Source organism: Ziziphus jujuba, chromosome 6 (assembly GCF_031755915.1).
Source record: "Ziziphus jujuba cultivar Dongzao chromosome 6, ASM3175591v1".
NCBI classification, from domain to species: Eukaryota; Viridiplantae; Streptophyta; class Magnoliopsida; order Rosales; family Rhamnaceae; genus Ziziphus; species Ziziphus jujuba.
Window position 1 is genome coordinate 5,163,878 of NC_083384.1, and position 131,685 is coordinate 5,295,562.

The 131,685-nt window shown below is 34.3% G+C and overlaps 10 protein-coding genes across 13 annotated transcripts; 3 read left to right on the forward strand and 7 right to left on the reverse strand.

The window, feature by feature from the left end:
- The first annotated feature begins 26,330 nt into the window (after window positions 1-26,330).
- On the forward strand, window positions 26,331-26,894 carry LOC132804256 (uncharacterized). The gene is made up of 2 exons (XM_060818320.1): window positions 26,331-26,471; window positions 26,619-26,894. Exons 1-2 carry the CDS (start codon window positions 26,331-26,333, stop codon window positions 26,892-26,894), a joined length of 417 nt encoding a protein of 138 aa, XP_060674303.1.
- A 34,208-nt stretch (window positions 26,895-61,102) lies between these two features.
- LOC107431092 (receptor-like protein 33) lies at window positions 61,103-63,037 on the reverse strand. Its single transcript, XM_025078809.3, has one exon. The coding sequence runs from the start codon at window positions 63,035-63,037 to the stop codon at window positions 61,103-61,105; it is 1,935 nt and encodes a 644-aa protein (XP_024934577.3).
- On the reverse strand, window positions 63,037-63,624 carry LOC132804257 (receptor-like protein 53). The gene has a single exon (XM_060818321.1). The coding sequence runs from the start codon at window positions 63,622-63,624 to the stop codon at window positions 63,037-63,039; it is 588 nt and encodes a 195-aa protein (XP_060674304.1).
- A 13,141-nt stretch (window positions 63,625-76,765) lies between these two features.
- LOC107431103 (receptor-like protein 33) lies at window positions 76,766-78,018 on the reverse strand. The gene is made up of 3 exons (XM_060818322.1): window positions 77,802-78,018; window positions 77,131-77,639; window positions 76,766-77,026 (listed from the first exon to the last, which is right to left on the reverse strand). The coding sequence occupies exons 1-3, from the start codon at window positions 78,016-78,018 to the stop codon at window positions 76,766-76,768; spliced, it is 987 nt and encodes a 328-aa protein (XP_060674305.1).
- Window positions 78,019-80,632: 2,614 nt separating this feature from the next.
- LOC107431120 (serine/threonine-protein kinase STN8, chloroplastic) lies at window positions 80,633-83,496 on the reverse strand. The gene is made up of 4 exons (XM_016042005.4): window positions 82,756-83,496; window positions 82,062-82,235; window positions 81,433-81,837; window positions 80,633-81,186 (listed from the first exon to the last, which is right to left on the reverse strand). The coding sequence occupies exons 1-4, from the start codon at window positions 83,329-83,331 to the stop codon at window positions 80,836-80,838; spliced, it is 1,506 nt and encodes a 501-aa protein (XP_015897491.3). The 5' UTR covers window positions 83,332-83,496; the 3' UTR covers window positions 80,633-80,835.
- A 288-nt stretch (window positions 83,497-83,784) lies between these two features.
- On the reverse strand, window positions 83,785-87,731 carry LOC107431119 (serine/threonine-protein kinase AtPK2/AtPK19). The gene is made up of 7 exons (XM_016042004.4): window positions 87,562-87,731; window positions 85,884-86,832; window positions 85,588-85,670; window positions 85,377-85,497; window positions 85,067-85,240; window positions 84,781-84,885; window positions 83,785-84,223 (listed from the first exon to the last, which is right to left on the reverse strand). The coding sequence occupies exons 2-7, from the start codon at window positions 86,547-86,549 to the stop codon at window positions 83,918-83,920; spliced, it is 1,455 nt and encodes a 484-aa protein (XP_015897490.1). The 5' UTR covers window positions 86,550-86,832; window positions 87,562-87,731; the 3' UTR covers window positions 83,785-83,917.
- Window positions 87,732-88,728: 997 nt separating this feature from the next.
- Window positions 88,729-93,185, forward strand: LOC107431105 (kinetochore-associated protein KNL-2 homolog). Of its 4 annotated transcripts, none has more exons than XM_048464550.2 (11): window positions 88,729-89,138; window positions 89,326-89,424; window positions 89,525-89,610; window positions 89,728-89,872; window positions 90,467-90,548; window positions 90,742-91,223; window positions 91,482-91,563; window positions 91,895-91,953; window positions 92,563-92,636; window positions 92,929-92,968; window positions 93,061-93,185. In XM_048464550.2, exons 2-10 carry the CDS (start codon window positions 89,341-89,343, stop codon window positions 92,948-92,950), a joined length of 1,116 nt encoding a protein of 371 aa, XP_048320507.2. In that variant the 5' UTR covers window positions 88,729-89,138; window positions 89,326-89,340; the 3' UTR covers window positions 92,951-92,968; window positions 93,061-93,185. The 4 variants fall into 4 exon arrangements, with proteins under 4 accessions (XP_048320507.2, XP_048320506.2, XP_048320509.2 ...); XM_048464552.2 differs by having other exon boundaries at window positions 88,730-89,138; window positions 92,563-92,605; XM_048464549.2 differs by having other exon boundaries at window positions 92,929-93,185.
- A 2,332-nt stretch (window positions 93,186-95,517) lies between these two features.
- Window positions 95,518-98,253, reverse strand: LOC107431097 (7-deoxyloganetic acid glucosyl transferase). Its single transcript, XM_016041979.3, has 3 exons — window positions 97,767-98,253; window positions 96,991-97,485; window positions 95,518-96,042 (listed from the first exon to the last, which is right to left on the reverse strand). Exons 1-3 carry the CDS (start codon window positions 98,251-98,253, stop codon window positions 95,606-95,608), a joined length of 1,419 nt encoding a protein of 472 aa, XP_015897465.3. The 3' UTR covers window positions 95,518-95,605.
- A 2,716-nt stretch (window positions 98,254-100,969) lies between these two features.
- On the reverse strand, window positions 100,970-103,080 carry LOC107431096 (7-deoxyloganetic acid glucosyl transferase). The gene is made up of 3 exons (XM_025079005.3): window positions 102,543-103,080; window positions 101,960-102,454; window positions 100,970-101,605 (listed from the first exon to the last, which is right to left on the reverse strand). Exons 1-3 carry the CDS (start codon window positions 103,024-103,026, stop codon window positions 101,172-101,174), a joined length of 1,413 nt encoding a protein of 470 aa, XP_024934773.3. The 5' UTR covers window positions 103,027-103,080; the 3' UTR covers window positions 100,970-101,171.
- A 9,324-nt stretch (window positions 103,081-112,404) lies between these two features.
- LOC107431094 (UDP-glucosyltransferase 29-like) lies at window positions 112,405-114,051 on the forward strand. The gene has a single exon (XM_016041976.4). The coding sequence runs from the start codon at window positions 112,603-112,605 to the stop codon at window positions 113,986-113,988; it is 1,386 nt and encodes a 461-aa protein (XP_015897462.4). The 5' UTR covers window positions 112,405-112,602; the 3' UTR covers window positions 113,989-114,051.
- The last annotated feature ends 17,634 nt before the right edge of the window (window positions 114,052-131,685 follow it).

The following is a 131,685-nucleotide window of genomic DNA, read 5'->3' on the forward strand; positions in this document are numbered from 1 at the left end:
TATGACTCATAATAAACAAGATTTAACAATAATGTACTATGTACCTTTATATTGTCCCTTAGGTTATCTTTTAACCCATGTGGCACACCTATCCAATTAGGTATATTAATTGGTATTGTGCTCCTAACCAACGAGCCCTCCAAATTGTTCATTCAAGCGACCTCATTGTTAATAGCAACTTCAACCTCATTATATTGAGGTTCTAATATTTTGCTTCCCCCCAAAACCTTCCTAAGGCCTTTCATCATTGTAGCCCCTCGTTTTCTACACCTTGGAGATGACATAGTCAGTCTTTCCATATCACTGAATGGTGATCCAGCGCCATCTTTATCCGAGATGGCATGTTCATTAAAAGGATCCATAATTCTACATAAAAAAAAAGAAACATAAACACAAATTAATATTACCAACAATATGAACATAATGTGTATAATCAATATGCCATTACTAACAATAATAAACGATAAATTCATGTAATTTATTTACCAATTGATGCAGTCAATAATATCTTTTTAACATTTTCAACCATAAAAGGCATCTAAATCGCTAATGGATTGTGAGACGCACAAACAACGTCGTTTTAACATACGCAACAAGGAACCATCTGTGCTATCGTTGACATTTACTACGCAATTTATAACGGCTATAAATTTAAACATATAAACATATAATACAAAAATTAGCATATCATTTTGCATTAAATACAATCGAACTCAACTCAATCAATATAGCTATTTATCCAAAAAAAAAATTAGCTAACCGATTGTCGAAGACAAGACATGATTTTGACAAAATAAAACCCCAACAAAATAAAAGTAACAAAAAAAAAAAAAACCAGCAAACAGAAAAAATTTTAAAGCAACACAACACATACACCAGCAATCAAGAGATACTTCCAGCCACCACAGCAGGCGACGGTGACGGTGACGGCACGGCAAAAACCAAGCAATCCAGTCCCAGCGATGTCACAAAAAAAATCCCAGCCACCCAACCCCGCGACGGCGAAGCCCAAGACTCACCTAACCAGATGACGGCAACGGCCACGGGAAGCCCATGACTCACATAACCCGACGATGGCGACGGCCACGGCAAAAGAGTGAAGTGCTTCCAACCGAAACACTGATAAGAAGAAGAAGCAGAGGAAGATGGAACAATGAAATTTAGGAAAGAAACCCACAAACAAACCCTTCAAAGAAACAGAAAGCCTAATGAGAGAGAGATCCTTCAAAATCTTTTGATATTTCCTATGTTGCTTCCAACACTCAAATTACTATAGTTGGGGTTAATATTGAACATATAGCCCATAGAAAAATGTTCCATTTTATTTTTTAATATTTCATGATTATTTTATTTAAGAACATTTTAGGGGCAAAAGAAAATCTTTAAATACAAAAAAAAGGAAAAAAAAAGGAATTAAAACAAAAAATTAGAACGGGTGACTCATAAATATAATTGTGCGTCACCTAAACCTACTTATTAAAAAAAAACTCAGTTTTTTTTTGGAGCAAAAAAAAAAAAAAAAAAAACTCAGTTATGTGGCTTAAATATTTTCACTGGTTATTTGAAGTGGAATTAAAAGTAGATTGATTAAGAAAACCAAAACACAAAAAAAAAAAAAAAAATTAGTTATGTTACTCTAATATTCTCACTGGTTATTTGTACTTGCAATAAAATAAGATTGATAAAAAAAAAAAAAAAAGAAAAGAAAAAGAGAATAACAGGCATCGCATAGAGTAGATAGTGCGTCGCCTGTCACAAACATCTTCAAAAAAAAAAAAAACTATCCCAGTTATGTTGTTTAAATATTTTTACTAGTTATTTGAAGTTGAATTAAAAGTAGATTGATTACGTAAATGAAAAAAAAATACAAAATTTAAAAAGGGAATAGGCGACAGATAATGGGACTTGTGCGTCGCCAATTATATGTTACCAAAAAAAAAAAAATCTCAGTTATGTTACTCTAATATTTTCACTGATTATTTATACCTGCAATAAAATAAGATTGATAAAAAAAAAAAAACAAAGTAAAAGAGAATAACAGGCGACGCATAAATCAAACAGTGCGTCGCCTGTAATCAACATCTTCAAAAAAAAACAAAAAACAAAAAAACAAAAAACTATCCCAGTTATGTTACTTAAATATTTTCACTGGTTATTTAAAATTGAATTAAAAGTATATTGATTACGTAAACAAAAAAAAAATTTAAAAATTGAATAAAGGAACAAGCGACGCAGAATGGGACTTGTGCATCGCCTATTATGTGTTACTAAAAAAAAATTTTAAAAAATCTCAGTTATGTTACTCTAATATTTTCATTGGTTATTTGTACTTGCAATAAAATAAGATTGATAAAAGAAAAAAAATAAAAGATAATAACAAGCAACACATGGTATAACAGCCTAGTCCACCCGCATGAGATATTGTCCGCTTTGGGCCCTACCCGTATGGTTTTAAAAGGCCTCAAGGGAAAGGTATCCACACCCTCTTATTAGGCATTCTTCGTTTCCCTTTCCAACCGATATGAGATCTCACAATCCACCCCCCTTGGGGCCCAGTGTCCTTGCTGGCATACCGATCCGGGTCCGGCTCTGATACCAACTGTAACAGCCCAGTCCACTCGCGTGAGATATTGTCCGCTTTGGGTCCCGCCCACACGGTTTTAAAAGGCCTCTCAAGGGAAAGGTATCCACATCCTCTTATAAGGCATACTTCGTTCCCCTTTCCAACCAATGTGGGATCTCATACATGGAGTAGACAGTGCGTTGCCTATCACCAACATCTTCAAAAAAAAGAAAAAAAAAAAAAACTATCCCAGTTATGTTGCTTAAATATTTTCACTTGTTATTTAAAGTTGAATTAAAATAGATTGATAACATAAACCCAAAAAAAAAAAAACTACAACGAAAATTAAAAAAGGGAACAAGCGACGCATAATGGGCCTTGTGCGTTGCCTGTTATGTGTTACGAAAAAAACATAAAATTAAAAAAATCTCAATTATGTTACTCTAATATTTTTACTGGTTATTTGTACTTGTAATAAAATAATATTGATAAGAAAAAATAAATAAATAAAAGAGAATAACAGGCGACGCATAAATCAGACAGTGTTTCGCCTGATCAACATCTTCAAAAAAAAAAAAAAAAAAAACTATCCCTGTTATGTTGCTTAAATATTTTCACTTGTTATTTGAAGTTGAATTAAAAGTAGATTGATTACGTAAACGAAAAAAAAAAAAAAAACTAAAAAAAAAATTTGAAAAAGGGAACAGGCGACGCATGATAGGCCTTGTGCGTCGCCTGTTATGTGTTACGAAAAAAAAAAAACAATCTCAGATATGTTACTCTAATATTTTCACTGGTTATTTGTACTTGCAATAAAGTAAGATCCATAAAAAAAAAAAGAAAAAGAAAAAACAAAAGAGAATAACAGGCGACGCATAGAGTAGTTAGTGTGTCCCCTGTCACCAACATCTTAAAAAAAAAAAAAAAAAAAAAACTATTCCAGTTATATTGTTTAAATATTTTCACTGGTTATTTGAAGTTGAATTAAAAGTAGATTGATTACGTACACAAAAAAATAAAATAAAATTAAAAATTGAAAAAGGGAACAAGCGACGCAGAATGGGACTTATGCATCGCCTGTTATGTGTTACCAAAAATAAAAAATAAAAAAATCTCAGTTATGTTACTCTAATATTTTCACTGGTTATTTGTATTTACAATAAAATAACATTGATAAAGAAAAAATAAATAAAAGAGAATAATAGGCGACGCTTGAGTAAATAGTGCGTCGCCTGTCACCAACATCTTCAACAAAAAAAAAAAAAAAACAAAAAACTATCCCAGTTATGTTACTTAAATATTTTCACTAGTTATTTGAAGTTGAATTAAAAGTAGATTGATTACGCAAACCAAAAAAAAAAAAAATGAACAGGCGATGCATAGAGCTCTTATGCGTCGCCTGTTACGTGTTACAAAAAAAGTTAAAATAAAAAAATCTCAGTTATGTTACTCTAATATTTTCACTGGTTATTTGTACTTGAAATAAAATATGATTGATAAAAAACCAAAAAACACACAATAAAAAAGAATATAAGTGATGCATAACGTATACTGTGCGTCGCCTGTAACCAACATCTTAAAAAAAAATAAATAAAAAACCATCTCAGTTATGTTGATTAAATATTTTTATTTGTTATTTGAAGTTGAGTTAAAGGTAGATTGATTACGTAAACCAAAAAATAAATATAAAAATAAAAAATAAAAAAAGGTATAGACGACGCAAAAGAAGCTCTATGTGTCGCCTGTTATGTGTTACAAAAAAAATAAAAATAAAAATAAAAAAATCTCAGTTAAGTGAGTCTAATATTTTCACTGGTTATTTTTATTTAAAATAAAATAAGATTGATAAAAAAAAATAAAAAATAAAAGAGAATAAATAAAAAATGTACAAGTGACTCGGTGTGAAAGTGATGTGTCGCCTATTCCCTTTAGAATGGGTCACTTAAATTATATGGTGACGCATGTATCATTTAATGCGCCGCTTGTTATTTCAATATAAAAAAAAAAATTAGTCTATGATAAAATTTAAATTCAAATAAACTATCATTGATAACCAAAAATCTGAAAGTTCATCTCATTGAACATACTTACGTCGAGCAATTGGTCTATAGGTCCTTGTTGCATTAGATCAATTTACAATTGCTATACCCTATCTTAAATTTAGTCATGAGATGTGTTTTTGTGTTTCATGTATACACATATATGTAAATAATTGAAAAGAGCATTGATAAAACTATTTCTATTTTTAGATCTATGGAATTGATGTTCATTGGAATGCTACGTAAAAATAATTGTAGATGAAGTTTCAAAAAAAATAATGAAATCTTAAAAATAAAGAATTTGTTATTCTATCGGATAAGGCGACTCTATGAAATGCAACTGCATCGCTTATTATTAAAATGTTGGGGACATAACAGAAAATAAACTGTACTTTGAAAAAAATAACATTTCAAAGAATTAAAGAAAACGAAAAGGCGACTCTAAAGATGTTTGCGCGTCGCTTGATTCGTTGTCAGGCTTAACCTTTAGCGATGCAGTTTATTTAAATGGGTTGCCTATTTTGCCATTTTCTAAAAATTTTTGATGCGTTTTAAAATTTTACGTGGGCGTTTGAATACCATTTCTTTTCGCAAAATAGATGTTAGTACACTACCTAATAGATGTTAGAATTCAAAGCAATCTAAGAAAGACTTGAAGAGTTGGATATTTCAGGTTCAAGTTTCCATTTGCCAGCGTTGCTGTCTGGAAGCTGGATTCCTCTATGTTGCCTCGTGGTTAGCTTAGCTTCTTCTTTCTTCGTCTCCATGGTTTCGATGAGTTTCTCTTTTCTTTATGATTAGCGATGACATATGGTGGGTTGTGTAATTTTTTATTTATTTATTTTTTCATTATTAGGTTCGCTGGGTTTTTTTAATCTTGATTTTGGCGATGTTCGCTCGATTTTCTTAATAATCTTGCTTTTGTCGGTAATTTGTTTGTGATATTGTTTGAGATTGTTCTGCTTAGATCAGTAGGGAAATCGATAAATCGTGGATAACAAAAGATAGAACCTCAAGCGATTTTGTTAAGGGGGTGAATGAATTTTTGAAATTTAGCATGGAGAATGTCAATGATTGTAATGCCATACGGTGTCCTTGCATGCAATGTGGGAATATGAAAATCCATACTATTAAGGATATTAAAGGCAATATATATTGGAATGGGTTTGATGTCAGCTATCGGCGATGGATTTGGCATAGTGACTCATAGTGGCATAGTGACTCATTTTGGGAATATTAATGTAGAATATAATGAAAATGATAATGGTAGTAAGAAAGATGTGGCTTTCAATAACTTAGAAATTACCCGTGCTGCATTCAAAAATTTTGAAAATGATCCTAATGAATTTGCTATGTTATTGGAGGATGCGGAGAAACCTTTGTACCCAGGTTGTACCAAATTTACCAAGTTGTCGGCCTTGGTTAAATTGTACAACTTAAAGGCAAGATATGGATATTCTGATAAGAGCTTTGATGTGCTGTTGCAATTGTTATCTGAGATGTTGCCAAATGACAATGTGTTGCCAACATCCATGTACAACATTAAGAAGACTTTGAGTGCTTTAGGAATAGAGTACACCAAGATTCATGCATGTCCTAAAAGTTGTATTTTGGTTAGGAAGGAATATGTGGATCTTAATGAATGTCCTAAATGTGGATCTGCTAGATGGATAATTGAAAAGAATGGAGTTGTAAACAATATTCCAAATAAAGTTTTATGGTACTTTCCTATTATTCTTCGTTCTAAAAGAATGTTTCGTAGTGTTACAACGACTAAGAATTTGACATGGCATGCCAATGGGAGAAAGGTTAAGACAGGGGAAATGTAACACCCTGTGGATTCTCTATCTTGGAAGTTGGTTGATCATTTATGGCCAAACTTTGCATCCGAAGATAGGAATTTGAGACTTGGGATCGCGGCTGACGGAGTTAATCCACATAGTATGTTAAGTAGTATGTATAGTTGTTGGCCTGTGATGACAGTTGTGTATAATCTTCCTCCTTGGTTGTGTATGAAGCGGAAATTTATCATGCTGAGTCTTCTAATTTCTGGACCGAAGCAACCCAGCAATCAAATTGATGTATACATGGAGCCATTAGTTGAAGACTTGCAGTGGTTGTGGAATGAGGGTGTTATGGTCTTCGATGCTTATCGTCAAGAGAAATTCATTTTAAAGGCAGTGTTGCTATGGACAATAAATGATTTCCCAGCTTATGGTAACTTGTCCGATCATGCAGTGAAGGGATATTATGCTTATCCAATTTGCAGTGAAAATACTTTTGCTACAAAGCTAAAGCATGGGAAAAAAATGAGTTTTATCGGGCATAGAAGATTTCTTCCTCCAAATCATCCGTATAGAAGGCAAAAGAAGACTTTCAATGGATTTCAAGAATTTGGAGTGCCTCCAAAACCATTGACTGGAGAAGAAATCTTAGCTAAGCTTAATACAATGAGTTTTGATAACTCAAACAAGAGGAAAAGGACTGTTGATTCTAAAGAATGTTGGAAGAAGAAGTCCATTTTTTTGAATTGGAATATTGGAAATTTCTCCATGTGCAACATAATTTAGATGTCATGCATATTGAGAAAAATGTTCGTCAGAGCTTATATGGTACATTTGCTCAATATTCTGGAGTTAATGCTCGGTTAGATTTTACAAGAAATTTATTTGTGGAAAGACTTGGCCCCTAAGCCGCAAGGAAATCGAACTTTCCTACCACAGGCATGCTATACATTAACAAAGCAGGAGAAGAAATTGTTTTGTAAGTATTTAGCGGACTTAAAAGTTCCATATGGTCATTCTTCAAACTTTAGGAATCTTGTTTCTATGGAGGACTTAAAGATGGTAGGATTGAAATCTCATGATTGTCATACATTGATGCAACAACTCTTGCCTCTTGCAATTCGTGCAATCCTTCCTAAACATGTGAGACATCCAGTTGCAAGACTTTGTTTTTTCTTCAATGCAATTTGCAAGAAATCTATCATTGTTGCTGAATTGGACAAAATTCAAAATGATCTTGTTACAACTTTGTGCCTTCTAGAGAAATTCTTTCCACCATCTTTTTTTGATATATGGTTCATCTAACCGTACATTTGGCTCGAGAGGTCAAATTGTGTGGACCAATACATTTCAGGTGGATGTACCCATTTGAGCGATACATGAAAGTATTGAAAGGTTATGTTCGAAATAAACATCAGCCAGAAGGTTGTATTGCCGAGAGTTATATATGTGAAGAAGTAATTGAGTTTTATAGTAAATTTCAAAAGGGGTTAGATGCAGTTGGAAACCCCATTGGTAGGTATCAAAAGTTAAATGATAAGGATGATGTTGGTGCCCCCATTAAAGGTGGAAAAAATCAATCAATTGATCAAGAAGGTTGGGAGCAAGTGCATAGATGTGTACTTTCAAATGTACCAGAAGTGGAACCGTATGTCAGGTGCGTATAATATATATATATATATATATCAACATGTATAATTTAGTTGATATTTTGAATATATTAATATGCATAAATAAGTTGATATTTTGGATATTTTTATTAATTACAAAAACTTTTATTTGTTTTAGTATTCATTTTGATGTCTTGAAGTCAAGCAAAAAAAAATCGAGGAAAAAAAGCAAAATGGTTTCAAGACGAACACAAACGTACATTTATGTACTGGTTACGTGATAAGGTATGGGAAAGTTAAATATTCAATATAATATCATTGTTTTAGCTTTAACTTTTCATATTTTTTTCAATTCACTAGATTGAACAGGAGCAAAGTCAACCTAATCACACAATTTTTGAAACATTAAGATGGATAGCCCATGGTCCGTAATGGGTGGTAATGAAACATGAAGGATATGTCATTAAAGGGATTCGATTCAACACTTTAGATATGGATAATAAACAGGTCATCCAGAATAGTGGTGTTAAAGTTATTGCTAAAAGTGAGCATTTTGCTAGTGCTAAGGATAATAACCCAATTTTAGCTAAGATGGCATACTATGGGATCATAAGAGAAATTTGGGATGTCGATTACACTATGTTTCGAATTCCAATGTTCGAGTGTGATTGGATTGATAGCAGTGGTGTGAAAGTTGATGAGATGGGGTTTACATGTGTTAACTTTAATAAAATTGGATATAAATCTGACGCGTTCATCATGGCTTCACAAGTTCAACAAACATTTTATGTTGAAGATCAACTTGATTCGAGATGGTTTGTTGTTCTAACTCCACCACGACATTGTACTTTTGTTGAAGAAGAATTTGTTGAAGAAGATGTTCTTGGCGATACTACGATGGCTTACAATCCATTTGCCATACAATTGCCAAGTGTTGATGAAAATGATAATGAGGATGAATGTGAGAGTGGCTATGTTCGTAATAACTGTGAGCGGATATGAATAAACAATATCTTCTAAATAATTTGGTACGTATATTTATTAACTTATATTTTAAGTAATATTTATGACATTTATAATTCATTAAATTATTTTTTGATCATCTTCCTTATGTGTTTTCCGTTTTAAATTAGGAGAAATGTGCCTCTCCAAATCTTAAGAAGGTAATATTCTTTAAATTTTCATCTATACTAAATTACAAATTTAATAATGATTAATATTTTATTAATTTATTTTGTATAAGTGTTAATAACTTTTTAAACTTTTCCATATGCAGAATGAGAGTGTAATATCATCAACAAGAGGACGTCAACTTTCATCTCAATGAGTATGCATTCAGGGAAGTTTAATTAATATTTAATTTGTTATGAAAAAATACAATAGTTTACAAATTATGTAAAAATATGTCAATGAGATAATATTTAATTTATTTATTAATTAATTTGTTATGAAAAATATTTATTTTAAATTTTTATATTCTAATTATTTTGGCTAGTTTTAGTTTTTTGTATTTTAATTATTTTTATATTTTTACTATTTTAATCACTTTTCAAAAAATTGAAAAAAAGTAAAATTAAAAAGAAAAAAGAAAGAAGGGGCGACTAATAAACAAACAACCACGTCGCCTAACATACCTGGAGAAAGTTGCTAATATCAATTTTAGCGACTTTATCTAAAGACTCGCTCAACAATGCATCGCTAAAAGAGGAATGAGTCACTAAATAGGCGACCCTAATAATGAGTCGCTAAATACTTGACTATTAGCAACTAAAACATTCAGCGACCAAACACAAAAACGCGCTAATATTTTTTTAGCGACATTGTATAAAAGGGTCGCTAAATAATGCGTTGCTATAAGATGATCGATACAATGAGTCGCTAAAAGACATTATGTGTTGCTAAAATGAGTTGTGCGTCGCTAAAAACTCTAATATAGGCTACTATCATTCTATGTCGCTAAATATCAATATCAATCACTAAAAACTTAAATATAGGCGACTTTTAACTGGGTCGCTAAAACGATATATGCGTTGTTAAAAACTGAATATAAGCGACACTAAAAATGAGTTGCTAAAATGATTTTGAGTCGCTAAAAAGTCAAATATAGGAGACTCTTATGATGCGTCGCTAAAAGGTACTATGAGTAGCTAAAACGTGAATATAGGCAACTCTTAAGATAAGTCGCTAAAATGTGTTTTGAGTCGCTAAAACTTAAATACGGGCAACTCTTTTACTGCGTCGCTAAAAGTGGGCATGTGTCACTAAAAACACGAATAAAGGCGACTCTGAAAATGAGTCGCTAGTTTTTTTATGGATTTAGCGATAGGACATTTGGCGACTCTCTGTGATATGTCGTTAAAAATTTTGTGCGACGCATTTATTACGTCATTTATCAACGCGATTCTAGTAGTGAATGGACAGTAGGACCTTAATTTTACATAGTAGAAAAAATGGCATAAGCTTTAAATCTTATGCACAAATTGATATTTTACATCAATATCAAGCTAATATTACAAAGTAACAGCAGGTCAACATTAATTTGTATCCCAACAGTTAAGCCGTGACATAAACATAAACATATATAAATGCAAATCCATGTAATATAAGAAAACACCACCACTAACTTTTCTTACCTTATTATACCACTGTAAATAAAGAAACAAAAAGCCATTCAATCTTTTTGGAAATTGATTATAGCTTACCAAAAAATAAATCTATTAAATAACATGGCAACCACTGTAACATTAGCATAATGGTTTCCAAATTAACAAAATCTAAATACGTAAATTAGTTATTGCAATATATACATTCATAAATTAATACTTGTCATATCACTTATGTAACACCCTGTCCCGAAATACATCGGAAATTTCTCAAGTTGATCGAAGTCGACCGGGTTTGACTGTCATTGACCGAGGATGGTCAAATATTGACTTTTTGACCCGGATGAAATTCTAAGTTGACTAAGGCACCGTTACATAGTACACATTGACATGAGTTTGTAGACTAGTAGCATGTCAAAATCGGAGCTACCATTTGAAAGTTATGATAAAAACAAATAGAGGTCTGAATTGTCCAAGGCTACCCGAGTTGACTTTTTATTCTTGTGAAATTGAGTTTTGACTCATGCATGGTTGTTAAGTACTCATCGATATAATTTTATAGACTAGCGACACGCCTAATTTGGACATTCCGTTGAAAAATTATGGATCTGCAAAGTTTTCCGAATTTCATATTATTTTATTATTATTTTTAAAAATGTGAAAGTTGTGCCATGTGTCACCAAATGGGATGCACCACGTGTAACATTATAAAAGTGCCACATGTCAACCATAATTAAATATTCTATTATTTTGTTATTATTGTATTATTATTTTATTATTTTAACGTGTATTATTATTTTATTATTTTAAATTTATTTATTTTCGTTTCTTTTCTTTTTCTTTTCTTTCCCCCCCACCCCACATGGGAAAACACTTTTTCTTCTTTTTCCTTTTTTTTTCTTCTCCTTCTCCTTCTTCCCCTAGCCGACAAAGAGTGAAAAATAGAGACCTCTCTCCCTTTCTCTCTCTCCTTTGACTCTCTCCCCCTTTTTCTTTTGACGGACTGTTCGGCCATGTTTTCGTGGCTCGACGGTGACATGCGCCAGTGGGCTTGAGAGGCCAGAGCCAGGTGACACCAATGACCCAGTCTCCAGCCGGTTGGCTGGCAGACGCATCGGGATTGGCGCAACAAAGCCAGCGGCCGACGTGATGTTGGTTGGCAGGTTTTCCGGTAGCCACCGGTCGTGTGGTTAAGCCTCCCCTTAGATTTTGACACTCTGATTCCAAAAATGACCTCCATTTGTCCAAACTCCAAGTCGTTTGTGAGATGCATGGAGGGGAGTGTTTGGTCGGAACTTCCCGTTCATTTTCTGGCCAATCTCAGCAGCTTTAAGCTCAATGGAGGTTGGTAATGTATTCCTTGTCTCATTACCTTTCTATAGGTACCTCATTTGCAAATTTTCATTAACTTTTTAGTTAAATCCTTCCGGTACCTGTGTGTAATACCCAATTAAAATATTAATTTAATCGGTTTTGTGTAATATTGATATTTTAGGAGCACGTGTGAATCATGGAATCAATCCGATGGGGGATCTTAATTTACTTTTGTGCTCAAGGTGAGTGACCCACCTTTAAATTTATTTTCAGGAGTTAAATTATGAATATTTTGTATTAATTGAATATTTGAAAATTATATTTTATGTGTTGAATATTTAGTAAAATTATAATTGGAATTTTGATGCCAAAATTGAATTAATTATAATTACTTGTGCATTAAGGAATATTTTTATTTTAAGAATTTTATGAATTGGGGATTTAATTTAATAATTATTGAATTTTTTTGTTGGATTATTGCATAATTTAATATTTGAAAATATGTTTTATGTATTTGATATTAAGAGAATTTCTATATAGAATTATATTGCCAATTTTTTTTGATAATTTCTAATATATGGTTTGGTGCAAAAAATATTTGGGAATTTAAAGGAAGTGTGGTTTTAAATTTCTTTTAATTATTGTTTATTATTGAAAGGAATTATCTCTTTTAAATTTATTATGCATTGATGAATTATGGGGTTTAACTATGCATGAATTTTACGTGATTTTAAGAATATCTTTGTTTTAAATAAATTTTGAGAATTTGAAAAAATATTGATTTAAATTATTACATTCTAAAAATATTTATGCATTGCAATATTAAAGGCTTGACCTTATGCCATTGGAAAATTCATATATTCAAATTGATGGATTTGAAAGTTGATGGATTTGAACTCGATGGATTTATGAGGATGATTTTAAAAAAATGTGAAAATATTATGAGTTTAAAGGTGATGTGAACTAACCGATTTGAAAGTGGAATTTATGAGATTTCGATATTTAAAAATATATTAATTTTATGATTTTAGACGCACTTATATAGTATTGGTGTTCTGTAATAGATTTACATGGATATGATTAGCGCGCATGATTAGACCATTGGACTTGAGGGCTGGCAGGATATAATGCACAGTGAGCATCAGCCGCCCCCTGCATGGCTAGGTGACTATTGATAGCATCGGTCCGATGGGATGTCACAGTGACCAGATGCAGGTTCTCTCTTAACCTTCCCATCAGACGATGCTTTAGGATGCTGGGCGCCATTGGACGTCACTGGTATGTAGTATGGTGTGTCATGATATTTTGACATGATTTTTTAAATAAAAATATGTTTTAAAATCATATTTTAAAATTAATGGATTTAATTGTGGTCTTATAATTTAATTAATTGGTGTCTCTTATTTTATTTATTGCATGTTAATTGCATTTTATTTATTAATTAGTATTTCTTGATTAGTTCATTGATTTAATTCTTGATTGATTAATTTGATTTGTGCTAGATGCTTCTAATATGAATTTTAGCATTTATTTATTTATTTTGACCTTGTATATCTCATGGTATTCTAGTATAAATTCTATTAATTGTTATTCAATTATTCTCAAGGTAAAATTTATTTTAGCAATATTTCATTTATTTTAATTATGGACTTCTCTTATTTTGGGATATACGAATTATGGGGTTTTGTAAAAGTGTTTTAAAAAGGGAAACTTTTCCAATGGAGTGAATTGTGAGAATTTTGAGTGCAAATGTTATTTTCTAATATTATTTATTATCATTATTGTTTAGTATACTGGGTTGCTCATTGAGATGGTTCGCATCTCATGTGTTTTTAAATCCGTTCCCCTAGGTCTAGGTTAGTAGACGTTGATCATCCGGAGGCGAGCTTGGTGTCTTTGTTCGTTGCTGAAAGTCCAAGAAGTTTTCCCTTCTTTCCCTCTCTATCTTGTATTATTCCTTTTATCTTCTTATTGTATTTATTCTTATACTTAAAATTTTGTAAAGCTCTGTATATTTCATTGGATATTTATAATTATGCACTGATTCCCTGTTGTTTATTGAAGTGCTGGAAACTTATGGTATTAAATTGTAGTAAGATGGGAGGACTAAGGTGATGTATTTGGAAGTGTGTTTTCTGTGCAGGGAATTTTGTGGTAAATCCAACCCTTAGGGAAGATGTTGCCAGATTTTTCTTGGAAAGTCCGGTAAGGTTTCCCTGGGATCAGGGCTTGTCTAGGGTTCCGATGAGGAATTTTTGGACAGGTCTTGACATTTGGTATCAGAGCTCTAAGTTCTAGTATTCCTAAAGGACTGTGTATTTTTGTCCATCCCATCTGCTTCTATTCTCTTGTTTTGACCATCTTGAAGTGTTATTTCCCCCTACCTCGAAGCGAATTCGTTACCCGAGTTGAAATAACTCTAAACTTCGTAAGGTGCTAATTGGAAATCACCTCTCTTCAAGGCGAATCCGTATGGCCTAGTCAGATGGTCAAGAATTGTTTCTTCTTTACCGAAGATTAGGTGAAGGAAGGAGACCTGATTAAGTTGGACCTTTTGGGTTTTAAGTAATCTTAGACATGAAATGGGTAGTTGCGAATCTTATGTCTATGGATCGCTACCATATGGAAGTAACGACTAAGCGGTTAGGCCAACCTGAAGTGGTACTTCGTGGAGGACTTAGGAGGCCTTTGCCGAGGTTAATTTCTACCTTCGCTACTAAGGAAGCTAAAGGCACAGCTTTAATATTTGGTGACTAAGAGTTTCGCTAGACCAAGTATAACATCGTGACAGGGCACTTATTTCGTTTGTGGAGAAAAAGGATGAAAATCTAGGGTGTGTATCGACTACTGACGACTTAACAAGGTAACCACTCCGTAATCATTAATCGTTGTCGAGTATGGGTGTGTGTCAATCAACCCCAAGGTATCAAGGTATTTTCAAGATCGACTCAAGGTCCACGTATTGTCAATTGAGAATCTGAGAATTAGACATTGCCAAGACTGCATTTCACGATCGACTTTTGCTTTCTAGCCATTGTTGAGCCTAAGAGGGTAGAGTTTGAGATACTCACTTAGGATAGCATCACAGTTTCTTAGTAAGAGCAAAGATCTATAGAGCTGTTAGAGTTCTACTCCAACTTGGTTGTTGATGGGGTTAATAAGAAGAAAGATTATTTGGACCTAGTCAAATGTTCAAGTGTAGTTATTTTCATTTCATGGGAACTAAGATCTTAATATTTTATTTTCTTAAAGATTTAAGGTTTTATATTGCTAGTGTTTTATCGATCTAAGGTGATTGATATTCTTGGTGACAACTTAAACTCATAAGGAATATGATTTTTGAGGCATAGTTAGAATATAAGAGTGTTGAATGTTTTCCTATTATTTGAGGATTTAGTAATTAGTTCATAGTATTGGTGGTGATAGTAGAATTAAGATTTAAATTCTTTATTCCTTGAGGTATGGATTCTTAGAGTCTGTTGAAATTGGAAGAATTTAGGGTTTCTCAAGAATGATATTTGGGATGTTGAAAGGATTCAGACTTGATCTTATAGATTCCTGCTCTTTGGTGATGATAATATCAAGAATTATGCGAGGCTTCATAAGCGATTTAAAATCTTGCATTAGAATAAATATGAGGATGTTTGTTTTATGGCTCTGATGAATTTGATTAAAAGAAAAATGCTTGTCGAGGTTAAAAAATTGGATAATCAACGAGGAGCAAAGATCTTATAGTTATAAGTACTAGGAGTGTAATCCAAGGCAAAAAGAATAATCTTAGCCTTGGTGATATTGGTATTTGGTTTGGGAAAATTAGGGTTAAGTTCTAATCTTGCCTTTTGAATTGATGGATGGAGTTATTCAAGGATTATGATTACATTATCGATTACCATCTAGGCAAGACGATTGTGGTGGCTAATGCACTAAGTAGGAAGTCTGCAGGCTCATTGGCTTATATGCAGATAGTACACCTTCTATTGATGGTTAAGTGTGTGAGTTGGGTGCTGATTTAAGGATGGATGCTTCAGGAGCCTTTTTTGCTAGCTTCCGACTATGACCAATACTGGTAGATCGTGTTCTCGAGACCTAGCTCCTTGTTTGATGAGTATGAGAAGGAAAGTTGAACAAGTGGGGAAGTCAGGCTTCATTATTAGAGGTGATGGAGCTTTGGTGATTGGGTTTAGACACTGTGATCCAGCAAACGAAAAGCTGAAAGTGTAATTAGGGGAAGAAGCCATAGTTCTGCTTATGTTATGCATTCCGGTAGTACCAGGAGGTACCGTACCCTGCAAAAAAGTTATTATTGCTTAACGTTGAAAAGAGAAGTTGAATATGTGTCCAAGTATTTCTTTTTCCAGCAAGTGAAGGCAAAGAGACATAAGCCTTCTGAACTTCTCCAGCCTTTACCAATCCCCGTATAGAAATGGGAGTATTTTATAATGGATTTTTATATTCAAGCTTAGTTCAGAGATGTGATGGTATTTTGGTGACAGTGGATCGACTCATCAAGTTTACACGTTTCTTACTTATTCGAAAGAGGTTTTCCTTTCAGAAGTTAGTGGGATCCATTATGAATCATATAGTGAGTTGTATGGGGTACTAGTATCGCTCGTAATTGAAAGAAAATCTATGCTTTACTTCAAGGTTTTGGAAGGGATTAATGAAGGAACTAGACAATAAGTTAAATTTGGGTAATACTTTTCACCCTAGATTGATGGACTTTGAAAGGCTATTCAGGCCCTAGAGGATACTTTGAGGTCATGTGTATTAGTTCAAGAAAAATTGGAATGAGTATCTCTGCATTTGGATATCACCTTGTGAGACATTATATGAGAAACAATGTCGTACTCCATTATGTTGGAATGTGAAGGATGAAAGGAAACTTCTAAGATCCTGAGATTGTACATACGATAGTGGATGAGATCAATATTGTACTTATTAAGTTAAGCAGCTCAGGGCAGGAAAAAGAGCTATGCAGATGTGCGTAGAAAGGATCTTGAGTTTGAGGTTGGTGATTATGTCTCTCTTGGAGTTATTTCCGAAGAAGGGAGTCGTACCCTTTGGCCGATGAGAAAAGTTAAATTCTCATTATATTGGTCATTATGAGGTTATCGAAAGAAATAGTTTTGTGGCATACAGGTTAATGCTACTAGAAAAGCTGGCACAGGTGCACGTGTTTTACGTTTTGATGATGCTAAAGTACATCGCAAACTCATCACATGTACTCAAGACTCTCGACATTGGGCCGAGAGGAGACATATCATATGTGGAGCAACCAGTACAGATCTTGGATTGTAAGGAACGCATATTGATCGACAAGACCATTCCCCTAATCCAAGCCCTGTGGCAGAATCAAGTAGTTGGGAAAGCAACGTGGAAACTCGAGGCGTAGATGCTCGACCAATATCCTCACTCGTTTCAATGACATGAAATTTCGAGGATGAAATTTTTGTAAGGGGGAAAGGTTGTAACACCCCGTCCCGAAGTACATTTGAAATTTCTCAAGTTGATTGAAGTTGATCAGGTTTTACTGTCATTGACCGAGAATGATCAAATATTGACTTTTTGACTCGGATGGAATTCTAGGTTGACTGAGGCACCGTTACAAAGTACGCGTTGACACGAGTTTATAGACTTGTAGCACGTCGAAATTGGAGCTACCGTTTGAAAGTTATGATTAAAACAAATTGAGGTCTGAACTGTCCAAGGGTGCCCGAGTTGACAATTTATTCTTGTGAAATTGAGCTTTGATTCATGCATGGTTATTAAGCATTCATCGATACGAGTTCATAGACTAGCAGCACACCTAATTTGGACATTCTGTTGAAAAGTTATTAACTTGCAAAGTTTTCCGAATTTCGTATTATTTTATTATTATTTTTAAAAGTGTGAAAGTTGTACCACGTGTCACCAAATGGGATGCACCACGTGTAACATTATAAAAGTGCCACATGTCAACTAGAACTAAATATTATATTCTTATTTTATTATTTTAACATTATTATATTTATTTCTTTTCTTCTTCTTTTCTTCCCCCCCCCCCCCCACCCCACATGGGAAAACACTTTTTCTTCTCCTTTTCCTTCTTCCCCGAGCCAGACAGAGAGTGAAAAACAAAGACCTCTCTCCCTCTCTTTCCTCTCTAACTCTCTACCCCTCTTTCTTTTGATCAGCCGTTTGGCCGTGTTTTAGTGGCCGGACGGTGACATACGCCAGTGGGCTTGATAGCCCACAGCCAGGTGATGCCAATGACCTAGTCTCCGGCCGGTTGGTAGGCAGACGCATCGGGATTGGTGCCCAAAGCCCGCGGCCGATGTGATGTTGGTTGGTGGGTTTTCCGGCAGCCATCGATCGTGTGGTTGATCCTCTTCCTAGATTTCGACCCTCTGATTTCAAAAATGACCTCCATTTATCCAAATTCCAAGGCGTTTGTGAGATGCATGGAGGGGAGCGTTGGGCCGAAACTTCCCGTTCATTTTTCGGCCAAGCCCGGCGGCTTTAAGCTCAATGGAAGTTTGTAATGTATTCCTTGTCTCATTAGCTTTCTATAGGTACCTCATTTACGAATTTTGGTTAACGTTTTAGTTAAATCCTCCAGGTACTTGTGTGTAAAATATCCGATTAAAATATTAATTTAATCGGTTTTGTGTAATATTGATATTTTAGGAGCATGTGTGAGTCATGGAATCGATCCGATGGGGGATCTTGATTTACTTTCGTGCTCGAGGTGAGTGACCCACCTTTAAATTTATTTTTGGGATTTAACATATGAATATTTTGTATTAATTGAATATTTAAAAATCATATTTTATGTGTTGAATATTTAGTAAAATTATAATTGGAATTTTGATGCCAAAATTGAATGAATTATAATTACTTGTGCATTAAGGAATATTTTTATTCTAAGAATTTTAAGAATTTGGGATTTAATTTAATAATTATTGAATTTGTTTGTTGGATTATTGCATAATTAAATATTTGAAAATATGTTTTATCTATTTGATATTAAGAGAATTTCTATATAGAATTATATTGCCACTTTTTTTTATAATTTCGACTATATGGTTTGGTGCAAAAAATATTTGGGAATTTAAAGGAAGTGTGGTTTAAAATTCTTTTAATTAGCGTTACGTTTATTATTAAATTTATTGTGCATAATTGCATGAATTTAATTATATATGAACTTATGTGGTATGGATTGATTCTTGGGATTTGGAAGGAATTATCTCTTTTAAATTTATTATGCATCGATAAATTGTGGGATTTAACTATGCATGAATTTTACATAATTTTAAGAATATCTTTGTTTTAAATAAATTTTGAGAATTTGAGAAAAATATTGATTTAATTATTACATTCCAAAAATATTTATGCATTGAAATATTAAAGGTTTGACCTTATGCCATTGGAAAATTCGTATATTCAAATTGATGGATTTGAAAGTCGATGGATTTGAACTCGATGGATTTATGAGGATGATTTATGTCAGGTTCCGTCTAAGATCCCTCACCAGAACCCTAGACAAGCCCTGATCCCAAGGAAACCCTACCAGATCTTCCAATGGAAAATCCGGTAGAACCTCCCATAAGGGTTGGACTTACCACAAATTTTCCTGCACGTAAAACACACTCCAATAAACACCACCTTATTCCTCCCACCTTACTACAATTTGTTTCCACAAATTTACAGTACTCCAAAATAACAACAGGGAATCAACATATGATTCAATAAATATGTGTCCAATAAGTATACAAAGCATTATACAAACAATTATGAAATGAATACAATGACAGATGAAGCAATACAAGATGGAGAGGAAAAAAGGAAGGAAATGCTTCTTGGACTTTCGGCAATGAACTGAGACGTCGGGCTCACCCCGGACGATCAACGTCTCCTAACCTGGACCTAAGGGAACGGAATTTAAAAACATGAGATGCTAATCATCTCAGTGAGTAACCCAATCTAGTATACAATAATAATAATAATAAAAGGGTAAATAACTTAGTTAATTGATTAATAAGAAATACGTAAATAAATAATAGGAAGTTAAAAATAATATTTTTCCTCAAAACCCTCACGATTCACTCAGTTGGAAAAGTTTCCTTTTTAAAACGTTTTTCAAACCAGCTATTTATATGCCCCGAAAACCAAGGAAAACAATTAGTCAATAGTTTTCTAATAAAATACGATAATTCAAGAATCCAAATTTATAATGCAATAAATTAAAATAAAAATAACTTATAACAGTTACTAAATAATTAATGCATGTCATAACAATTAACAAAACTCACATTAAAACAATTCATGAAATAATTAAATAATTAAAATAAATCAATTTATTGAATAATTAAGCAAAGGAAAAATTAAACCAAAGTAAAACCTCCATTTAAAATAAATAATAAAAAAGACATTAAATTGTAACATCCCGTACAAAAAAAATACACATGATTAAACAAGTTTGACCAAATTGACTAAGTTTGACCAAGTGAACAATATATGGGTTCAAGTTGACTTTTTCAATAGCCAATATTTTTTGTTTGACCAAGGTACCATTGTGTAGATTTCATCGATACGAGTTCATAGACTGGCAGCATGCCAAATTTTGAGTTATGGATAAAAAGTTATGGTTCTGAGAAGTTTTAAGCATAAGTTTTAAATCAGTGTCCAAGCCGGACCCCAGTTTTTGTCTGTTAGCGACCCAACGCTTTATATAAGCCTAGGTAAGCAAGTCAAATAGGAAAAAAAGCCAAAAATACCCATTTTTTCCCCAAAACCCGAGAAATTCTCTCTTCAGACCCGTGGGTCCAAATTGAGTCGTTTCGACCCGTTTACTGTCGAACCGGGTCACCACCGTTTTGCCCATTTCCGGCCAACCACCACTTACACGCGTCATCCACCTAGTAAGATCACTTGAAGGTGAGCTCAGGCGTGAAATTTCACGGCAAGAAGTGGTCGGACGCGCCCAGATCGGGCCGGTGAAGTCCGTGGCGGTCGGGGAGGTGGGTCGCCGGATTTTCTCATTTTTTGGCCGTTTCAGGCCAAACCATACACCTTCTTCACTATATTTGACCCCTCTGAGCTCATTTTCGTGGTTATTTTGTCCAAATTCCTCACCGTTTGAAAGATCCAAAAACGAGAAGTTGGGCCAATGCTTCAACAGTGTTTTCTGGAAACTGGAGAAAACTTTGGACCAAGGTGAGCATACTGATGAGTTCCTTGTCTCTTGGGCTTTCTGTCAATATAAAGTTTGTGAATTTTGGAGGTCGTTTGATAATTTTTCTATTTTTAGATCAATTAGTTAATTTTCGGATAAGTTGGAGACTGTGTTTGGACAAAATTAGTCAAATTAGTTAAAATTGGAGTTGAATTAGTGAAATGGGATATTATTAGGACCCATTAGGTGGTTCGATTTCGAATATTAGGCTTCGGGTAAAAATCCCCAGTTTTGGGTACCGGGTCCTAAGGACACGCGGTATAATTGGACTGTCCGGTGTCCAATTTACGCAATTTTGTAGTACTGTAAATCATTTTGAGACATTTGGGTTACACAAGTGTCTCTGGTTTAGTTGTTTGGAGCCTGAGAAATATTTTATTATATTACAGGCATTCGAGTTGAGCCTGGAGGCAATCCTGTAAGGGAGCAGGCTTGAACATCTATAGTACTGTGAGTGGTTATATAATTTTTAAATGATTTGGGTATATTATATAGTATATATGTGGTTTAAATATTTTACGTATATATCATTTGATTGAAATGTTGTTTTATGCATATATAAATATTTGCTTTCACATATATGTGTTATCATTTTATATGACTTTTGATAATATTTTAAGTGATTTTCAATTTTAATGGGTCCATAATGGACTTGTGGTATTTAAATATCTTGGTAATTAAATTGAGATTTTAAATGATTTTGGAAACTATTTGGTTTGAGAAACCAAATTGATATCATATGATTTTATGCATGATCAAATATTTTATAATTTTATGCGCTTAAAATTGGTTTATGGTGAATATATTTCACTGTGGTATTTCTGGTTTTCGTATGAAATGATGTTTTGAGATTTTTGAAGTATTTAATTAAGCAGTGGAAGTTTAAATGTTAAATTATGATTTATGATACAGTATCGTTTGGAAAAGTATATATATAATCTTACAAGATTGTTTCATGTATACTGTATTGGTGATTTTTAAATTGATGTACCATGTAATGCCAATATCTTGGATCAGTATAATATTATATTATATTACCGCGCGCTGGGTTTACCACGGTGTCGTGAGGTTGGTTTCATCCAACGGTTATCTATTATTACCACGGACTGTGAGGTCGGGTTTATCCAGCAGTTTATTATTATTACCACGGTGCCGTCAGGTTGGTATCATCCAACGGTTTATTATTGCCACAGACCGTGAGGTTGGGTACGTCCCGATGGTTACTTATTATTTCCATGACACCCTTCATATATTGAGGGTTATGAGGTGGGTGTATCGCACGGTTTACAGATTGGTACATCGTATGGTACATTGTATATATTTGTATATATTGTTGATTTATAAATATCGTGGTGATTTCTGCATTTTCATATTTATTTGGTGGAACTGTATTTATTATAGTGTATGCTCAGATGTTTGTATTTTGATTTGAGACATTTCATAATATTATAATGATCGTTCATTCGTACTTTTGAGCATCGGTTTTCATGATATTAATTGGGTACGAGTTTTGGTTTTTGTGAAATGATTTTAAACGGAAAATTTTTCAACGAGTAGAATGAGATGTGTTGAGAGAAAGATTTTTCAGAAATAAATCATTGTTTTCCTATTATACTATGCCACTCACTGAGATTTCTTTATCTCACGTTTTATTGTTTTAAATTCGTTCCCCTAGGCCCAGGCAGCTAATAGCAGTCTACCTCGTGCAGAGCTTATCGCTTGTTTCCTTCCACTACAGCAGCCGTATTTATCCTTTCTTTACCTATTGTTATCTTCTGGACTTATTTATTACTTATTTATACTCATAGACTTTGTTAACACTCTTAGAATGCTCTGATTTTAAATATGGGACTCAGTAGAAACCATAGTACTCATGTGTGTAGTCATGGCTTGTAGTACAGTAGGCCGGTTGTGGACTTATTTATATATTTGTGGTATTAATGTTAATGCTGGTGTTTGATTATCTACGTTTTAAGGTGAGGTTCCATTAGATATTTTCTAAAGATTGTCTAGTGGGACTTCACTAGGCGGGATCACCCGAGAGGTCCTGAGAGGGTTCCTGGGGCGGGTCCTATCAGCTTGGTATCAGAGCTTTAGGTTCTAAATTCCTCGGGGTTGCGCATTGCTGTGCAACTCATCTTATGTTTTGCATACTTTCCTAACCTATTTCTTGACATTGATTTCATTTCTTTTATTCGTGGAAATAGTTCCATTTTTTTTTCCTTATGGCGCACAGAGGTAGACCTAGGTGTCAGTAGGCTTCAGCCGAAAGTACGGATGCACCCACTGATGAGGAACATCTTGTCGAGCGCCTAGCTTGATCACTCGAGAGGAGCGGGTTTATTAGGTATTTTGTTAAGTAAGCTTGTAGACTTGGAGCAGTTGGTTGTGATGGCTCCATAGATCCTATGTAATGTCCAGATGAGGATAAGGTCACATTAGTTAGCTTTATGCTAGAAGGAAACTCGAGGAAGTGGTGGACGTATGAAAGGACTAGGAGACATCACCCTTGAACATAGTTTAAGACTACATTTCACATTGAGCTTTGTTCTCCAACCTTTATTAAGATTAAGAGGTTAAAGTTGAGACATCACTCAGGGTTCAGGACAATGGATAGTGAACAACAATAACAGTTTTTTTTTTTTTTTTTTTTTTTTAGAGATCTGCAGTCCGAGGTAGCTTATGTGGCAGGTTTCATGATGGGTAGTGCCAATGGGATGGATCATGCTTTCATTACAAGCAGTCGGAACAATCTAAAAATGATTAACCTTATCGAGAATATGGTCATGCTAGAGCTTTACGACCGGGTGCACAATTACAACTGATTGATGGGTACAAAGTACATGATACATAAACAGGCCAAACTTCAAGAGATTCTACCAACACTGGATAATGGTCTTCGTCCACAGCCAAAGGCAGAGGTCAGAAGGGATGACGACTTACCAGAGATAATGTATATGCTATGATCAATTAGGAGAATCACTCCAATGTTGTGACAGATACATTATCTATGCTTGGTAGTGACAGACATATTTTATTGGCTCAAGGACCACACGCTCTTTTGTTTTATGTGAATATATTACACTAGTCGAGATGACTCAAGTTCGTTGGGGGTGTTACCTGAAAAGTTCCACATCCATAGGAGGATTCTTTTAACCTCGTCAGGTGTTTAAGAGTAGTTATCTTCGTTGCATGGAAATTAAGGTACTTAATATTAGAATCTAGTATAGGTAAAGTTTGTTTATGCATTTTGGTGATCTTGTGTAGGACAATTTACTGAGAATTAAGTGGTGAATTTCATAAGTTGGTTTTGTAGCATTTGCTTTTGGATGATGATTTTAGATCTTGGTTATGATATTTTGTTTTCTTGAAGATTGAGGGTTTTATATCAATGATGTTTTATGGATCTAAGGTGGTTGATATTCACGATGATAACTTAATCTCCTAAGGAATATGATTTTTGGGGCATAACTAGAATATAAGCAAGTAATGAATGTTTTCTTATGATTTGAAAATCTAGTAACTAGTTTATATTATTTGATTGTGATATTAGAATTCAGATTTAAATTTCCTTATTGCTTGAGGTATGTATTCTTGGAGTTTGTTTGAAATTGGAAGAATTCGAGGTATCTTCAAGAATGATATTTGAGATGATGAGAGGACTCGGACTTGATCTTTTGGCTTCATATTTCTTGGTGTTGACAATTTTGAGGATTTCTTTAGGCTTTATAAGCAATCTAAAGCTCTCCATTGGAATAAATATAAGGAACTTGGTTTTTAGGACTTTGATGAATTTGGTTGAAAGAAAGATGTTTGTCAAGGTTAAGGAAATTGGATAATCAATGAGGAACATGGATCTTATAATTGCAAGTACTAGGAGTGCAATCGGAGGCAAAGAAAATAATTTACATTTTAACTTTGTGACATTAATATTTGGTTTGAGGAAATTAGATTTAAGTTCTAAGCTTTCTTTTTTAATTGATGGATGGATCTTCTTTTAGAAAGTTATGAGTTGTTACTTGTGCTTCTAGACAGTTGAAGAAGCACAAGCTGAATTATCCGACTCATGAGTTAGAGCTTGCTACAATGATTTTTATGTTGAAATCTTGGAGGCACTACTTGTATATAGTTGCTTGTCGGACCCTTACTGATCATAAGATCACTAAGTATTTGTTTACTCAGAAGGAGATGAACTTAAGGCAAAGGAGATGGATAAGATTGCTCAAGGATTATGATTGCACTATTTCTTTGGTGTTTGAGTTGCACAGTTGGGTATTAATTTGTGCATGCATACTTCATGAGGGACTTTTTACTAGCTTTTGACTACGACTAATACTTATGGATTGTATTTTTGAGGTCCAATTTGAAGTCCCTTACTTAATGAGCATAAGAAGGAAAGTTAAACAAGGGGGAAGTCAGATTTCACTATCAGAGGCAATAGAGCATTGGTGATTGGTTCTAGACTTTGTATTCCCACAAATGAAGAGCTGAAAAGGCAAGTACTGGATGAAGCGCATAGTTCTGCGTATGCCATGCACCCCGGTAGCATCAAAATGTACCATACCTTGAAAAAGCATTATTGGTGGGCAGGGATGAAAAGATAAGTTACTGATTATGTATCCAAGTGTTTCATTTGCCAATAAGTGAAAGTAGAGAGATAAAAGCCTTTTGGATTTCTACAGCCCTTAAAAATCCTAGAATGGAAATGGGAGCGCATCATGATGGATTCTGTATTCAAGCTTTCCCCACACAGTTCAGAGGCATGATGGTATTTGGGTGATCGTGGATCAACTCACTAATTCTGCACATTTCCTACCCATTCGTGAGAAGTTTTCTCCTTAGAAGTTAGCGGAACTCTTTATTAATCATATAGTGAGCTTGCATGGAGTGCCAATATCGATTATATCTGACAGAGATCCACGGTTCACTTCGAGATTTTGGCAAAGATTAATGAATGAACTTGGTGTCAAGTTGAATTTGAGTACCGCTTTTCACCCTCAGACCGATGGACAATTTGAGAGGACTATTCAGACCTTAGAGGACATGTTGAGATCATGTGTACTACAGTTAAAGGGGAATTGGAATGAGTATCTACCTTTAGCAAAGTTCACATACAACAATAGCTATCACTCGAACATTGAAGATGTCACCTTATGAGGTGTTGCATGGGAGACAATGTCGGACTTCATTATGTTGGAATGAGATGGGTGAAAGGAAACTTCTAAGCCCTGAGATTGTACAGGTGACAGTGGACAAGGTCAATATTATACAGGCCAAGTTGAAAGCAGTACAAGACAGGCAAAAGAGCTATGGGGATGTGCGTAGGAAAGATCTCAAGTTTGAGGTTAGCGATCAAGTATTCTTAAGGCTCTCTCCTTGGAAAGGTGTAGTACGTTTTGGAAAACGAGGGAAGTTCAGTCCTCACTACATTGGACCGTATGAGATAGTAAAGAGGATAGATCCAGTGGTTTACAGGATTGGCTTGTCGTAGGAGCTTTCTCGAGTCCATGATGTTTTTCACATCTCCATGCTCCGCAAGTATATCTCAGACCCATCACATGTGTTGGAGACACCGGAGATTGAATTGAGGGATGACTTATCTTATGAGGAGCAGCCAGTGCAGATTTTAGGAAGGGAAGAGAAAAGGCTTCGCAACAAGATTATAGCTTTGGTGAAGGTCCTTCGGAGAAACCAAATTGTCGAGGAGGCGACTTGGGAGCGAGAGGATCAAATGCGGAGTCAGTATCCTTACCTCTTCCAAAACTAAAGTACGAATTTTGTGGACAAAATTTTTTTAAGGGGGGTAGGTTGTAACACCCCTTACAAAAAAAATATACATGATTAAACAAGTTTGACCAAGTTTGACCAAGTGAACAATATATTGGTTCAAGTTGACTTTTTCAATAGCAAATATTTTTGGTTTGACCAAGGTACCATTGTGTAGAACTCGTTGATATGAGTTCATAGACTGGCGGCATGCCAAATTCTGAGTTATGGATAAAAAGTTATGGTTCTGAGAAGTTTTAAGCATAAGTTTTAAATCAGTGTTTAAGCCAGACCCCAGTTTTTGTCTGTTAGCAACCCAACACTTTATATAAGCCTAGGTAAGCGAGTCAAACAGGAAACAAAGCCCAAAATACCCATTTTTTCCCCCAAAACCTGAGAAATTCTCTCCTCAGACTCGTGGGTCCAAACTGGGTTGTTTCGACCCGTTTACCGCCGAATCGGATCACCGTTGTTTTGCCTATTTCCAGCCAACCACCACTTACATGCGCCAGCCACCTAGGAAGATCACTTGAAGGTGAGCTCAACGGTGAAATTTCACGGCAAGAAGCGATCGGACGCGCCCAGATCGGGCCGGCGAAGTTCGCGGTGGCCGGCGAGGTGGGTTGCCGGATTTTCTCATTTTTTGGCCATTTCAGGCCAACCCATACACCTTTTCCACTACTTTTGACCCCTCTGAGCTCATTTCCTTGGTTATTTTGTCCAGATTCCTCAACGTTTGAAAGATCCAACAACGAGAAGTTTGGTTGACGCTTCAACAGTGTTTTTCGCCCACCGGAGGAAACTTTGGATGAAGGTGAGCATACTGATGAGTTCCTTGTCTCTTGGGCTTTCCGTCAATATAAATTTTGTGAATTTTGGAGGTCGTTTGATAATTTTTCTATTTTTAGATCAATTAGTTAATTTTCGGATAAGTTGGGGACTGTGTTTGGACAAAATTAGTCAAATTAGTTAAAATTGGAGTTGAGTTAGTGAAATTGGATATTATTAGGACCCATTAGGTGGTTCGATTTTGAAATATTAGGCTTCGGGTAAAAATCCCCAATTTTGGGTATCGGGTCCTAAAGACACGCGATATAATTGGATTGCCCCGTGTCCAATTTATGCAATTTTGTAGTACTGTAAATCATTTTGAGACATTTGGGTTATACAAGTGTTTCTGGTTTAGTTGTTTGGAGCCTGAGAAATATTTATTATATTGCAGGCATTTGAGTTGAGCCTGGAGGCAATCCTGTAGAGGAGCAGGCATGAGCATCTACAGTACTGTGAGTGGTTATATCATTTTTAAATGACTTGGGTATATTGTATAGTATTTTACATATATTTCATTTGATTGAAATGTTGTTTTATGCATATATAAACATTTGCTTTCACATATATGTGTTATTATTTTATATGAGTTTTGATAATATTTTAAGTGATTTTCAATTTTAATGGGTCCATAAATGGACTTGTGGTATTTAAATATCTTGGTAATTAAATTGAAACTATTTGGTTTGAGAAACCAAATTGAAAATCATATGATTTTAAGCATGATCAAATATTTTATAATTTTATGTGCTTAAAATTGGTTTATGGTGAATATATTTCACTGTGGTATTTCTGGTTTTCGTATGAAATGATGTTTTGAGATTTTTGAAGTATTTAATTAAGCGGTAGAAGTTTAAATGTTAAATTATGATTTATGATACAGTATCGTTTGGAAAAGTATATATATAATCTTACAAGATTGTTTCATGTATACTGTATTGGTGATTTTTAAATTGATGTACCATGTAATGCCAATATTTTGGATCAGTATAATAGTATATTATATTACCGCGTGCTGGGTTTATCACAGTGCCGTGAGATTGGTTTCATCCAACGGTTATCTATTATTACCATAGACTGTGAGGTCGGGTTTATCCGACGGTTTATTATTATTACCACGGTGCTGTGAGGTTGGTATCATCCAACGGTTTATTATTGCCACGGACCGTGAGGTTGGGTACGTCCTAACGGTTACTTATTATTTCCACGACACCATTCATATATTGAGGGTCATGAGGTGGGTGTATCGCACGGTTTACAGATTGGTACATCGTATTATACATTTTATATGTTTGTATATATTGTTGATTTACAAATATCGTGGTGATTTCTGCATTTTCATATTTATTTGGTGGAACTGTATTTATTATAGTGTATGCTCAGATGTTTATATTTTGATTTGAGACATTTCATAATATTACAATGATCGTTCATTCATACTTTTGAGCATCGGCTTTCATGATATTAATTGGGGTACAAGTTTGGGTTTTTGTGAAATGATTTTAAACGGAGAATTTTTCAACGAGTAGAATGAGAGGTCTTGAGAGAAAGATTTTTCAGAAATAAATCATTATTTTTGTATTATACTATGCCACTCACTGAGATTTCTTTATCTTATGTTTTATTGTTTTAAATTCGTTCCCCTAGGCCCAGGAAGCTAGTAGCAGTCTACCTTGCGCACAACTTGTCGCTTGTTTCCTTCCACTACAGCAACCGTATTTATCATTTCTTTACCTATTGTTATCTTCTGGACTTATTTATTACTTATTTGTACTCATAGACTTTGTTGACACTCTTAGAATGCTCTGATTTTAAATATGGAACTCAGTATAAATCATAGTACTCATGTGTGTAGTTATGGCTTGTAGTACAGTAGGCCGGTTGTGGACTTATTTATCTATATATTTAAATATTTGAGGTATTAATGTTAATGCTAGTGTTTAATTATCTACGTTTTAAGGTGAGGTTCCATTGGATATTGTCTATAGATTGCCCAGTGGGACTTCACTAGGCGGGATCACCCGGGAGGGTTCCCAGGGTGGGTGTTGTCAAAATAGATTCTTAATTTAAATACAATTTCAAAATATTTATTTTGAAATCCATGTTTTGAAAACCACTTGATGCACCCACTATATTCAAGTGGCGCCAACGGTATCCAGCGTCCCGAGTACCGCCAGACAGGAGGTTGAAGAAGGAAACCGGCATACGGTCGCATGGCGTCCCACCGTGCCACTGCAAACAGGCGTCCCAGCCACGGAGGGGTGGCCTACCCTCATCCAATGGCAACCACGGGATAACCCCATAATCACCTGTGCGCTACTCACACCTACCTGCGCACTCATCACATCCACCTGCGCGCTAATCATATCCATGTATAAAGAACACCAATACGTGTATGATGCATCTAAAAATCATAAAATCAGTATATTTATTTTCAAATCTCAAAATCTCATAAATACAACTGGGTTTATTCCATCCAATTAAACCCGTAAATTTTCCACAATTCCTTTATAAATCATCGTCATAAATCCATTGAACAATTTCCATCAATTTCAAATCCATCAACTTTCAAATGCATCAATTTTCCAATCCACAATATTCAAATGCGTAAGCATAATTTTTAAAATAATATCTTTAAATCCTTAAAATTCAAGATAGGCATATTTTCATTAAAATAACATAAAATTTTCAAAATTCATAGATCCATATAAATGCATTTTTATTACTTGAAATAAACTCATAATAATTTGAACAATAAACCAATAATGTTAAAAATTATAATTTCTTTAAATATCAAATTTTCATAAACTGAATTTCCATAATTTATCAAAATCGAAATATGCTTCGGTGCACACACATATACACATTTCAAATTGTCCAAATATTAGCATCCAAAATTAATTTGCAATTTATCACATAATTAATATAATATAAACATCCAAATATTAAAATATAATGAAATATAATTAATTTAACACCCGAATTAATTTTTGACGGTGGGTCACTCACCTCGAGTATGCAATTAACCCAAGATCCTCTATGGGATCAATTTCACGACGCACATGTGCTCCTAGAACAACAATATTACACAACTCAAATAAATTAATATTTTATTTAGGTAAATAATACCTGGTACCTGGGGGGGGTTTAACACAAACGGTAACCAAAATTTGTGACTAATATACCAAACGAAACTTGTGAAACGAGGATTACGGATTGAGGCTTATCTCCCGGAGATCAGACCCGTGGTGGCCGGGATCTCGCCGGAAAGCTCTTGGAATTCTAGTCCTCAATTCTCTCAATCCGTCGCAAATTGGAGGAAAACGACCTCGGATTTGGGTTTAGGGAGGTCAAATTAGTGGGAAAGGATGGGCGGTGCAATTGGAAACTCGCCGGAAAGTCGATTTCCTGATGAGCCAACTGGTCACCGGAATCCGCCACCGCCGGCGGCGCGTCCGATGGCCACTAGCCGTCATTTTTGGTGGGAAGGTAGATCGGGGAATGGGTGACTCAACGGGACCGGCGGTGAGGCAAACGGAGGTCGGAATGGAGAGAAATCTAGATTTGAAGTAATTGGCACCGCCATAGGAAAAAGTCTCGATCCATGCGCATCGGTTGTCGGTTGGCCATGATTTTTGGCTGGCCGGCTGGTTTTTAGGTGGGCGTCAAGGTGGGGTGGCGTGTGTACTGTTCTGGTGTCCTAAAATGGGTGAACGGGGTTGGCCGGTTGGGTTTCTCTATCTAGCTCTCTCTCTCGTTCTCCTTCTCTCTCCTCCTTCCCCTTCTCAGCCAATCAAAACGCCCGTGGGTGCCACTGTGCACTCAGGGGTGGGTCCACTTTTTTGACACGTGGCATCACTGTTCACACACATACAGAGCCATGAATAGTAAATGCTGTCTTAGAAAAACTTCACAGTTCCGCAACTTTCAAACCACATGTCTAAATCGAATGTGCCACTAGTTTATAAACTCGTATCGATGAGTACTTCACAACCATGCATGAGTCAAAGCTCAATTTTGCATGAACAAAAAGTCAACTCGGGCACCCCTTGGATAGTTTGGACCTCAACTTGTTTTGCTCATAACTTTCAAACCGTAACTCCATTTTCAGTGTGCTACTAGTCTATGAACTCATGCTAACGTGTACTTTTAATGATACCTCGGTCAATGTGAAATTCCATCAGGAGCAAAAATTCAACATTTGATCCCTTCTCGGTCAACAACAATCAAATCCGGTCAACTTTGGTCAAATTTGAGAAATTCCAATGTACTTCGGGACGGGATGTTACAATTTAAAAGAAATGTGAAAATATTATGAGTTTAAAGATGATGTGAACCAATGGATTTGAAAGTGGAATTTATAAGAATTCGATATTTAAAAATATATCGATTTTATGATTTTAGATGAATTTATACAGTATTGGTGTTCTGTACTGGATTTACATGGATATGATTAGGCCATTGGACTTGGGGGTTAGCAGGGTATAATGCACAGTGAGCATCAGCTGGCCCCTCCATATCGAGGTGACTGTTGATAGCATAGGCCTGGTGGGATACCACGGTGACCGGATGCAGATTCTCTCTTAACCTCCCCGTCAGACGGTGTTTTGGGATGCTAGAAACCGTCGGACATCACTGGTATATAGTATGGTGCGTCAGGATATTTTGACATGATTTCTGAAACGAAAATATGTTTTAAAATCATATTTTAAGATTAATGGATTTATTTGTGGTCTTATTATTTAATTAATTGGTGTCTCTTATTTTATTTATTGCATGTTAATTGCATTTTATTTATTAATTAGTATTCCTTGATTATTTCATTGATTTAATTCTTGATTGATTAATTTGATTTGTGCTAGATGCTTCTAATATGAATTTTAGCATTTATTTAACTATTTATTTTGACCTTGTGTATCTCATGGTATTCTAGTATAAATTCTATTAATTGTTATTCAATTATTCTCAAGCTAAAATTTATTTTAGCAATATTTCATTTATTTTAATTATGGACTTCTCTTATTTTGGGATATACGAATGATGGGGTTTTGTAAAAGTGTTTTAAAAAGGGGAACTTTTCCAATGGAGTGAATTGTGAGAATTTTGAGTGCAAATGTTATTTTCTAATATTATTTATTATCATTATTGTTTAGTATACCGAATCGCTCACTGAGATGATTAGCATCTCATGTGTTTTTAAATCCGTTCCCCTAGGTCCAGGTTAGTAGATGTTGATTGTCCGGAGACGAGCTTGGCGTCCTTGTTCGTTGCTGAAAGTCCAAGAAGTTTTCCCTTCTTTCCCTCTCTATCTTGTATTATTCCTTTTATCTTCTTATTGTATTTATTCTTATACTTAAAATTTTGAAAAGCTCTATATATTTCATTGGATATTTATAATTATGCACTGATTCCCTGTTGTTTATTGAAGTGCTAGAAACTTATGGTATTAAATTGTAGTAAGATAGGAGGAATAAGGTGATGTAATTAGAAGTGTGTTTTCTGTGCAAGGAATTTTATGGTAAATCCAACCTTTAGGGGAGATGTTGTCGGATTTTCCTTGGAAGGTCCGGTAAAGTTTCTCTAGGATCGAGGCTTATCTAGGGTTCCGGTGAGAAATTTTTTGATGGGTCATGACAACTTAACAAATTTATTTGGTAACCTACTTGATGACTCTACCATTATAACTATAACAAAACTCAAAAAACCGTGGAGATCAAGTAGGATTTAGGAAGAATAGTTTTTGAAATGTTCTCTTGCATGGCTGCCAAATGTGAAGCCAAAATTAGACTATTTTTAGCTTGTAAAATGTCAGTAAGAAACAAATCAAAGTAGACTGGAACTGAAATTGTCACAGATGATGATAAGGACAACATTGAACTTCTAAACGTCAAGCATCATGAAGCAGAAGCTGATACGTGTATTTGAAGAAAGTGAAAGCTCATTAAACACTGTTTTTCTCTTCCAATTATATCATATTATGAATCATTAATCATTAAAATAAATAATGCTTCTTTCACAAGGGAGAATTACAGAAACAAGAAAGCTCACATGCTGCACTAATTATGACTTCAAGTTCATGCCAATATTACATAGTGAAAACAGGGGAAGTGGTGAACATTTTTCTCTTCCACCCTCTATATTATATATACACACACATTTATAAATTGTAATCCGGAAATCACGTACAGGAAAATATAATAATTACCTTTACTTACCTTATTACACCACCAAATCAAGGTCAGCTCATCCATCCAACTTGCTCTTTTGCCACAAACACTTATTCCTCTGCCTCTTATTTTCTTATTACCAACTTCCCTAGCAGCCATTTCCTCATAACCATCTGAGGTAAAAACTATATGCAATGTCCTCAACCCCATCGACAGAGCGTTTTCTCCATTTTCTAAAAAACATAAGTGGTCCAATAAAAATTCCAAACCCTGTTACAAATCCAATTTCAACACCTATTATATCCCATTTAATCTTAGAGCCAGAGTTTGATGCAAATAACCAATTTGAACACCAGTTCCAACACCTATGATATCCCAATCCAAACTCTGTTACATACCCAATTTCAACTGCAGTATATATATTTTTTATTTGCTAAGATATATATATATATATATATATATATATGCATATTTTCCCCTTTTCTTGTTAATGGAACAATCATTTTGTTGAAAACTTCTTTATCTTTCAATGTATATTTTTGGTACCTCCTGGTTTTGCTGCAGTAGCTTCTTATAAGAAAGCTGCCTTTGAATCTTCTTAACATGGATATACTAGTACCTTTCACAAAGGGAGAAATGACACAAACGATAAATGTCACACACAAATTGATATACTGACTTAACATCAAGCCCAAATTGCAAAATAATGCATACATTTGTTAATAAAGCAGTGACATGAAATTGAAACATATATAAATGCAAACTTATGCAACGTAAGAAAACATCATTATTGACATTGCTTACCTTATTACACTATCCACAAAAATTGCTCTGCTACCAACACCCAATCCTTCTGCTCTCTTTATTTTTTAACTCGCATCTTCCATAACGGCCATTTTTTAAGAACAAGCTGAGGTTAAATATTGAATGCAATGTCCTCGACACAATCAAAATAGCAATTCTTCCATCTTCTAGAAAACATAAGTGGTCCATTCACACTTCTAAACTCAACAATGAATCCAATGTCAGCACCTATGAGATCCCATTTAATCCCATGTCCAGAGTTTGAATGTCTGGCTTCATGAGGTGTTTTTGGTGGCTTGCGTGCCACATTATTTGCAGTTTAGTGTCAGAGGAAGGCCAAATAATCCTTCATTACCTTGATTACCTTTGAGAATCCTACCATCAAGTTGGTTCTATGATAAGTCCAGGACTGAAAGAAAATTAAGTGATGCTGGAATTTCCCCATTCAGATGATTCCTTGAGAGGTATAAAGACCCTAGTTGCTGCTTGTTTCCAAAAGATAATTGGGATTTGACCATTGGAGAGCATTACTGTACAAGTTGAGTACTATGAGACAATTGAGTTGTTCTAGTTCTTTTAGTATTTTACCGTGGAAATTGTTACTTAAAAATACAATGGACGTGAGTTGCCTGGGTAACTTTAACAGCTCAATTTCTAGATCTTTGTTGGTTCCTGTCACTCCTTGTTCATAATTGTAATTAATCCTGCTTAGAGTTGGTTCACTAAACTAAATATTTTTGTTAAGGAGTGATGATTAAACATCATCTTTTATACCCACCTTTGCATGCATTTTGACACGCATTTGCTTGGTAATTCACCACTAAAATTGTTGGAAGCAACATTCACAATTTGAATATTTGGCCAATCATCTATGTTGTCTCCACAAGTAAAATCTGTTTGATTGCAAAACAAGGACACACGAAGTGGTATATTTTCCAAAAACAATGAAAAGGTGTCAATCATTTTCCTTCCCCAGGTTTAAAACCTCTAGAGCTTTGCAGTTGGAGAGCGATTTTGGAATGGTTCTTAATTATGTCAGGAGTATTCCAAATTTGCAAGAAGCAAGTCCTACATCTTCAAGGAACTAGGGAAGAGAAGAGAAATCCTCCATTTTTAAAATTGGGAGCAAAGTAAAAGGTGTTTGGATGGTTTCGTTGCGGTTTTCTTCTTCTTCTTCTTCTTCTTGTAGTTTTGTAGGGTGGTTAAAAAGCAGAGGCTCTGCGAAGTGTTGGGCTCTGGGCTGGGTGATCTAATCCTATTAGTTTTTTTTTTTTTTTTTTGGTCTTTATATATATATATATATAATATGAATTTACACTTTCATGGGAATTCATAGGAATTCAATGTCAATCTAAGCTTATCCTCTTTCTTCCTAACATTAATTTGAGTGCCACCACATTACAAAGGTGGATGTTTGTCTTTACGTGAACATGTTTTTTGTCTCCTTTTGTTTATAATTTGCAAAACCACTTTATATTTATGTCATTTTTGTTGCACGTGACTCACAGCGTTCCTTTTGCTCTAGCATCTTGATGGCCAAGGTATAGTATTGTGGGATATATACACATAAACATTTAAAGTATTTTAATTTTATATAATCTTTAAATAAGAAAGGGATTGGTTTGTGCTTGAATTGAAAATCTAATATAAGAAAACATCACCATTGAAATTCCTTCCCTTATTACACCATCTTTGCCATTAGCCCGCTGTCGTTGCTTACTTTATTACACACCATCCGCAGTACTCTGCCACCAACAACGATTCCTTTGCTTCTTATTTGCCGTCTCCCGTTTTCGATGACAACCCTATATATTTATTTTTTTGGGTAAGATACCAAAAATGAAATGTCCTCAGCATCATTGAAATAGCATTTCCTCCATCTTCTGCTAAGATATTCTAGTTACCAAGTACTTTCTTCCAGACTTTAAACAACTTCAATAATATGATCACAATTTTTCCCCCAGCCTTTCTGGCCAAAGTACATATATATGTATATGTATACATATGTATATATTAGATACGCATCATTTTACCAATTAAGTGTTTGTGTCTTTTTTTTTTTTTTTTTTGGTTATTAAAAGTCTTTCTGTCAAATGATATAGATGTACCAACCAAATATACCTTAACTCGAAACAATAAGAAATGAAAATACATATAAGGGTAAATATACTTGTTCAATTATTTTTTTTATTTGTACGGAAAAAATTATTATTATTACCTTTTTATATGCAAGAATATTTTTGTTGAACTACTTCCCTTTCGTTTTATATTTTTGTAGGTCCTATGCTTTGCTTTAATAAATTGTTATGAGAAGGCTGTCTATTAGTCTTAACATAGATAGGTAGAATCTTTCACATATATAAAGAAATGACATAAACGATAAATCACACACAAAATTTTGGTATAGAGCCTTAACATCAAGCCCATATTACACAGTAAGGAACAGATTTCTTCGACAAGGCTGTAATAAAACATGCATATGAAAATGCAAAAGCGAAAGCATGTACAAAGAGAATACCATCATTGCCATTGATTACCTTTTCACACCATACACAAAATTTGCCTGTTCTCTTGCTTCTTATTTTCCATGACAACCATTTAGCTTTGGTAATAATATACTATATTAAATGTCATCAACACCACCGAAATAGCATTTCCTATCAGATACTATTTAATCCAATTACAATTCAAAACCCAACAAATCAAAATTCAGCACCTATCAGATACCATTTAATCTCATTGACAGAGTTTGAATGTCTATCTTCATCAGTTGTTTCTGACTGCTGATCTGCCCTTCATCTGTGCATTTTGGTGCCAAAGGAGACCACAGTTCAATCAACAATTCAAACCCGATCAACAACTCTTAGCAAATATGATTGAAAAAAAATTGTACGTCTCACTATTTATTCCATTTTGTATGGTATAAAAATAATATATATAAAAAAAATGATTATGAATTTATAAAGTACTGTTTTATGGACTTGCTTTCATGAAAATAAAAAAATAAATTTAAAAAAGAAAAATAACAAAAAAAATAATGCTACTATAACAAAAAAGGGTTCCTTTTAAGAGTTTTATATTGAAGCTTTCATAACTACAGAAAACAAACCACAAATACAGTAAAAATGAATATATATTTCTATGGAAATTCTCTTATTTAGGAATACCTCAAAAATATTTTTCTACAGTCAAGTTATATTCGCTGATAAGATATATATATAACTTAATTCTAAACAAATCTTAGATAATTTCTTTTCTAAACAAAAGACTCACTGTATATGTGTGTATTTATATATACTCTTTTTTATTTGATAAAAAGATTTTTTTTTATTGAACAATCCATTTGTTGAAGTACTCTTTTTTTATTTTCTATTTGTGGTACATCCTACTTTTGCTTCAATAAATTTATATGAGAAAGCTATTTATTAATTGATCTTTCACATGGATACTAGGAGCTTAATTTCAGAAAGAATGTTGTAAAAGATCAATCTTTCACATACGTACAGATCGATGTTACCACCTCATCATCAAAGCCAAAACTACACACATACATAAATGAAAACATAGATAACATAAGAAAACACCAATTACACCACCATTGGCATTGTTTACCTTATTACAACATCAACATAAGCGCTCATCCTTACTAATTGCTCTGCCACCAACACCACTCCTCTGCATCTTATCCACGTCTGCATTGATCTCCACGGCAGCACAATAGGTTATATTCCAACAGATAGGAGTACGAAAATGTGTGTGAGTGCGTGAAAGTGTGAGAGAGAGAAATATCCAGAATTATGCCTTTATAACAGATTTTGTAATCATTGTTTTGATGATGTAAGAAATTTTTACTGTTATATTGGAAAATACATGAAATACAAAAATGCATCTCACGTTTTTCTCCTTTAACTTTTCTCTCAAGCTATCATCATCCTCATTGAAAAGATATACCAGTAATATAGAATTCATCAAGCCCCATTAACATGGTATCAGAGCTTGTTGAATCTGAGTTGGGAGTTAACACTATGATTTAAAAAAAAAAAAATTCGAGTAAATCTAAGGCTGGCTAGAGAGTGCAAGCTAGAGCTTCAGATCTGCATCATCAATGGCTGGATCTGAGATAAGAACGCCAATATTTTCAAGTAAGAATTATGAGTTCTGAAGAATCAAAATGGTAACGATTTTCAAATCCTTTGGGTTTTGGAAATTCATGGAGAAAGGAATCCCAATTTCTATTAGAAAGCAAAAAGGGAAGAGTGAAAAAGCTGAAGGAAGCTCAGCAATGGAAGATGATGAACAGATGATGGAGTTCTACATGAAGGATGCAAAAGCTTTGGGAATTATTCAAGGTGTTGTTATAGATCAGATCTTCCTAAGGATAGCAAATGCAGAGACCTCAAAAGAAGCTTGGGAGCTCTTGTACAAAGAATTCTATGGTGGAGGTCAGGTAAGATCTGTGAAATTGCAAAGTTTAAGGAGAGAATTTGAATACACCAAGATGAAGGATGATGAAACATTGTCTAGTTATCTTACTAGACTAAATGATCTAATAAACCCGATGAAAACATTTGGAGAGACACTGTCAAATGAGAGAATGGTTCGAAAGGTATTAATTAGCTTGACAAAAGCATGTGAACCTATTTGTTTGGTGATAGAAAATACTAAGTATTTGACATCGGTGGAATTTCAAGAAGTAATAGCAATTTTCAAGAGTCAAGAGCAGAGACTTGACTTGCAAGTTACTGATTCCACAGAGAAAGCATCCTCTTCATTGTTTGTGAACTCCAAAATACAAAACAAGGGAGTAACACAAGCTAATGTAGATAAGTTTTAGAGGTCATGGTCTTCAAAGGAGAAGAAATGGAAACCTAAGCAAAGATTTCAGCAAAGGTTTCATGTAACTCAAATGACAAACACACCTACTGCAAACACTGTTCACAGTGGAAACAAATGGCAAGTTGGAGGCAGTCATGACAATTCAAAACCACAATGTAAGACCTGTGGTTAATATCATTTTGGAAAATGTAGGTTTAAAGGAAAGCCAAAATGCTATAATTGTGATAGGTTTGGACATTGGGCAAGAGAGTGTACAAATGGAAGAAATGTGCAGAAAGCAAATTGCACAAATCAGATGGAACTGTTAGGTAATATGTTCAATGCTGCTAGTGAAACTGATAGCTCAAGCAAAAGTAGCGAGTGGTACATAGATAGTGGCTGCAGTAATCACATGACAAGGAATATCAATTTATTAGTTGATGTTAAGAGAAATTTGTATGGGAGAGTACAAATGCCTAATGGAACACCGGAGAACATAACTAGAAAAGGCACACTTGTGATTGACACTGACAAAGGGAAAAAAAACATATCAAAGAGGTGCTGTATCTACCCGGTTTGAAAGAAAATCTGTTGAGTGTTGGCCAAATGGATGAGCATGGTTATTATCTAATGTTTTCTGGAGGAATGTGTCATGTTTATGATGGACCAACACTAGAAAATCTGATTGTGAAAGTGAAAGTAAAGACAAATTGATACTATCCATTGACTATGACATCCAGTAAACAGATTGCATTAAAAGTTCAAGTTGAATTCAGTGTGGAAACTTGGCACAAAAGAATGGGACATCTTCATTTGAATGCTTTGCTTGAACTAAAGAAGAAGAATATGGTTTTGGGATTACCAAAGATTGGAGAAGTGATGAAGGTTTGTGAAGGATGTCAATTTGGAAAGCAGGATAGAGAAGTTTTTCAAAAGAATGCTATATGGAGAGCAAATCAGCCACTGCAACTAATTCATACTTATTTTATGGTCCAATGCAGACAGAGCCACTTGCTGGAAACATGTATTTTATGTTATTTGTAGATGATTGTACACGCATGGTTTGGGTGTACTTTCTAAGAAACAAACCTGAAGCTTTTATCTGTTTTAAGAAGTTTAAAGCAATGGTTGAATTACAAAGTGGTTTTAGAATTAAAAGATTAAAAGTGATAGAGGAAAAGAGTTTCGATCCACCAAATTTGTAAAATACTGTGAATCTGAGGGAATCCAAAGACAAATGTCAGTGGCCTACACACTTCAGCAGAATGGGGTGGTTGAAAGAAAGAACCAAGTGGTAGTTGAAATGGCCAAAGACATGCTACATGATAAATAAATACCTTACTATCTGTGGGGAGAAGCTGTTCATACAGCTGTGTATTTGTTAAATAAATGCCCTACCAAAGCTTTGAACAATATAACTCCTTTTGAAACTTATAGTGGAAGAAAACCTAGTGTTGCACATTTGAAAAATTTTCGATCTCTTTGTTATGTTCATGGGGCAACTGAAACAAGGTAGAAATTGGATCCTAAAAGTGTCAAAGGAATCTTTGTTGGCTATGAAACCTATGAGAAAGGATATAGGGTATTTGATCCTATAGCTAAAAGGCTGATTTTATGAAGTGATGTTGTATTAGATGATGAAAATTCATGGGATTGGAAGAAAGATGAAGAAATGATGGTGGAAGGTTAATTTCAGTAATTAGGGATGTTTGTAAAACTTCAAAGGAGGTGAATGTAGTATTCGAAGATGCTTACCATACATCAGAAAGGTTAACACAAAGTGTACTTAATTCAAGAGAGGCTACAAGCAGCAGCAGGAACATTTCGAATACACACAAGAGTATAGGTATGGGTTCTGCACACACTAAAACTAGTGAAATGCATGCTGAATTTGATCATACACCAGTAAAATGGAGGATTTTGATTGATATTTTAGCAAAATGCAACAATTGTATCATTGAGCCCGTAGATTATAATGAGGCAGCACAAGATCAGTCCTGAATCAATGCAATGGCAGATGAGTTGAGAATGATTGAGAAAAACAAAACATGAGAGCTAGTGAACAGGCCAATAGATAAGCCTATAATTGGTGTCAAATGGGTATATAAGACTAATCTCAATCTAGATGGCTCAGTTCAAAAGAACAAAGCAAGGTAAGTGGCTAAAGTGTATGCACAAAAACCAGAAGTAGATTTCAATGAGACCTTTGCTCCTGTTGCTAGACTTGATACTATTAGGACATTGATTGCTTTCGCAGCTCACAAAAGTTGGAAACTATACCAGTTTGATGTTAAATCAGCATTTTTAAATGGTGTGCACAAGAGGAGGTTTATGTAAAAAAACCCGATGGTTTTGTCATTGAGGGGCATGAGGATAAAGTGTATAAACTACACAAGGCATTATATGGGTTGAAACAGGCTCCTCGAGCCTGGTACAATGAGATTGATGCATATTTCAATGAGAGTGGGTTTCAAAAGAGTCAAAGTGAGGCTATTCTTTATACAAAAACCAGGGGAGAGAAAGGAATATTGATTGCTGCTATATATGCCGATGACATAGTGTATACAGGTAATGAAGATGAAATGCTGCACTGGTTTAAGGAAGACATGATGAAAAGGCATGAAATGACAGATTTAGGATTGCTACATCATTTTCTTGGTATGGGAGCAATACAAACAGGTTCAAGCATTTTCGTGCACCAGACAAAATATGTTTCCACATTGCTAAATAAGTTTGGCTTAACAAATTGCAATCCAGTTCTCACACCATTGATTGCAAATGAGAAACTTAGCAAAGAAGATGGAAATGGAGCTGTAGATGAAGAGTTGTATCAGAGAATTATGGGAAGTCTTCTGTATCTTAATGTAACACCCCGTTCCAAAGTACGTCAAAATTTTTGCACGTTGATCGAGGTTGACCGTTGACCGAGAGGGTCAAAATTTTGACTTTTTGTTCTAGATGGAATTTTGCATTGACCGAGGCACCATTTCAAAGTAAGTATCGTCCTGAATTCGTAGACTAGTGGCACGTCAAAATCGGAGCTGCCGTTTGAAAGTTATGCATTAGGCAAGTTGCAGTCCAAGCTATCCAAGGGTGCCAAGTTTGACATTTTATTTATGTAGAATTTTGATTTGACTCTTGTATGGTTGCAAAGTAGTCATCCATACGAGTCTATAGCAGCATGCCTAATTTGGACACTGGGTTAAAAAGTTATGGACTCGCAAAGTTTTTCAGATACAGTATTATTTTTTACTATTTTAATTAAATGGGGTTATTGTGAAAACTGTTCGCCATGTGTCAAGCCCTCAACCTGTCCCGTGAGTACACAGTGGCACCCACGGGATGACTTCTTATTGGCTTAAACCCGTGTGTGAGCCGTGTGACAAAAGAGAGAAAGAGAGAGGGGAGGAGAGAGAGAGAAAAGCCACTAACCCACGGCCATTCTCCGTTCATCATCCTCCACCCCTTTCACCCATACACCCACCCAACCACCACCTTGCCCCTTCCATTTCCGGCCAGCCCACCAAATCTCACAGCCACTCGACCACCGACGCGCCCCGATCAGGGCATTTTCCAACAGTGGCATCAAAATCTTCCCATCTAGATTTCTCCCTGATCCGGCCTCCATTTGCCTCACTGCCGGTCCCATCCGTTCGCCCATCCCCCAATCTACATTTTCTCCAAAAATCACAACCAGTGGCCACTGGACGCGCCGCTAGCAGTGACGGGTTCCGGTGACCACAGCGGCTTGTCTGGAAATTGATTTTTCGACAAGTTCCTAGTTGCACCGCCCATCTTCTCCCACTAATTCCGACCCCCTGAACCCAGATCTGAGGTTTGTTTCCTCCAACTCGTGGCGGTTTGTGAGATCCGAGTATCCAAAACTCGACACCTTTTCGATGAGATTCCGACCACCTTAGGTCTGATCTCCGGAAAGTAAGACTAGATCTGTAATCCTTATTTCACAAGCTTCGATTTGGTATATCACTCATAAATTTTGGTTGTCATTTGTGTTCGCTCCCCGGGTACCCACTTGTGAATTACCTAATTAAAATATTAATATATTTGATTTTATGTAATGTTGATATTTTAGATGCATGTGAGGGTATTAGATTTGATTCTGTGGAGGATCTTGATTGATATGCGTGCTCGAGGTGAGTGATCCACTTTCAAAATTACTTTGGGATGTTAAAATATATATATATATATATATATTGTGTTAATTGGTTATTTGAAGAATATGTTTTATGTGTTGAATATTTAGTAAATTTATATTTGGAATTTTGATGGCAAAATTGAATGAATTATAATTATTTGTGCATCAAGAAATATTTTTATTTCAAGAATTTTATGGATATGGGATTTAATTATAAATGAAGTTTATGTGGTTTTAAGGATATGTTGATTTAAATTAATTTTTGAGAATTTGAGAAAAATATGGGTTTAAATTATTATGTTTCAAAAATATTTATACATAGGAATATTAAAGATTTGACTTTATACCATTGGAAAATTCGTATATTTGAATTGATGGAATTGAGAGTTGATGGATTTGAAATTTGTGGATTTTAAAGAGATGGATTTATGATGATGATTTAAAAAAAAAATGTGAAAAATTTATGGGTATAAATGGATAAAATAAACCCGGTGGTATTTTATACAAATATTGATTTTATGATTTACGAATTTTTAGATGCATCATACACATACTGGTGTTCTGTATATGTGGATATGATTAGTGTGCACATGGATATGATTAGCGCGCAAGTTGGTGTGAGTAGTGCGCAGGTGATATATGGGTTGTCCTGTGGTTGCCATCGGACCGAGGGTTGGCAAGTTGATATTGGCCGTAGCCACCCCCCGCCATGGCTAGGACGCCTGTTTGCAGCGGCGCGGTGGGACGCCAGGTGACCGTATGCCAGTTTCTCTCTTTAACCTCCTGTCTGGCAGTGCTCGGGATGCTAGATACCATTGGCGCCACTGGTATATAGTGTGTGCATCAAATGGTTTTCACGACATGATTTCAAATACGAAATATTTTAAAATCTTATTTTAATAAAAATGTATTTAACGATGTTTTATTATTTATTTATTTAAATTTAAAAGTTTACATATTTTTATGAAAATGTTTTTACAAATTTATTATTCAAATTGTTTTGGTATTTTGAAATCAATTCTAATATATTATATTTTCTTTCATTTTATTTTATTCTTACCATTTATTTTAAATGGGTGTTTATTTTGATTTACTTATTCCTTTACTTAATCGTTCAATTAACTGATTTATGATATGTAATTAATCTTTTAGTAACTGTTATACAAGTTTATTTTCATTTCTATTATTATTATTGCCATTCTGATTTTGGATTCCTAATTTGCTGTGTTTTATTTGTAAATTATTTGATTAATCATTTTCTAAATCTTGAAGCATAAAATATAAGGTTTTGTGAAAACATTTTAAAAAGAGAACATTTCCAACTAAGTGACTATGAGGGTTTTGAGAGAAAAATTATTTTCAATTGTTATTACTAAACCATTTATGTATTTATTTATTATTTGTTTATTTACTTATTATTAGATTACTTAATTATTAGTAGTTAGTAGACTGGATCATTCACTAAGATGATTAGCATCTCATATTTTTTTTAAAATTTCATTCCCTTAGGCTCAGGTGGTAGATGTTGTTCGATCAGGGCGAGCTCGACAATTTGATCATTCTTAGAACTCCGAGAAGTCTTCTTTTCTTCATTTATTATTATGTAATTTTCTTTCTACTCTGTTGTATAATTATTATACTTAGAACTTTATTAACGCTCTGTATACTATGTTAGATGTATTATTTAATTGATTATGCATTGATTCCCTATTATTCATTTGAAGTGCTACAAATTTGTGGAATTAAATTGTAGTATGGTGGGAGGAATAAGGTGGTGTATATAGAAGTGTGTTTTCAATGCAGGGAATTTGTGATAAGTCCAACCCTTAGGGGAGGTTCTGTTGGATTTTCCATTGGAGGGTTTGGTAGAGTTTCCCTGGGATTAGGGATTGTCTAGGGTTCCGGTGAGAGATCTTGGACGGGGTCCTGACATTACAGCTATGAGACTAGATATCATGTTTGCTGCAAGTCTTCTAGCAAGATTCATGCATTGTCCTACAAAGAAGCATCTTGGTATAGCAAAGAGAGTACTAAGATATGTTAAAGGCACTCTAGACTATGGTTTATAGTATGTCAAGGGAAGACAACCAGTGTTAATGGGATAATGTGATAATGGTTGGAGTGGATTTCTGGATGACATGAAGAGTACATTAGGATATGCTTTTAGTTTTGGAAGTGGGGTGTTTTCATGGGACTCAGTCAAGCAAAGCTATGTTGCACTTCCAATTGTTGAGGCAGAATACATAAATGCCTCAGAAGCAACTGCACGGGCAATTTGGCTTCAGTTTGTACTAGAAGATTTTGGTGAAATGCAAGTAGAAGCTACACCTCTACACTGTGATAATACTTCAGCAATTACCATCACTAGAGATCTAGTTTTTCATCAAAAAACCAAGCACATTCACAGAAAGTACCACTTCATCAAAGAAGCTTTGTAAGATGGAATTGTAGACTTGGCATATTGTGCCTCTAAAGAACAAGTTGCAGACATATTTACTAAGTCTTTGCCAAAGGACAAATTTAATTACTTCAGGGAAAAGCTTGGAGTTGTCTCAGCACAGAGGTTACATGGGAGTGTTGGAATATAACCTGTTGTGCTGACGTGGAGATCAATGAAGATGTGGATAAATGAAGCTATATAGGTGTATCTCACAGTGGCTTACATGCCACGTGTTAAACTAGCTAGAAGAATGTGTGTGAGTGAGTGAAAGTGTGAGAGAGAGAAATGTAACGGCCCAGTCCACCCGCATCAAGATATTGTCCTCTTTGGCCCAAGGTTCACTCCCTCTCTCCCCGCTGACCTCAAGATTTTGTCAAAACGCGTTTTAATGGTTAGAGGTCCCACCTCTTTAACCTGTCAGTCCCACTAGCCCGGGCCTCTCAGGCCCAATCAAGATATTGTCCGCTTTGGAAGCTAGGTGGTGAGCCTAATCCTACCCCTCACGGTTTTACTTTTCCTCATGGGAACGCGTCTTGAAGGGAGAGGTATCCACAGCCTTATAAAGACCACTTCATGCTCCTCTCCAACCGATGTGGGATGTTACAGAAATATCTAGAAATATGCCTTTATAACAGATTTTGTAATCATTGTTTTGATGATGTAAGAAATTTTTACTGTTATATTGGAAAATATATGAAATACAAAAATGCAGCTCACGTTTTTCTCCTCTAACTTTTCCCTCAAGCTATCATCATCCTCATTACAAAAATATACCAGTAAATATAGAATTCATCAAGCCCCATTAACATAATCTTCCTTGGCAACCATTTTTTTAGAAGTGGCTGAGGTAGCATTCTAAATGCAATGTCCTCAATACGATCAAAATAGCATTTCCTCCATCTCCTAGAAAATATAAATTGTTAGGACCCGTCCAAGATTCCTTATCGCAACCCTAGACAAGTCCTGATCCTAGAGAAACCCTACTGGACCCTCCAATAGAAAATCCGACAGAACTTCCCCTAAGAGTTGGACTTACCACAAATTCTCTGCACTGAAAATACACTTCTATATACACCACCTTATTCCTCCCACCTTACTACAATTTAATTCCACAAATTTACAGCACTTCAAATGAATATCAGGGAATCAGTGCATAATCAATTAAATAATACATCCATCATAGTATACAGAGCGTTAATAAAGTTCTAAGTATGATAATTAATATAACAGAGTAGAAAAAAAATTACATAATAATAAATGAAGAAAAGAAGACTTCTCGGAGTTCCAAGAATGATCAAATTGTCGAGCTCGCCCTGATCGAACAACATCTACCACCTGAGCCTAAGGGAACAAAATTTTAAAAAAAAATATGAGATGCTAATCATTTCAGTGAGCGACCCAGTCTACTAACTATTAATAATTAAGTAATTTAGTAATAAGTAAATAAATAAATAAAAATTAAATAAATAAATATATAAATGGTTTAGTAATAATAGTTGAAAATAAATTTTTCTCTCAAAACCCTCACAATTATTCAGTTTGAAATATTCCCCTTTTTAAAACGTTTTCACAAAATCCGATATTTTATGTCCCAAGATTCAGAAAATAATTAATTAAATAATTTACAAATAAGACACAACAAATTAAGAATTCAAAATTAGAATGGATATAATAATAGAAATGAAAATAAACTTTTATAACAATTACTAAAAGATTAACAACATATCATAAACAAATAATACAAAAAATATCAATGAAACTCATATTAGTACAATTCAAGAAATAATTAAATAATTAGAATAAATCAATTAATTGAACAAATAAATAAAGGAATAATTAAATCAAAATAAAACATCCATTTAAAATAAATGATAAGAATGAAATAAAATGAAAAAAAATATAATACATTAGAATTGATTTCAAAATACCAAAACAATTTGAATAATAAATTCGTAAAAACATTTTCATAAAAATTGGGCAAAAGTTTAAATTTAAATAAATAATTAATATTGTTAAGTACATTTTTATTAAAATAAGATTTTAAAATATTTCATATTTGAAATCATGTCGTGAAAACCATTTGATGCACACATTATATACCAGTGGTCCAACGGTACCCAGCATTTCGAGCACCGTCAGACAAGAGGTTAAAGAGAGAAATCGGCATACGATCGCGTGGCGTCCCATCGTGACGCTACAAACAGGCGTCCTGGCCATGGCGGGAGGTGACTACGGCCGATATCAACTTGCCAACCCTCGGTCCGATGGCAACCACAGGACAACCCATAAATCACCTACGCACTACTCATACCCACCTACGCGCTAATCATATCCATGTGCTCACTAATCATATCCACATATACAGAACACTAGTACGTGTGTGGTGCATCTAAAAACTCGTAAATCATAAAATCAATATTTGTATAAAATACCACCGGCTTTATTTTATCCATTTAAACCCATAAATTTTTCACATTCCTTTTTAAAATCCATCGTATAAATTCCATAAATTTCACACCTATCAACTCTCAATTCCACCAATTTAAATATACAAATTTTCCAATGGCATAACTATTTTTGGAACATAATAATTTAAATCAATATTTCTTTATCAAATCTTCAAAAACCAATTTGAATCAAATATGTCATTTAAACCTCATAAAATCCACAATAATCAAAATTTTCATAAATATACATTTCAAACACATAATAAATCCATCAGTAAAATTATCAATAATTTAAAATAAATATTCCTTCAATTCCTCAAAATTCAAAATATAATTAAATCACATATACATTCAGATTTTTGTAAATTCATATAAATGTACTTTTTTTAATAAAAAAAATCACAATTAAATTTCACAATAAATCAAATAATATTAAATTCACAATTCCTTTAAATATCACATTTCATAAAATCTAGATTTCCATAATTTGTCAAAAATCATATATTCCAATTAATTCAAATGTTGGCGTCAAAATTTAATTCACAATTTATCAAATAATCAACATAGAATAAAAACATTCAAATATTAGAATATCTCAAAATATAATCAATTTAAAACCCGAAAATAATTTTGAAGGTGGGTCACTCACCTCGAGAACGCGTATCAATCAAGATTCTCCACAGGATCAACTCTACTACCCACACGTGCACCTCAAATATCAACATTACATAAAATCAAATATATTAATATTTTAATCGGGTAATTCACAAACAGGTACCCGGGAGAACGAACACAAACAACAACCAAAATTTACGAATGATATACCGAATCGAAGCTTGTGAAGCGAAGATTACGGATCTGGTTTTACTTTCTGGAGATCAGACCCGTGGTGGCCGAAATCTCGTCGGAAATCTCTCAGATTTAGACCCTCGATTCTCACAATTTGTTAAAAATTGGGGAAAGTGGACACCGGATTTGGGTTCAGGGGGTCGAAATTAGTGGGAGAAGATGGGCGGTGCAACTAGGAACTCGCCGGAAATTGGTTTTCTGACGAGCCACCGTGGTCACCGAAAACCGTCACTGTCGGCGGCGCGTCTAGTGGCCACTGACCGTGATTTTTGGAGGATAGGTAGATCGAAGAACGGGTGAACGGATGGGACTGGCGGTGAGGCAACTGGATGACGGGATAGGGAGAAATTTGGGTTTGAAGCAATCGGCACCGCTGCCAGAAAAACCTCAAATTCGAGCGCGTTAGTGGTCGGTTGGCCGTGATTTTTGGCTGGCCGGCCAGTTTTCAGGTGGGTGTCAAGGTGGGGTGGCGTGTGTAGGTGGGAACTGACCAGACGCCGATCAACGGTGGTGGTGGTCTCTCATCTCTCTCTCTCCTCCTCTTTTTCTCTCTCTTCCCCCCTGGCCCACATGTGTTTTGGCCAAAATAAAAGCCACCTGTGGGTGATACTATTCACTCACGAGATTGGTTGAAAACATGACATGTGGCACATACTGTTCACTCAAGTCAAAATATATTAAAATATCATGGTATTTGGAAAAATTTGCAGGTCCGTAACTTTCAAGCCATATGTCCAAATCGGGTGTGCCGCTAGTCTATGAACTCATATCGACGAGTACTTCACAACCATGTATGAATCAAAGCTCAACTCTGCACGAACAAAAAGTCAACTCCAAGACCCCTTGGATAGTTTGGACCTCAACTTGTCTTGCTTGTAACTTTCAAATGGTAGCTCTGTTTTTTATGTGCTACTAGTCTACGAACTCGGGACGATACGTACTTTGAAATGGTGCCTTGGTCAACGCAAAATTCCATCCATAACAAAAAGTCAACATTTTGACCCTTTCGGTCAACGATCACCCTCGGTCAATATGCAAAAATTTCGACATACTTTGGGACGGGGTGTTACACAAATGATCCGATCACACTTCCAAACCCAACAATGAATCCAACTTCAACATCTATCAGATCCCATTTAATCTCATTGCCAAAGTTTGAATGTCTATCTTCATTAAGCGTTTCTGGCTGCATATCTTCCACTTCATTCATGCATTTGAAGTCAAATGAGGCCCGCATAACCCATTTGGAGATCTAAAGACTCCAGTTGCTTCAAGTTGCCGAAAGATGATGGAATTTGGCCGCTGAGAGCATTATTGAACAAGTTAAGTACTATGAGCACTTTGAACTGTCCTAGTTGCTTTGGTATTTTACCCTGAAAAGTTATTGTTTGAAAAGTTAAAGAGGGTGAATCCCATGGGTATTTTTGCCAAGTCCATCTCTAGACCTTTGTTAGTAACTCTCACTGCAACTATATTAGTGCAATTAGGTAAGGTTAATGCTAACTGGAGATGTAGTTCATCATAATCTATATTCACCATTGAATTCTATTTTGATAAGCATTGGCTTGGTAGTTGCCCGCTAAAATTTTTGGAAGCAACATTCACAATTTGAATCTCCAACCAATCACCTATGTTTTTTGAACATGTAATGCTCCCATAAAATTTGTTTAATCACAAAATAAAGACACGTAGGGTTGATATATTTTTCAACACCGTAGGAAAGGTGTCCACCATTTGATTTTTCCCAAAGTTTAAAAGCTTCAAAGCACCTCAGTTGCCTAGAGATTTTGGAATCCTACCTGTCAGTAAGTTTCCATTGCCATGTAGTGCCTTTAATTTGCAATCAACAGGAAATGCATCAAGAATTGGGCCACTCAAGTTGTTCCCTTGAAGATTCACCCTAATGGTCTAATTCATTGCAATAATACACCTTGGTATTTTGCCATTCAAAGTGTTATTGGACAGATAAAGAACTTGTAGGTAACTTGCATTGCATATGGATTTAGGAATGACACTAGTAAGGCCATTGTCTGAGAAGGATAAATGAGAAATATAGCTAAGGTTTAGACCAATGTTAGACGGAATGGAAGATGTAAAATTATTGCTAGACAAATCTATGTACTCAACATTGGAGGTAGAGTGGGAATCTTCCCCTGGAATTGGTTAAAACTAAGATCAAGACAAACAAGTTGGTTAAGCTTTGTTATAGAATTTGGACATGTTCCATAGAAGTTGTTAAATGATAAATCAAGATCAACAAGGTGGGTGAGGTTTGAGATTGAGTTTGGAAGTAGTCCACTAAAATGATAACCAGAAACATGTAATGTTGATAATTGCACAAGGTTACTGATAGAAGGAGGTAATCCCCCTCCTGATGAATTTGTGTCAGATATCGCCAAACTTTGAAGAAGACTATCTATGTGTGACTCTGACAAAGAAACCTGCAATAAGTAATTGTAGGACAAGTCAAAAGTCCTTAGTGTTTGTACATGAAAGATCTTTCTAGGAATTGTTCCAGGCAGGTTGCAACCACTCAGAGACAAGGAAGTCAAATTTGAGAAATTCGTGAAGAATTCTGGAACTCGAGAAGATATATCGTTATTGTCATCCAGTTGAATAATTGATAAAGATTTCAGCTTGGCAAGTGACCGAGGAGTAGGACCGGAAAGATAACAATCTCTCAAGCTCAAAACTCGCTGATTAGGGAGTGAAGAAGATGATTAGCCTGCCATCGTCCACTCATTCCCTGGTGATAATATTTTTACACCATTAAGGTATACTTCTTCAAGTTTGGTTATGTTTCCAACCAACATTCTCAAATTTGGGATTTCAAAGAGATTCCAACCAAAATACCAGATGTAAGATAAATCAAGAGTGACCAACCTTGAGAGGTGTGATATCTCCTTTTGTATTTGTCCCCCAAAGCCCGCATTTGAGAAATTCAGATAACTTAAATTTGTGATGTCAGGACCCATCCAAGATTCATCCCCGGAACCCCAGACAAGCCCTGATCCCAGGGAAATACCACCGAACCTTCCAACGGAAAATCCAGCAGCACCTCCCCTAAGGGTAGGACTTACCACAAATTTTCTGCACTGGAAACACACTTCTATATTCATCCCTTTATTCCTCCCACAATACTACAAATTGATTCCACAAATTTACAGCACTCCAAAAGAATAACAGCAACTCAGTGCATAAATAATAACTACATGTCCAATCCAATATATAGAGCATTATACAGATAAATGTGGAATTAATACAATGACAGATAAAGAAGCAATACAAAATGTAGAGGAAAAAGGGAAGCAATACTTCTTGGACTTTCGGCAATGAACTGAGACGTCGGGCTCGCCCCGGACTATCAACGTCTCCCAATGTGGACCTAGGGGAACGGAATTTAAAAACGTGAGATGCTAATCATCTCAGTGAGTGACCCTATCTACTGAACATTTTTAATATTAATAATATAACAAATAAAGAGATTTAATTAATCAATACCGAACAATTAAATAAATAAAGAAATAAACATTTAAAGGTAATACTTTCTCTCAAAACCCTCACTATTCACTCCGTTGGAAATGTTCCCCTTTTAAAACATTTTCACAAAACCCGATATTCGTATTTCCCGAAAACCAAGGGATCAATTAATTTAATAAACAATAGATAAATATCCCAAATATAAATAAAATATAATAAATTATAATAAATAATTTTTGAACACTTTGGGGTTTGAAATTTCTATCCGAAAATTTATACTTGACGCACCACACCATATACCAGTGATGCCCTCCAATACCCAACGTTCCGAGCACCGACTGGTGGGAGATTAAAAAGAGAAACTTGCATACGGCACTTCGGCATCCCGACAGTACCGCTGCTGAAACAGTCATCCCGGCCAAGGAGGGGGGCGGCTGATGCACAATATATAAGACTTACCTGCCCTCGGTCCAATGGCAACTCACGGGAGACATAATAACTTGCGCGCTAACCACATATACACCGGAACACCAATACTGTATGAGTGCGTCTAAAATAATTATTAAATTAATTATTACCGTACTGATTTTCCAAAAATTACCGTGGGAAATATACCAATTTTCAATTTCACCATCCCACATTTTTCTTTAACAGACCCTGTATGAAACCATCAATAACAATATAAAAATAATTTTTCTCGTAACACGAGGTTAACAATTAATATTCCACGGGCATAATTATCAAATTTGAAACCACCAATTTAAACAAATAATTTTCTAAAAATATTTAAACCAATTATGCCCAAAAATAATATTAAAATTACATACGATTTATTACTGAAAATACCTTGCTCATGCGTAATAAATACAATTAAATCACAATAATAAAAATTGGGGTTTTTGCATAACTCAAAATTTACGTTTAGTACCAACAAACATATACGCACTTATAAAATAATAATTTTCCACAATTATAATTAAATTTCACCACATGAGCATAAATTCCAGATATCAATTTAACACCACATAAATATAATTAATTACCCAAAAATATTTTTAAAGGTGGGTCATTCAACCTAAGATCCTCCATGGGATCAATTCCACGACACACACGTGCTCCTAGAACACAACATTACACAGTTAAATAAATTAATATTTTATTCGGGTAAATAATACCCGGTACCCGGGGGGTCTAATACAAACGTTAGCCAAAATTGACAAATTATATGTCTATGAGCTCAATTCGACCGGCGGTGGCCGGAATTTGGCCGGAAAGCTTCGGCCGGTCTTGATCTTCTCGTATCTCACGAACCACTTCGAATTTAAACGATTGGAGACCATAATTGAACTCAGAGGACCCAAAATAGGAGGAAAGGGGTGGCAATTTGGACTGGGCTGGCCGGAAACGGCGAGAATCGCCAGAAAAATTCAACCCTCCGCCGCCGACTTCACCGGCCTGATCTGGGCGTGTCGCCGGCCGGTCGGCCGCCAAATTTGGCTGGTGATCTCGCCGGCGTGTGGTCTTGGACGGTGGCCGGTGCGTGTGGCTTGTGGTGGCCGGAGAAAGATGAACACGGGAGAGAGAGAGAGATGGCTGGTGGGAAGGAAGAAAGAAGAAGAAGAAGAAGGGGAAGGGGCCCATGGCCCTTTTTTCCCACGTGGGGGAAAAGAAAAAAAAAAAAAGAAAGAAAAAGAAAATAAAAGAAATAATTAAATAATAAAAAAATAATATTATTATATAAAATAACAATAATAAAATAATATGGTATTAAGCATGGTTGACATGTGGCATCTCAACATGGTGACACATGGTCACATTTATTAAGTCACACGTGGTACATTGTTACACGTTTAAAAAATAATATTAAAATAATACAGTATTTGAAAAACTCTACAGGTTCATAACTTTCAAACCACATGTCTAAATAGGACGTGCCGCTAGTCTACGGACTCGTATCGATGAGTACTTCACAACCATGCATGAGTCAAAGCTCAACTTTGTATGAATAAAAAAGTCAACTCCGGCATCCTTTGGACAATTTGGACCTCAACTTGTTTTGCTCATAACTTTCAAACTGTTGCTCCATTTGCGACATGCTACTAGTCTACGAACTCGTGCCCATGTGTACTTCGTAACGGTACCTCAGTCAACCTAGAATTCCATCCGAGTCAAAAAGTTAACTTTTGACCCCTTCGGTCAATGGTCAACGGTCACCCTCGGTCAAAGTTGGAAAATTTTTGTTGTACTTTGGGACGGGGTCTTATAACAGAAATTTCCAACTTTGACCGTTGACTTTGACTTTGACCATTGACCGAAGGGGCCAAAAATTGACTTTTTGTTCCAGTTGGAATTCTAGGTTGATTGAGGCACCGTTACGAAGTACAAGTTGGCACGAGTTCGTAAACTAGTAGCACGTTGAAATCGGAGCTACGGTTTGAAAGTTATGAGCAAAACAAGTTGAGGTCCAAACTGTCCAAGGGTGCCGGAGTTGACTTTTTATTTATGGGGAAATGAACTTTGACTCATGCATGGTTGTGAAGTGCTCGTCGATACGAGTCCGTAGACTAGCGGCACGTCCGATTTGGACATGTGGTTTGAATGTTATGGACCTGTAGAGTTTTTCAAATACTGTATTATTTTAATATTATTTTTAAAACGTGTAACGATGTGCCATGTGTGACTTAATAAATGTGACCATGTGTCACCATGTTGAGATGCCACATGTCAACCGTGTTTAATATCATATTATTTTATTATTGTTGTTTTATATAATAATATTATTTTTAATATTATTTAATTAATTTTTAATTAATTTCTTTTATTTCTTTTTCTTTTCTTTTTTCTTTTTTTCCTTTTCTCCACATGGGAAAACACCTTTCTCTTTTCTTCTCCTTTCCTTCCCTTCTTCTTCCTCAAGCCCGTAAAAAAAAACCAGTAAGGAATTCTCTCTCTCTCTCTCTCTCCTTTGACTCTCTCCCCCTCTCTCTTTGACCGACCGTTTTGGCTGGATTTCAGTGGCCGGACGGCGACACGCGTCGGCCACCGGTGAAGCCCAGTCCCCCACGACCCCAACCTCCAGATCGGGCGGGTGAAGTCGGCGGCGGCGGGTTAAGTTTTTTCGACGATTCTCGCCGTTCCTGCCCAACCCAGCCCGACTCATACCTCTATCCCACCATTTTCGACCCCTCTGAGTCCATTTTCGGGGTTAGATTGCCCAAAATCCCCACCGTTTGAGAGATCCCTCAAGTTTAATTTCGGCCGAAGCTTTCCGGTAGAATTCCGGCCACCGCCGGTCGAATTGAGCTCAATGGAGATCGGTAATGTGATCCTCATCTCACAAGCTTTCGATAGACATATAATTTGTCAATTTTGGATAACATTTGTGTTAGACCCCCCGGATACCGGGTATTATTTATCCGAATAAAATATTAATTTATTTGACTGTGTGTGAATTGTGTTCTAGGAGCACAGGTGAGTTGTGGAATTGATCCCATGGAGGATCTTAGGTTAATTGCGTGCTCCAGGTGAGTGATCCACCTTCAAAAATATTTTGGGGCAATTAATCATATTTAATTGGTGTTTAATTGGTATTTGAAATTATGCTCATGTGGTGCAATTTAATTATAATTGTGGAAAATTATTATTTTATAAGTACGTATATGTTGTTGGTGTTAAACGGAATTTTGGGTTATCCAAAAACCACGATTTTTATTATTGTGATTTAATGGTATTTATTACACATGAGTAAGTATTCTCAGTAATTAATTGTGTCTGAATTTTATATTATTTTTGGGCATAATTGGTTTGAATATTTTGAGGAAATATTTGTTTAATTTGGTGGTTTAATTTTATAATTATGCCCGTGGTATATTATTTGTTGAACCTCGTGTTACAAGAAAAATTATTGTTCTATTATTATCGATGTTTTTCGTACCAGGTTTGTTAAAGGAAAATATGTGGGATGGTAAATGTGAAAATTGGTATATTTCCCATGGTGATTATGGAGAAACGGTACGATTATAATTAATTTAGTAATTATTTTAGATGCACTCATACAGTATTGGTGTTCTGGTGTATATGTGGTTTAGCGCGCAAGTATTATGTCTCCCGTGAGTTGCCATTGGACCGAGGGCAAGCAAGTCTTATATATTGCGCATCAGCCGCCCCCTTCCTTGGCCGGGATGATGGTTTCAGCAGCGGTACTATCGGGACGCTGAAGTGCCATTTGCAAGTTTCTCTCTTTAATCTCCCCGCCGGTCGGTGCTCGGGACGCTGGGTATTGGAGGGCATCACTGGTATATGGTGTGGTGCGTCAAGTACAAATTTTTCGGATAGAAATTTTAAACCCCAAAGAGTACAAAATTTATTTATTAAAATTTATTACATTTTATTTATATTTGGGGTATTTATTTATTTGTTGTTATTAAATTATTTGATCCCTTGGTTTTCGGAAAATACGAATATCGGGTTTTATGAAAATGTTTTAAAAGGGGAACATTTCCAACGGAACGAATAGTGAGGGTTTTGAGAGAAAGTATTACCTTCAAATGTTTATTTATTTATTTATTTAATTATTCGATATTAATTACTTAAATCCCTTTAATTGTTATATTACTACTATTAAAAGTGTTCAGTAGATAGGGTCACTCACTGAGATGATTAGCATCTCACGTTTTTAAATTCCATTCCCCTAGGTCCAGGTTGGAGACGTTGATTGTCCGGGACGAGCCCAACATCTCAGTTCATTGCCAAAAGTTCAAGAAGTATTTCTTCCATTTTTCCTCTCTATCTTGTATTGCTTCTTATCTGTCATGGTATTAATTCCACATTTATTTGTATAATGCTCTGTATACTGTATTGGACGTGTAGTTATTATTTATGCACTGAGTTGCTGTTATTTCTTTGAAGTGCTGTAAACTTGTGGAAACAAATTGTAGTAACGTGGGAGGAATAAGGGAATGTTTATAGAAGTATGTTTTCAGTGCAGGAAATTTTTGGTTAGTCCTACCCTTAGGGGAGGTGCTACTGGATTTTCCGTTGGAAGGTTCGGTGGTATTTCCCTAGGATCAGGGCTTGTCTAGGGTTCCGAGAAGGAATCTTGGATGGGTCCTGACACGGGTGTTACATGTGAGGTTACCTATCCTTGATGGAATTGTAGATTTGAACTCCAAGTTATTAAGAGACAAATCCAAGCTTTGGAGATAAGCAAGGTTGAAAAGGGTAGAATTATTGTCAATTCCGCTGGAAATGGATTCGTTGCTCAATTTAAGACTAGTGACAAGTCCCTCATGATCAAAGCTTATACCTGGCCAGCTACAGCAATCAGAGCTTTGAATGCACCAGAATTTTGGACGTGGTTGTGTTGAAAATGAGGGTATGCCATGAGTTAAAGCAACAAAGATTGTTGATGGCTGAGCTAGTATTGGCCAGTGCCACCAACAACCACAACAACATGATGGCTGAAGAATAGTAAAGATGAGTTGATGGAGAACAAAAATAAAAGCCATGAAACAGGGACTGGAATTGCCATTTTCTGGCTAACAAGAGAATAGAGATACTGAATCCCCCACTCACTTCCATTCAATACTTACAATGTATTACGCCATTAACAATATTGGCGTCAAAAAGACTTCTCTAAGTCAACTAACCAATGACCAGCTAGTCTACCAAGACCATGTTTCTTTCATCTTCTCACTTCTAAATTAGATTCTTTTTTTTTTATTTTTTTTATTTATTACATTCTTACACTTTTTTCTTTACTATTAAGTTAAAATTAAATTGTTAGATTAGAAATAGTCATCGAATAGATAATATAGATTATTAAATTCTTTATTATTATTTATATCGTGAAAAAATTACCAAAAAAAAAAAAAAGAAAGGGTCTCCGCCACATGACACTGAGAAGAAACCTCTATTTATTTCATTTCTCAATCTGATCTTTCGATTTTTTTCTAAAAATTTCCCGCATGAAAACCTTCACATCAATACTTTTTATGCATGTTTCAAATTCTTCCGAATAAGCCAACAACACATACAATAAATAAATAAATAAATTAAAAAAAAAAAAAGACGAACAAAGTCCACATTAACTTTGGTCAATCACACAAATTAAGTTTGCAAGAAGCAGGAAATAAGTTAGTTAATAAATTAGAATCGATATCATTACCGCTTGCAGTGACCAATTGAATTGTATCTGGTTGGTGTAATACCATTGAACTTGTTGAAAGAGAGTTTGAGATGATAAAGTTCTCTGAAGAAGATGATAGAAAATAATAACGATAGTACTGCAGGAAGCCAATCATCAGATACTTCATGTTACTAGTATATATGCTGGACCAAAAAAACTGTACGTACATAGAGAGACCTTGTTTCTTTCTCTTCCTTATTACCATGCTTTTTACCTTGATAAATCTAGAGGCTACCTTTTGGAACATGGGATAAATAAGGACATGCATGATAGGTTAATATGTATCTACTTTCTTCGTGTTCATATAATTCATATCACAAGACTTTTTGGTGCTTGATTGAACTCTCTCTCTCTCTCTCTCTTATCCTTCATAATTGAATAACTTATAGTATGCAATTTTTGGAGGAAAACTGCATTTATTGTTATTAATTTCGTTGTTTTTGTTGTTTTACACTTCTTACATCTGATTCACAAAAAGTATTCTAGTACTTTTATTACATCCTTAAATCACATAACCAAATTTCAATTTGCTTTTTGAATCACTAAATGGTTATTACAACCAAAAAAATGTGATTGTGTCCAAAATGTCATGTTTCTCTAGTACTGCTGTCTATACAAGGTTTTCTACTTTTGTTAATTTATATTAATTATTGGTAGATAATTTAAGTATACATTTGATAATATGTCTCATTCCAAATTTTAATTAGTCCTTTTATGCTTTTCTTTTCTTTTTCCTTCTCATGTTTTTTCTTTTATTTATTTTTGTAACTATCTATCCTAGCGAAATTTTTGTTTGTATTTTATATCCTCTTCAAAAAAAAAAAAAAAAACTATTTTTACTTTTGATATTTTCTAACCATGACAAAAAGTATTTTAATACATATCAATATTTTAATTAATTAATTTATTATTTGGTTGGAATAATTTTACACTGTATCCATGTTCTGATGAATCATGAGCAGGGTGCGGTCAGTATTTAGTTAAAAAGTAAGAAACAAAAAGGAGAACGATAGTTATTTTTCTTCGTCAACTACACCACCCTCACGCAGGTTTCCCACTTTCTTCTAAACTTTAAGAAACCTCAATAATACCACCATTTTTCTAAATTCTTTCAGCCGAAAGTATATATGTGCTTCATTTTTCCAAGTCTTTCTGTGGAAAGTAAATATATATGCATCATTTTTCCAAGTCTCTATAGGAAGTACACATATATGCATCTTTTTCTAAAGCCTCGCCTGTTTACTTGGAGCGGTATAATTCAATATCCTACAACTCGATCGTTAGCAAGATAATTGAAATATGTATATATATATATATATATTATAAGTCTCAATACTTCAGTATTTCCTTCATTTTTTTCTTTTTTCTTTTTGCTTTTGAAAAACTAAATTTTAATTCAAAATATGATTTATTTGACTTGTTCTGAAAGGAAAGAAAAAAAAAATAATAATAATATCAACCAATACGGTATAACTAAACTTGGTTATGAAAAACTTTCTCAAGCACAAAAATTAAAAAAACGGAAAAAGAAAATACAGTAAAAAGTTAAAAGAACGTCATATATATGTATATTTATACATCAAATTTTTTTTGTCAGAATTTAAAGATTTTATTTTCTTTTTTTTTTTTTTTTTGTGGGAATAATCCTTTTGATGAAGTACAGTAATTTCATATTATATTGTTTTTTTTTTTTTGGTATAATACGTATGTCCTGGTCCTGCTTTTGCTACAATATATTGCTTCTTATTAGAAAGATGTCAATGAATCTGAAACATGCATTGTAGGATCTTGCAGACTGTCTCTAAGGAAGAAATGACATAAACGATTAATCTCACATACAAATTGATAAAGTACCTCAACATCAAACCCAAGTTACACATTAATACACACATTTCCTTAATAAAGCAGCGACATGACCACAAACATATATAAATGCAAAAGCACGTAATATAAGAAAAACACTATCATTGCCATTTCTTACCTTATTACCCCATCCATAGAAGTTGCTCTGCCACCAACACTGGTTCCTCTGCCTCTTATTTTCGAACTCCGAACTTCCATGACAACCATTTTTCCAGAACTAGCCGAGGTAAGATACTAAATGCAACGTCCTCAATCCCATCGTAATAATATTTCCTCCATCTTTTGGAAAACACAAGTGGTCCAATCACACCTCCAAACCCAGCAATAAATCCAACTTCTGCAGATATGAGATTCCATTTAATTCCACTTCCATAATTTGAATGTCTGGCTTCATGTGCTGGTTCTGGTGGCATATCAGTCACATCACCCGGGCAGTTTAGTGTCAAAGGAGGGCCGCATAATCCTTCATTACCTTGGAAACAATCACCTGAAAATGTCTGAATTTGAGTACCCATGGGAATCCTCCCAACTAGATGATTATGTGATAGATCCAAGACAGCAAGGAAATTTAAGTTTGAAAGTGACGTGGGGATTTCTCCATTCAGACGATTCCTTGAGAGGTCTAAAGACTCGAGTTGCTGCATTTCTCCAAAAGATGATGGGATATGATCGCTGAGAGCATTATTGGACAAGTTGAGAACTATGAGATAACTGAGTTGACCCAGTTCTTTTGGTATTCCGCCATGGAAATTGTTGCTTGAAAAATCAATGTAAGTGAATGCTCTGGGTATCTTTTTGAACTCCATTTCTAGACGTTTGTTGGTAACTGTCACTCCATCTTCATACTTAAAGTAATAATAGCTTGGACTTGAGAAACCAATCTCAGAACTGTTGTATATTTCTGGTGAGTGCACTTCATCTTTGATGCCCATCATTGCATGCCATTTTGTTAAGCATTTGCTTGGTAACACACCACTAAAATTGTTCGAAGCAACATTTACAATTTGAATAACTGGCCAATTACCAGTGTTGTCTCCACATGCAATGCGCCCATAAAAGTTGTTTGAGCGCAAAACAAGGACACGCAAGGTGAGTATATTTTTCAGAAACAATGGAAAGGTGTCAAATATTTCATTGTTTCCGAGGTTTAAAACCTCCAAAGCTCTACAATTGGCCAGAGATTTTGGAATGGTACCGGTCAGAAAATTCCCATTAAGATCTAGGGTCTCTAATAAACAAATGGCAGGAAATGTATCAGGGATTGGACCGCTGAAGCTGTTACTTCGAAGATTGAGACCACGAGTACGACTCTTTGAAAACATACAGCTTGGTATTCTGCCATTCAAACTGTTGTTCGACAAATCAATAAGTTCTATGTAACCATATCTGCATAGCGATTCAGGTATAACTCCTGTAAGGCCATTGTTTGAGATGGAGAAATAATGAGTATCATAAAGCGCATCACCGATGTTAGATGGAATGGAAGATGTAAAATAATTGCTAGACAAATCTATGTAAGGGGGATAGACTGATACAATGGGGACAGGGATCTTCCCGTGGAGCTGGTTAAAACTAAGATCAAGGGTATGAATATAGGAAAAAGAATAAGGTTCTTGCATGCCTACCAGGTGATTACGTGAAAGATTCAGTACGCCATCACCGTCCATAACTTTCCAAATCCAATTAGGTATCTCCCCATGAATTTGGTTGTTTGATAGGTCCAAATATGAGAATATCTCTTGCTGATTCTTAATTATGTCAGGAAATATTCCAAGTTTGCAAGAAGCAAGTCTTAAGTCGTCAAGGGAATTGGGAAGAGAAGAGAAATTAGAATTACCATTACTTGCATTGACTGATAGATTGTTGTAGGAAAGGTCAAGAGAATCAAGAGAGGGAAGATTTTGGAAAATATCAAGTAGTTGTATGGTACCAATGAAGTTGTTGAAAGAGAGTGACAGATGTTTAAGTCTTGTGAGTTTGAAGATTGACATGGGAATAGGACCCTGTAGACCATTGCTACCCAAATCAACGGTATGCAACACTGGGGAAAGTGCATTTGGAAATTCAACAAGCTGACCGCTAAGCTGATTCAATGAAAGGTCAATCATTAAGTGATGGCAAACATAGATGAAGAAATATTTCCATTCAGAGAATTATTCTTCAAATCAACATTGACAAGGTTCAAGAAACTTTCCCAGTGAGCCAACGGAATTGGACCTGTGAAGCCATTATGAGAAAGGCGCAAATCGGTCAAGTTCTTGAACAAATGGAAAGATGGGAGTGGACCAGTGAAGCTGTTGGATGACAAATCAAGATAAACAAGTTGGGTGAGCTTTGAAAATGACTTTGGAAGTGGTCCACTGAAATGAAAATTGCCAAGATCTAATCTTGATAACTGCCCAAGATTGCCAATAGAAGCAGGTAAACTCCCTCTGAAATTTGTGGAGTAAAGCACCAGACTTTGCAGATCACTATCTGGGGGAAATTCTGGGAAAGAACCGTCAAGTAATTCATTGTAGGATATGTCAAAAGTCTTTAGTGTTGGTACCTGGAAGATCTGTTTAGGAAATGTTCCATTCAAGTTGCAATCAACTATAGAAAAAGAAGCCAAATTTGAGAACTTCACAGATGAAGATGTAGGAAACGGAGAAGACTTATGAGAAATCTCATCTTCAAAGGAAAAACAATATCCCATGCTCAACACTCTCAGATTAGGCAACGAAGAATCCCATTCATTACGGTGAGGTTTTGAACCAACATGCTCAAACTTGGGCTCTCAAGATTCTGCGAAGACCCCGAAGAAGTTAAGTCAAGAATAGCCAATTTTGTGAGGCGTGATATTTCTTTTGGGATTTGCCCCACAAAACCGGCATATGAGAAATTCAGATAATGTAAATTTATGAGTTTACCTATACTTGATGGGATTGTAGAATTCAAGGCCATGAAAGCCAACTCCAAGCTCTCAAGATAAACGAGGTCAAAGAGCATAGAATGCTTGTCAATCCCTCCGAAGACGGGTTCCTCGCCAAGCTTGAGACCAATGACATGTCCCTCCTGATCACAGCTTATACCTGGCCAACTACAGCAATCTGAACTTTGATTCCATTGCCCCAAAATTAGGGATTCTTTTGCGTTGAAAATGAGGGTATGCTTGAGTTGAAGCAACAAAGATTGTTGATGGCCGAGACATTGGCCAGCCACAACAACAATTTGGCTGAAAAATAAAGATGAGTAAATGGATAATATTATCAAGAAAAGCTATGAAACAAGCCGTGAAGAAGTTATCATTGTGGCTATGGATACAGAAACAGAATCTACAATTCATTGCCAATCAATATAGATATATATATATATATATATGTAGAACCACTTGAACAGCTTATGCGTCACGTCATAAGCATCTGCCCCAAAAACACTTCACCTTGCTGCGTGATCCCTACGGTCAACTAAAGAAGACGGAGTACGAAGACCTTGTTTACTTTAAAGTCTAAAGAAATTAAGCAAGAAAGTGACAGCTAACAATAATTCAACGATTCAACTACGTGAGCAACACGATGAATAAAATAAAAAGGGAATAAATTAATTTCTGAAGAAACAAATAATAATAATACATTATTGAACTAAATTATATGTTTCTATACAACTAATGTAATTTTTCTTTAATATTAATTTTTGATTTACTATAAATTGGATTTGGAGCAGTATAACTCAAAATTCCACAACTCGTGGCAGGATACGATTGAAAAATAATTGAAAACACTAATCTACATTTTTTTTTTTTGAAAAAGTGATTTAATATTTCAAAAATATTGTTAAATTGATTGATCAGAAAATTAGCTAGAAAACAGAAACTAGTACCAACCGCATACACCCTAACTATAAACTTTGTCTTGAAGGACTACAGTTTTTCTACTATAACATAAAATAAAATAAAATAAAAATTCAGAGTGCAGAACAAAATACAGTACAGTAAAAAATTAAAGGATGTATATTTATATATACTTTTTTTATTTGCTCAAAGTATTTTTTTTTTTTTTTTTGTCCTTGTTCTTTTTCTTGTTTATGGAACAATTTTTTTGTTGAAATACTCTTAATCTTTCAGTTTATATTTTTGGTACGTCCTGGTTTTGCTGCAGCAGTTTCTTATGAGAAGCTGCCTATGAATCTTCTTTACATGGATTATAGTACCTTTCACAAAGGAAGAAATAGAATAAACGATAAATCTCACACACAAATTGATATACTAACTCAACATCAGTCATCAAGCCCAAATTGCGAAGTAACACAAGTATTTGTTCAATAAAGCAGTGGACATGACCAAAAATGCAAAAGCATGTAATATAAGAAAACACCATCATTGGCATTTGCTTACCTTATAACTTCACTATCCACAAAAATTGCTCTTTTACCAACACCCAATCCTCTGCTCTCCTTTTTTTCAAACTCCGATCTTCCATGACAGCCATTTTTTAAGAACAAGCTCAGGTAAGATACTAAACGCAACGTCCTCATACCTTTAAAATTGAGTTTCCTCCATCTTCTGGAAAACAAAAGTGGTCCAATCTCACTTCCATACCCAACAACAAATCCAACTTTAGCACCTATGAGATCCCATTTGATCCCACTGCCAGAGTTTGAATGTCTAGCTGTATGAGGTGTTTTTGGCAGCTTACATGCCACATCACTGGTGCAGTTTAGTGTCAAAGGAGGGCTACATAATCCTTCACTACCTTGAAAACAATCTTCTGAAAATGTTTGAATTTGATAGGAATCCTTCCAACACAAGTTAGTTACATGACAAGTTCAGGATTGAAAGAAAATTCAAGTTCAAAAGCTATGCTGGGATTTCCCCATTCAGATGATTCCTTGAGAGGTCTAAAGACTCTAGTTGCGATATGCTGCCAATAGATAATGAGTTTGACCATTGAGAGCAGTATTGAATAAATTGAGTACCATCGGATAATTGAGTTGTCCCAGTTCTTTTTGGTGTTTCACCGTGGAAATTGCTGCTTGAAAAATCAATGGAATTGAATCCCCTTGGTATCTTTAACAGCTCCATTTCTAGATCTTTGTTTGTAACTGTCACTCCATTAATCCAGCTTACAGTCGCTTAACTAAACTCAGCATTTTTGTTAAGGATACCATTTTGTTCCGCATTTTCCTGGTAATTCCCACTAAAAATCACAATTTGAATATTTGGCCGATGATCAATTTTGTCTCCAAAAGCAATGCGCCCATAAAATTTGTTGGTTCTTAAAACAAGGACACCCACGGTGGGCATATTTTTCTAAACCAATGGAAAAGGTGTCAAGCATTTTATTGTTTCCCAGGTTTAAAACCTCTAAAACCTTGCACTTGGGGAGAGATTTTGGAGCTCTACATGTCAGTATATTCACATTAAGATCTAGTGTCTAAAAAACAAGTAACAGGAAAGGCATCAGGAACTTGCCCGCCCAAGTAGTTACTTCGAAGATTGAGACCGAGAGTATGATTGAGTGCAAGCATACTTTATTCTACCATTTAAACTGTTGTTGGACAAATCAATAAGTTCTATTTCAGCAGCTCTGCACATCGATTCAGGAATAACTCCTGCAAGGCCATTGTTTGAGACAGAGAAACAAAGAGTATCATAAAGCACACATCACCATTGTCAGAAGGAAGGGAAGATGTAAAAAAAATTGCTAGCCAAATCTATATTGGTAGTATATATTGATGGAATGGAGATGGGAATCTTTCCCTGGAGCTGATTAAAACTAAGATCAAGGTTATGAACGTAAAAAACTAAAAAATATATATAAGTTTCTTGCATGCCTGCCAGATGAGATGTTGAAGAGAGTTAGAGATGAAGTCTTCTGAGTTTGAAAATTGGCATGGGAATAGAACCATGCATATCATTACTCAAATCCATGGTTTGCAACATCGAGGAAGATGCATTTGGAAATTCAATAAGTTGAAGAGGTCAATCATTTGCAGTGATGGAAGGGCAAACATAGATGAAGAATATTTCCATTCAGAGAATTATTCTTTAAATTAAAATTGACCAGGTTCAAGAACTCTTCCCAATGTACCAATAGAATTGGGCCTGTGAAGCCATTATGAAAGAGGTGTAAATCAGTCAAGTTCTTAAACAAATGGAAGAATGGGAGTGGACCAGTAGAGTTGTTGGATAATAAATCAATATAAACAAGTTGGCTGAGCTTTGATATTGACTCTAAAAGTGGTCCACTGAAATGCCAATTACCAAGATCTAATCTTTATAACTGACCAAGATTACCAATAGAAGAAGGTAACCTCCCTTTGAATTAGTGGAGTACAGCACCAGACTTTGAAGATCGCAATCTGGGGAAATTCTGGGAAAGAATCATCAAGTAGTTCATTGCATGTAGAATACGTCAAAAGTCTTTAGTGTTGGCACCGGAAAGATCTGTTTAGGAAAAGTTCCATTTAATTTGCAGTAACGCATAGAAAAAGAAGTCAATTTTCAGACACAGAAGAAGATCTAGGAAGCAGAGAAGACCTAAGAAAAATCTCATCTTCAGATGAAAAGCAATAATTCATGCCAAACACTCGCAGATTAGGCAAATGAAGAACCCCACTCATTCCCTAGTGGCAATATATATTGGCACCATCAATATATACTTGTTCAAGTTTTGTGAGGTTCTGAACCAGAATGATCAAACTTGGGTCTCAAGATTATATGAAGACCACAGAGATGATAAGACAATAATAACCAATCTTGGGAGATTTGATATTTCTTTAGGGATTTTGCCCAACAAAACCAGCATATTTGAAATTTAAATAATGCAAATTTGTGAGTGTAACCTATAACTTGATGGGATGGTTGAGCTTAAGGAGATAAAAGACAAATCCAAGCTCGTGAGATAAAATAAGGTCAAACAGGATAGAAGAATTGTCAATCCCACCGGAGATGGATTTTTCGCACTGTTCGAGACCAATGACAAGTCCCTTTTGATCACAGCTTATGCCTGGCCAACTACAGCAATCTGAACTTTGACCCCATTGCAGGGCCGTCTCAAGCAATTTTGAGGCCCTAGGCAGAGAAAAATATTTGGGCCTTAATATCTTTTTAAAAAAGTAAATAAATATTAGTTTTTAAAAAATAGATTTTTACATCAAATCTAATTTTTTACCTTTTTAAAATGTAAAGATACTAATTAAATTTTTATATTTAAGTTTTAATAATAAATCATTTTTAATTGATAAAATTGTCAAATTATTTAATTTTTTTTGAAACATTGTTGAGCGTAAATAAGATTTTATTAATTTTAATTTTAAAATTTTTTTTCCGCTGAAGTTATACTAACAGGTATTGTCAATAGTATTCTATAAGCTGTCCATGCATTAAGAAAAGAATTTTAATTTTTTTATAAAGTATAATATCTCAAGTGCTGTTTTTAATTCAGGATTTATTATTTCTTTTAAAACTTTTAGTTCTGAAAATAAATATAAACCATCAATATTAGATAACATGTTATGTTTTAAAAAATTTTCAAGATGCAAACATTTTTCTTTTAGAAAATCATCACCAAGCAATTTTAATTTTTCTACATTATACAAAAAACCAAAATTATCTTCATATATCTTAAACTGTTCAAACCTAATTTGAAGTGAATAAATGGCATGATCAACTATATAATTGAAATAATTAATTTTAAAAAATTCTTCAGGTGAAAGTCTCACCTCATTAGTTTCATTCTCATCAAATTCTTTTTTTCTTCTAATTACACGTTTTTCACGAAATTTTGGTTCTACATTCATTTCATTAGCAATCTCTTTAGCACAAATCATAATAGATGTGAACCCATTTTCTCTTCTATAGTCATTAAAAAATGAAATAAGACCTTTTAGCTAGTCTCATGCAATGGCAATATCCATATCTTTATATTGTAAAAATTTACTAACAGTGGTAACTGTAAACAATATATCATACCAAATAATCATACCTAATAAAAATTCAAAATTTTCAATCGTATATGTTGCTAAAGAAATCGCGTCACTTTTTGTTTTAGGATCATTACTAGCTTCTGCTAGCTGATATAACGCATCTTTTATTTGTGGAGCTTGACATTTTATTACTTTAACACTTTCAAGATGACTTTCCCAATGTGTTTGTGACAATGGTTTAAGAGTTAAATTAGAAACCTGGTCTTGTCAAATTTTCCATCTTTTTGTAGAAGAAGAAAATAATGAGTATATACGTTGTGTTACGCCAAAAAATGTTATAGTACTAGGACAAGAATTAGCCATGTCACAAATCACTAAATTAAGACTATGACATCCACATGGTGTATAAAAAGCTCTAGAATTTATATCTAACAATCTCTTTTGTACGCCTTGTTGTTTACCTTTCATATTAGACCCATTATCATATCCTTATCCTCTTGTATCATTTATATCAAGTTCAAAATTTTTTATTACACTAATAAGCATATCCAAAAGATCTTTCCCTAATGTATCATCCACTTTTAAAAATTCTAAAAAATACTCTTCTATTTTAATTGGATTTGTTGAAATATCTATACATCTTAATATAAGAGACATTTGTTCTTGATGACTTATATCTAGGGTACAATCAAGTAATATTTTTTATTTCTAATCCTAATATATTTATTAACTCATTTTGTATGTTATGGCCAAGGTAATGATTATGAATTTCACCATTTTGAATACGTTTAAGGTGTTCTTGCATTATAGGATCAAATTCTGCAATCATTTCAATTAAACTTAAAAAATTTCCATTGTTATCTTGATAAATCTTTTCATTTGTAGCACGAAATGCCAAATTATTTTTTGCAAGATTTTTAACTACAGCAATAATTCTTACTAATACGTTCCTCCAATGCTCTTTTTCCTTGTTTATCTTTTCTTGTAAATTTTGATCAATAGTTTTGTTTTTAAGTAATCTCATTTCAACATCAAACCAAATATTCATATTTATAATATGTTCACTGCTTGTTTCATAACTTTTAAGCTTGGCACTAAGTTTTTCCAATCTTGACATCCTTCGTTTGCTAATTGAATTGTAGTTGATTTTTGACTAATAATTTACAACAAAAGAAAAATACTTTATTTAATTATTTTGAATATACAAGCCATCTCCTATCATGTTTTTCTCCATTTGGTAATTTTTGAATGTAATGAATAGTACAAAAGTGTCTAGAATTTTCATCATGTGGAAAACATAAATTAGTTCCTCCAATTGGACATTTTTCAACTAATAAATCTATTAAATTTGTATTTATGTTTTCCCATTGTGCTAAATCATATATATTTTTAACAATAGTTTCATCAATATCATTAAAATTTTTATCTTCTTGATCAACTAATTCATTTTCTTCTAAATTATTATTATCTTCTTTGTTAATATTAATATTTGGTAAATTAGATTTATGATTATTAGAAAGTTCTTGACAGATTTCTTTTTGTCCTAAAAAAGTATCATCTTTTAGTGAAAATTTAATTGTTTTTTCATTTAAATTTTCAATTGGTTTTTCTGAGTTTTGATTTTTAGTATTAGTAGCAAACCTATCAAGTCTTTCTTTTTGAGATTGAATAAACTCTTCTGTTTTTTTTTTTTTTTTATACGTTTTGCATATTCAGACTCATATTTTCTAGCGGACATATTTATATTCAAATAATAGAAAATATAGATACCTAATATTTTATCAAAATTAAAATGCTTAAAATTAAAGAAACAATAAAACCCGATTTATGCCTTGTACTTTCAATTTGATGATACTTTAAAGTCTGACACTGTTATCTGCATGAATATGATAAAAGAACAAACAAATATTAACTTTTATTTAGATTAATTAAAATAAGCATCTAGGAGAATAATTGGCCTAAATTAAAAACACCATGTAAGGATTCAAATCCAATCAATTTAGTTGAATAAAAGATATAAAAAAAAATAAAAACACAAAATATAGAACAAAACCGTGAGCTATATATATATATATATATATAAGAATAATAAGAATGATTAGTAAATAACTACATCATGAATTCATATAAAATAATATATATATATATATATAATATGAGGAGAATGAATGTAAATTCATTAAAATAAAAACCAACAAGCTTATCTTTAGTTTTGGAACCTTCTGGATTAGAATTGCAATTATGTATGTTGAGTATCAAATATTAAACAACTATGAAAGATGAGTGAATGAGAAGAGATGAGTGAATGAGAAGAGAGTAAAGGAATTTAACAAGAGAAAAAAACGCATAAACTCTGTAGAAACAGATATGAGTATTTAATATGTATTTTTCTTTTTTTTTAGTATTTAATATGTATTTTTCTTTTTCTTTTTACCGTTACAATCTAATTAATTATAGAAATTAAACTTTATTAGTGTTCTTTTCCAAAGATAAAAATAATTATAGATAATTATAGTAATAAATGATCAATTAAAGATAATTTAGAATCCTAATAATAACCAACTTCTTATATTTCCAAAATAAATTAATAATAATATTTTATTTAATAAATGTATATGTATATATAATATAAAAAATATATTTTTTGGGGGCCAATAAAATGGGGGCTGTCAGGACCGTCTAAAATTACTCACCGGAACCCTAGACAAGCCCTGATCACAGGGAAACCCTGCTGGACCCTCCAATAGAAAATCCGGCAGAACCTTCCCTAAGGGTTGGACTTACCACAATTTTCCTGCACTGAAAACATACTTCTAGAAACATTCCCTTATTCCTCCCACATTACTACAATATAATTCCACAAATTTGCAGCACTTCAAAATAATAACAAGAAATTAATGCAGTGTTTAATAAAATATGTCCAATACAGTATACAGAGCATTATACAAATAAATTTAAAATTTATTCAATGTCAGATAAGGAAGCAATACAAGATGAAGAGGAAAAAGGGAAGAAATGCTTCTTGGACTTTCGGCAATGAACTGAGACGTCAGGTTCGTCCCGGACAATCAACGTCTCCCAACCTGGACCTAGAGGAATAGAATTTAAAAATATGAGATGCTAATCATCTCAGTGAGTGATCCTATCTACTGTACAATTATAATAGCAACGATAATTATAGTAAATTTGATTAATTAAGAATAAATAAGTAAATAAATAATAATAAATTGAAAATAATATTTTCTCTCAAAACCCTCACCATTCACTCCGTTGGAAAAGTTTCCCTTTTAAAACATTTTCGCAAAACCCATTATTTGTATTCCCCGAAACCAAGGAAACAATTAGTTAACTAAATATCAATAAAATATAATAAATCAAGCATCCAAAATTTATAATGAAAATAAAATAGGAATAGAAATAAAAATAATTTCATGACAATTACTAACTGATTAATAAATGTCATAAACAAATAATATACAAGAATTTAAAGATCCAAAATTTATAATGGAAATATAGAATAAGACATCATTGGATACAATAAATAAAATCACAAATAAACTTATATTAAAGAAATTTAGCATAAGAACAAAAATAAACCCAATATATAAATTATAAAATTTATTAATTAAATCAATGAAATAATCAAAGAAACATTTTAAATCAATTTAAACATCGATATAAAACAAATGATAAAAATATAATAGAATTTGTTTTAAAATACCAATCGATTTAAATGATAAAATCAAGGCAAATAACTTTTAAACATTAATGAGAATAGATAATAAAATCACGATATCAATTTTATAAAATTTGTGTAAAGCTTTAAATTTAAATAAATAATAAAAACAACATTAAATACATTCTAATTTAAATACTACTTTAAAACGTTAGGAATTGAAATTTATATCGGAAAAATAATTATTTGACGCACCACACTATATACCAGTGATGTCCCATGATACCCAGCGTCCCGAGCACCGTGTAACGAGAGGTTAAAGAGAGAAACTTGCATACGGTCGCTTTGGCGTCCCGACAGCGCCTCTGCTTAAACTGTCATCCCGGCCATGGAGGGGGGCGGCTTATGTCCAATATCAAACTTACCTGCTCTCGGTCCGATGGCAACTCACGGAAGACATTATAACTTGCGCGCTCATCCACATATACAGTACAAAACACCAGTACTATATGAGTGCGTCTAAAACCAATTATTAAATTTATTATTAAAATATCAATTTTCCAAAATTCATCGTGGGAATTATACCATTTTTCAAATTCACATTCCCATATTTTTCTTTAACAACACCAGCATAAATCCATTAATAATAATATACAAATAATTCCCCCCAAATCATAAAATCAATCAAATAATATTCCAAGGGCATAATTATATGATTTGAAACCACCAAACTTAAACCAATACTTTTCTTGAAATATTTAAAATCAAATCATGCCCAAAAATAATATTAAAATCCAAATACAATTAATTAAATGAAAATACCTTACTCATGCGTAATAAATACAATTAAATCACAATTTCTTTTAATTCCCAAATATATTTTTGACACCCAAACATATATTAAAACAACATACATTGGCAATATAATTTAGATGGAAATTCTCTTAATATCAAATAAATAAACATATTTACCAAATATTTAATTATGAAATATTTCGACAATGAAATTTGATAATAATTACCAAAATCTCAAATTCCTTAAAACCAAAATATTTTATAATGCACAAATATTTAATTCCATTCAATTTCAAGTATACCAGCTCTCATTTCCATTAATTCCATTCTTTCTCAAATATTCAAGAACCAATTTGAATCAAATATGTCATTTAATCCTCATAAAATCCACAATAATCAAAATTCTCATAAATATACATTTCAAACACATAATAAATCCATCAATGAAATTATCAATAATTAAAATAAATATTTTTCAATTTCATAAAATTCTTTAAATCAAAATATTTTTTAATATATAAATATTTTGGTTCACTCAATTGGGCATCAAATTTCCACATATAAATCCACTAAATATTTATCACATAGAATATAAATTTCAAATATTCAATTCACACAAAATATTTGCAAATTTAATTCTCGAAATTAATTTGAAGGTGGGTCACTCACCTCGAGCATGCAATTAATCCAAGATCCTCCATGGGATCAATTCCACGACGCACACGTGCTCCTAGAATAATAATATTACACAACTCAAATAAATTAATATTTTATTCGGGTAAATAATACCCGGTACCCGGGGGACTAACACAAACGTTAACCAAAATTTGTGAGTAATATACCGAATCGAAGCTTATGGAACGAGGATCGCATTACCGGCCTTCATTGACCCCAATTCCGCCAGTGGTGGTCGGAATTTGCTCGGAAAGTACCGGCCGAACTTCACCTCCCCATAACTCGCGAACCACTTCGAATTTAAACAATTGGAGACCATATTTGAACTCAGAGGACCCAAAATAGGGGGAAAAGAGTAGAAGACCGGACTGGGTTGGCCGGAAATGGCGAGAATCGCCGGAAAAACTCAACCCGCCGCCGCCGACTTCACCGGCCCGATTTGGGCCCGTCTAGCGGTGTCTGGCCAGGAAACTTGGAGGGTGGCATCATCGGGGACTGGGTTCCTTCCCTGGCCGGCGCATGTGGCTGTCCAGCCACTAAAATACGGCCAAAACGATCGATCAAAGAGAGGGGGGGAGAGAGTCAAAGGAGAGAGAGAGAGAGAAAAAAAATCCTTGCTGGTGCTTGACGGGCTCGGGGAAGAAGGAGAAGGGAAAGAAAGGAAAAGAAAAGAAAGGTGTTTTCCCACGTGGGGAAAAGGAAAAAAAAGAAAAAAAGAAAAAAGAGAAAAAGAAATAAAAATAAAATAAAATAAAATAATTAAATAATCAAAAAATAATATTATGGTATAAAATAATAATAAAATAATATGGTATTTAACCATATTTGACATGTGGCATCTCATCATGGTGACACATGGTCACATTTATTAAGTCACACGTGGCACATTGTTACACATTTAAAAATAATATTAAAATAATACGGTATTTTAAAACTTTTCAGGTCCATAACTTTTTAATCAGATGTCCAATTTAAGCGTACTACTAGTCTATGAATTCGTATCGACGAGTACTTCATAACCATGCATGAGTTAAAGCTCAACTTTGCATGAATAAGAAGTCAACTCCGGCACCCTTGGACAGTTTGGACCCCAATCTTGTTTTGCTCATATCTTTCAACCCGTAGCTCTGTTTTCAACGTGCTGCTAATTACATCCGAATCAAAAAGTCAACTTTTAACCCCTTGGGTCAACGGTCAACCTCAGTCAAAATTGAAAATTTTTCGTTATACTTTGGGACGAGGTGTTACAGGAGCCCTAGGCATATGCCTTAGTGGCCTATGCCTTCAGCCGGCCCTGCTCCATTGCCCCAAAATTTTTTACTGTGCTGAATCGAACATAAGGGTATGCCTGAGTTGGTGCAAGATCATTGATGGCTGAACAACAACAACACCAACAACAACAACAACAACACCACCACCACCAAACGCTTCACCTAGCCAACTATAGTATACCAGTCCTAAAGCAACAAAGATATTATTTCTTTCTCTTCCTCGCTTCTTGACCTTCTTAAATGTGAACAAATTATTAAAGTAAGAGATATCTACTTTCTCTGTGTTCATCCCTACCACAAGATTTTGTTGCTTGGGAAATCTTGAGGCAAATCTCATGTTTTCTATATCTGACTAGTGAATGATTCATGATTGTTCATTTTGGAATTTCATTTAGCATTCATTCTATTACAAACGGCTTTGGGTGTTCCGAAGGGAAACGGTGCATCCAATTTCGCATTGATTAGTACTTTTTTTTTTTTTTTATCCCTCTGTTTCTGTTGTTTCTTTTATTTATTTTTGTAAATATCAATAATTAAGAAAATATTTTGTTAGAATTTAATATTTTCTAATCATGACTAAGAGTATTATCATTTATGTTTAGAAAGTTGAAACAAAATGAATAAAGATGGCTATTGTCCATAGTCAAATCCACCTTCCCTGGTTTGCCACCTGGCTACTCACTTTCCTCTGTACTTTAAACAACCTCAATAATGTCAATATTTTTCCAGTCTTTCTATCAAAATTAAATATATAGGTAGGCATCATTTTTTAATGTCTTGCTTGTTTACATGGACTTGGAGCAGCATAATTTAATCCATAAGTGGTTAGCAGGATATGATTGAAAAAATAGTGAAAGTCTATATTTTCAACGTTTATAATTTGAAAAACTATATTGAATTTAGAAAATATTGTTAAATTTACTTGTTTTATAAATCAGAACACTCTAACTAAACTGTTTTTAATATTTACTTGTTTTATAAATCAGAACAGTCCAACTAAACTGTTTTTTTTTAAACCAAACCTTTTTTCTTTTTTTCTTTTTTTCTTTTTTTATCATAATAAACTTTTTAGAGAATATATATACTTTTTTTATTTGCAGAAAATGACTTCTTCTTCTCCTTTCCTTTCCTTTTTTTTTTTTTTTTTTTTTTTTTTCTTTCTGTTTTTTGGTCTCTTCTTTATGGAACAATCTTATTGTTCAAATACTCCTCTTCCACTTTATACTTTTGGTAGTCCTGGTTTTGCTGCAGTTATTATCAGAAAGATGTCTATGAATCTTTTAAAGTGGATACTAGTACCTTAAACAAAGGAAGAAATTACATAGACGATAAATTTCACACACAAATTGATATATAACCTCAACATCAAGCCCATATTTCACAGTAACACACACATTTTCTCAATTAAACAGTGACATGAACACAAACATATATAAATACAAAAGCATGTAATAGAAGAAAGCACCGTCATTCCCATTGCTTATCTTATTACACTTTCCACCAAAATTGCTCTGCTACCAACACCCATTCCTCTGCCTCTTTATTTTCGAGCTCCCCATCTTCCATGACAGCCATTTTTTCAGAACTGGTTGAGGTAAGACACTAAACGCTATGTCCTCGGCACAATCAAAATAGCGTTTCCTCCATCTTCTGGAAAACACAAGTGGTCCTATCACACTTCCAAACCCAACAACAAATCCAACTTCAGTAGCTATCAGATCCCACTTAATCCTACTGCCACAGTTTGAATGTCTAGCTTCATGTGGCATTTCGGGCTGCATATTTTCCACATCATCTGTGCAGTTTTGCATCAAAGGAAGGCCGCATAAGCCTTCATTACCTTGAAAAGAATCTGCAGAAAATGTCTGAATTTGATTACCCTTGGGGATCCTCCCAAAAAGTTTATTTTATGATAGGTCGAGTACTGAAGAAAGTTCAAGTTTGAAAGTGACACTGGAATTTCCCCATTCAAGTGGTTCCTTGAGAGGTCTAATGACTCAAGTTGCTGCAAGTTGCCAAAAGATGATGGGATGTGACCGCTAACAGCATTATTGGACAAATTAAGTACTATGAGAGCTCTAAGCAGTCCCAGTTCCTTTGGTATTTTACCATGGAAGTTGTTGCTTGAGAAGTCAATGGAGGTGAATCCCTTGGGTATCTTTGCCAACTCCATCTCTAGACCTTTGTTGATAATTGTCACTGCATCTTCATAACTAAACCCTGCTCCTGTCGGAGATTGTGCATCCAACTCAAAACTTGTGTTACCAAATGGTGATTCAACATCCATCATTTCATGCCATTTTGTTAAGCATTTTCCTGGTAGTTCACCACTAAAGTTGTTAGAAGCTACGCTCACAATTTGGATCACTGGCCAATCACCAATGCTCTCTGGACATTTAATGTGTCCATAACATTTGTTTGATCGCAAAATAAGGACATGAAAGGTGGATATATTTTGCTATAACAACGGGAAGGTATCGACCATTTGACTGTTCCCAAGGTTTAAAACCTCCAAAGAACTGCAGTTGGCCAAAGATTTTGGAATCCTACCGGTTAGTAAGTTTCCATTAAGATCCAAGGTCTGCAAATTACAAGTGACAGGAAATGCATCAGGAATTGACCCGCTGAAATTGTTCCTCCGAAGATTGACCCAAAGAGTACCCAGTACAAGCATACACGGTGGCATTCTGCCATTTAACATGTTGTTGGACAGATCAAGAACTACTAGGTAACTCGCATTGCATATCGATTCAGGTATAACTCCCATAAGGCGGATGTTTGTGAGGGACAAATAAAAAGCACTAGAATTGAGGTTGTAACCAATATCCGATGGAATGGATGTGTAAAATATTGTTTGACAAATCTATGTAGCTTGCACGTTGTGGTAGAATGGGAATTTTTCCATGGAGTTGGTTAAAACTAAGATCAAAGGTATCAAGATTGTAAAGAGAATAAGGTTCTTGCAATCCTAACAGGTGATTATGTGAAAGATTCAGAAAGAAAAGAGACTCACTCCAAATCCAATTAGGTATCTCCCCATAAATTTGGTTATTCGAAAGGTCCAAAGAAGACAGCTCCGATTGGCCCTTTTTCAGATCAGGAAATACTCCAAGTTTGCAAGATGCAAGTAGTAAACTACGAAATTTGGGAGGAGAAGAGAAATTAGTAATAGTACCACTTGCGTTGACCGATAAATTGTTGTGGGAAAGGTAATAAATATTGGTAAGGTCTTGAATCATAGCAAGTTGTACCGTGCCATTGAACCTGTTCAAAGAGAGTGAGAGATATTCGAGTTTTCTGAGTTTGAAGATTGACATGGGAATAGGACCTGAGAAGTTGTTAGATGATAAGTCTAGATAAACAAGTTGGGTGAGCTTCATCATAGAATTTGGAAGTGTTCCAAAGAAATGACAATCGCCAAGATATAATCACGTCAACTGCCGAAGATTACCAGACTTTGTGTCGGTTAAGACCAGAGTTTCAAGATGACTATCTATGGGAAACTCTGACAAAGAACCATGAACTAATTCATTGTATGATATGTCAAGAGTCATTAGTGTTGGTACCTGAAAGATCTCTTTGGGAAACATTCCATACAAGCTGCAATCACTTAGAGACAAGCAAGTCAAATTTGAGAAATTTGCGAAGAATCCAGAAACTGGAGCAGACAAATTGTTGCTATCCAATCGAATGACTGAAAAAGAGTGAAGCTTGGAAAGAGAATGATCAACAAGGCCAGAAAGTTGACACCTAGACAAGCTCAACACTCGAAGATTAGGCAATGAAGATGATAAAGCCTGACCCCACACATTCCCTGGTGCCGATATGCTAACTCCATCAAGATATGGTTCTTCAAGTTTTGTGATGTTCTGAATCACCATGCTCAATTTTGAGCTCTCAAGTAGATTTTGCCCCATGAGGAAGATAAGTCAAGAGTGACCAAACTTTTGAGGCTTTGATATCTCCCTTGGGATCCTCCCCACAAAGCCAGAACTTGACAAATTCAAATAACTCAAATTTGTGAGGTTGGCTATCCTTGATGGAATTTCAGAGTACAAGTTGAAGTTATGAGACAAATCCAAGCTCTTTAGATAAACAAGGTTGAAGATAGTAGAATTCTCGATCCCACCGGAGATTGGTTCTTCACTCAGCTTAAGACCAGTAACACGTCCCTTATCACAGGTTATACCCGGCCAAGTGCAGCAAGCGGAGCTTTGATTCCATTGCACCAAAATTTTGGAGGTGGTTGTGTTGAGGACGAGGGTATCCTTGAGTTGGAGCAGCAAAGATTGCTGGTCTCTAAGACATTGACCACACACAACAACATGGCAGAAAAAAGATGAGTAAAATGGATACGATCAACAAAAGCCACGGAACAAGGAGCCGAATTGCCATTGTTGCTATGAGATACAGAATCTGCCATTTATTTCCAATAAATATTTATAGAACCAGTTGACTAGCTAGCGTATGCATTACGGTATAAGCATTTGCATTTAAAGCACTCCCGCTAGTCCCCCTTCTAGTCTACGAAGACTAGTTCTTTTTTTCCACTTTTGATCACTACTTTGTTGACAATAACTTAAACCTTTCAGTTTAAAGACTTCCGCTGGTCTTCGTTAGACTACGAAGACTCGTTTCTACCACTTTGATCACTACTTTGTTGGCAATAACTGAATATTTCAGCCACAATATGACAGATTTTAGAAAAAAGACAAACTAATTCATTTCTGAAGGGGAAACAAAAATTTACACTCTAAGTTAAACTATATATTTTATTTTAATTTGCTAAATTTTTTCTTCTATTAATTTAATTTGTTATGTATGTCATTCCTTTTCTTTCTTTCTTTTTTTTTTTTTTTTAAAAAAAATAAAAAACAAAAACAGCCATGCATTGAAACCAAAAATAGAATTGAAAATAGTTGTGAAATTCATCAGCCACCTTTCATGGAAAACCAGCAACAATCAGAAATGGCAATCTCATACTTCCCTTACTAAATCAGAAAGAAAGTGGTTTACCTCATTATAGCACAATATTTATGAACTCAACCTGCTTCCATCACAAGGAAGGTTAAAAAAAAAAAAGAAGGGGAGAAAAAAAAAAAAAAACAAAACAAAAAAATGACATCTGAAAACTCCTAGAAACTCAACTAGTATAACAGAACAAGTAACAAATGCAACCATTCATGTGTCATAAAATATTTGTTTAGTAACAAAAATTTGCACAAGTATACAAATGGGTTTATGAGAACCTAAGAAGGAAACCTTTCGTCCAAAATTCAAGAATTATTGAACAATTACTATTTAAGCTAAAACATTTGCACAAGTATACAAATGGGTTTATGAGAACCTAAGAAGGAAACCTTTCGTCCAAAATTCAAGAATTACTATTTAAACTCATTTTATCAGTTTGGATTTTCATTTTCAAGGATCCACCAGGGTTCACCAATTAATATGAACAAAAAATGTCACCTTTGAAAACAACATATGGGAACCAGAAAATCAAAATAATGAAAAAAAAAAAAATTACAAAAAGAGAAAACAAAAAGAAGGAATATATATGTACTTGCATCCTCATTCAGCTCGATCAGTCTCTGCTAAAGCTGAATTTTGAAAGAACTGCAGCTGCCTGGTCACCACCTAACAAGAAATAAGGATGTCTTAAAGCAGCATCAGCTGATAAACGCCCTCTTCTAAGGAAACCTCTTTCTGAGATTAGCTTTGTTGCTAAATCCCACCCCCTACCCGAGTCGAGGTCAAGAATTGTTAAATCAGGGATTCGCCGAGTATACTCCCTCCATTTATTTAAGTCGTATTTAAATGCTTTTAGTTCTGAATTGAAATTCTTTAGACCTGCTGTAGACCTTAAAGTTGGAACTGCCATTTGTAAGAGTACAATTCCAGCAGAATACATATCAAACAGATCAGGACTGTTAAGCTGTGACAGTAATAGAAAATTCCACTTAGCACCAACAAAAAAAAAGAAAAGAAAAAAGGATAACTGATATTGAGGCTTATACAACAGATTTTTGATCTTGATTATTATAAAAAAGAGCTCATATTGGCATATAGTTAAAATCTAACTAAGATCCAATTGAATAGAAATATATTTTGTTTTCTAATCCAATGGAAAATTAAGTACAAAAATAATAATTATCATATCAGTTGGTGAAGACTGCAATACCTGCCAAAGTATAGGAGAAAGTAAGGCAGCAATTGGCTCTGGAGGAGGACTTGGTGTTTCCTCTGGCATAACATATAATTCAGGGGGGCAATAGTCAGGATCAAGCAAGCCACGGTTTGGCACATAGTTCTTGCCTATCCTCAGGTCTGTGGCTGCACCAAAATCAATAAGCTTAATCTGTCCACGTTTTGTAACCACTAAGTTGGCTGGTTTTACATCACGATGAACAATTCCTGTGTCATGGATTTTCTTTAGCGAAGTAATAATTTGACGCATTACTTGTTTGATGATCAATGCATTCCGTTTTACAGTATCTACTCCTTGTAATACTTGTCCAAACATGACAGACTCCAAGTTGAATGGGAAGTTTCGATCTTTCATGTAATCTGCAAGACTTTGATCTCCCTGGCACGTAAACGACTTTGCAAACTCAGTGTACAAATCATTTTACAGAAATCTGTATGAAGCTATGAAGTAGTATTTCTAACAAAGAGATTCCAAAACATCAAACTAAACAACAAAGGGAAAAAAAAAAAAAAAAAAATGAAACAGGGAATACAGAGGCCACACACTTCACTACTCATATTCTCTGCACATTCAAACGCTTTTGATTTCCAAGTAGTTTTTACCTCATACTTCCAGACAAGCCATTTTCCACCCTTTGTAAACTGTGAACTGGTTTTGTCAGCAATAAAACTCCCAAGGAACTCAGCACATGTTTCAGGAGCTGCTCTTGATAGCCTATAATTAAACCACTCCTCAAAATCAGCACATTCCTCAGCCCCTTGAATTCCAACCTTCACCTGCATATTCTCATGAATAAAAAGCACCATCATTTTGTTTATTCATATAGCAGGAGAGAAACATAATCAGAAAAGAGGAATACTAGAGAGAGAGAGAGAGAGAGAGAGAGAGAAGAAAGGGGGCAATACTCCGTTACTTTATAGAACTGAAAAGAATTTCAACAAGTAGAAAACTCAGTTTCCATTGTCAAAAAGCACATTTTCGCCAAAAAATAAAAATAAAAAAAGAAAGAATAGGTAATCATTCAGAATCCAGTTACGTAATTTGTAGTTTCAATTTCAATATAAATGGAAATATTTGTTTTAAAGCAGTAAAAGGTAGAAATTGAAATTCAAATGCATATATTAAATTCAATTAGAAACCTATAACTTCATCACAATATCAAATGGTTTCACAAATGGAAACCAAAAAAAATATATATATATATATATATTATTTCAATAAAAATGGCAACAAATTAGGAAACAAATTCAAGATACACGTCAAGTGAAAAGATCAATAATTTAAGTTAAAGGTTACCTTTTTAAGAATGACCTTATCCTTCAACTTTTTGTCTAACTCCATTGATTTGCCTCTTCGTCCCTTCTGCACCTTATCTTCAACAATCAGATTCTTTGGAACAATGGCACCAGAATAAACAACACCGAAAGATCCTTCACCCAATTTATTACCCACTACAAAATCACTTCTCTTCAAGCTTGTCTTTCCAGTTAGACTGTTGAAACCCAGTTGAAGAGGAGCAAGAAGGTATGCATCAATGGCACCGATAAGAACACCAGGCCTAGCTGTCAGGTATATCCATGTAAAACCAGCAAAAACCAGAAATCCCCATTTCTGAGCCTCTGATAAATCCTCAGTGAAGTTTTGAAATTGCATATACCCAGATCGTAAAAGTGGGAACTGGTCCAAGGGAATAGTTTCCTCCAAAGCATCAGGAATGTTTCCAAAGAATGCATGGCACTTTGCTGGGTGATTCTTGAGACGGTTTGTGAAGAAACAGAGATTGTGAAGAGAATTGGGTCTCAAAGGACGAGTGCATATGAATCTTGGATTATGTTTAATAGTGAATGCACTTGGAGATGGAAGATAAGCCATCGCTCTACTACTTATCTCATGTTTAATGTTTTGATGAATTTTGAGTCTCTGAGCAGACCAAGTTAAGGCCTCAGCAGAGGCTGGCCTTTTTCCGCGTGTTTTTTCTCCTACTTATCCACGACTCAATTTTCCATCCTCTGTTTTTTCCCCTTTTTTTTTTTTTTTAACACTTTAATGTAGAAAAAAGTACAAAAGAATCCCTAAAAATTAAAAAAAAAAAATGGGGACATGCATCAAATAAAATAGAGTCGGGAAGTAAAATTGTCTTTTAAAAAAATAAATTTATTTAAAATAATAATTTTTTTTTTTGGGTATAATTTACGCAAAAATCTAATCTTACTATTAAGTTTTCCAATTTAATATTATTTTAGTTTCTTTTGGTATTTTCTATAAGACCTTTCTCCTGTAAACTATAGATAAAGTTGATTACCTTAAACGTTACATTCTTCATCCTTTTCATAGAAATATATTATGATATATATTATTAATAAAAATCCCTTATGAGTGTCGAAGCTTCAAGAGCCTCCTCCATACACTATCACTGCGTTCAAAGCAAAGCAAGAAAAATAACTATAAATAAAATATTCTAGGAGATGGAGCCATCCATCTGAAGAAAAGAGGCTGGAGGCCTCACATAAGAAAATCCGGTGAAGGGGTTGTTTCCAAAAGCATTTGGGCTAGCAACAGGAGAATCAACCACAGGCATGTCAGTCCAGTGCTTCTCAAAGTTAGCAACACACTGTTTCCCGGCGACTTCAGGACGGAAACTTGGTTGGATTTGCCGAGCCTCCAATTTCTTCCAATTGATTGGCTTGAACCATTTGTGGCGCTTGATTTCCTCACTTCCCATTTTTCCAGAGCCTAGGCGTTTAGTTGCATCTTTTTGAAGAAGCTGAAAATCAAAAGAAATTTGCTTAGTTCCTAGTTGGCAAGTAAACTTGGGATGACGAATTAGCGAATGTATGACTTCCGCATGGACGACAAGACCAACGTCAAATGCAGCGAAAAACACCTTCTTGAATTCATATAACTTAAAAAGAAGAATTACATTTAACCTTTGTTAATTAATAATTGAACATGCAACGTAATGGATAAACACAAGAATCTGGAACCCATAAATAAATAAAAAATAACAACATGATCATCTTGTCTTCAAGGAGAAAAAAAAATAATAAATGAAAAATAAAGATGGTTCTCTCATATCTAAATGAGCCAATCTCTTGCTATCAGAAACATGAGACCTCAAGCAGATCCCTGACTTTTTTTAATTCATTTTCTTGGTCATCAGCAAGATCCCTGATTTCAACTATGTACTTTCGACGCTATAATCCATTTTACATATATTCATATATACAGATATGAGAAAGAAACAGGAAACCCCACACAAATCTCAAGCAATAACAGGCCCGTCAATATAAGATACATATGAAATAGGAAAAGAATAAATACCCCTTTCAGCAGAGAATGTGCTTCACTTGACAAATATGCTGGCAACTTTATCTTATCCTTTACTATCTTCTGCTGAATTTTCTCCCGGTTTCCAGTAAAAGGAGGCTGTAAAAGCAAACAACCAACATAAATAATGTCCATAATGATTCACTCCTCAAAATGCTGGTTTATCTAATTTGAGTGATGATATTACGTGTGTTATAACTTATTTATTCTTTATAACAAAGCGTTGATTTTTATTATACTGTATACAACCTCATGGATACAGACTGCACAAAGCACAAACCTTTCCAGTAAGCATCTCAAACAATAGGACTCCCACACTCCACCAGTCTGCAGCCTTATCATGGCCCTTTCCAAGAACTATCTCAGGTGACATGTATTCAACAGTTCCACACATGGAATTGGATCTCGTATTCTCTTCAAATCGCTTCGCGAGACCAAAATCAGTCAACATGGCCTAATTATTTAATAGAGTAATCAATAACAGTTAAATTGTCTCCTTTTTATCACAGAAAAATAAATAAGTAAAACAAGAAGGACCCCCAGACATATGCACACACAGAGAGAGAGAGAGAGAGAGAGAGAGAGAGTACGTGGCCATCTGCATCCAATAAGATATTTTCAGGTTTAAGGTCTCTATGCATTATGCCACTTGCATGAAGGTGGGAAACTGCTGAAACAATCTCAGCTGCATATATACGTGCTAGATCCTCTCTGAAGGAAAGAACAAAATCATAATTAAATTCCCTTGTATTGAGCATTCTAGAATAACCAAAATACACTGAGAGTTAAAACCCAAGATACCTAAAAAGACCATGGTGGTAGAGCTGAAAAAAAAGGTGACCCCCATTAACAAAATCCAGCACAAGATAGAGTCTATATTTGGTCTGCGTAGCAATGAATCTATAAGTTAGTTTTCTAACAATCATTAAATAAAAAATAAAATAAAACAGCAACAACAACAATTTAATATAAAATTGAATGGTAAACAAATTGGGAAATACTGATTTAAATACATTGCTATTGTTAGACAAAATGCAGCTTCAGTGTAACACTGCCAATTTTCAGAACAAAAGATACAGAGTCAAAGTAGAAAGTACCTGGAATGAGTATCTAAGCTGGACAATGAAGGGGTGATCTATTTTAGTTAAAATATCCCTCTCAGCTTTCATGTATCCAGCATGATTCTTCTCCATTATCTTGTCCTTCCGCATGACCTTCATTGCATAAATTTCTGACGTCCCCTTTTTCCTCACCTGAAATACTTTTGCAAATGCACCCTGTCCAACAACCTTCAAAACCTCAAAATCCTCAATGCCTACAGATTGGATTTTCATGGAAACTGCATCAATGTCTTCAAGAGATTCCTCATAGGCACCATCATCAAGTTTTACAATGGTATCCATTTCAGCACAGATTGCCATTTCCTCTGGATCATCTGTCTCTTGTATGGTGAGCTTGCTGAGCTTCAAGGATTGGCTTACAAAAGATGAGGGGCCAACCAAAGAATGTGAACGGTTGTGAATTACTACAGGATCGTCATAAACGAGCTCATTTGCATCTTCAACAGAGACAGAAAGTGCTGAATCACCAAAATTCACTTCTACAGGGGCCTGAACTGGTACAGGACCAAATACATCAGAGAAATCTAGCTCAAGATTATCTGAAACTACAGCATCTGTTGGGCTCAGAGGAAAAAGCAGTTGGGACTGAAATGGTTTACACGTTTGGGTCTCAGTCAAACCAGAAAGCTGAGAGGACACCATGGTCCCAGGTATAAAAGATAAAAATTGAAGAAAGGATGGCCAAGTTAATCCCTTTTATGGATTAACCTCTCCAGAAACCCCCAAAACCCACACTGCAGAAGGACTCCTGTCAATGGCCTGAATCAATAGGAAGTTCACGTATGCAAAAGGAGTCCCCAAGAACTTTGGCAGTAAGCAAAGCAAAATCCAAAGGAAGCAGAGGTCGTTGTTCTTGTTTCCCGATTTACAGGAAACTACGGATGCTTCAATAGTTCTTGAATTCATGAAGATAAGGCTGTCAAGTCTGTAATTCAAAGAGAAACACCATAACTTAATCTAGTTACTAAATTTAAGTTAATAAATGTAAAATCAACAACAAAATTTGTGTAAACTTCTAATAATGAATAAGAGACTCTTTAAAGGTGGACAAAAATCAATTATACAGGAAGATCTTAAACATGGCAAGGAATTATATAAAGAACTTCATAATATTTTAAATTAAATACAAACCATTAGCTATCAAACATCCCATAAAAAAATAAAAATAAAAAGTTATCAACATTTATAAGAACGAAAGAGGAAAAAATTAACAAAAAGTTATTTAAGTAACACAGAGAATTATTTAATTTAAAACAAACAGAAAAAAAAGGATGCGAGCGAGCTCAACACCAAAATCTAACAAACCAATACACACACAGTGCCAACCGTTCAAAAGAAACCAAAACAATTCAAGTACTGACACACTAAACCAAATTATAACCATGGAGATCCAAAATTCCGTAACAAAATTCCGAACTTGTTCATTTGAATATTCACATCAATGTTCGCAAAAGCACGACAATAAAAACTAAAATACGCTTAAATTCCATAAAAATAATGTACCAAAAATCGACCCAAAGAAAAAAAGCAAACGCAACGACTAGATCGGCCAAAACAAATGTTTCTCGGAAAGCAAACAATAGTTTGCTCCAGTTTCAATTCTAAAAATCAAAACTTTAAAAAAAGATATATATCAAAAATTGATGGAAAATACCTGGGAAGATTGCAAAAGGAAGAACCAGGAGAGAGAATGGGATTTGTTTGGAGCGTCTTTTCAGAAAATCCTCTGAAAGGAGAAGAAGAGAGAGGGAGAGACCGATTTCGTCGCTTCGCCGCTTATATGCCAAAATAAAAGTATCATACAAAAAGCAATGTGGGCAATTTTCGGATCAGCATGTTGATGCTTTTTTTTTTTTTTTTTCTTTTTTTTTATGCTTTTTTTATTCGCACCTAACACGTGGCTCCATGTGAGTGGGTGAACCGTGAACAACGTCTAATTTGATTAGAAATTATTATTTATTATATCCGAATATGCTTTTTCCATACAGAATGCGCACGCCACGGCTCTCTCTGTGTTGTTTTCAATCACGTTTATCCACTTTTTTACCTTTTTCTTCTTTTTATTATCCTATCATCTTTTTAAAATCAAAATATTAGATACTATTATCACTTGTTGTCTTATAAGTTTTTCTTTTTTTTTTTTTTTTTTGAATTATTATTGAAGTCGCTTATAAGTTGCAACAAAATGTTTTTGAGGGAATAAGATTGATATATTTTGCTTGGGTATACTGTAAGAAAAAAAACAAAAATAAAAGATTATTCTGTGTAATAATAATGTACTAGAGAGCAAGTTGGCATGTTTTTCAAACACCAAATTGCACTTTACCTTTATTTACCAAAAAATTGCACTGTCTAATACCATCTTATATATATATAGTCTGTAAATGTTACAAATTTTACATTTAAACATAAACTTGATAATATATTAAATTATGCTTGTATCATGTTAAATTGGCGTGGAATTTAATTCATTCAAATACTACTTGTTAAAATATCATATAAAGATAAATAAACCCAAATTCATAGGTTAAATTTCCACTTAACTCACCAACTAATCCATTATCAACAGAAAACTCAAATTTGACTTAATTTTTTAATGAAATTATTTTTCTAATTTTTCAAAATAGGCCTTTTAGTTTCACATTTTTAGAAAGGGTTTGTTTCGTGTTTTTTAACAATCCTATTTAGACTTAGTGATATTATCTTTCAAATTTGCTTTCTGTTTTTTCAATTTAGTGTCTAATATTATTGGCAAAATAAAGTGCCTAATATAAATATAATATTTTTTTTCCAGCAAAGGATAAAAATTCACTCCTCACAGTTATTAAAAAAAAAAAAAAAACATTTCAAAAAAAAAAAAACATTTATTAAAAAAAAAAATTAATTCACCCAATTTTATACCCTCGATCCCGCTCTCTCTCCTGAGTCTTCACACTATCCTCTTCGTTTTCCCGCCGTTCTCCATTTGGTGGCACCTGATGCTCCGTCTAACTAGCCGCCGGTAACTGCCTTCTCTTCACTCTAAATCTGCTTCCTTTTGAAGGGTTCAGTCTCCTTCTTCGTACATATCGGCTCAGCCTCTTTCCGTCGCCGGAATTCTCCTTGAAACTCCTAGCAGCACAGCCCAGAAGAAATCTCCGGCATCAAAAATTCCATCTTTGGCTCTTCAAAAGCTTCTGGGTATTCACAAATATTCGAGCTTTGGTAGATTCAAGGGTCACTGTAGCACTTGTAAGTTTCCAAAATTGCAATGTGATTCTTTTTCTTTCCCCCTCTTTCTTCATTTCGAATTGAATTTTCATGCTCCCAAATGCAAATTAGTTAAAGATAGAGAAATAAGTAGTGCTACAGAGAAATAAGTAGTGCTATAAGACATAATGAGATTATAAAGATTGTTTTTTAAAATTTTTTTAATCAGTTCTCTGGGTCGTTCATGGCGTCCAATCCTGGTTCAAACCAAACCACTGACAAAACTGACAACGAAGACGATGGATTATCATCTAGATTTCAGACAACGGTAATGTTTTTCTCTTTCTTTCCACAAAAGCCCCCCACTTTTCCTTTTAAATTTCAATTTCATTCTCTTTTCTTATTCTAATTATGGATTTTCTTGGAAGGTATGTCTACAAGAGTGGTGGTTGATTAAAGCGGAAGATGACTTTCAAAAGAAGCGATTAGCCATTGCCGGCTTTACATCTAGGGAGTAGTATCTATCTCTTCCTCTGAATTGATTTTTCCTTTTAAATTTATTTTATGTGATTTTGTTTTATTTATTTTTAACGAAAAAGCTATTTATCTGTCTTTATTTTCTATTATCTAGGCAACGAGCTGTGCGTGTGTTTTCTTCCGCGCCCATTGCCAAAAGATATGATACTTTCACCGTTGAGACTGTTGATGGCATCTGTGTTATCATAAAAGGGTTCATAAACAAGCAGAGGACTACCGACAATGGGTTTCCTTCTGAGGCATGTAAAATTACATGTAGATTTATCGTTCATGGAAATGAATTAATTGAATAGTTAATACCTTTTAATTGAGTTATAAGTTGGATATACGTGCATAAAATGGTTTTGGAGACTGATATAAACTAGGAGGCAAGACTTAAACCATTATCATTTTGGGACAGTTTTTCTGTTTAATCCTTCAAGAAATAAAGTTGTAGCGGTTACTTAAGCTCCAGTAGGATGAACAATGAACATCCAATGCATCTATTCCAAATACATTTGATTTTATTCTGACAGGCATTTGCTGTAACTTTGCCTTTTCATCCTATAAAGCATAATTTCATTGTATGACAGTTATTGTTGCTATGCTGATACATTTAGGCCAGTCATAAATTAGACGTTCCTTTTTGTTGTAGAATAGGAGAGTAGTGAATAAGAAAGTTAGAAGAAAGATAACAGCAAATATGTTAGAGGGGTGTTTAAGAGCAAAATTACAGGAGTAGACTTATTAACATAACCTAGCTCTAAGAATATATTAAAAACTTGCTACACTTTCTATTTTTATTTCTAATGTTCAAAAAGGAGTGTTTATACTCTGTGTTTACCTTAAAACAGGTTTTCAGTCATTTTGTATTTGGTTTTCCATCCTACTGGGAACAATATGCTGCAAAGTTCTTGGAGCAAGATTCTTTCTCTGGTACTATTTTTGCTGTCTTCCTATTCTGGGAAAAGTTATCTGCACACGCACACGAGGAAGTAAAACACACAACATGATGTCATGGGTTCAATAAGCAAATGCTAAAACATGCAATTCATTTGTTCAGTCCTGATAATCATTTTTAGTTATTTACAAGGAATCTTTTTTTAATTTTTCAATCGCCTTGTGCAAGTTGCAGGCCTAAAAAATTCAACTCCAACTTCAGCACATTTTTCAAAGTCAGAATCACCGAATAAATGTGAGCATACCATTTATGGAGATAGAAAAGAAGCTGAAGTTTCAGAAGACCTCTTTCACAAGGTGTCTGCGAATATTGAAATTGGTGCCTTGAAAGTTTCCAATGCTGATGGCAGAATCGACCAAGTGAATATTACAACAACCAGTGTTAGGAGAAGTAATAGATTGCATAATGATGAACTAAATGATGGTTGTGTAAAAGATGGGTTGCACCAGACTTCCTATGTTAAAAGGGAACATAAGTTTAGGAACAGGAAGACTCAAGGTAGTGTGCAGAATGTGCTTACAAGTCAATCAGAAGGTAAGAAAAGTCATATTAAAGACTCGAACATAGCAGCTGGGGAAGGAGAAACTTATTCTAAAGACAGAAGTTCATCAAGAAAGAAACCTAAGAGGAAACTAAGCTTTGATACCCATGTAAGCTGTTCCTGTTTATAGTAATAGCAATCTATTTTATACTATGTGACTGGTTATATTTTCAGGGTGATAATTTTTCGGTCTGTTAATATCTAGTTTTAGATTTTTAATGACTATCCCACTTTACATAATCTAGTGATTATGAAATGTCTTCCATTGTAAAGTGATGAAGCTTGATCCACATTTCTTTAATGTTTCGTTGTTGTTCATAATATATTATTAAATCCCTATTTCTGTTTTCTTCTATACATCTGTTAGGTTACTCCACGTAAACTAGAAGCACAAGTGAATATATCAGTAGTGTCTCCAGAATCCTCAAGCTTTAAACGATCCAGATCAGGTAATTTTACTGCCTGATTTACTTCTCCCTCTCCGCTGGCGCCGCCCCCCCCCCCCCCCCCCCCCCCTCTCTCTCTCTCTCTCTCTCTCTCTCTTGCATGTAAGACATGCTCAGACTATCCAAAAGTAGCTCTATTTGTTAACTAAATGGAGGTACTTCTTGATGCATGAATTTTTCAAATGAATTGTGCTTAGAATTTGTGATGTATGTACTGTGTTGTATAATAAATCTCTCGGGAATTACTTTAGTTGACATTGTTATTCTTTTCCTAAGAGTTTCTTAGAAACAAAACTTTATGCTTATCTGTTTGATTAATTTGCATTTATTGCAGGGAGACTGCTGCTACCTACGTTGGAATTCTGGCGCAATCAGATGCCAATTTACGATGCGGTCTGTGTTTTTTTTTTTTTTTTTTTTCCCCTCATTTCTTATGATTGCTTAAATATTTTGAAACAAATAATATAATTCAAACATGTATTGTCAATATAGACTATATATGTGAATACAAAGTGATCTATTTAGTCAAACTCTACAAAATGATAATGATAATAATAATAATAATAAACTTTAATTTAGAAACTGAATATGAAGTGATATATTTAGTCAGAAAAAAAAAAAAATTAATTTAGAAACCAAATTGACATTCTGTCATAGTTCATACCCTTAGAGGTGACATTGCTTGAAAAAAAGGTGCTTGAAAAAGGCTTATGTTTCAAAACCTAAATAAAGACCAAGGGAAAAATATATGGGTGATTTATATAATTATTCCATTCTTTACCCATCTAAATGGAGTTCCTATGATTATGTCATTCTGCATTTAGTATTCCTTGATGCAAATTCCAGTCTTACTAGCTAAGAAGAATTTCATGTATGATATAATTCTTTTATTATTGTTAACTTCTTTCTCTTTTACTTTTCTTTTTATTTTGTTGGATGCGGGAAAGGGGTTAGCTGATTAGGATAAGGCATATTGACTTCCATATTCTGGTTGGTATTCAGGATCATAAACTTATTGGAATACAGGAAGCCGAACGACCTAGAGGTTTGTCCCCACATAAACTGTTAATTGAAGGGTATCCTATTTGTTTTTCCATGTGATTGAAATTGAAAATTGTTCCAACATTTTTACTAATTTCTAGAAGCCAAATAATAAACTTTTTATATTACACTGAAGCTAATATTTCATTGCTTAACAATTGGCTTTCGAAAGCCATTCTCAATTTATGCTTAATTTTAATGTGGTTTTCTTTTTTATAGACTTATAATATTGAAATTGGGTATTTTTTATCTTCTTCTTATCAAATTTGATGCTTGAACTGAATAACCTTCTGCTAATTGTTTTCGTTTGTTACATTCTGTTCGTAGGGAGTGGATCCAAGCCTCATAGAAGGCGAAGACAATAGAGGTTAGATATAGTTTGCAGTTTTAGTATGCAATACACATTGCTATAATAGATCCCAGCCGGGTTATTATTTCTGTTTTTCTGTTTCTTTTTAGTTAAATCGCTGTAGGAAAGGATGTGAAATGCTTTGCTGATGGTACGTAAAAGTTTGTAAACTTTCGTAATTCAATTTATGTATATTGGTTTCTGATCTTAATATCAATCTACATACTTAGATATATAGATGAAAGTATATGAACAACTCAACTGGTACATATGATAATCTTGGAGATGAACAACTCAACTGGTACATATGATAATAGTGGAGATGCAAGCTTTCTGTTTATTTCACATTGATGCTCAAAGAAGGCTCCACTATATATATGTATACATGGAAATATATAATAATATTTTATATATATATATATATATATATACATATATAGTGGAATATTGCAAAGGGATGCATCTAATTGTGAATACCAGTATGAGTTTTAGCATCTCCTGTAATCCCTCCAACCCGAACATCATTCATTTGAGGTCTGGGCTGACACTTTTTGACACTATAAAAATGTTTAGGATTCCTGGGATAGAGTGCGGCAACTCAGGGTTTTTCAGTTTTTATAAAGAACTACCTAGCCCATCATGCTCGATATTGATCCGCATTCTCCCAGTTGAACCTTCATCACTACAGAACAAAATATATATTAAATATGTTCCATGTATTTATCTTAAACAATCCCCAAAATAATAATAATAATAATAAAAAGGTGCATTAGAACACAATTCAAAGAGACATATATTAATTTATTAATATATATGATGAATTATTTCAGAATGGAACAATTTTTTGTAATATCCACTTTCAGATGAAAATAATGCCATGGAACTAAATCTATATTTGTCAAATGATAGGAGCAATACGTGCAACTAGCTACCAAATAATTTATTTATTTATTTATTTTTTAGGTAGAACTTCATTATTCAAACTAAAAGTTGGTCTGTGAAATTTAATCAGATAACTATTGTGTGTGTGTGTAATATAAGCAATATTAAGTAGGAATGTTTAAGATTTTGATGAGTAGGCTCAGATAGCTGAGGTGCGGAGGCTTCAAAATAGAAGATGGGCAGTAGTAGTAGTAGGAGAGAAACAAGGTCAAAATGGATGGATGTTTGTGCCTTTGAGAATGCCATTCTATTTACCAACCGAGGAATAATCCAAATTATCACTGAATGGCGATATGGATATGTATATGCCTGTTTCAATTTATAAAAGATATAGTGGGCGGGAGAGAGAGAGAGTACAAAATTTTTAATTGGTTTTTTAGAGTAGCTATTTCTCCCACTTAACCATCAAGTTTTGGTATCACCAATATATATATATATATATATATGTGTGTGTGTGTGTGTGTGTGTGTGTGTGTATCAAGTTTTGGTAGTTAGCTAGAGTGACCATGTCTTAAAATTTTGATAATTAAATATGTTTGGAAAGGTCATTTCTTGCATGATCCCTGAGAGGTGGAGCAAATGGAAGGAAATCATTGTAAAGATAGGTTAGAGGTAGATTTGGACTCCCACAAAGTTGTCAACATAGATTAAAAATATACTGACCCATATAGTTTTTAGATCAATGAATCCTACCCATAGGTTTCTAACTCAGCCAAATAAATAAATAAAAATTGACCTCTTTTATCTTCTGAACGGTCAAATATGAAGATGGTAACTAGTATGTATAAGCTTTTGAATTATTTATTGTGTTAAATTTAAAGGTGCAATGCAATTATTAACTTTTATATTCTTATATTGACGGGCTTATAAATTTCTTGATAAATTTGTATTGGAACTTTTAGAAATCATAAAAAGGTATATGACATTTTAATTTGACTGCAATATATATATATATATATTATTTGATAAATTAGGAAAGCTATACAAAACCATTGTAAAATTAATTTCCTTGAAAGTCACCTTTATATGAAATAAATTCGTCTAACATATCAACTAACTAAACCTCATATTATAATATCATTTTCATTTAAAACAATATTGATGCATAAATCTGAAGGTCAACTAACTTGTGTATTAGTGCGAGAAAACTACCTTTTTGTCGGTTCAATAGTTGTAGCATATTATGTGCTATATCATTATTCAAGATTTTTTTTTTTTTTTGTAATAAGAACTTACATTAGTTAGATATATGTATTAAAAAAATATATATTCCACTGTCGACTGTCACCAGACACCCTCTAATACGATTTGTATACTCAAAGCTACATTTAGATTCATTAAAACTAAAGAAATAAAAATGGTTACATTGTTTGAATTTTAAATCTTCATAGTTCCCTTCTTTTTCTTCCCTTCAAACAGTGTTCCAGATGAGGACAAAGCCGTAACTATGTATGTATAAAATATAAAATTCACGGCACGACAAAGCTATAAAACATTGTCCAAAAAGAACAAAACAAAACAATACAAAGCTAGAAAACAAAAGCACCAATTCTCTTTATATATATGTATGGATAATAAATGCAAACCAATCATAGTGTTTTATATATATCCTTTCAACACGCACACATATATATATTTTTTTCAGAAATAAATGCAGATATATCTTTTAGTGGCTTTTAATTTTTTTTTTTTTTTGGGGTAAATTTTTGGCTCTTAATTTAGTTTCATATTCTTGATATGTTGGATTAGAATTTCTATGTTTTGATTTGAAGATCCACCTTGTCCGATACCATCCTGAGCAGAATTTGCCACTCTATTCACTGAATTTTGAAATTCCTGCTTTTTAGTTTCCATCAAAGTCTTTATTGTAGTCTCTATAGTGGACCTATCACATGCCTTCAATTCAACCCCAATTCTCAATACTTTGCTAACAAGGTCAGAACTAATCAATTGGTCATACAATTGTGGCCAACATATCAAGGGAATTCTGGCCATGATGCTCTCTGAGATTGAGTTCCAACCACAGTGTGTGAAAAACGCACCTACGGCTTGGTGGAACAATACTTCTTCTTGTGGAGCCCAATCCACAATGTAACCCTTTTCTTTTGCACCAATTTTAAGTTCTTCAGGAATCACAGCTTGCTCGCCTTCTGTTAATTAAACCACCAATATTTCTATCAACGCATTGATACAATACAAAGAAACAGAATCATCATTACAGATAATCAAACCCTTATATAGACCATGTGACATGTCAAAGTACCATAATTTTCTTTTAAATAAAACTAACCTTTGGTTGAAATTTTTAGTTATTATTTATTTATTTTATTAAAAAACGTGAAATTAGAACTTTATAATATTAATTGGAATTTTGATAATACATATCTGATTCTAATTAAATTCTCACAAGAGTAAGAATAATATCTGTATTTTATATACGTTACAAAACTTTATCATATAGGAGTAAATTGTGTGTCTGACTTGTTGAAGACGCATGGTTTAGATCAATGTTTTATTATTATTTTTTCTTTTTTGTGAAAATCAATGTTTTAATTTGTAATATATAAAATATTACAGTAAAATATTTTTATAATAATATCCTATATTTGAATAACTTCTATTTAGTTATAAAAAATTTTGATTTTAATTTAAGTCAATTATAAATGAAAATAAACTTATATTGTAATAAATTATGATTTTTTTTAAAGACCGTGTTAAAAAAAAGTTTGTCTCTACATAATAATAGTTATCTATATATTGTAAAAAATATATATTACCTTTACATTCAAGGTTCAATAAAATAAAATAAAAATTATGTAAAATTATTTAGAACAATGATTTATGTTTTAAAGTTGTTACACCATCTATAAACTTATTAGTATATAATAACTAACTCAGAATGAAAACCTTTTTGTTACAATTTCACTATGTTATAATCTCCTCTTAGTTATAAAAATAGTTTGGTTCAATAATACGATGATAGAGAAGATTTACTATATATATATATATATACACACTTTTAAAGTTTTTAGAAAGTAGCTAGGCCTAACTAAATATGCCCTAGTAATAGATGGTAGTAGTTTGAGCATATTCCTAACCTGAAAATATCACATCTGGCCGTATGACCCACAAGAAAGGATGGCCACTGTTAACAAGCCCATGCCAAAACTCCAATAACTGGGAAGCCGATATGTTGATCAAACTCCCAAAGCTAACATAAAGAACTGATCTCAAGGGTTGTGAATCCAACCATGTAATGCAATTTTGGTCTGCTTTCCATAAAGAGATATGAGACCCGATCAACTGGGATCCATATTTTCCAATTTTGGAGTTTAAGAATGCATGGAGAGGTCCCACTGCATAAACTTTTCGAAAGTGTTTAGCAAGTTGAGGAAGGCTTTGATCTTCAAGTTCATCAAAGGTGTTGATTATAAGACCCGAAGAGTATGGAATCATGCCAGTGGTCCCGTTGAGAAAGTACTGAAAATCAGGGCTGTTAATATCCGGTAGCGCACAAAAGATTGGTAGATTTTTGCGTCGTAGAATGCCTTCGAGTCCAGGCACCCCATTAATTTCATGATTCATGTCGTCATCTGAAACAACTAAATTGTTAAACACAAAAAAGTACAAAAAAAATAAAAAATAAAATTCATCCATTTTTTAAAAATTTGATTTAAATACAATTTAATTATATTATAGTTTAAAAAATATCATCAATCTTCTTTTCAAATCTCAAAAACTCATTATTTTCCTCATCTTCTATTTCATTTATGCTTTCTAAAAGATGTTATTTGTAATTTTTAAGATGTTGTCAATTAGATTATAGTGAGTGCAAATCTAAGGAGGTTAAGATGAAATATACAATAAAACTTACCTGCGAAAGGAAGGTGACCATCTTCAATAAGCTTGGGAATAATAAAATATGTCAATGCAAAAGAAGCACTATGTGCACAAAAAGTAAATGAAGGGATCCCCAACTCCTCTGCTACTTCAAGAGGATAGTTTATATATTGGTCGTTTATGATACAACTGACCGGAGGGGACCGAGTATTGAGGGAGAGGATCAGATCTTTCAAGTGTGGCTTAGTTTTCGTCTTTATATCGTAAAAAAAATCAAAGGTAATGGATCGAGGGTGATCGTCCGGTAGGCCATCGGAGATGAACTCAAAGTGGAGATTTGGGGATTGATTGGAGAGATCCGGAAGGTTTTCAAAGCACTTGCGAAAGTGGTGGCTAAACACAAAGGTTATGTAAAGGCCAGCTTCGCTTAGAAGTTGTGCTAAGCATAGCAAGGGCTTAATGTGGCCTTGTGCTGGTATGGTATGGAACACTACGTGGGGAGGTTGCTCCATCTTCTCCATATGTCAAACTTCACAAAGTTATATTGTCTTCCCAAGTTCATGTTATAGCCCAAACTAAACCTCTATTTTATATGCCTATAAAAGTAAAATAAAATAAAAACTCCCTTGTTAAGTTGGAACCCATTCTTTTTGGACGTACTTGTTTATAATGTAATGCATTGACAACATATTGAATAGCCTGTTAATAATATTTTATTTATATTTATATTTTTTGGGTGTTATTAAGTAGTTAGTTTAAAATACTTGAAGAAGATGAGTGGAGAAACCGCCAAGGACAGCTAAGGGATCAAAGGCTATTAATTAATCATTCAACTAAATAAGGGCAAAAGTAAAACAAAAAAAAAAAAAAAAAAAAAAGAAATCATTCATTAATTTTTGGTCAGTTTCATTTTGTTTTTTTCCCCGCTAGAGTTGCATGAGATCTGTCAATCTTGAACCGTAGCACATGTGGTAGATTTATGTAGTAGATTTCCTTAACTTTGGACGTCAAAATTTAGGACAAAGCTTAAACTAATAGCAAGTAAATTTTTATTTCTTTTATGCTTTTTTTGCTTACCGGATGAAGTAGCTAGTTTAATATTGATGATTGATATCTAATAGTTTTCTCCCTGTAACTAATGTTTCGCTTAGAACCTTGAAGAGAGAATTATAATATATATATATATATATATATATATATGATGGTGGCGATTTTAATATCAGAAAAAACACCTCAGCAAATTAATTAATGAGCGGCATCAAAGACTAGGAAATTAAAAGTCACATTCAGTTAAAGAAACAGAGTATAGCAAATGGCTGAATATGTATTATTACGTGGCGTTTGTATACATTTAAACCAACGTGATACAGCTGATACAACTGTTTATCATTATGCATATATAGACACAAACCAATAAAGCATTTACAAAAAAAAAAAAAAAAAAACAAACAAAGTGATAGAGACCAGAAACGACGTCGAATCAATAACAAACTGACAAGTCTACGCGGCAAACGAGAAGCTTTCGGTGTCATAAAAGGCACAATTTTATTAAGAAAACCGCTGCCACGTCACAGGAGTCAACCCTTAACTAAAAACTAAAACGACAACGTTCAAATAAACCAATCAAATTTAAATGAAGCTCCACCGTAACTCCAACTGTAGACAAAACTCGCAAAAGGATTGAAACGACGAGGCTACAGGCCTCAACACGACAGGAGCTGCTGCCTCAAGCTTTCATCATTTTGCACTTCTGATTGGATTCATTGAGCTTCTATGACACTTCTGATTATGAATGTCCTTATACTAGGAATATAGCAGCTAAATCTGTTGTGCGATTAGGTACTTTGGCATAGACTATAGCAAAAGGATACAAAACCGGTAGACCTATTTGTCATGCTCTGTTGTAGTAGGCAACTTCAGCTGTGCTAGCTCTGAAGCATATTCCCTAAGATTCCATTTGACAACCTTAGTTTGTCCATCGGTTTGATGAGTGATAGGCATTGCTAAACTGCAACACAATGTCAAATTTCTTCCATAAAAGCCTCCCAAAATGGCTTATAAACTTGACATCTCGATCTGACGTGATAGTTCTTATAATGCCATTGAGCTTCACTATCTCTCTGAAAGAAAAGGTTGGCCACATAGGTTGTATTAATAGAATGTATAGAGTCGAGTCAAATCTCTTCAGTGCCATAGGCAAACCAAGTATGAAATCCATCGAATAGACCCTCCCCAAATGGACTTTGGTACTGGGAAAGGGTTGTACAGACCAGTGTTTTGTGTGTGACCTTTAGCACTTCGACACACTACACATCTTCTCACGAATTTAATGGCATATCTCTTGAGATGAGGCCAATAGAACCTATCCTCCATTAGAGTAATTGTCTTGTATCTTACTATGTGAGCAGCCAGTCTACCAAAATGTAGCTCATGAACGATTTGAGTTCTCAGTGAACTATTAGGAATGTAAAGTTGCAGTCCTTTGAAAAGAAAGCCATTGTATATGTGAAATTCCCCAACTAGCTCATGTATGCTGCATTTGTGGCCAAACTTGACCAAAATCTGCATCTTCTGAGTATAGGTCCTTGATAGAGTCAAACTGATTACTTGAGTATAGAGCCACTTTCGTGCTTACTGCATCAGCAACCTTGTTCATTGTGACAGATTTGTGTTTGAATACATAGGGAAACTTTTCTATAGATTTGATCCACCTGGCATACATTTGATTAATTCTATTCTAGGACTGAATAAATTGTAATGCCTTATGACCACTGTAAGCGTCAGTTTCTAGCTCAAACACTTTTATCAAAATCTGGTAAGGTTTCATTTTGCTTAGGCCCCCAAATGAACTTTCCCTTCTTCAAGTAATCAGTGATAGAGCCTGCAATGATGATCCGCCCGTTTGTAAACCCTCCACGGAAAGTTAAGCTATGGAAGCTTCTTACTTCTGTAATTGAAGCAGGGCCGTTTCCATGTGAAATGCTTTTGTTGACATGATTCGTATTTCCCTTCTTTTTCAAGAGTTGTAACATATGTGCTGTATCATTATTCAATACATTATTTTATTAATAAAGACTTACACTTATTAATATTATATATATATATATATATAATACTACTCCACTGTCTATGGTTACCAGACACGCTCTATACGATTTGAATACTCAAAGGCTACATTTTTTATAGATTCACAAAAAATAAAAAATAAAAAATAAAAACGGCTATATTTTTTTAATTTTAAATCTTCATATTTCCCTTCTTTTTCCTTTCAACAGATGGGGACATTATAGAATATAAAATTCACCGCACAACAAAGCTACAAAACAAAAGAATAAAATATAAAATTCACCACACGACAAAGCTATACAGTAGTTATTGCATACCAATGCATATCATTTCATATAATCCTTTCAACATCAACAAATATGTTTTTTGGCTCTTAATTTTGTTTCATTTTCTTAATATGTTGGACTAGAATTTCTATGTTTAGATTTGAAGATCCGCCTTGTCCAATACCATCCTCAGCAGATTTTGCCATTCTATTCACTGAATTTTGAAATTCCTCCCTTCTTGTTTCCATCAAAGTCTTTATTGTTGTCTCTATAGTGGACCTATCACATGCTTCCAATTCAACTCCAATTCTCAACACTTTGGTTATAAGGTCAGAGTTAATCAATTGGTCATACATTAGTGGCCAACACATCATGGGAATTCTGGCCATGATGCTCTCTGAGATGGAGTTCCAACCGCAGTGTGTGAAAAACCCACCTACAGCTTGGTGGGACAATACCTCTTCTTGTGGAGCCCAGTCCACAATGTAACCCTTTTCTTTAGCACCGATTTTAAGTTCTTCAGGAATCCCATGCTCTGCTTCTGTTAAACCACAATTATTTCTATCAAGGCATTTATACAATCTAAAAACAAGACCTTGTTGATAATCAAGCTCTGATATAAACAATGTGAAAGTACCATTTTTCTCAAAACTTGGTTAAACATATGCATCTATATTTATCTTCTAAATTGTAAGCAAAACTTTTCCCAAATCCAGTATATTAATTTGCACAAAGAAAACAGAGTTTTACAAGATACTCCTTAAAAGTTTTAGAAAGTAGGCCTAACTATATATTAAGTAAACAGAAATATATAGTAGTAGATAGTGGTAGCTTTCATTTACCCAAAAAAATAAAATAAAATAAAAGATAGCAGTAGTTTTCGATATTTCCTAACCTGATAATATAACATCTGGCCGTATAACCCACAAGAAAGGATGTCCACTGTTGACAAGCCCATGCCAAAACTCCAATAACTGTGAAACTGATACATTTATCAGACTCCCAAAGCTAACATAAAGAACCGATTTCAAAGGCTGTGAATCCAACCATGCAAGGCAATTTTGATCTGCTTTCCATGAAGAGATATGAGATCCCATCAATTGGGAGCCATATTTTTCAATTTTAGAGTTCAAGATTGCATGAAGAGGTCCAACTGAGTAAACTTTGCCAAAGTGGGTGGCAAGCTGAGGTAGGCATTGATCTTCAAGCTCATCGAAGGTGTTGATTATAAGACCTGAAGAATACCGAGTCATGCCGGTGAACTCATTGAGAAGGAACTGAAATGCAGGATGGTGTACATCCGGTAGCACACAGAAGGCGGGTAGATTTCTGCGTCGTAGAATGCCTTCGACTCCAGGCACACCAATAATTTCATGATTCATATCGTCGTCTGAAGAAGAATATTATTTGGTCAAACTTCTTATTAAAGACAATTTAGATGACAATGACCAAACTGTCTATAAAACTAAAAAACTCACCTGCAAAAGGAAGGTGACCATCTTCAATGAGCTTGGGGACAATAAAATATGTCAATGTGCAAGAAGCACTGTGTGAAGAAAAAGTAAACGAAGGGATCCCCAACTCCTCTGCTACTTCAACTGGATAAAGGATATATTGGTCGCTTATGATACAAGTTACCGGAGGCAACTTAGCATTCAGCAAGAGGATCAGCTCTTTCAAGTGTGGCTTAGTTTTCGTCTTAATATCGAAAAAGAAATCAAAGGTAAGGGATCGAGGATGATCGTCCGGTAGGCCATCGGAGATGAACTCGAAATGGAGATTTGGGAATTGAGTGGAGAGAGCTGTGAGGTTTTCAAAGCTCTTGCGGAAGTGATGGGTAAAAACGAAGGTTATGCAAAAGCCAGCTTGGCTTAGAAGTTGTGCTAAGAATAATAAGGGTCTAATATGGCCGTGTGCTGGTATGGAATGAAGCACTACATGAGGAGGTTGCTGTTGCTCCATCTCTATATGTCATACTTCACAAAATATTGTCTTCCTAAGTTCATAATTATAACCCAAACTAATTATATATTTTATATATCTACTTAAAAAAAAAAAAAAAAAAAAAAACTCTTGTTTTTGGCCCATTATTTTTGGACATACTTGCTTATAATCTTATACTTTGACAACATATTTAATGGTCTGTTATAATATTGATTTTGTTATTATATATTTCTTTTTTGGTTTTAGTTGGTTTAAATACTTGAAGATGATTACTATGAAGATTAGAAACTGTCAAGGGCGGCTAAAGGATCAAAGGCTGTTAATTATTCATCCAATTCATTTGTCTCTGTCCTGATATCTCACGTTTGTACAGTAGTACATTATCTGGCAGACTTTTTTGACTTTGATCCTAATTTGGAGTACTATTCGGAGTAGCTAGTTTAATATTGATGACTGATGTCATATATGGTTTTGTCCATCTATATAGTAATAATATTCCGTTAGAAATTAGAATAGAAAGATACATATACATACATACATATATATATATATATATATATATGTATATGTGTGTGTATATGATGGTCATGAATTTGATACCAGAAAATCAAATTTTGTAAGAGAACAATGAGCTCCAAACAAAAAGAACATTTCAGCAAATTAATTAATGGCAGCATAAAAAAAACTAGGAAATTAAGGGACATTCAGCTGAAATGGAGTATACATAGCAAAGAGCTAAATAATACTCTATATTGAAGCCAACGCCATACAACCGATACAATCGTATGTATATGTATATGTATATATATATATATATTTATATGCATAAAACAATAAAGTCAGAGATTGTAGTAGCATATGGATGTAAGACAATAGACCTAAACATAGATTATTACACAGATCCAAGATAAAAGATTTAAGTATCCACAGACAGAACCATACGTTGCCTGTTTTTAAAGATAATACGTAACATCATCTCTAACACTTCTGTAGATGATATCGCCGGCTGCAAGCCACTAATATCTAAGCTAGCTATTAGAATTTAGGAGGATACTCCAAATGCAACAAATAAACATCCATGGTGATTGTTCTAAAGCTTCCATGGTTTGCTCATGGTCATACATTTCCCTTCCTTGAAAATGTACACACAACAAATTCATTCACTTCCTATCTATATTATTTTATTTTATTTGAAAGAAAAACCAATTATTGATTATTTTCTAAGGAATAATTTCATTAAGACATTTCAATTTTATATTTTTGCTCTAATTACAATTAGATTGCATATTTTTAAAAAATTATCATATTTAGACCTCACTACCGGTTAAAAACCATAATTATACTTTGGTAGTATTATTGAATCATAGAAGAGAATGTTAATTTCTAGCCTTCCCTAAACCATTAACTATAAAAATTGATTAGAAAATTGTCACATAAAGCTATATATATATATGGATCAGGCATTTGATGTATCTTTCTAACATCCATTAAATGTATATAAATTGGCTCATAATTTAATTTCATTTTCTTGAAACTATCCTTGTCCAATACTATCCTTAGCACATTTAGCTATTTTATTAACTGAATTTTGAAATTGCTCCCTTTTAGTTTCCATCAAAATCTTTATTGTTGCCTCAATAGTCAACCTATCATATGCCTCCAGTTCAAACCCCACTTTTCAACACTTTGCTAGCAAGGTCAGAATTAATCAATTGGTCATGCATTTGTGGCCAACAGATCAATGGAATTCTGGCCATGATACTCTCTGAGATGGAGTTCCAACCACAGTGTGAAAAACCCTCATACGGCTTGGTGGGTCAAATCCTCTTCTTGTGGAGCCCATTCCACAAAGTAACCTTTCTCTTTTGCACCAATTTGAATTAAGTTCCTCAGGAAACACATTTTCCTCTCCTTCTGTTAATTAAACTACCATTTTAATTTCCCATTAGTCCAAACATGTTTTCTATTCATCTTTTTTTAATTTAATAAATTGAAAAACACCTTTACCAAAAGTTAGAAGAAAAAAACACATTTCTCATACCTGATATAACAGCATCTGGTCGTACAACCCACAAGAAAGGATGACCACTATTGACAAGGCCATGCCAAAATTCCAATGTCTGGGAAATTGTCATTCGGATCAAACTCCCAAAGCTGACATAAAGAACCGATCTCAAGGGATGCGAATAAAACCATGCTATACAATTTCGATCTGCTTTCCGAAAAGAGGCATGAGATGCCATCAACTTGGAGCCATGCTTTCCAATCTTGGAATTCAAGAATGCATTAAGAGGTCCGACCGTGTAAATTTTGCCAAAAAAAGGTGGCAAATTGAGGTAAACATTGAACTTCAAGGTCAAAGGTGTTGATTATAAGTCCTGAAGAGTAACGATGCATGCCGGTGGTCTCTTTGTGAAGGACCTGAAAAGCAGGGTCCTGTACATCTGGTAGAACACAAAATGCAGGTAGATTGCCTTCGAGTCCTATCACCCCATTAATTTGGTAATTTATGTTGTGTTCTGAAGAAATTAAATTTGTTTTGGTAAAAGGTGTCATAAGGGAAAGCTCACATGACAATGACCTAACGCTTAAAAAATAAATAAATAGATATATAAAACAAAAACTCACCTGCAAAAGGAAGTTGACCTTCTTCAATGAGCTTGGGGATAATTAAATACGTCAATGTGGAACAAGCACTGTGAGCACAAGAAGTAAATACAGGGATCTTTAACTCCTCTGCTACTTCAAGAGGATAATACGCATATTGGTCGTATATGATACAAGTGACAGGAGGTGATGACTGTGCATTCAGGAAGAGAAGCGGCTCTTTGAAATGTGGCTTAGTTTTCTTCTTTATATCCCAAAAGAAATCGTAGATAAGGGATCGAGGGGGATCGTCCGGTAGGCCGTCGGAGATGAACTCAAAATGGAGATGTGGGAATTGAGTGCAGAGAGCTGGAAGGTTTTCAATGCAGTTGCGATTATGGTGGGTAAAGACAAAGGTTACGTAAAGACCAGCCTTGGCTTAGAAGTTGTGCTAAGCATAGTAAGGGTTTAATGTGGCCATGTCCTGGCATGGTATGAAGCACTACATGATGAAGAGGAGGTTGTTGTTGCTTCATCTCACTAGCATCAAACTGTTGGAGACAAAGGACTAAAGGAGAAACCAAGAAAATTGATTTTTATTAATATAAAACAATTGGTACACTCTCACGTATAAAGAGAGCAACACACTCACTCACACAAATGAGCAACACACACTAACACACTCACACTCACTTGATTTTTGACTTATACTAGGACACAAAACACCTTTTCACACTCTTCTCACTCAAAGGACACACACTCACACTCACACGTACAGCACTCTCTCTTTTTCTATTGCTATTGGACATGACACCTAACTCATACATCATCACCTATTTATAGAAGAGAAAGTAGGTTGTAGATACTTCTAGAAATATTTAATTATAGATATTTTTCTCACCACTTCCAAGGCACTAGTTGTTCTCCATTTTTAAAGAGAAAACAAGATAACTCTAGATTCTTCTAGTGAGTTAAGTCAGCATTGATATTTATCAATACTCCCCCTCAATGTTGACTCTCTTGATTGATTCTCTATTCACCATGTTGAGCATTTCTCTTAACTTTGTAAGCTTGGTAATATTGAGTGCTTTAGTGAATAAGTCTGCCGCTTGATCTTCTGTTTTAACGTGTTGCATTTTAATTTCTTCTAGCAGTACTTTTTCTCTGATAAAATGATAATGTATCTCCACATGTTTTGTCCTTGCATGAAATACCGGATTCTCCGCCAATTGTATTGCTGATTGGTTATCACAATGGAGAGAAACTGCATAGTCAACTTGTTGATGTAAATCTTTTAAGTAGTTGTCTTAACCACATACCTTCTTGGCCTGCCATAGCAGCTGCTCTATATTCTGCTTCTGTAGTTGACAGAGACACAGTTGGTTGTCTTTTACTGCACCAAGATACTGCTCCTGAACCAAGGCTGAATATATATCCAGTAGTCGATCGTCGTGTATCATGATCTCCAGCATAGTCGGCATCACAGTAACCAACCAACTTGCATTCCTCTCCTCTGTTATATAGAAGCCCCAAGTTTATAGTGCCTTTAACGTACCTTAATATTCGTCGGACTGCTTCCAAGTGAGGTTTCTTTGGACTTTGCATATACCGACTTACAACTCCAACTGCAAATGAAATATCTGGCCGCGTCAGTGTTAAATAGATAAGACTTCCTACCAATTGTTGGTACATAGTAGCATCCTCCAAGTCTTTTCCTTCATATGCAGATAGCTTAGCATTCACCTCCATTGGAGTTGATATTGGCTTGCAGTCCAACATTCCAAATTTTTGTAATAGATTCTTTGCATACTTTTGTTGACCAAGAAATAAACCTTTCTCTGTTCGGTCAACTTCGAGTCCAAGGAAGTGCTTGAGCTCCCCAAGTTCCTTCATCTGGAAGCGAACTAATAAATTTCTCTTTGTTTGAGAGATTTCATCTTCATGATCTCCTATGATAATTAAATCATCCACATATACTAGCACTACTGCTAGTTTTGTTCCTTCAGTCTTCACAAATAAACTAGAATCTGCAGAAGATACTATATATCCACTTTGAAGAAGGAACTCTGCAATCTTACCGTACCATGCCCGCGGAGCTTGTTTTAGACCATAAAGTGCCTTCCTTAGCTTGCACACGTACTCTGGATTAGTTTTTCTTTCAAAACCCTTTGGCTGTATCATATAAATTTCTCTGTCTAGATCTCCATTCAAGAAGGCATTCTTCACGTCCATCTGCCACAGCTTCCAGTCTTTACTTGCTGCAAGTGCTAGTAGAACACGTACGGTAGTGATCTTTGCTACTGGACTAAACGTCTCATCATAGTCTAGTCCATATTGCTGTGAGAATCCTCGTGCGACTAAACGAGCTTTATATCTTTCAATTGATCCATCATGATGAGTTTTTATCTTGTAAACCCATTTACAGGATATGGGTTTTACAGTTTTAGGTTTAGGCACCAAATCCCAAGTTTGATTTTGATTTAATGCAGAAATTTCTTCTTCCATAGCCTTTCTCCATTCATGATATTTAGATGCTTCTTCATATGATGTAGGTTCTTTTATATCCTCCATTTCTGTTATTACTACATTAGCGTACCTGGGATTTGGTCTTCGTTGTCTACTCGATCTTCTTGGTTGTGGAGTTGTCTCTTCGTCATTTTGTTGAAGATTCGACCCGATGTTCTCTGGTATTCCTTGATGTACACTAGACCGCCAGGGACTTTGAGATGATATCGTAGGCTCGTCTGCTACAGTCGGCTCGTCTTCTCCTTCATTTGTTGGCTGGCATGCCTCATATTCTTGCTCCCCCATATTTTGTTGCAGCTTGACCTCAATCTCCTTTGAATTTGGCAACTCTGTATTTTGAGGTGCCCACCAAGAAGATGCTTCATCGAACACCACATTTCGTGAAGTATAACATCGCCCAGTATTAGGGTCACAACATCTCCACCCTTTTCTTTGGCTATCATATCCGACAAAAATGCATCTTATTGCCTTCTTATCAAACTTCATGCGTAAGTGAGAAGGCACAAACACATAGCAAACACAGCCAAAGATTCGAAAGTGGCTTACTGTGGGTTTTATGTTCCACAGTTTTTCAAAGGGTGAGAGGAATCCTAACTTTGCTTGAGGGAGCCTATTAATCACATGAGCTGCTGTATTCATGCACTCAGCCCAAAATCTTCCTGGAACATTTTTTGCATGTAGCATGCTCCGACATGTTTCTGCAAGATGTCGGTTCTTTCTTTCTGCAATACCATTTTGTTGCGGAGTATTTGGACACGTCAATTGATGTCTTATTTTGTATTCTTTTAAATATTGTATAAATTCTCTTGAGGTATATTCTCCCCCATTATCTGTGCGTAGGCATTGTATCCTTTTGCCTAATTCTCTTTCTACTTTTTCCTTAAATTGCTTAAATTTTGAAAAGGTCTCAGATTTTTCTTTCATAAAGAAAACCCAGACGTACCTTGAAAAATCGTCAATGAATGTCACCATATAATGCATGCCTCCAACTGATGACTGCTTGATACGCCCGAAGACATCAGAGTGAATGAGTTGCAGAGGCTCTTTTGCTTGGAACTTTGAATCTTCAAATGGTAGTTGATGTGCTTTGCCGTATTGACACCCTGCACAGATTGTGTCGACACCGACATCGAGATGGGGAAGACCCTTGAGCATTGACTTTTTCATCATCACCTTCAACTTTTTGTAGCTGACATGTCCTAACCGTGCGTGCCAAAGGTCTGATGTCTCGTTCCTTCTTGTCTTGTTTACGTAGGCAGACTCTGCTGACATCACATAGATAGATTCCAATCGCCGCCCCTTCATTGTTGGTGTACCAGAGATTTTAAGGTCTCGATACACCTTAACATCCTCAGGTCCAAACAATACATAATTTCCTGAAGATGTTAGTTGAGCTACTGACAGCAAATTCTTCTTCATTCCTGGCACATGATAGACATCTTGCAGTTGAACTTGATGGCAACTAAAACGAGGCATGATTGCTGCCTTACCAACGTGAGCTATCGGCAATCTTGAGTCATTTGCCATTACCACCATACGCCCTCCTTTATACTCTGTCATGCTTTGCAGCTTCTCTTTATCTCCCGTCATATGATTTGAACTTCCAGAGTCTATAATCCAATCATTTTTATAATCAATCCGTCTAGGGATAACCACTGCGAGTGCCGTTTCCCTTTCTTGCATTGAACTTGAGTCATCCATGAGCTCAGCAGTAGCCAAAGATGCTTCAACATCCCATTCATCTTCACTTATATTATTTTGAGGCTCTGGGATAACTATATTACTTTCTGTAAATTTCTTCCTTAGTCTACAGTTTTTAATATAATGTCCTTTTCTTCCACAGTTGAAGCATCTTCCATCATCTCTTTTATTTTCAAAAAATCATCCATTATTTCTTTTATTTTCTAAAAATTGTTGTCTATTTCTATTATTCCTTTGTTCTCCTCTAAAATCTTCTCCATGTTGATTTACCTTATTAAATTTTTGTTGTTTGGGTCGGCCTTTTCTTCTGTCGCTAAAGAGCGCTTCTTCATCGCTCTTTAGTGAGACCCCAGCCATTTGTTTGATCATATTTTCTTGATCAATAAGTAAATTTTCTAATTCAATCAATGAAGGTTGGACTGGCCAACCTGGAATGGCTGAAATAAATCCTTTAAATTCGGGTCTCAACCCATGTAAAATTATTCTCCTCATTCTAGATTCTGTAATAGGAGAACTAGGATCTAACTCAGTAATTTCGCGACTAAGAGTTTTTACCTTGTTGAAATATTTATGGATTGTCATGTCGTGCTGTGTTGTTGACAGTAATTCACTCTCGAGAAGCTGCAACCTTGTGTCGTTCTTCCTTGAGAAGAGTCTTGCAAACGTGTCCCAGGCCTCTTTTGGCACTTCAGTATCTCGTATGTACTCCAACATCTCTTCTTCAACTGTAGATTTAAGGGCAAACATTGCCTTACCAGCTTTGATATTCCACTTCTTCAAAGCCTCAGCATCCTGTGGTTGCTCGACTTCACTGCCAGCTATGATCTCCCAGAGATCTTGGCCATTCAAATGTGACTTCATGCACATTGACCACGTGCCGTAATTCTGAATGTTGAGCTTCTTAATACCTCCACCAACTTGAAGGTCTCCCATTATGGTTGCTGGAAATTCCCGCAGCACTACGTAAACTTAGTCTTGACTGCGTGATCACGAACAAGAAGCTCTCACAAAGTTGAACTTGGACCAACCAAGCTCTGATACCAAAAATGTTGGAGACAAAGGACTAAAGGAGAAACCAAGAAAATTGATTTTTATTAATATAAAACAATTGGTACACTCTCACGTATAAAGAGAGCAACACACTCACTCACACAAATGAGCAACACACACTAACACACTCACACTCACTTGATTTTTGACTTATACTAGGACACAAAACACCTTTTCACACTCTTCTCACTCAAAGGACACACACTCACACTCACACGTATAGCACTCTCTCTTTTTCTATTGCTATTGGACATGACACCTAACTCATACATCATCACCTATTTATAGAAGAGAAAGTAGGTTGTAGATACTTCTAGAAATATTTAATTATAGATATTTTTCTCACCACTTTCAAGGCACTAGTTGTTCTCCATTTTTAAAGAGAAAACAAGATAACTCTAGATTCTTCTAGGGAGTTAAGTCGGCATTGATATTTATCACAAACTTCAAAATATTTTCCAAATTAATATTACTACCCAAACTTACTCTGTTTTTTTTCCAAAAAAAAAAAAAAAAAAAATCTACCAAAAATGAAGAAGAGAAAATAAATAAATTATACCTTGTTTAGAGCCCATTCTTTTTGGACATACTTGTTTATATCCAAATTCACAACATATTGAATGGCCTGCATAATGATTTTTTATTTTTATTTTTTACCATTAGTATTTTTCTTTGTTGGTCAAGTCTGTTTAAAGTATATAGTTGAAGAAGAAGACTCTGGAGAGAGAAACCGACAAGGGAGGCTAAGGGATCTAAGCCAATTGGATAATTCATTCAATTAAAGGCAAAATATATAAATAAATAAATTGGCCTGATGTACTACTCTTGAACAATAGTAAATGCGGCTTATTTCTTTGACTTTAACAGAAATTTAGATCACTACTAATATTGATGATTGGTGTTTATTGGTTTTCTTCATCTATGATGTAATATTTATTGCTTTAGAAACCAAATGAAAGAGATATGCAATATATATATATATATATGATGGTGATGAATTTGATATCGGAAAGTACAATTTCCGCAAAGAATGATAAGCTCCAAACAAAAAGAACACCTCAGCAAATTTTAATTAATGGCCGGCATAAAAACTAGGAAAATATAATGTCACATTCAGTTAAGAAAACAGAGCATAACAAAGGGCTGAATAATGGCACCGCTTGTACATTTATTGAAACCAACGTAATACAACTCTTACATTAATTGTTTAGCGTGTTGTATATATACATATATATATATATATATATATGGTCAAAGATTGTAGTAGTATATGGATTTAAGACATAGACCTAATTATAGATTATTATATATATCTAACATAAAAAATATAAGAATTCACCGAACAGAATCGAACGTTTCCTATTTTCAAATGTAATATTTGACATTATCTCTTAACAAATTTGTAGGAGATATTGCCGGTCGCAAGTCTAATATCAAAGCTGTTAGGAGGATACTCCAAAAAATAAACAAATATATATATATATACATATATGTATATGTATGTTGATATAGTACATACACACACATAAAGTTTCCCAATTAAGGTACTTTATGCAGCATCTGCAATTCTGCTAAAGAAGGATGCTAAAATTCATTACATAGCAAACTACGTCCATTATTTCTGTATTACTATCTTCTCTCTCTCTCTCTCTCTCTCTCTCTCTCTCTCTCCCCCCCTCTATATATATATATATAGCTTAGGCCTAGGCCCACCCCCTTAAAGGGAGAGTCATGAGGGATTCAAAACAGAGGAGTTTGAGTGTTCTAATGCTTCCATGGTATGCTTATGGTCATATATTTCCCTTCCTTGAGCTAGCCAAGCAGCTCACTCGCAGAAACTTTCACATCTATTTTTGTTCAACCCCTGTGAACCTCAATTCTATAAAGTCTAAAGTATGTAAATTCTCCAATTCCATAAAATTAGTGGAGTTAAATCTCCCAACCCTTCCTGATCTTCCTCCTCAATACCACACAACCAAAGGGCTTCCACCACATCTCAATGCCACCCTTCATAGAGCCTCTGACTTGTCTAAGCCTGACATCTCAAATATGATTGCAACCCTTGACCCAGATTTGGTGATTTTTGATTACCATGTAAGGCATTGGGTACCAAGTTTAGCTTTTTCTTTCAATGTTCCAGCTATTCCCTTTGTACCAACTGGAGTTGGTGTTGTCTCTTTTGTACACCATTATACGAAGATTAAAGATCGTGAATTCCCATTCCCAGAACTTTGTCCTGATATTTTGAAACCAAAGTTAGTCCAGTTGGGTGTGACACCTGCAAGTAGTACTGATCAGGATAAGGAACGGGAACAGGATCACGAAGATGGAGACGATGAAAGTGTCCAATCATCTGTTGAAACGTCTTCTTATTATAATACCGCTTTGATAAAGTCTTTTAGAGAGCTAGAGGGGAAATATATTGATTATCTTTCTGACTCCTTTGGCTTGAAGATTATCCCAGTCGGTCCTCTCGTTTCAGATCCTGCTGATCAGGACGAGGAGGGCATTTGTATCATCGATTGGCTTGACAAGAGAGAAAAGTCTTCAACCGTGTTTGTATCCTTTGGAAGTGAGTGTTATCTTTCTAAAGAAGATATGGAAGAGATGGCTTATGGTCTAGAGCTTAGCAATGTGAATTTCTTATGGATTATAAGGTTTCCAGAGGGAGAGAAGATGGAGCTCAAAGATGCTCTACCAGAAGGCTTTCTAGAAAGGGTGAATGAAAACGGAATGGTTGTTGAGAATTGGGCTCCCCAAGTAAAGATTCTGAACCATTCAAGTATTGGTGGGTTTGTGAGTCATTGTGGATGGAGTTCAATCATGGAGAGCTTGAGATTTGGTGTCCCAATTATAGCCATGCCTATACAACATGATCAGCCATGGAATGCTAAAGTGGTTGTGTCTTCTGGATTTGGTTTGGAGGTTGAGAGGGAAAACGGTAAGGGGCTCGAAAGGGAACATGTTGCAAAAGTGATCAAACAAGTGTTGGTGGAAAAAATTGGGGAGAATATTAAGAGGAAAGCTACAAAAATGAGTGAAAATATGAAAGGAAAAGTTGAGGAAGAGATGATGGATGTGGTTGAAAAAGAGCTTTTACAAATTTGTGGAATGTAACCTCTAAATGCTTATTCAAGCAATGCAATAAACATGCACAATGCTTCTCTGTTTTGGGAGCTATATTTTACAAGTTTAAAGGCTAAAATAATAAAATAAATAAATAAATTGAAATGATAGGTGAATAAATATTAGTTAATAAAATGGCAATATGCAAAAAGTGAGGCTAATTTGAAATTCAGCTAATATATAAACCATTGAGTAGATAAATAATGACACTTGGAAAAGAAATATAACTTGAATCAAAAACAAAATCCAAATATTCATTCATTCACTCATATGGATCAAAACGATGAAATCAGAGGAATTGTTGCAGTTGTGGCAATAATGATGGCAATTATGTCTACCATTACTCTTGTACATGCCAATATTGATGCCCATCAACCTTCTTCTTCCTCTCACATTACTCTCTCTTCTCTTCATGATACAATTTCTTCGTCTCTAGTTCCAGAAATTTTGTACGAGTCACCTGATTTCAGAAGGATATTACGTTGGTTAATAGAGGCTTGCAAAGCAGCAACAAAAATTAAAGATTATGATGAATGTCACCAAAGTATTTACATGCGATGCATGAGTGCATGAACGTGACTATAATATACATATGAACACTAACGAAGTTATATATAGATATATATTTATATATATTATATCATATTATATTATATTATAAATTAAGGTTTTATAACCTCTTCTCTCTTTTCATACATTAAAAATATTGTAAATTAGTTTTTGATACATTAAGAAAACAGAGAAGAGGAACTATGATGTCAAGTATGTTTTTCATAGTTCTTTTGAAGGCAATTATGATACCAATCATCCTTCCCAACTTACCCTCTTTCTGATCTTTATCTCCCTTCTCCTCCCTATTTTAGAAGTTTATCATACATAAATACATATTCTTTTTCTTATTTGGTATTTTCTATTGTTTGGTTGATTCAAAGCATACAGAAAAATAAAAACTGAATCTTTACAAATAAAAATAAAAAATGTATATATGTACTTTCTTTAAATAGTTCATTTTAGAAAGGAAAAAAAAAAAAAAAAAGGAAAACTATGATATTTTTAAGTAATATAATGAAAAATTTCACCCGAGCACCAAATTTTGTAAAATGTTGTAAGCCTTGTGGGGTTTTCTATAATACCACATTAATCATGTTGACAAAAGAGCCCGTCCCTTTTTTCTCTGTTTTTTCCAATAGGCCGTTCTCTTTTGGAGCATAATTGGTACTTCAATCTGAAAAGTTTATGCAATTGCTTTCTCTTACTGGGGGCATTAAATTGCCAGGATTTCCAAACTCAATCCAATTTATATCATAATAGGGTTTAATTATACAGTGACCTTCCATTTTTTTTTTAAACAAAAAAAATGAAAATTCAACTTCCACCTAAATCAATGTAAATCAATAGCGACATCTTTTTTGTTTTTATTTTTCTTTCTTGTTGGTCCACAATTTAATAGTGATGACATCAATTTTAATTATTTGATAATTAAAATGCCCCTTCGTTTGCTTGAAGGAATGAAGATTTTGGACTATAAATTGTGTTGGACTTTTCTCTCACATGCTTAAAATTAAGAAAATTAAAGAGAGAAAATGAGAGGAATTAACGTAGTAGCAGTAGTTGAGGTGATGATAATATGGATTGTTTTTGTGATGGCTTTTGTAGAAGACACCAAATTAGATGGCAAACATTCTTCTCATTCCTTTGCCCAGATTGATTAGAACATGCAAATGGGTTTCCCTACTTAATTGTAGCCACAAAAAAATGTGGTTAACCAGTCTAATTTGTTTTGAAACAGCGTTTAAGCGATGCATGAAGGATATCAACTTATAATCATTCTACTTGTATAACTGATCTCTTGCTTCCTTTCAATTCTATATATATATATATATATATATATACGGAAATTCTATTGTGAGGACGGTCCGCATGAGGACCGCAGCGGACCGCAGTATTAGTGATGATTTTTTATAGTATTAACGACGGTTTCTTAGAAAATCGTCACCAATACTATGAAAAACCGTCACCAATACTGTGGTCCGCATGAAGACCATTCGCACCATAAACAGACTGTATATATATATATATATATATATGCAACCTTAAATTACTTATAAAAACTACTCTGTTTTATCTTTCAGAAAGGAAATTAATAACTTTTAAAAAACATTTTAACACATACAAACAAAATTAGTCGTCCTTGTGTTATAGTTAACAAATCATTGAAAACTGTAAATTCTTTTAAAAACTAAATTATTAAAAACTAGTGAATATGGAGTTTCCATCCATTTAAAATGGATTACTCATCACTCTTTTATTCTTCTTCTTCTACTGCCTTTTTTATATTTATTTATTTATTTTTTATTTTTTATTTTTTGGGGGAAAGCTGACAAGAGAATTGGTTAGATTGAAACAAAAAAAAGAAAGCAAATTACCAATTAATCCAAATGCTTGGCTGCGACACTTCCATTGACAGAGATGGATGTAAAGGGGCTTGTTGTTTCGAAATACTAATTCATTGCTATTAGGATAATTTCACCAACATCTTGCTGTAGGTTCTGAACTTCTGATAAAGGACATGTGGGCTAGTTTCTATCATTTCTTTTTCTTATTCCTGTTCCTTTTTCTTATTATTGTCAACCAGTTCAGGTTGATCTGATATTAGATAATGACTGAACCTAAATCAACATATAAAAATTGTTCTATTATGGAAGTTACTGGATGATCTGTATAGTATATGCAACACATAGAAAAAGGCAATAGCTTCGCTTCTGTTCAGAATTGACTTTGTTGTCCTTATTAATAGCTTCGCTTCTGTTCAGAATTGACTTTGTTGTCCTTATTTACTTGATATTTTCACATTTAGGTTTTATGGAAATCTTGTTAATCATCGGATTTTATGAAGTCTGTATACATAAGCTGATTCATGAGAATCATATTCTCACCCAGGTTTCGGTTATTGGTATAGAAGGCTCAACTCAGTTATGTCAAAAACATATTGCCAGTGAGCATATGTATAGGAATCATCAAGCTGTTATTTCTAAGCTGCAGTTAACATGGTTTTGAGAAGAATGTGATAACAGTTGCAGCAAAGTACTCCTCTGTTTTGGCTCTTGAAAATGATACTGGAAATTCACTAAGCATTCGCATGGTTCATCCAAAGGGACCCTCTAAATCTCTATTCATCAAATTTTTGGTAAGTTCTTTTCTCTTCCCATAATTCGGATGAAGCTATCACTAATTCAGGTCCATTCACTTTCTAAAATATGCTTGCCATGTCATGACTATTATACTTTTAATTTCCTTTCGCCATTTTCCTCCTAACCTCCAAAGCAGGTTTATTCATTGAAATCCAATTTTCTTATCCGTTCTTTATGAAACTTGGCATGTTATGTTTCAGCTGCTGGGTTCAAATACATCAAATTTTACTGTTATATATTTTTGTACTTGGAAATATGCATGCGTTGGAAAATAGTTTTTGTACTTAGAAATATACATGCGTTGGAAAATAGTTTTGGTCTATACTTGAAAATATTACATTCTGTAGAAATATAATTTGATGAAAAAGTTCAATATGCCTGTGTTCTCCAATATTTTGGCTTTTTCAATTCTAAATATTCAAATGTATGTGGGTAATTGTATCAATTTGATTATTAATATTTGGTATATATTTTTGTTGAGACAATGCTGCTTATTAGTAAAGTGTATTTTTTTATTTTTTTATTTTTGTTTTTGTTTTGAATGTTATTATACATGTTCTTCTTTTCAGTTGCTGAAACTAAATTAAAATATTGTTTCCTTATCTACTTTGGTTGGAATCTATATGATGCATGCTGTCTTTTTAAGTATACAGTCTCAATCTTATTCCAAATGGGATCTTTTTGTTGTGTGCTAATTATATTATTTTGTAATTAAATAAAAATGATAAGTTCCCAATTGGATGTGCCAGCTAGATGACAATTCATATTTACTATATATATATATATATATTTTTTTTTCTTTCTATATATATATATATATTAATTTTTCTTTCTATGGTCAAGGAGTTTATGTATTATCGAATGTGATTTATTTTGATTGGTTTTTATTTTTTATTTTTTTGTTTATAAGCTTGCTGGATCACAGCCATGATGGTGGTGAAGGTCAATCTATTGGTGTAGTGGACTTGAAAAATATACTACTTCTTTTGACTAAACTTTCCCTCTTTCTTCTTTTTTTTTTTTTTTTTTTTTTCAGTTAACTTTTCCTCTGTTGGTATAATGAGGTTGGGTGAGTTGGCCCGGCAAGATGCAGCTATGCTTTGGGATGGAGTTAAACTTGATGGTAAAGTCTTTTAACTCTTTGACCAATGTGACAAACTTCAGTGATTTATGTCAAATGTTATGGGCATATTAGGGAAGGAGTCTGGATATACATTTAAAATGAATTTAATTGATTTTGAATTACAATAATGGGTTTCAAGTTCAATTATCTGAAATTAATACAATTTTACGTTCTTAGATGATTCTCTTCCTCTTATGTAGGACCTAAGAGGTTACATGATTGCAACAATTTGATTTCCTGGAGCTTGGAGTATTGACTTGAATGAGATTTTATTAGGCTTGGAGAAATTTGATAAAGTGATGGTTGTAAAGGATGCAAAAACCCTTGTATAAAGCAGGGGAGAAGAAATTAGGGGCTGATGAGAAGACTTTCATCCACATATTCAGTGAACGAAGCAGATGACGTTTGGCTGTTGTAAGTTCTGCCTACCATGACATGTATGACACTATGACTCACTAGAAAAGGCAATTTCTATTTCTGCATCATCAATCTTTTTACATTTTAATACTTAGATTTTTTGTTTTAATGTTTAGCTAATCTTAATGTTTTCAGGCAGTAAAGAGTGAGATGTCGGGCTTTTTTGACAAATATTATGATGCTTGGAGAATTCTGCAAAGTATTTTGCAAATGTATACTGCCCCACACTCAAGCATAGGTGTTTCATTGAAATTATTGATTACAGTATGTTAGAGCTGAAGGAAAATGGAAATTTATTTCATAGTTCATTAAAGCTGTAACTTTTATTGGAAAAGGTGTATGAGGCAGTAGTAGCCTGGCTTTTCTTCTTCATTTTTCTTTTTCGTCTTTTAGAGAGCTGAAACTTAGAAGAGTGGACCTGGCATTGTTATTCTTTAATTTCTTTTGCGTAATGTAAGATAGTTATGATGTCATGTAACATTGTAATTCTTTCCTCATAGGGTCTGCATGACCTACATTTCTTGACAAATGGTCATTTTTTATGCCTAAGTTTCTCAGAACAAGCTTCTAGGTGCAAATCTATTGTTACAAACTGAACTCTCTATTTAGAACCTCTAGAAGGAGCACAATTTCATCATTTCTTATCTTTCTACATTTAGTTCCCAAAATCTCTAATGTTGTTTAGCTTTTTGTAAATAAACTGTGAACAACAAAAACAAAGGACTATCTGAAATTGATTAAAAATACCCAACATCTAGAACATGTTTTGGAGAAAAGCTCAAATTTACATGCACATGTTGACTTCTAAGTTTGCATAGTACAACTCGCCTTTGCACGAGTAGAGAAGTACTTGGTGATGATATTACTTCATATCGTCCATCTAATCGCTGCCTTGTTGTAATTTTCAGCCCTATAACTCCCATTTACTTGCTTTAAGAAGGCTAACCAAGTTGCAATACAGGTGTATGTGAAAGCAAAAGGAATGTTTGGAACAACTCTCTGGAAGAGTTTGCAATTGAACTTGCAAAACATGTAACATTATTTTATCAATGAATAAATTCAGGTTTTAATATTTATTCGACCACATCAAAATACAAGGGAGAAAAAAAATTCACATCCAAAATATCTTATGTCATGAATGGAGGAACGTAAAAGAACCAAATTAGAAGCTAACATGCTAAATGCAGCAGAAAGTTCCTCCTATATGTTAATGTTTTGAAGTTAATAATTTTTCGTTGACATTATAATTCTACTTTGGCTGTACGCTCAAAAGTTCGAATTGTTACATTTAAAATTTCTTCGTTATTCTTCTAATGAAATGAAAAACTAAATTCATGTGACTATTGGCCGGAACATGTAATCTTTCTTAATAGCTTAAGCAGTTGAGATTGAAGGTAACTTAAGATAAATCTTATTCATCCCAATTTTGAGTTTTGGTGGATTATCTTAAGCAACTTTTGTTCCTTAACTAATTTATAATTCCCTGGACAGTATGGCTCAAGCTATTGGTATCTGTCTTCTGCCTCTTGAAAACAATTGGTCCTCTGATAGTGTGAGCAAGTATGTTATTTCTTTCCTAACAATATTAATTATTAGTGTCAGGATCCGTCCAAAATTCTTCACCGGAACCCTAGACAAGTCCTGATCCCAGGGAAACCCTACCGAACCTTCCAATGGAAAATCCGATAGAACCTTCCCTAAGGGTTGGACTTACCACAAATTTCCTGCACTGAAAACACACTTCTATATACACCACCTTATTCCTCCCACATTACTACAATTTAATTCCACAATTTGCAGCACTCCAAAATAATAATAGGGGATTTATGCAGTATTTAATAAAATGTCTCCAATACAGTATACAGAGCATTATGCAAGTAAATATGAAATTAATACAATGTCAGATAAAGAAGCAATACAAGATGGAGAGGAAAAAGGAAAGAAATGCTTATTGGACTTTCGACAATGAACTGAGACGTTAGGCTCGCCCCGGACGATCAACGTCTCCCAATCCTTGTAACTAGGGGAACGGAATTTAAAAATATGAGATGCTAATCATCTCAGTGAGTGACTCTATCTACTGTACAATTATAAAGCAACGATAATTATAGTACATTTGATTAATTGAGAATAAATAAGTAAATAAATAATAATTAATTGAAAATAATATTTTCTCTCAAAACCCTTACCATTCACTCCGTTGGAAAAGTTTTCCTTTTAAAACATTTTCGCAAAACCAGTTATTTGTATTCCCCGAAAACCAAGGAATCAATTAGTCAACTAAATATCAAATAAAATATAATAAATCAAGCATCCAAAATTTATAATGAAAATAAAATAGGAATAGAAATAAAAATAATTTCGTAACAATTACTAAATGATTAATAAATGTCATAAACAAATAATACAAAAATATTAATGAAACTTACATTAAGACAATTCAGGAAATAATAAAATAATTAGAATGAATCAATTAATTGAACAATTAAATAAATAAATAATTAAATCAAATTAAAATCTCCATTTAAAATAAATGGTAAGAACATAGTAAAATCGCTTTAAAATCAACAAATCAATATAAATAGTAAAATAAATCATTTAATTAATAAAAGAAATACCTAAATCAATTTAATCATCTATTTGAAGTAAATGATAAAACTATAAAAGAATTTATTTGAAAACACCAATCCATTTAAATAGTAAAATAATCAAGGTAAAATGCATTTTAGAAACATTGATTAAATAAATTATAAAAATTCTATTAGATGCATTTTTATTTTAGATACTCTTTAAAGACATTATTATTTGGAAATAATATCAAAAGCTACTTGACGCACCACACTATATACCAGTGATGTCCCACGATACCCAGCGTCCCGAGCACCGTGTAACGGGAGGTTAAAAAGAGAAACTTGCATACGGTCCCTTCGGCGTCCCGACAGCACCGCTGCTTAAACCGTCATCCCGGCCATGGAGCGGGGTGGCTTATGGCCAATATCAAACTTGCCTGCCTTCGGTCCGATGGCAACTCAATGGAGACATTATAACTTGCGCACTCATCCACATATATAGTACAGAACACCAGTACTGTATGAATGCATCTAAAACAAATAACCAAATTTATTATTAAAATATGCAATTTTATCCAAAATTCACCGTGGGAATTATACCATTTTTCAAACTCACATTCCCACATTTTTCTTTAATAAGACCAGCATAAATCCATCAATAATATATAATTTTCTCATATCATAAAATCAATCAAATAATATTCCAAAGGCATAATTATATGATTTGAAAACCACCAAACTTAAACCAATATTTTTCTTAAAATCTTTAAAATCAATCATACCAAAAATAATATTAAAACCACATGAATTTCATATATAATTTAATTCCACAAATCCTCAATACCAAAAATAATTTCCACAATGCATAAATTTATATAAATGCATTTTTTATTAATCAAAATAAATTCACAAATAAATTCCACAATAAATCAATTAATATTAAAATCATAATTCCTTTAAATATCAAATTTCCATAAAATCTAAATTTCCATAATTTGTCAAAAGTCATATATGATTTAATGCACATATACATTTCAATTTATCCAAATTGTGCCATCAAAATTTCAAATAGAATTTTGCTAAATATTTAACACATAAATATTAAATCCAAACATCTAATTATCGCCAAATAAATATAATTTAACACCCGAAAATAATTTTGAAGGTGGGTCACTCACCTCGAGCACGCAATTAATCTAAGATCCTCCATGGGATCAATTCCACGACGTACACGTGCTCCTAGAACAACAATATTACACAACTCAAATAAATTAATATATTATTCGGGTAAATAATACCCGGTACCTAGGGGGTTTAACACAAACGTTAACCAAAATTGACGAGTAATATACCAAATCGAAGCTTGTGGAATGAGGATCACGGATTGAGGCTTACCTCCCGGAGATCGGACCTGTGGTGGCCGGAATCTCACCGGAAAGCTCATGGATTTTAAGCCTTCGATTCTCACAATCCATTGCGAATTGAGGAAAGTGGACACCGGATTTGGGTTCAGAGGGTCGGAATTAGTGGGAAAGGAGTGGCGGTGCAGCCGGAAACTCGCCGGAAAGTCGATTTCCCAGCGAGCCGCCGTGGTCACCGGAATCCGCCACCGCCGACGGCGCATCCGGTGGCCACTGGCCGTGATTTTTGGTAGGAAGGTAGATCTGGTGATGGGTAACTTAATGGAACCGGCGATGAGGCAAACAATGGCCGGAATAGGGAGAAATCTGGATTTGAAGGAATCGACACTGCCGCCGGAAAAAGCCTTGATCAGGGCTCGTCGGCGGTCCGTTGGCCTTGGTTTTTGGCTGGCTGGCCGATTTTTAGGTGGGCTTCAAGGTGGGATGGTGCGTGTACTGTTCCGATGGCCGAAAATGGGTGAACGGCGGTGGCCAGTTGGTTTCTCTCTCTCTCCTCCCTTCTTTCTCTCTCCTCTCCCCAGCTCCCATGTTTTGACAAAATAAAAGCCACCCGTGGGTGACACTGTTTACTCACAGGATTGGCTGAAATTGCAACACGTGGCATACATTGTTCACTCAAGCCAAATATATTAAAATATTACGATATTCAAAAATCTTCGCATGTCCATAACTTTTTAACCAAATGTCCAATTTAAACATGCCGCTAGTCTATGAACTCGTATTGATGAGTACTTCACAACCATGCATGAGTCAAAGCTCAACTTTGTATGAACAAAAAGTCAACTCCGACACCTCTTAGACAGTTAGGACCTCAACTTGTTTTGCTCATAACTTTCAAACCGTAGCTCCGTTTTCGACGTGCTACTAGTCTATGAACTCTTGACAATGTGTACTTTTTAATGGTACCTCAGTCAATGTGAGATTCCATCAGGAGCAAAAAGTCAACATTTGACCCATTCTCGGTCAATGATGGTCAAACCCGGTCAACCTTGGTCAAATTTGAGAAATTCCGACGTATTTTGGGACAGGGTGTTACAATTAGTTGTTCAGGTTCTTTCTTGATTTCATTTTTTTTCCCCCTTTTAAGTTCTGGAATTTTTGGATAGATTGCAAGGTTCTTCCCCTCCCCTCCCTGCCCTTCTAATAAGGTGTTGCATTGTTTTCTCTTGCTTTCGAAGTTGTCTACACTCCAAGAGATTGGATAACAATTTCTTAGTCAGGTTGGATAAAAGTTTCTTGGTCTGACCAAAGGATTGATTAATTATATATGGTTATCACCTCTAATCATACATCATGTACAGGACGACTCTGGAATGTTATGGCTAAATGATGAAAATGTCAGGCTAGTAGTCCATGTTCCAATGGGTACAATATCATATATACATATATATATATATATATATATCTACATACATCTGCATGTATAATTGATATGTCCATAAATTATTTAGACTATAGTATATACTTAAACTGATATGAGTATATAAATAAACATAAATGAGGACAGATCATGACACTGGAAGTATGATCTGCCTTGCCACATAGATTTGATCATCCAAGGATATCAAGCAATTATCTTTAGGTATATTATTAATTATATATATGTAGTAAAAATGTAGATATTTTCTCCTTTTTCTTTGCATTTTTTTTTTGGTTTAATATCTTTGTTATTTAAATGTAACATACGGTGCAACTTTTAAGATTATTTTTGTGAGGACCCGTCCAAAATTCCTCACCGGAACTCTAGACAAGCTCTGATCCCAGGGAAACCCTACCGGACCCTCCAATGGAAAATTCGGCAGAACCTCCCCTAAGGGTTGGACTTACCACAAATTTCCTACACTGAAAACACACTTCTATATACATCCCCTTATTCCTCCCACATTACTACAATTTAATTCCACAAATTTGCAGCACTCCAGATGAATAACAGTAAATCAGAGCATAATTAAAAACTAAATGTCCAATACAGTATACAGAGCATTATACAAATAAATGTGGAATTAATACAATGTCAGATAAGGAAGCAATACAAGATGAAGAGGAAAAAGGGAAGAAATATTTCTTGGACTTTCGACAATGAACTGAGACATCCGGCTCGCCCCGGACGATCAACGTCTCCCAACCTGGACCTAGGGGAATGGAATTTAAAAATATGAGATGCTAATCATCTCAGTGAGTGACCCTATCTACTGTACAATTATAATATTAATAATAATTATAGTACACTTGATTAATTACGAATAAATAAATAATAATTAACTGAAAAATAATATTTTCTCTCAAAACCCTTACAATTCACTCGGTTGGAAAGGTTCCCCTTTTAAAACATTTTCGCAAAACCTGTTATTTGTATTCCCCGAAAACCAAGGAAACAATTAGTTAACTAAATTTCGAATAAAATACAAGAATTTAAGGATCCAAATTTATAATGGAAAAAATAGAATAAGACACCATTGGATACCATAAATAAAATCATATATAATACTTATATTAAAGAAATTTGGCATAAGAACAAAAATAAATCCAACATTTTATGCCCCACAAATCAAGTAATAATTAATTTAATAAATAATTAAACAATCCAAATACCAATAAAATGTAATGAAATATGATAAAATAAATTTGGAATACTTGCATTAAAGAAATATAACATAACGGAAAAACTTTCAATATATATAATTCATAAATTTTGATTTAACAAACTAAAATAAACAGTATCAGAAATATAATTTAGATAATTATAAATAAATGATAAAACAAATTAAATGCATTTAATTTAAATACGATTTTAAAACCTTTAGGGTTTGAAATTTCTATCTGAAAATTTATACTTGACGCACCACACCATATACCAGTGATGCCCTCCGATACCCAGCGTCTCGAGCACCGTCTGGTGGGGGGTTAAAGAGAGAAACTTGCATACGGTCGCTTCGGCGTCCCGACAGCACTGCTACTAAAACCGTCACCCGGCCATAAAGGGGGGCAGCTGATGCGCATTACATAAGACTTGCCTGCCCTCGGTCCAATGGCAACTCACGGGAGACATTATAACTTGCGCGCTCATCCACATATACAGTACAGAACACCAGTACTGTATGAGTGCGTCTAAAACCAATTATTAAATTTATTATTAAAATACCAAATTTTTCAAAAATTCACCGTGGGAATTATACCATTTTTCGAACTCAACCTCCCACATTTTTCTTTAACCTTTCCGGTACAAAACCACCGATAACAATATACAAATAATTTTTCTCGTATCACAAAGTCCATCAAATAATATTCCACGGGCATAATTATAAAATTTGAAACCACCAACTTAAACCAATATTTTTCTTGAAATATTTAAAATCAAATCATGCCTAAAAATAATATTAAAATCCAAATATAATTAATTAAATGAAACCACCTTGCTCATGCGTGATAAATACAATTAAATCATAATAATAATCAAAAATCCATTAATAAACCAAATTTTCATTTGGCAGCCATAATCATATATATATATATAATAAAAATTTTACCACAATTATACTTAAATTTCCACCACATGAGCATATTTCTAAATATCAAATACATAAAACATATTTATCAAATATTTAATTATAAAATATTCCAACAATGAAATTTTATCATAATTGCCAAAATCTCAAATTCCTTAAAATCAAAATATTTTATAAGGCACAGATACTTAATTCCATTCAATTTTGGCACCAAAATTCCAAATATAAATTTACTAAATATTCAACATATCAAATATATTTTTCAGATAACCAATTAACACAAAATATACATATTTTAACATCCCAAAATAATTTTGAAGGTGGGTCACTCACTTGGAGCACGCAATTAACCTAAGATCCTCCATGGGATCAATTCCACGATGCACACATGCTCCTAGAACAACAATTCACACATAGTCAAATAAAATAATATTTTATTCGGGTAAATAATACCCGGTACCCGGGGGGTTAAACACAAACGTTAACCAAAATTGACGAGTAATATACCGAATCGAAGCTTGAGTGACAAGGATTACGAATCTGGTCTTACTTCCCGGAGATCGGACCCGAGGTGGCCGGAATCTTGCCGGAAAACTCTCGGCTTTTAGAGCCTCGATTCTCCCAAACCGTCACGAATTGGAGGAAAAGGACACCAGATTTGGATTCAAGGGGTCAGAATTAGTCGGAAGGGACCGGCGGTGTAACTGGGTACTCGCCGAAACTGGATTTTCTGGCGAGCCGCCGAATCCCACCTGAAACCGTCACCGCCGGTGGCCAAGATTTTCAGGGGTTTTGTAGATCAAGGGGAGAGGGTTCCAACAGGACCAACGACGAGGCAAACGGAGGCCGGACGGCGAAGAGATCTGGGTTTGAAGATTTTCGACCTTTCGCCGAAAAATACTCCGATCCCGGCGCGTCGGAGGTCCGGTAGCCGTGAAAATTGGGTGGCCGATCGGAATTGAGGAGGCAGAGGTAGTGGGGTGGTGCGTGTGGCCCTCCAGTGGCTGGACGATGGCCAACCGGTGGTGGTGGGTGTTTCTCCCCTTCTCTTTCTCTCTCCTCCTTCTCTCTCCTCTCTCTCCTCTCTCTCTCTTCTCTCCCACCTCACCTAAGAAAAACCACGTCGGTGCCACTGTGCACTCACAGGAACGGCTTAGATCGCGACACGTGGTGTTTTACTATTCATTGATTCAAAAATATTAAAATATTACGGTATTCGGAAAACTTCGCATGTCCATAACTTTCAAACCACATGTCCAAATCGGATGTGCCGCTAGTCTATGGACTCGTATCGACGAGTACTTCACAACCATGAATGAGTCAAAGCTCAACTTTGCATGAATAAAAAGTCAACTCCAGCACCCCTTGGACAGTTTGGACCTCAACTTGTTTTGCTCATATCTTTCAAACCGTAGCTCCGTTTTCAACGTACTACTAGTCTATGAACTCGTGCCAACGTGTACTTCGTAACGGTACCTCAGTCAACCTAAAATTCCATCCGAGTCAAAAAGTCAACTTTTGACCCCTTGGTCAACAGTCAACGATCAATGTCAACGGTCAACCTCGGTCAAAGTTGGAAAATTTTCGTTGTACTTTGGAACGGGGTGTTACAATTTTTAGTTGGTTTATGGCTTTAACTAGATGGTAACAAGTACTGCAATAATTTGTTATTTTGGCCTGAGAATAGTATATGGCTGGGTCAATTGTAAATCTGCATTTATGGTCAGATAACCTACGAGTTCGGTGTTATTGATTTATTTTACTTAAATTGTACATTATCTTAATGAAGTATTTTGGATCTTTAACTTCCTCAAGTTTTGGAATAGGATATGTTTAAGAAAAGAAGCAAGTTTTAAATGGAAAATTCTATGTATGGCTTTATTATTGATTGAGTACTATTCAATCTTCTTTAAATTTTGTGTAATTTTCTGATTTTTCTATTTCAAGATTTGTTGAGTAAAAGACCAAAAACGTTGAAGCTAAAGTAGGCTTGGCAATGTACCATGTTTAACCGTATTTGTGTTGTGTTGTATCGTATTCGTGTTAAATTTTTTTGACCCGAACACTATCCATTAAATTTTCGTGTTGAGATATATAAATCCGAACCCATTTATTACATTTTCGTATAACCCGTCGCCTAACTCATTAATCCGTTAAGCATAAACCAAAATGATAAAATAAACAATTTTTTTCTTTTTAAAAAGAAATCAAGTGAACATGTATGTTAATAAGCTAAACATCTCCCAAAATTTTTTTTTTTAAAAAAAAAGGAAAAGAAAAGCATTCACATAGTAAAATTCTAAATGCATTAATAATTATTAATTAAATATTATAAATCAAACTCATACTAAACATTCATCATAGCTAAGGAACATGTATTATCCATTTAAAATATTCAAAAATGACAAATCAAATCAACATTGAAAATCCAACATAACCATTAGAAAATATTAAATCTAGAACAATACATCATTTTTGAAATTTTAGAACAATAAATGCTATAAACTCATAAAAATATAAATTTCAATTATGTGGTGAACTGTTCTTTACTTTTCTGTGTTATATATATATATATATATATATATCTATATAGAGTACGTGTGAGTGAATTGGTAGTCCTTTATGTTATATATATATAGTACATGTGAGTGAATCAGTGAATTGGTTGTCTTTTATGTGAGAAAATAAACTTACAAGTAAAATATTAGTCTTAACTTCATATGTTCTAGTTAATTTCACTGTTTAGGAAAACAAAGTATATAGTTTAATATTTGATTGGATTTTAAAATCGGGAGCTGTATTTAGTTCACGAGACTTTCAAAAAAAAAGAAAAAAAAAGTCTATTGAAAAAAAAATTGAATGAATGAATAAAAAAATAGGCACTGAACTCTAAGTGGCTGAAACAAGGTTTCAATCCGAAGTGAAATAATTAACTAAAAGAATAAACCAAATAATAATATAACAAAAAAAATTTGGACATCATGGGAACATTTATTTGTAATTTTCCAATGGTTTTCCTAGTAAAATCTAATGTAATGTGAGAAATTTAAACATTAAATCAAGATTGAAAGACTGGAAAATGAGAATAAAATCTTACTTGTTATCTTTAATCAACTATTTCTTCAAATCTACGTACTTTCAAGTTCCAATGATGTTAAAATAGCTTCCCAAATCTGATAAATCTTGTTGAGCTTTTTATTATAAAATTGAGAATGAGAGAATAGCTACATATTTAGGGCAAAGGCTAAAAAGGCAACAAATATTTTATAACTTTATTATCTTAGTTTTAGGGAAAAATTATTATATCATTTAAAATTACAAAAATGTCCCATATAAATGGGTTTAATAGGTTCCAACAGGATCCACCCATTAACATCAATTTTCTTAATGTGTCTTATTGGATGACACTAATATGGACCCAATCTAATATCATAAATCCAAATTCGTAAATTATCGTGTGGGTTCATATCGTGTTAATGGGTCGTATGATATTTGCCAGGCCTAAGCTAAAGTAAGCATTTATTACAAGCTTATATGCAACATGATATTTCTTTTGGGTATGAATGTAAAGTCTCACATCGGTTGGGAAGGGGAACGAAATAGCCGTGCCAATGGGACTGATAGGTAGGGGTTGGAAGAGGATTCCCCCTAACCACTGAGAGGCCTTCCCATGAGGGAACGTAAAATTGTGAGGAGTAAGATTGGGCTCACCACCTAGCTTCCAAAGTGGACAATATCTCAGTTGGGCCTGGGAGGCCCAGGCCAGTGGGACTGGTAGGTGTAGGAGTTAAAACCTTGAGGGCTGGGTTGTAAGAGGATTCTCTAGGCCCAAAGAGGATAATATCACATGCAGGTGGTTTGGACTGTCACAGATGATATTAGAGCCGGACCCGGATCGGTGTGCCAGCAAGGACGCTGGGTCCCAAGGGGGGATAATTGTGAAGTTCCACATCAGTTGGGAAGGGAAACAAAATACTCCATATAAAAAGATGTGGATACTTTTCCCTTGCAAGGCCTTCCTATGAGGGAACGTAAAACCGTGCGAGCTAGGCCCAAAGCGGACAATATCGTGATTGGGCTTGGAAGCCAGTGCCAGTGAGACTGGTAGGTAGGGGTTGGAAGAGGATTCCCCTTAACCATTGCGAGGCCTTTTAAAACCTTGATAGCTGGGTTGTAAGAGGATTCCCCAGGCCCAAAGAGGACAATATCGCATACGGGTGGTCTACGCTATCACAATGAAATTCATGTATTTTTTTTTTGATTTCATATATGGTATGAGGTTTTTAGGGGAAAAAAAAAATCTTAGCCTCTACATAGTTCCAACTTTTTGGTTGTTTAATGATCACGACAATCAGTCCTTTTAGAAATGGAACCAAAAAAGAAATCAAGGTGAAGGCCCCTTTCTCAACAAATTATGTTTTTGATAAGTTTTAGAAACAATAACTTTTTTAAAATTATAGTCCCCACCATTACTTGAATGCACCAAATCTTTCAATACTGTAGTAGCACATTTTCCAGCTGATCAAAGTGCAACACGTTCCTCATGATTCATGAAGCACCTAAATGCAAGGTTGCACACAAAGTGCTGGTAATGATGGTCAAGGAGCTATAAATTGATTCCTTCTTTTTTATTTGGTAATTAGCTTATGTTTTCTTGCTTTTTTTGTAATAATTTCCAATCCCTTTACTCTAGCTTTTGAAGTTTGAGGTCCTGAAAGAATCACTAACGAAATACCACATCTAGAAGCTCACTTACTCCAAAATTTATACAAAAAAGGAATTGTGATGTTGGGGTCTTGGGTGGAGAATATTTGTAAATTTAGAGAATCTGTGTTTTTACTTGTATTATATTCTTATTTTGGTGCCTTTTGTCCGTAAGCAACTGTAACCAGAAATTTAACTTTGTCAATTATAAATGAATGCCTAAAGATATTGAAAATTTTAAGAAGCTTATAAAATTTAAGTTTTCGACACTCTTAACTCCAAAAAGTTGAATTAGTTCCTTTCTTTTGTTAATTTTCACTCAAGTTTAATTGTAAATTCTTTCTTGCTATTTGAATTTTATTTATTTATTTATTTTTATTTTTTTTTGAGAATATGTTTTCTGTTTACTAATACTTTATGTAGTTTCAAATTTTGATGATTTGTTATGCATATCAGGAATTTGGGAGAATATGCTGTTAGTTAAATATGCGATGCCCCATATATTGGGAGATAAGGTTTCCATTGACTCCAAGAATGAATGTTGTGTAATCTCAAAAATGTTCTTTGCCTTTTAATTCTGTAGTTTTAATTCCTTGGTTTTGTATTCTTGGGTAGATTGTTAAATACTGCTCTAAATAAAAATCTTCCACTTCAAATTTTGTTTTGCATCTTTGGCTCCTGTGCTAAAGGTTAGCACAAAACCTTCTTTCTTTTTTTTCTTAATATTTTACTGTCTATGGTTTGCATTTTCATGAT

What these genes read in the sequence shown, in the direction of transcription:
- LOC132804256 (XM_060818320.1), top strand. Translation starts at nt 26,331, where the DNA reads ATGGGTGAAAGGAAACTTCTAAGCCCTGAGATTGTACAGGTGACAGTG. An exon ending in GGAAAGATCTCAAGTTTGAG is followed by an intron (nt 26,472 to 26,618) that starts GTTAGCGATCAA and finishes GGCTTGTCGTAG; the next exon opens with GAGCTTTCTCGAGTCCATGA.
- LOC107431092 (XM_025078809.3), bottom strand. Translation starts at nt 63,037, where the DNA reads ATGATTGACCTTTCATTGAATCAGCTTAGCGGTCAGCTTGTTGAATTT.
- LOC132804257 (XM_060818321.1), bottom strand. Translation starts at nt 63,624, where the DNA reads ATGGGATATTGTTTTTCCTTTGAAGATGAGATTTCTCATAAGTCTTCT.
- LOC107431103 (XM_060818322.1), bottom strand. Translation starts at nt 78,018, where the DNA reads ATGGGAGTTATACCTGAATCGATATGCAATGCGAGTTACCTAGTAGTT. An exon ending in TAATGGAAACTTACTAACCG is followed by an intron (nt 77,640 to 77,801) that starts GTAGGATTCCAA and finishes TTAAATGTCCAG; the next exon opens with AGAGCATTGGTGATTGGCCA. An exon ending in TTTTGGGAGGATCCCCAAGG is followed by an intron (nt 77,027 to 77,130) that starts GTAATCAAATTC and finishes GAAAATATGCAG; the next exon opens with CCCGAAATGCCACATGAAGC.
- LOC107431120 (XM_016042005.4), bottom strand. Translation starts at nt 83,331, where the DNA reads ATGGCTTATCTTCCATCTCCAAGTGCATTCACTATTAAACATAATCCA. An exon ending in ATAAGGTCATTCTTAAAAAG is followed by an intron (nt 82,236 to 82,755) that starts GTAACCTTTAAC and finishes GAGAATATGCAG; the next exon opens with GTGAAGGTTGGAATTCAAGG. An exon ending in GGCTTGTCTGGAAGTATGAG is followed by an intron (nt 81,838 to 82,061) that starts GTAAAAACTACT and finishes TTTACGTGCCAG; the next exon opens with GGAGATCAAAGTCTTGCAGA.
- LOC107431119 (XM_016042004.4), bottom strand. Translation starts at nt 86,549, where the DNA reads ATGGTGTCCTCTCAGCTTTCTGGTTTGACTGAGACCCAAACGTGTAAA. An exon ending in AGCTTAGATACTCATTCCAG is followed by an intron (nt 85,671 to 85,883) that starts GTACTTTCTACT and finishes ATTGCTACGCAG; the next exon opens with ACCAAATATAGACTCTATCT. An exon ending in TATTGGATGCAGATGGCCAC is followed by an intron (nt 85,241 to 85,376) that starts GTACTCTCTCTC and finishes TTAAATAATTAG; the next exon opens with GCCATGTTGACTGATTTTGG.
- LOC107431105 (XM_048464549.2), top strand. Translation starts at nt 89,341, where the DNA reads ATGGCGTCCAATCCTGGTTCAAACCAAACCACTGACAAAACTGACAAC. An exon ending in ACAATGGGTTTCCTTCTGAG is followed by an intron (nt 89,873 to 90,466) that starts GCATGTAAAATT and finishes ACCTTAAAACAG; the next exon opens with GTTTTCAGTCATTTTGTATT. An exon ending in CTTTAAACGATCCAGATCAG is followed by an intron (nt 91,564 to 91,894) that starts GTAATTTTACTG and finishes CATTTATTGCAG; the next exon opens with GGAGACTGCTGCTACCTACG.
- LOC107431097 (XM_016041979.3), bottom strand. Translation starts at nt 98,253, where the DNA reads ATGGAGAAGATGGAGCAACCTCCCCACGTAGTGTTCCATACCATACCA. An exon ending in TGGTCACCTTCCTTTCGCAG is followed by an intron (nt 97,486 to 97,766) that starts GTAAGTTTTATT and finishes TAGTTGTTTCAG; the next exon opens with ATGACGACATGAATCATGAA. An exon ending in GCCAGATGTGATATTTTCAG is followed by an intron (nt 96,043 to 96,990) that starts GTTAGGAATATG and finishes TTTAATTAACAG; the next exon opens with AAGGCGAGCAAGCTGTGATT.
- LOC107431096 (XM_025079005.3), bottom strand. Translation starts at nt 103,026, where the DNA reads ATGGAGCAACAGCAACCTCCTCATGTAGTGCTTCATTCCATACCAGCA. An exon ending in TGGTCACCTTCCTTTTGCAG is followed by an intron (nt 102,455 to 102,542) that starts GTGAGTTTTTTA and finishes ATTCTTCTTCAG; the next exon opens with ACGACGATATGAATCATGAA. An exon ending in GCCAGATGTTATATTATCAG is followed by an intron (nt 101,606 to 101,959) that starts GTTAGGAAATAT and finishes GTGGTTTAACAG; the next exon opens with AAGCAGAGCATGGGATTCCT.
- LOC107431094 (XM_016041976.4), top strand. Translation starts at nt 112,603, where the DNA reads ATGAGGGATTCAAAACAGAGGAGTTTGAGTGTTCTAATGCTTCCATGG.